Raw genomic sequence first — 115,606 nt, 5'->3', positions numbered from 1 at the left:
CTCTCTCTCTCTCTCTCTCTCTCTCTCTCTCTCTCTCTCTCTCTCTCCCTCTCTTTCTCTCTTTCTCTCTCTGCATATATATATATATGTATATATATATATGTGTGTGTGTGTATATAATAGCTTATATATAAATAGATATATTTAAATATATATAGATACATACAGAAAGCTGTAGATACATATAGATATATACAGATAGATAGATAGATAGATAGATAGATAGATAGATAGATAGATAGATAGATAGATAGATAGATATAGTGTGTGTGTTTATCTCATACTGCTGAAAGTACAGAAGAATAATGCTGAGTGGACCTAGCATTGAGTTGTCAGTCTGAAGATGCTATAAATTTTTTTTTCTGCTTTTTAGAGGGGGAAGGCAGGACAATCGGGGTTAAGTGACTTGCCCAAGGTCACATGGCAAGTAAGTATTAAGTGTCTAAGGTCATACTTGAACTTGGGTCCTCCTGACTCCAGGGCCAGTGCTCTATTCATTGCACCACCTAGCTGCCCTGATGCTATAAATTCTTTTTTTTTTTTTAAAGCAATTGGGGTTAAATAACTTGCTCAAGGTTACACGGCCAGTTATTTTGTGTAGGTGCCAAGTATCTGAGGCCGGATCAAATCCCTGGTCTTTCGACGCCGGGGCCGAGCTCTTACTCACTCCAACACCTGGCCACTCCAATGCTGTCAATGTGGACAATGATGGCATGTGTCATTCTTTTTCAAGATGGCACTGCTCCATACCTCAAACAAAGTTTTAATTCTAAGAATGTCATTCAGATGCTGCAGCCATCATTTTTGTATTCATCAACTTGTGAGAAAAGTACTTCAGGGAAAATTCTTGAGTTCGGGGACTTTTTTTCCCCATTTATATTTGTACCCCAGTGAATAGCACAGTCTTTGGCACATAACATTTAATAAATATTTGTTAATTAATTGACCTCTAAAAGGATGACCTCTACAGAGAAGCAGATTTTAGCTCAGAACAAGGTAAAATTTCTTAGCAAATAGAACTCTTCCAAAATGAAATGGCCTGAAATAACTTAGAAAATCATTGTTTCCTCATCTCTAGGGAGTCTTCAAGTAGAAGCTGGATAGCCATGTGTTGTGGATATTGTAGAGGATTCAGATGTGAGTTTAACTAGCTCAGTTCTTGGGTCATTTCCAACTGTGAAAGGCTATGATTCTGTGAGAAATTGGGGACATTCCTGTTTAAGATGAACTGTTTCTCTGAATCTGATATAGTGAGATAAAAATCAAGGTAAACCAGTTCTTCAGCTCACTAAGTTCAAGGGGCTAATTACAAGAGTCAAGTCAAGCATTTATAAGTGCTTATTTTGTGCAAGAGTTGAGAATACAAAGAAAAGGAAAAAGAATCCCTGCTTTCTAGGAGCTCATAGTCTAATAAAGGAAATGAAATATAATTATATACAGATAAACTACATACACTGTAAATTAGAGATACTTTCAGAAAGAACACACTAAAATTAAGGGGGACCAATAAAAGTTTCTTTATTTAAGTGGTATTTTAGCTGAGATGTGAAGGAAGTGTCAAGGAATCCAGCTGAGATGAGGAAGGAGAATATTCCAGGTGTGGAATTCAAGACAGTGAAAATGTATCAAGTAAGGAGATAATGCATATTGTGTTAGGCACAGTACAGAGGTCAGTATCACTAGGTTGTAGAATACATGGAGGGGAATAAAGTATAAGAAGATTGGAAATGTAGGAAGGGACCAGGTGAGAAGGGATTATTTTCTCTCACCTCTTCCTGAACAGCTAGCAGTATATGTTCTCTAACTGGATATCTATGTGGTTAGTATGATCATTGTGATACTAAAAAAATAATAATTCAAGTCACATAAATCACATAAAGCACTGACTAATTAAAAGGCCTCCCAGAATTGTTTTGTACACCTGATATCTCCTGGAAGGTTTTGGACCTATTTCAGAAAACTAGTAAGAAGTGCCATCAGAGTAGATAAGCTAGGTACTTAGTAGCAATAGTTTCTTCAAACCTAAGAAACAATGTGGGAATTTCATGAAGGCAAGGATCACCCGTGGAAGTATAGAATCTGCCTAGCATAAATCTTTAGAAACTCTCCCTGATGTTCAAATCCATACAAATTCTGAAAGCTTCAATTTGTCAAATACCTGGTGTTGGCATAGGTACTAGTGAATGACTCAGAACAATCTACATATTGGACAAACTCTCAGGAGTACAAAAAAATGGTATCATTAATATAGGCCACCAACATCTGGTCCAGCAGATTTTGACATATTAAATTCAGAAACCTTTGAAAAAGTGAGGAATTGTTCAATTCAAATGGAATATTCTGGCAATAATACATATCATATAAGTTTAGTTTAGATCCCCATCACTTTGAAACTCCCCACTTCTCTAGATGCAATGGGAACTATTTTATGAAATCATAATTATGTGACCAACTACAACTCAAGCTCAAGCATTCTCTACCCAATAGACCAGGACCCAAAAATCAAAGAGCAAAGGTTTTAATAAGGACAGAATAGCAAAGTAAATGACAAGAGGAAATCTGCCCCCCTATGTACACACACACACACACACACACACACACACACACACACACACACACACACACCAGCTCTCTAGTTTGTGTCCCAAATGTAATAGCTCTATCTCTCAGAAACATGTAGTTTCACTTTCATGTATGCCATTTCTATCTGCCTCTATCTGCCATTTTGGGTTTCTTTTCCAAGATCCTACTGTCATCTGGTACTAAGGATTTTTCTTCCTTAAAATAAATTTAGTTGCTTACTATTTTATGGAACTGCCTGGTCAGCATGCCTAAGGTTTAATCAATAAATTTGCAACACATCTGTTAGCTACGCTCCCAACTATCACTCAAAAGGGGCCCTTTGGGGATGTTAAGACTTTTTATTAAAACCATGATCCTCTTCCCTTTATCCCAGATTCCCTGAGGCTATTAGGTTGGGACAAGTAAATTCTTTTCTTATCACATCCCTGGAAATCTAGGCCACACAAATTACCTTTAAGCTTTAATAAGCTCAAAGGAAGCAACTAGCAACAGTGGATATGGATCTGGTGACCTTTGTCCCTCATTCTTTATAAAAGGAAGGTTGTCCTCTATGCCTTACATAGTATGAAAATGAATATGCTAATTACCTTGATTTGCTTGAGCCCTCCCCCTGCCCTCAATTATCCAGGTAATAGATAGAGCTGTATGAGAGCGCTATAAGGACTGCCTGTATTAGCTAAGATACAGAGTGGTTGGACATACCAACAATATTTTGCAATCACCAAGAGGAAACTCAACTGGATGTGCAGAAAATCAGCAACTCTGAAGCCAATCAAGTTCATACTAGCCTTGAAGCAGACCCTGAGCCATTTGATGGTTTATGCATCTTCAAGAAACACTCTTACCTTCAGAGACTCCCTTAACTGTTGGTTATGGGCTCTCAGACACATCTTGCTTTAAGGTTTTTGGAGACATCCCCTTATCTTATTGTTTGTGCTCCAGCCTTGAACTATTAGGACTGCTTATCACCAACAATGACTTCTGACTTGTGTATCAAAGGATCACAGTTCCAACACCTGCAACACCCTGTTTCCTGGATCTCCTCTTCCCCTTGTGAATGGGGCTCCCTGACTCATTCCTTTTTAGGACCTGCCCAATTCCCACCTTTTCTCCCAATTCCCTGACTTCCTTTGTTTGAAAATTATAACCATCTCATCCTTTTGACCTCTCCTTTGAATAGATGAGAACACTGTCTCACTGTTCCAACTTGCAAGTTCCTACTCAGACAATCAATGCATTTATAATCTTTTATAAACTGTGATCGGGACTCTGATTCACTTCAGGTCCACCTTTTGGATCTGGAGTTTCTTCCATTTTAACTGTTCACAGGGTTTTTTCCACAACCTCAACCACAATTTAACAATAAGAATATTGACTTTTGGTACTCAGAGAAAGTTATATGATACCTGGAGGCACACTTTGGTAAATTTGATAGGCCCTAAAAAGTTATTCATCAGATCAGGTACTGAGAGTACTATATCACAGAAGACCAGAAATGGAAGGGATGTCAAGGGCCACCTATTATAAACTGAACCAAATCTCTCACCATCTATGAAATGGCCAAAAAAGGTTCATTTTGCCTTTGCTTGAAGCTCTCTATTGAGGAGGAACCCACTACTTTCTGAGACAGTCCATTATACTTTCAGATACCTCAATTTGTTGGGAAGTTTTTCCAAATATCAAGCATAATTCACCTCCTTGAAACTTCAACCTACAATTATTGGTACTGGCCTTGGGGACTAAATAGAGTAAGTATAATCCTCTTACACAGAACAAGTATTCAATTACTTGAAGATGTCTATCATTTCTCCCCTAAATTTTCTCTTCTTTACTCTAAATATCCCTAGTTATTTAAATCAAGTTTCATTTGGCAAACCACAGAGAGAGCTATTATTCTTGATTAATCTTGACTTTTTCTCTGAGTGCTGCCTTCTGACAATTTTGTCTCAAGGTATCAACTTCTGCTACTTATAGAAAAACTTAACACATAGCAAATGGTATAAATTTTAAATTCAAGATTCCAAGCGAATTCTTTCCCTTTATTCTTTTTCTTCTCACTTTCAAAAATAAAAAAAGATTGATAAAGAAAGGGAAAAGAATATGTTGGCAAGACAGGACACATGAGTTATATGTATAAGTATTTACATATTATGTTCTTATTTATCAATGCAGTACAGTGAAGTGAAAATTAGACATTGAAGTTGGCCTGGTTCTGTGACTCTGAACAACTCATGTAATTTCTCTAGCCTCAGTTTCCTCATCTGTAAAATTAAAGATTACACCAGATGCTCTGTAAGGTCCCTCCCAGCAGTGAAATTCTATGACTCTTAAGTGTCCATTGTAGGCATGTTTATATCTTCATAGAAAAGGTCCTCAGGTAAAAGAGGAAATTACTGGACCTGTAGTTATCTCAAGCTTGATTTTACAAACTCAAGCTGACTAGTGTGACTGCTCATCTTAAGAAAATGGCAGTAAGAAAGTTAAGAAAGAAATTCTCTTATCACGTCTCTGTTGAAGGCTAATTTGCAGATGTTTGAGAATTTATCAGCTTGGGTACCTAAAGAGCCCAGGGGAATCCTCCCAGTAGCAGGTCTAGTCAAATAAAGGCAGTAGCCAAATTGAGAGAAAAAGAATTACTAGGCTGGGGAAGCTTGCTGGTTGGTAGCAACTTCTGCTCCACATGTTGTAGATATGGCTTAAATAACTTCTTCAGACCTGCCTAGAATACAGTCAAGTGTCAACATCTTTAGCATTTAAATGTACCTATTGACTACAAACTGACCTTATCTGGAAAGCACTTAGTTGTATGTTTGGTGCAACATTTGCAGGGTCAGAGACAGCTAAAGAGCATTATGTGCATCAAGGACTGGTGTATTCAGCTTAGGCAGGATAGAGGTAGTTGAATCAGTTAGTTGTTGTTGCTGCTGCTGCTGTTTTTAATTAAACCTACAACAGAATACAATTTCATCAGGTTTAGTGTATTCAGTTTGCAGCAGAATGTTTTTGAGGGAGGTGGGGGTGGGAATTCAGTAAAACTGTACCTTTAAAAAACAACGTTATTTTTATCTTCACACAGGGACTCAGTCACCTTATACTACCAAATAGTGGGAATATAGATATAAGATTGTGCTTTGCTGTAGTTCTGCTTTCACCTTGGTCTTATACATTGGTTTAAAAATTTTAGAAGAGTAGGTGTGCTAAATATCAACACCTTGCCATCACCAACACATAGAACCAAGTTGGGTAGCCATCCTCTGGGATATGGCTGAACAAATAGAATTATATGAATTAAACAGACTATTATTATGACATAAAGAAACTATGAGTATAAGGAATTCAAAGAAACATGAGAATATTTGTATGATGAAGTGATACAGAGAAAAGAGAACAAAACAAACAATATACATAATGACTGCAATAAAGTAAATGAAAAAAAGACTAAAAGGCAGCTGAATTCAAATTACTTGCAATGAACAATTTTTGGCTCTAGACAACAAGCGATGAAATATTTCTTCTCTTAGTAGAGAGGCAGTGGGGGACTATGGTTGCAGAATGTCATACACACTGTCAAACAAGGTTGTTTTTGTCAATTGGTTTTGCTCAACTGGTTTCTTTATCACAAGCTCAATGGGGGATTAGAGCATGGGTATGTTGGGAAGGGCTGTGTACCAAGAAATGATTGTTATTTAAAAATCAAAAGGTACTAATTGCTTACTTCTATATTTAGTTTAAAAAAATAAAAGAGACAATTTCCAGTCTTGCTTTGGAACCATGAACTTAGTAACTCTCTCTCTCCTTCTCCTCTCCCTCAGTTCTAATGAGAGGACTCTGGAGCTTAGGGCACAGGTTTCCCCTCCCACTCCAGTAGAAATGATTACATAAGACAGAGCAAATGTCCTGGCCTTGTTGAGTCTTTGGCATTGTGTCTTTTTCTTTTTGCTTTGTATTTTTCCTTGAACATAGGTGGGCAATCCTGACTTGACCATTCCTCATTTTGATGGCAGCCTTGTGAGTTCTAGACATCAATGGCTTTTGGGTCATCTCTCTGTTGGGAGCTGACATCAAGAGAAATTTTCTACATCAGAAAGGATGACAACTGACAGGAGAAGAAACCCAAGCTCTGGGCTTATTCCTAGGGTCAGTGATGCCCTGGCCTATGGTACAAGCAGTGTAATATAGTTCAGGAAAAGTAGGACAGCACAAAGCCTAACACAGAGGATTATCTCTAGGCCTTTGCATGGGGGATGAGAGGAAAGCCCTGCACTACCAATGTTCATGCCCTTAAACTGGGGAGATTAATATCCATAGGGCAGAAGCTAGGTCCATAGCAACATTCTACCCATCATGCTGAGAGGAGTAAGTCCAGGCCCCTACATGGTAGGAGGTAGAGTGGAGGCTGGGGGAGGTAGTGGGGAGAAAATAGCAAGGAGCCCAGCACAGAGGAGCAGAGTGAGGCCCCTGTATTGGCAGTACTCAGCATAAGATGGGGCTGTGGCAATACCTGAAATAACATTCAGGCCCAGACAGGGGAACACAGCACAACACAGCATTGTTGGTACAGTCAAAAACAACAAGAAGCATTTATTAAGCAACTTCTGTGTTCCCGGCACTGTGTAGACCTCAGTGTCAATAGCAGTGGGCAGTGACTTGAGCCACAGTGGAAGTGGTATGGTTAGAGACACATACCTCTAGTACAGTGCGGGCTCTGGCACAGACAGTGGAAAAGGAGATACATTGTATCCTTTTGCTTACTGTAATCTAGAATGATTGGCTTCTGCACATTGCTACTAATACACATCCTGGACAATTTCTTCCCCCAGAGAGCTTGGAAGACCAAGGAGTGGCTGTGTTGGGAGGTAGCTTGCTTTCTGGTAGCAGGAAGGAGGTAAACCAGTTTTCTCAGCCCCTCACATAAGAAGGTCAGTAAAGAAAAGGTCTCTAATGGAACAAAATTCTGGTATCACACCTCCATGAGGTTTCAGAGAGGATGAGTTCTTAGTTAATAGGCTACCAAGCAGATGATACAGCAAGGTGATTCTTGGCACTAGGACAGGCTATAAGCAAGAGGATCTTTTAGTTACCTGACTCATATGATGAGGATAGATGACAGCAGCCCATGTCATCATTTGCACTGTAGCCTTGATATTCCTGGTGCTGCTCCTACTCATAATCACCTCTTTCCAAAAAGAAGACCCATTGTGAATTGCAAATATTTGGCATGGCCCTCACCCAACACATGGACCAAATTATTTAGACCTATCATTTCATCCCAAAATAAGACGTTAGGGCTGGGATTTTAGGTCTGGGTTGTTCTCCCATATTCAATTACTTATTCAGGGAACGATTTGCATTTTTTTAAATCATGTTTCGTGTCTGTAGTCTTTCTGTTTTTGTTTTTTTCTTTTCCTCTTTCAATGCTGCCTGTGTTAGCAGATTCTCATATGTCTTGTTTTGTAACAGCCCTAAAATCATTCAAGTGTTGGAAAATCTGCTGGAAGACCATTAAAACCTTAGCATCAAGGGGTGAGATGTAGAAGGAGCAATATCCTTTAACCCTCTCCTCACTTTCAACTCCCCTCCCATCATGCAGGTTAGACTAGTTTTTTTTCTTTTCTTTTTTTTCTTTTTAAGGCACTGACACTGTCTTTGAGATGTCACTGGATCAGGGACTAATGCTCAGGCCATTGGCATATCTTCCTTATCTCCTTAATCTAAATCATTCAGGATATCCTGGGCTGAGGTTATCCTCAGATCTCTAACTGTAGAACTGAAAGACAACTGGCACTGACTCTGAATGTTTTCCCCCTACTCTCTGGCTAAGTAGATCTCTTTTGTTAGCTGTTAGATTAATTCTGTGTTTGATTTCATTATAGTTTCAGACCTAAAATACCAGGACACTCACTTGAATAAGGCCGCATCCAGGACACTGTTTATAGACCAAGAATAACCAGGCTAGTTTGGTCTGAGTAGGCTAGGAGAGGACCTCAGCTTTGGAATCCAAGAGGGGAGACTTTCAGGTGATGGTGGTGGTTTTTAAACTCAGATGACCAGGACACTGTACTAATAGCTTGAGCCCTAATACCCTGAACTAATTAAATCTCAAGTACAGTGCCAATGCCTTTAAGGAAAAACTAGCTTTGCTTACATGAGGTAAGGTCTTAGGATTTTGCTCTCATCAGATGCGGGTCTAGCAGACTTTCTGTCACTTAAATGGTTTATGAATGAGATCAATGAAAAGGCTGAGAGATAGAGTTTCTGGGTAATTAATAATCAATTTATTAATTAGGCTAGCTGACAATAAATTGATGGCTATAGGTTTCTCTTGGTAACCAAAGACAAAACCATGGAGATCAATGTATATTTAAATACCTTTGGAAAAGGGGGTACCCCATGACAAGTAAAAATCAACACTGACTGATGAAAAGTTAATGGGGGGAGGGTGGCTTTCAAATGAGGATGTGGGCTGAAAGTCTTCAGCTTCTCCTTCTGAGAGTAAGTCTTGATCATGAGAATCAGCTGCCTCTAGTAATCTGGATGAAGGAATCCACCTCTACCCAGACTGCTTCATTTTCTCCTTCATGAGCTGGGTTACTCTCAGCTTCAGTGGAGGGATGCCAGGATTTGGGTTTAGTGCTTTGGGGCTGGGATTCATCTAGATTAGGTTCTGTTTACACTCTAAACAAAAGAAAGGTCCTTTAATTGGGTGGGGTCCTGCCCTATGATCCAGGATCACATTGCCAAAAATTTGGGCAATGTCATCTATCAGCAATGTCTTTCAGAGACTGACTGACTTACAGAGGCAGGTCTCTGAATGAGGACAAAGAGAAAAAGCCTTAGTCCTTATTGAATTATTGGTTATTAATATAATAGAAAAATAATCACTTCTCTAATGGACTGTTACTGAACAACCCTGACATCAAGGATACAAGGACCCTGACTTAGGAGGCATTGAAGGTGGGAAAAAATAAACCCAGTAAACTAACAAAAACCAAACATGAAAAAAAAAATTGTGAAAGCTCCCTGAAGGAATGATTGAATAGGTGAGAACAAAGACCAGAAATGCCAGGCCTTACTTCTCACCTTAAAAAAAAAAAAACAGAATAATGGTTCTAAATGGTACATATGATTGGTGATGCCAAATAATATCCATTCACAGTATGTTTTCTGATATAAAGAAGTTACTATGAGTAGGATCTGCACCAAGCACATTAAGGTTACTGCACAGGTGATGACACTGAGGTCACTTATCCTCTTCACATGTTGGGTCATCTATAGTAAGGTGGTTAAAAGATCATTACTTTCTTATGAGTAACCTGTTAAAGTTGGTAGTGGAAATCATTCTGTACTGCCAAGGCCTCCTATCTCCTTCTACCTGTGAACCTAGTGGTAGGATAGACAGTTGGATACCAAATTTTAGCCCTATTTGATGATACTTATAAAAGACTGCAGCCTTTTTTTTTCAGTGGTGGGGGGGGTCTGGGCAAACTTTTTCACTTTCCCCATCACAAGAAGGCAAGCTACCTTCAAACAGTGCCACCCCCTTGGAACTCTAAATTCTCTCTATGCAGAGGAGCTGTCCAAAAAACACCAGGTACTGTACTGGTAGAGAAGCTCTATCAGTTCTAGATTATAGCAAAATGAAAGGGGGATGGGCTATACTAGTGTCCACACCAGTGCCCACTCTGGTAAGGTTTGGGTCTTTGCCCACTTTGATGCCAGTAGGACCTGCTTCCATGGGATCTAGGCAGACAGTTTCACCTCCTTCTTGTCACCAGAAAGAGAGTACTTTCTGTGCATGGGGAACAGCATTGCAAAGATGGAAAATAGAATATTGGGTGTGGGGTATGTCAAGTAGGCCAGTTTGGCTAAAATGGAGAGTTTGAGAAGGGGAGTAATATCACTTTCGTAGCTGTATGGAAGACGGATTAGAGAGAAACTGGGTGCAGAGAATCCAATTAGGAGGCTATTGTAGGCTGAGTCTGTCTTAGTAAACTAGTTTGGTGCTTCAAGTCTGAAACTGGGGGGAAAAATGTGATAACCATGGGATATCTAACAGTTAAAAGGAACTTTACTTAGCTATAGCATGGATAGGCTATAGCTCTGTCAGGTAAATGTAAGCCCTTCTCATCTCATGGAAACACCTCTAGTCAGTAAAGTATATTGAGTATGGTAAATCTCATGGAACTTCACACAGTGTCTGAAGGGTACTGACTACTCATGGGCTGGCCTCTTTAATGCCTTTAGGTGATCAGAAACTCATATTAACAACTGGAACCTTAGGCCCTTCAACAAATCAAGTTTCAAGGATAGTTTCTCTTCCTTTTAGGGAAAAAATTCCTAACCTAATCCACATGGCAGATACTACTCCTACCCCATAGGCTAATTTAACAGTACAGACTAAGTGATGATAGCCTGAACTGGGGCAATTGCAGTATAAATGGAGAGAAGGCAAGGGATGGATTGAAAAAAGTCGTGAAAGTAGAATCAGCAAGTCTTGACAACTGATAGGATGTGGGAGGTGGCAAGGGAGAATGAAGAGTTGATGACTGGGACCTTTTAACCTGGGTGAGGGGGAAGGATGGTGGTACCTGAAGTAGCAACAATTAAGTTCACAAGAGGGTTGAGTTAGAGGATAAAGAGGATAAAGTTCTGTTTTGGACATGTTAAGTTACAGGTGACTTGGTCATCTAGGGGAAATATCCATTAGTCAATTGGTAATACAGGATTGGAGTTCAGGAGAGAGATGAGCAGAGTATCCTAAGATCGTAGTCATTTGTAAAGAGATAGTAATCAGAACTTAAATATATATTTTAGCCCTTCTTACCTCCTCCTACCCCAAGCAAGTAGTTCCTTCTTGTGCTAGTATTAGAAAAAGTATTGGACTATACAAGCCAAGAGATTATTAGCTCTCCAGTCACATATAAGGAGATAACATGGTACAATGAAAAGACCACTGTTTTGGGAGACAAAGACCTGGGTTTAAATCTTACCTCTGATGCTTACTACTTGTTTGACCTTAAGCAAGTTGTTTAACCTCCTTAGACCTGTTTTCTCATCAGTAAAATGAGAGGTTTTGACTAGATGCCTCTGTTTTAGCTCTAGATCTCTGACTTTTCTGTCCTCTGTTTCTTTATTTACAAAATGAGAGAGATGATTACTAAGGTCCCTTGAAGTTCTAACATTGAGACAATTCTAGTCATAATGATGTAGTTTGCACTTGGACACAAAGTTAAAAAATGCATCATAATAGTCTCTTCTATTTCTTCTTTGCTCTTTATGTTGCTATGGGAAAGAGCTACTCAGCTACCATAGCCTGTTTTTTAAAAAAATCTGACTGTAGTTAACTAAAATCAATAGGAATATCTTTTTTTTTTAATAATAAGAACATTCCCAGAAGTTACTACACCACAGAGTCTGAATGCCAAAGCCTGCTAGCACTCTTAAAAATAAAAAGTTTTGGTTAAATAAACTTAATTGCTTTCAATAAAGCTTAGATACACTAACATTTTTAATTAGGCAGAATAAGAAAAACTAAGAACACCATCTGAAAGTGGGGGAAACTTTTATGAGTACACAACTAGCATTTAAGACACAGGAAACTAAAACTATCTTACAGAATCTGCACCATTTCTTATTTATTTGTAATAAGAAACCATGTGAATATATTGCCATGACTAACTTAAAGAATTTAGGGTTGGAAAATATAATCACTAACACAAGCACCCTTATATGAGCCAGCAAGCTTCAAAAGATTAAGTACATAGTGATTTAATTCTATCTCAAATGAGATAACATATTAAGTGCTTTGCAAACCTTAAAAGTAACTAATATAAATGCTAGAATGTAATGGAATCACAGCTTGAGGAAAAATTGGCTTCACAAATGAAAATCACAGTATTAATGACATAACTGGGAAGAATAATTGAACAAAAAAAAGTAAATAAAGCCTTAAAATGAAAATAGCATTAACTGAAGGTAAACTGTTATTGAATTTTGTTTTGTTTTGTTTTTGGTAGTGATTTGCCATTCTAAGATTCTGCTTAGAATTCAGTAAAAAATTTAAAAATTCAGCGTTTAAAATGAGTGCAAAATAATGGCACGCCATGAGTATTAAATAACAATCGTTCTTTTTGACTCATTTGCTTTTTGCCAGCAGCTTTGATACAGATGGGAATTCTTTCTGTTGAGAAAAAAAAACAAACGTCCCCAGGTATCGAACATCATTGCTGTGCCGCGTTCCTCCGAAGGGGCCCGGCCACCCGGGTGCCCCATTTCCCGGGCCTGGTGCCTAAGCAGACTCCGGGCTACCCTGCCCCGAGGCGCAGCCGTGCATCCCCCACCAGCCCCAGGGGCACCAGGACGGGTTCTCCAGGCCTCGAGCCAGCCCTGGTCCTCTGGGAGACCCAAGATGGCCTAGCTAGGGAATGGACGTCTGGACGCCACACCATCGCTCTCGGCTTGTTGGAATGTAGGAACTAAACATTGAAACACATGGTTACAAAAATTCAGGCAGCGGTCTGGCCGGGGGCGGGGTGGGAGCGAGTTTTTGGGACACGACACAGAGCGAGGAAGTCACACGGGGGAGAGTGCCGAGCCACAGGCCAACCGGCCCTCGGTCAGTTCTGGCCTGGTGGAGCCATAAGATTAAGGGAACAAGAGAGGCGGGGATCGAAGGATGGATGGAGGGCAACTGGCGCGGGAGTCACGAGGGACTGCGCAACCGTCCCCCGGCTCTCGCGCGGCACCGCCTCCGACACGCCCTCTCTCCCCTCCTCCCTCCCCCTCTCCCCGGGCGCGCCGGCGCGCCGTGCCTTCACGTGACGTCTCCGCGCGTCCACGGGCTCCGTGCTGCGGGGTTGTTGGCCAGAGAGAAAAGACTGCGAAGTGGCCGCGGCGGTAGCCCGGAAGGTGGGGGCCGGGGACAAGTCGGGGTGGCTCGCGGCGGGCGGGCGGGCGGGCGGGCGGTGGCGCGAGGGGTCCACGAAGGAGCGTGGGAGAGAACTCCCAAGTGTCACCTCTTCCTTCCTTTCTCTCCCCGCTTCCCTTCCGCACCCTTCCTTGTCCCATTTGCCTCCGTGACGTGCTGGGATTCGGGCGCTGGAGGCCGGAGGGGGTCGGGTGGTTGGGGGCAAGGGGTGCGGGTGCGTTAGCCCGACGACCCCTTGGTGTCGTGGCCTTTGGCAGGCCGACCGGCCGTGGGGTGGACGGGGATGGGGCTGGGCAGTCCCCGGCCACCTGGCTTCTTTCTTTCATTCCTCCCTTGGCCGGTTTCGAGGGCCAGAAGCCGGCGGCGGCCGTGGCCTTGGCCTCTGTCTCGCCTCCGGCTGCCTCTTTAGACGTAAGGAAGACGCCGGCAGCGGCTGTCCCCGGTGCGAGAGGCGGAGCAGCGGCCATGCTTCCCCGCGGGGAGCAGTGCAGCCGGGGCGGCATCGGCCTCGGCCCGGGAGGGCTTGGGGGCGGCGAGGGGGGAGCGGTACGCTAACTCAGCCGGTCCCTGGGCTGCGGGTAGCCCGGGGTTGGGGTAGGCGCGGTCTTTGGGGGGACCACCCTACCCTCCTTCCAGCTCGAGGCTCGTTTTCGTCCCTGCTTGGGGTCTATGGTGTTGTGACCGAGGCCTCCAATGTGGTTCCGGCCTCGATCTTGTTCCTGGTTTGGAGAAACTAGTGTTAATTACCCCCCCTTCTCCTCCCCCCCACCCCTTCTTTCTTTAATGCCTCTGCTGCCCAGTGCTCTGCATCCACCCCGCGGGGGAGGGCTGCTCACCCGCCCACTTCCCTTTCCCTGGCCTTGTGGGCTTGCAGACCTTTGTTTTGGTGGGAGTTGAAGCCAGCAGCCGATCAGCCTTTGAGAAAACTACCGAAATGTGTCTTTGAAGCCGAGGCGTTCGCTAGGTGCTTTGGTTTGCCGGTTACAGACTTCTTGTTCTCTGTGTCTGTCTCCCTCTCTCTCCCCAGGTTTCTTACAAAAGAGTGTTGTTTTCTTCCATTGTTGTAGCTTATTTTGTTCTCCAAATTTTTCTGGAGAAAGGGAGATTTTGAGGGTGCGGGTAGATGGAACAGTCTTCATGGGTAAAATACGAAGATGTGGAAGGTTTTTTTTTTCTTGACAGAATTTTCACACTAACGAAATGGATTTCGAATTCCCTCACTTTGTGTGATGGTGCCCCCCCCCCCCAGGAGTCCCCTGGCTTTGTTAAAGTGGTCCCCTAAATCTTCTATTTTGGAAGTGCATACGAGCTACTTTGGCTAGGTCCAAAACGTTGAGGTGAAAAGGAACTGAGTCAAAACGCTACACAATCAGCACTAAAAGAAATACTGTCTCCCACATATGATTGCCATTTCAGGGGCCAGACATTTTTCTTCTACGTTTGTGTATATCCATCACTTTGAAAGTAGAGCACTGAATTTGTGAGGAGTTGACTCACTATTTGGTCACTGAAACCAGCAGGCTTATGAAGATTGCTTTTAAATGGAATTATTGTTTTGGTAACAGCATATAAATGTATTTACAATTTTTTCCCCAGTGGTACAGAAAAAACTCAGAAAATAGATGAGACTTGATGAAAATAGGTCAAGTACATAATTTTTAAAAATAAAAATTGGATGTTGGTGGTGCTTCTAAAAATTGAGCTTTAATTTACCAAAGAAAATGTTAAATTTTTTCGTGTTACTAAATCTAGTACGTGTTTTTACTGAAGAATTTGGAACTGGCCAAAGTGAAATTGTAGACAAAATAAAAATTTACAGAACATAACTATGTTTCATCTTTCTGTTTTTTTGTTATCTCTGAGATATATCTCGGATGTTAATCATTTTATTCGGATTGTAGTGATCATATAAGAATAATGTTCTAAATGTTGAATCAAGGTAAAAAGGAGTATAGGAATATTTTCTTTTTTTCCCCCTATTATGTTGGACAACTAAAGGAGTATAATAATTTCCATTGGAGCAATCAGTTATAATTTTTTCTATGCACTTCAAAGTAATTTCTTGAAATGAAGGAGATACAGGTTGTTGTTTTTTAAATTTTGCATTTAATGTAAATTCTACAACTATAATTTCTGTGCTTTCCTTAATATACTAAGATGAAACTCCTGACCCACTTCCAATAGGGAATTATGGTTAGAGTTTTTTTTTTTCCCATTAGGGTTAAGAGAGTTTGCTGAGTCCTTTCTCTCCTTGTATCTGTTTGACTCCTGATCCCATTTTTCCAAAACTGCTGGGTGAGTTGAGTTGACACCAGCTCATTAGCATAGCTTTAAGCAATTTAGCATATTTATTGTAGAATCTCAGGTAAAAGATTTAGATCTGGAAGGGACTTTAGAGGTTATTTAATCCAGCCCCCTCGTTTACAGAAGAAGAAACTGAGGCCCAAGAGATTAAATGACTTGCCTAGGATCATAATGACTATTATCTGATTTTATATTATTAGACTACATCTGATAACCTGTAACTATTTGGTTAATTCAAAGAAAAGTTGTTAAATGTCTGTCTAGTTTGGGCACTTAGAAATCTTAGAATTGTACAGCTGGATTGGAGCACTAAAGACTATCTTGTCAAATTTCATCTAGGCAGAACCCTTCATTTTATATTACGTAATTTAGAGTTGTCCCTTATCTTACAGGTGACTTAAATCTTTAGAGGTTAAATTTGCCCAAGTGAAATTTGAAGTGCATAGAAAAAATTATAACCGATTGCTCCAATGGAAATTATTATACTCCCTTAGTTGTCCAACATAATTCATAAAAATGAAAATATCCCTATACTCCCTTTACCTTGATTCAACATTTAGAACATTATTCTTATATGATCACTACAATCTCAAATTAAAATTGTCCCAACAAGCTGTTATACATCTGGTTTTTAGGAGATCATATTTATAAAAATATTTTTGTTTGTTTAAAATGCGGACTATGAGGAGAGCTTAGTATTTTATGAAATAGGATACAGCATTGACATTTTAAAGAGAGAATTTAAACCTAACTTAACGTCCCATCCCTCTAGTTAGAAAGATTAAGTTGTAAATAGTGTCAAACTTAGAAGGAAAAGTTTTTCTACTTGTTAAAGGAAGCCTTATGGCTGGGAAGAGGTTGAATATAGTTAATTGAAATTGTTTTTTAAATTAAGACTTTTGCTGTCTAACACCAATTTTCTCTTTGCTTTTGCTTTCCCAACCTCTCTCTTTAAAAATTTAATCAGTGTTAATTTCACTAGGTTAATTGAGGTTGAAAGGTTAAATTTTTTTACATAATTTTCTTCAATTTTTAAAAATATTTTTGACATTTGGAAAAATCTTTTCCATTAGAGAAGTTAGAAGAAAGCTTAAATAATGTATATGCATTTGTAATATTGGATAATTTTATCTGTACATTAACACCATTTAAAAGAGAAAAGTAAGCGTTTTTCTTATGAACACATTTAATTTTTCTGACGGAAATACCCTGAATTTTTTTAGAGCTTTGATGGAAACGACAACATTGTCATCTTTAAGTTAACTGGTGATATAAAGTCAATAATGCTAGGTAAGTAATAGTTAATTTTAAGTAGTTCACTTAGGTATGATTTCCTGTGTATATGTGTCTTTATGTCTGTGTGAGAGAGATATTTCCATTTGGTGAACCACTTGTTTTATTAAAGGCCAGAGATCCTATATATTCACTCTTTTTTTTTTTCCTGGTAAAGACTCCATGTCAAGGAACAAAGAGATCTAATTTTAGTTTTCTCTCCTGTCAGCTTTCCTAATGATTCTGTCCTTACATAGATGCAAACAGGCACCGAAAGAACAGAAGAGTGGGGGTCATATGTAGCCTACAGATTTCTAATTAGTCCCTAAATCAGAGTATTGTTGTAATTACTACTTTTGTAATTCATTTGAGTTTTTTTATTTATAAAATGGCATTAGTGCACAAATGCTTTGGATTGAGTTTATATTATATGACTTTCCAAGTTCAAAGGTGAATGATCCCTTTTTGAATGATCCTTTGTGGTGTACTTAGATTTCTTTAAGGTTAAGTTAATTTCCATCCTGTAATGTTCCATGTTTGAACTCTTAAGTTTACTTATGGATAAATCCATATATAGATATATATACATGTATATAGATAGATAGATAGATAGATAGATAGATATAATCACCTTTTGGCCAAAAGTAGAAGATAATTTTCCCCTCTCATCATTCAGTAAAGGTGGGACTTTGTTAATAGGTTTTTCTACTTATATCTATATCTATTTATAGATAGATATAGATACATTGTATAGCCATTGTCATTAATAGTGGCTAGATAGATAGATATAGATATCCACTATTAAATGATAGTGGCTATACAATATAGGCTTCACTCTTGGCTCCACTGATTCCTCACTTGTGACCTCCAGTAAAACTTCATTTCTCTAGATTTTAGTTTTCTCATCTGTAAAATGTTGGTTGAACTAGATATCTTGTTGACTTCTTTATATAGATTGTTTCCTTGATATGTATATTTAATTGGCTAGGTTGAAGTTGAACTTAGCCATTCCTAAATCATTTGCACCTTGGCATATTGAGGTCATTTTATCAATCAGTTCATTTTTAAAGAAGTTGGTAGTTTAAAGTGACTTCATTTTTTGGTTTTGAATAGTTTGTGATATTAAATTGCTTGTTCCATTGTATGAAAAAATATATGGAAAAAAAATTTTATATTTGACCTACAGAGGTCCTCTTTCCATTTGTTTTGCTTCACTGGATTTTTGACAATCTTTATCCTGTACTCTGGATTATACCCAGGGATATGGATGTTGGAAGAACCACAGTGACTCTAAGATTTAGTAATATATGGGGAGATTTAAATATTCTTGATAATGCAGATTGCAAGCTGTTTTAGTTTCAGGGATTGAGCAGGGTCTTCATTCTTGGCTTTGTTTTTTTAGATGATTTCATCTGTATGGGGGAAATTCAGGTGAGAAAACTTCTACAAATACAAATTGGTAGTTTTTATTAATAAGAGGTTAGGTGATTTATTCAGGGTCACACAGCTCATATGTGCCAGAGATAGGACTTGAATCCATATCTTCCTGACAGTATGCCTTGAATTTTAGGTATAGTCTATAGATTTCTACAAGATATATTCGTATTGCTGAAGATTTTTTGGAACAAAAGCAAATAAGCTCAAGCTAAAATGGCCCCAAAAGGTACCTTTGGAAAGCTAAATTAGATATGAAATAATTTTAAGAATGTGCCCAATCCTCTGTGACTGTTATAATTAAGATAGTGATAAATAAAGCCCTTTGAAAGAAGAACACAACAGAGCTAGAAGGATTTTGAAAATCAGTGGATAGAAGTTGTAAGATAAGTCTAGCAATTATCTTACTTTATCCACTGAAAGTGATATTTGGCAAATCACTTTGTTTCAGCTTCAGTTTCCTTATCTTGTAAAATAAGGATGGTAGTACCTATCATAGGTTCTTATAAAGACTAAATGTGATGATACATGAAAAGTGCTTTGCAGATCTTATATAAATGTCAGTTGCTAGTTCTGCCTCATAGGAAATCTCTCAAGCAATGGTGATTTATATGGTAAAACACAACTCTTTGATTTATAGATTTTTAAAAAAAATTTTAATTAATTTGTTTCCTTTTAGTTTACAGGATTCAATTCCACAATTCCTTGAGTTTCACATTTTGTCTTCCTCCCTCCCCTCCCCGCCATGGCGGCATATAGTCAAGTATAGGATCTGTAAATACTTTCACATTATACATTAGTCAGGTTATAAAGATGGATTGTATCAGATGGAATGAAAAATGGTAAAGAGGACATAAAACCAAAAAAGAGAAGGAAAAAGATCAGGTATTTTGCTTCCACCTGGATATAAACTCAGTTCTTTCTAGTTCTTTCTCTGGATGCACATATTTCTCTCCATCATGAGTCTTTTGGGATTGACTTATATCCCTGCATTGCTGAGAAGAGCCCAGTGTATCAAAGTTGGTCATCACACATACGTTGTGTACAAATTTCTCCTGGTTCTACTCTTCTCACTCAGCATCAGTTTGTATAAGCCTCTCCAGGTAAATATGAAGACCGTCTGCTCCTCATTTCTTATAGAACAATAGTATTCCATAACATGCATATATACCACAACTTGTTCAGCCATTCCCCAATTGATGGGCACCCCCTTAATTTCTAATTCTTTGCCACCACAAAAAGAGCTGCTATAAACATTTTTGTACATATGGGTCTTCCTCCCACTTCTATGATCTCTTTGGGATATAACCCTAGGAGTGGTATTGCTGGATCAAAGGGTATGAAAGTATTTATAGCCCTTTGGGCATAATTCCAGATTGCTCTCCAGAAAGGCTGGATCATTTCACAACTCCACCAGCGATGCATTAGTGTTCCAGTGATTTATAGATCTTAAAAAGGATACCACTAAAAGTTGTTTTTTTCTTTTTAATCCTCATTCTTGTGCTGGAATTTTACCCATTTTTATTTAGTATGTGAGACAAAGTATTCATAAGACCTTTTTAGAACTATTCCCTTGATCATAATACTCTGAGCCAAATTTCTGGGCCTTTGAAAGGATCCTCTAAAGAATATTTAGAAATTTAAGAAAGCCACTTGATTCAGGGAGAGAGGTTCATCAGATTAGGAAATCTCATTAAACACCAACCAGATACTTGGTTTCAGTTCTTAAAGGCTTGTCTAAATGGTTAAGTAAATTAATAGAGGTTTATTAGAAATAGAGAAATTGAATTAAGAAAAAGCTTGGAAATAAATACAAGGAAGGCAAATTTTGAAATAACATCCATCTTTCTTATATAGCCTTTACGAATCACTGGTTTTGTGTATGATCAAAAATGAAGTGTGATGAAAATTAAATGCTGTTGATAAAAATGTGCACATTTTGGAGAAAAAATGTTAGGCTATACCTGATTATAAATTCTTGATGGTGTAAATCATGGCTTTAAATTAGTAAAAATGTTTTATTTTTTAAAAGAGTACCATTCTGTCCTTAATAAGGTTCTTAAGGATAGAGTAATAGAGTTGTTATTGCTTTTTTAAATTGTTATTATTTTGGCCAGGCAATTGGGGTTAAGTGACTTGCCTAAGGTCACACAGCTAGTAAGTATGTCAAGTGTCTGAGGCCAGATTTGAACCCCAGTCCTCCAGACTCCAGGGCCGGTGCTCCCTGGCTACTCCATAAGGTTGTTATTATTAATAACAAAAGTAATGCCTGAAGTGTTATGTTATTAATCTGATTGTATGCAAGAACTGAGTCCCACATAAGTTTTCAGACATCTTGCTTATTTGATCATACCTCTAAGTGACTCAGTGACTCTTAGCCATTTAGTAGTATGCTAAACTTAATTTAGCCTTTTAACAATGAGCTTCATCTTTATGGACATAAAATATTTTGTTCTGTAATTCAGTAATGACCTCAAGGGGCTATTGATGTTTGATATATATATATAGAGAGAGAGTTGCTTGTGATTTCATACTGCCATACTCTTAATTCTCATTTAAAAAATAGTTTTTGTCTCTCTCATCATTGTCCTTACTTGTCACACCTCCCAATTTCTAAGGTGCTGTTGACTTCTTGACAGTTGAGGAAGCAGATAATTGTACTTAGAATTTTGTGTGAAATAATAGTGAGAGATAGTTGGTGTGAGTTCCGCTATGAGTAAAGAGAATGATTTTAGTATGCATTGTGAAAGCTCCAGTTTGCCTGCTTGAGGTCTTTTTTGCTTCCAAGTTCTGTAGAAGATTTCCAGATAAGTAAACTTCGGTTAAGTGAAGTATTGCTATATTACTATTGTACCATATAGCCTAAGTAATGTGAGATTTGGATGTGTATTTGTCTTATTTTCTCTACTAAGTTGCAAACTCCTTCAGGGCAAGGATTGTTTTTTAATGTATCTTTGTATCTATCTCTTTGAGTTCCTAGCATAGTACCTTGTGCAAAATAGGTACTTAGTTTAAATTTTTTTTTTAATCTAAGACTTAATTCTTTGGAAATTTTACTCTCTCAACCAGAAAATAATTACATTTCTTTCTTTCTTTTTTTTTTTGTCAGCCAAAATCAGCTTTTCCTAATTGAGAATGGGGAGAGTCTAAAACCATGTTACAAATGTGTGTAGTCGAGCAAAATGTTCATATTGGCCATATTTAAAAGAGAAAAATGTATCTAAACATACATATATTTGTGTGTATCTATATGTACAGCTTTTTACTTCTATCATGAAGTTAGTAGCATGTTTCATTAGTAATTGTCTAGAGTTATTGCTCTTCATACGGATCTGAATTGCTAAGTCTTTCACAGCTGTTTGTCTTCACAATGTCACTGTCTAAATTATTGTTTTGATTCTGTATGTTTTGAATATCTTAAAAATATCTTCACATTTCTCTGAAACCATTCCCTTCATCATTTCTTACAGCACAGTAGTATCCCATCACATTTATATGCCATATATAACTTGTTTAGCTATTCCCCTCAGATTCCAATTCTTTAACACTTCACGAACAGCTGTAAATATTTTTGTACCTTCTTATAGTTTGTTTTGCTTAGGACTAATCCCATTCAGGAGACTTTTAAAAATTTACATTTTATTAATGATTTTTAATATCATAGGCATTATTCCCTCACAATTTTGTGGAAGCTCCCCACCTGAACCTTCCTCCCTGAATTGAATTTGTACTGAAAGCATTTAAGCAAAATCAACAAACACTGAGAAAGCATTTAGTAGTGGATATACCACATTCTGCATCTGTATGTAGTTCCTCATCTCCTGAGATACAGGGAATATTGTTTTATCATCATTTTTCTTGAACTGAGATTGAACATCTCAATCAGAATTTGACCTCCTTTTAGTGGTTTTTTTATCTGTTTATACTATTATGCTAATTGTTTATATTGTTCTGCTTCAGCTTGCTTTGCTTTGTAATCATTTCATTGTTTTCTTCCTGAGGTTTTCTGAGTTCCTCCTTTATAGGTTGTTGTTGTTGTTTTTTAGTACAATCTATTGAATTCATACGCCACAGTTTTTTTAAGCCATACCCCATTTTATGGGCACCCATTATATTTGTAGTTTTTGCTGTCAATGAAAGTGCTGCTATTTTTCTGCCTTTAACATCCTCAAATAGCAAAATCCCAGTAGTGAGATTCCTATGTGAAAAGCTATGAACAGTGTAGTCACACTTTTTACTTAATTTCAATTTATTTTCTTAAACACTTAGGCAACTTCATATGTCCACTAACAGTGTATCAGCAAGCTTTGTTTTCCCATATCTTCCAATGTCTATTACATCTTTTATCCTCTTAGTCAATTTATTGGGTGTGAAATAAAACCTCGAGTTTTAATTTAATTTTTATTTCCAATTAGTGATTTGGAGTAATTTTATATGGTTTCTGATGGCTAACAATATTCTTGAAAACTCTTCTCAGCTTTTGACCACTTAACTGATAAAAAGTGACTTGGTCTTTTATGTCAGTTCTCTATCTAGGTCTGATTCTTATCAGAGATAATTGATGCCAAGATTTTTTTCCTCACTTGATATGTTTGCTTATTCTATCTGTACCAATTTTTGTCATGCAAAAGCTTATAAATGTTAACATATTTGAAATTGTCTACTTTGTATTTTATGCATCCCTTTTATCCTTTGTTTGCCTAAGAATTTTCATTCTAAATAGGATTGTCTTTTGATTTTAGTGTGTGACCTTTTATATTTAGGTCTCTTAGCCATTTGAAAGTTAGTTTTTCAAATGTAAACACAATATTTATAGCCAGTTTAAGAAAGGAGCTACATGGTTTTTGTTGCTATTGCCACATTGGTTTTTTTTTTTAAATTATGATTATTTTTCTGAGGTTTTTTGGTTTGTTGAAGTATGTCAATAATTTATCTTGTAAATGATCTACTTACATATTTCACTAATTTTAATCTTTATTTTCTTTAGTTCACAGAGGAATTAATGCAAATAGAGCCTCCCTTTGCAGCACAAAGAATGAACCAGTAGTGAGGGAAAAATACTTTAACTTGACTGACTGCCTGTGAAGAGGATGTTTTATTCTTATAACAGACATCATTGGGGTCTATGATAGAAATGTAAGTATAATGTCACTTTTTGCCTGAAGCTGTTATTACTAAACATAGAAATAACTATAATGAGACATATATGAACTGGAATAATTTACATTCTTATGGCGTCTGTTGAGAAGTTTAAAGGTTTAACTGTTTTTACTAACATTAAATCTTGGAAGTGGCCTCTTATTTAAGGTAGGTAGTTTTATTCATTTATATAGAAGGTATATATGATTGGAACCCAGGAATTTACCCAGGACTCTAGAACCCTAGAACTGAAGGTTATCTTAATTTAGTTAACTCTCTAAACAGTGACATTAATTCAACTAGGAATACAGTTAGGTTCTACAATTTCTCTTAATAGTTCTTAGTTGAATTACTGGTTTGATTTGGGGAAAGTTAGGGAGAATCTTTGGGGAGAAAAGTTGGTTATCAGCTGATTCAAATAAATTCAACTTCTTGTATTACTATAACTGATCTTTTGGATTTGCTAACTTGTGTGTTGCTAGCTTCCTCAATTAGTGGTACATTATGGCCTTTTGATTTCTTTCTGAACGTGTGCTGTCAGTGATTTCCTATCTTCTACTCAGTTAGTTTTGGGTCATAAATATGTTCCTTTGCGTTTGGAGAAGATATACCACTGAGAGGCTTTTAGTATTTGAGATAACTGTTGAGTGGCTATGATTTATTTACACTCACTGTTGTAGAAATTAAGTGAATTTGAGTTTTGCACAAATGGGACTGTTTTGTTATTCCTAGTCATTTACTAAGGAAGAAGTGGTGGAAAGAGAAAAGGGCTCAAGATAGAACTTTGTGATATATCCACAGTTGGGATAGGATGTGAATAATGATCCAGTAAAGGAAACTTCGGAGTGGTCAGACATATAGAAGGAGAACCAAATTAGAGCAGTGTCATGAAAACCCAGAGAGTAGAGGGAGGTCAAGAAGAATGAGAATTTACAAAATTATCATTATATTTATTGATTAAGACATGATTGGTAACTGGAGAGAAAGCAGTGGTTTTTGAGTGAATAGATTAGAAGTTAAATTGCAAGGAGGAAGTGAGAAGAGCTTGTGGTGACCTCTTTTTCTCAGTTTAGTTGTCATAAATCTAGAGCTGAAAAGAAGCTCAGAGGTTATGTATTTCAACCCCCTTCGTTTTACAGATGAGGAAGCACAGGTAAAGTGACTTCTTTCAGGGTAAGGAGCAGAGTTTTCATTTGAGCTTAGATCCTTTGATTGCAAATCTAGCACTCTTTCTAGTGTACCATGAGAAATATAGGAAGACAACATGAAAGATAAGTGAAGATCAAGGATTTTTGAGGATGGAGGAAACCTAGATATTTGTAGGCATCAGGAGAGGGGCCACTTTTCACATTTATAATTATAGGAAATATAAATATAGGTACATTTTGCTAACTAACATATAAGTTTGCATTCAGTTGTCAAAATTTTTAAGTGACCAAACAATGAAATGTTTTGTAGAAATAATGATAATGGAGTTAGACATAGATTTGTTTTCTATCCGTTAATCTGAGCTTTGTTGTAAACATAAAAATAAATTGATACTTGCTACAGTGAAAAGAACTGTTTTAGAGGGATAATTTTTATTTTCTGCTACCATGAAATTGTCTTCTCCCTTCTCTCTCTCCTTTGCCTTTTGCATTACCTGTTTTAATCAAGAGTCATGAGAGAATTACTTTGAAAATAATCAGTGGTTGCTTGTCTTTTTAATGAGGGGGAGGGGAAAGGAGAGGATTTGAAGCTCAGAGTTTTAAGAAACATTAAATTGTTTTTTTACATGTAATTGGGGAAAAATTAAAATAATAAATGGGAAAAAGGAAATCATTAGTGGATTTCTTGAATTAAATCTTAAATATTGTTGAAAATAAATTTTTAGACTTTGACTAGCCATAGCAGTATGTTGGATGATTCAAAATGATCAGTGACAAAAACATCTGACTTTAAAACCATTTTGTTCATTATATCTGAAAAATGATTTGCTTAGTATGGGAATTTGACACCATCGACTTCTCATTATCTTCTGCCAGTAGAAGAGAGAAGAGGCATAGGTAATGCCAGAGTTATTTATATTTAACTTAGTCGCTTATTACATCATAGATAATGCCAAAGTTATTTATATTTGACTTACTCTTTCATTTCAGTAAGTAGCTTTCCTAATCCTAATTTCTGATTGATAATTGAGGTATTGAGTACAATCTATAATTTAAAATTTCTTTAGGTGGTGGTCTTTTTTAAATCCTTACGCTTTTCGAGTTCTCTGCAGCATTTGACACTATTTACTTGCTTTCTTCTCTCCTCTCAGTTTGTTTTTGGTCACTGCTCTTTTCCTGTCCTTTCCTGAATCATCATCTGTATCCTTTCCACTGATTGTACATGTACTCCCAAGCCTCTGTCCTGGGCTGTCTTTATGTACTTTCTCACTTGATCATATCATATGCTCCCTTGCATTTAATTGTCATGCTTACGTAATTAACTCCCTAATCCATATAGACTATTCCTATTCTTAAACCCAATTTTAAATTGAATGTCTTCTAGGAATACAAAAATTAGCATGTCCAACATAGAATTAATCTTTTCTGTTCTACTCACCCTTTGTTCAAACTTCACCATTCCCTCAAAGGCACTACAGTCTTTTCAGTCTTCCAGATTCCAGCCTCTTGTGATACTCAACTCCTCTACTTCATAACACATATCTAATCTATTACTAAATTTTGTTGATTCAGTCTCTGACATTTCTCACATCTGTCCTTGTCTTTCCACTTACATCACTACAATCCTAATTCTAGTTTTCTATACTTCTAAATAGGACTATTGAAATAGCCTCCTTAAAGTTTTCCTTCCTTAAGTCTCTAGGCTGTCTTCCACAGGAATGCCAAAGTGGTTTTTCATAAACACATAGGTCTGGCTATGTCAGTACCTGTCAGTACCAAGCTCAGTAAACTCAAGTGGGTTCTTATTTCTTTTATTAGCAAATACAGACTTCTCTGGTTAGCATTTAAAACCCTTTATAACCTAATTCCAGACTGATTTTCAGGGCTTACTATGCTTCACTCTACTCTTAAGCCAGATGTTGATCTTGCTGTTACTCACACAAGACACTCCATCTGTTGCCTCTGCACTTTTGCATAGGCTGTTTATCATGTTTGGAACGCACACCCTCCTCATTTCTTCTCTTCAAATTGCTAGTTTCCTTCAAAACTCAGCTTAGATGACACTTTCTAAGTGAAATCTTTCTATATATTCTAAGCTGCCAGTGCCTTCTCTCCTAATATTGTTGTTTCCCTCAATAAAATATAAAGTCTTAAGAGTAGGGCTAGGGCTGTTAAATTTTTCTTTATATTCCCAGCAAATAGTAAATCCTCACATATATTGGAAGTTTGATATGAAAAACTGGAGAAACTAGAAATGAGTCTTAATTCTGTTTTCATTTCTTGCTTGCCCAAGTTGTGTAATTTTCTTACTCCAAGCTAGAGATAGCTATTTCAGAGAAAATGCTATCTAAGTGGAACTATCCTTAACTCATAGAGCTGCTTATTTTTCTGACTAGATTCATTTATTGAGGTGAGGCCCAGAAAAAGGAAGAAATTTATTAGGAATTTGAGAGTGTGTTGTTGAGAGGCATGCATGAAATTATGCAACATGAAGTATGAGGCAGTCAGGTGGCACAGTGGATAGTATTGGGCCTATAAGCAGAAAGATCTGAGTTCAGATTCCATCTCAGACACTTAGTGGCTGTTTGACCAAGTTTTAAAGCATCATTTTTTTTTCTTTCCTTGTTCTATTAAATTCTTTGCCTGATCTTAATTTTTTTTAAATGTTTATACTATTTACAAACTTAAGTATTTATGTAGTTGCAACCTCTTCAATCACCCACTTGAAGTAATCCTTAAGGCAGAGGTTCTTAACCTTTTTTGCATGTATCATGAACTTTTTTGACAATTTGAAACCTGTGGATGAACCTCTTCTCAGAATAAAGCTGTTAGGTTCATAAAATACCTAATAGTAAGAGGGAAGTCAATCATATTGATTGTATCAAATGTATTGTATCAAAACCATATCAAAATTTTACAATTAAAAAATATTCATGCATCCCAACTTAAGTTTTGCTTTAGGGCCACTGACAGAAGATATGGTCACTGGGAAAAAAGGCGCAGCGTGGTATTGTGGAGATATAGTTATACTCTTAAGACCAGAGTTCAGGTTCTTCCTTTGACATATACTGGTACTGTGATTTCAGAGCTGGATCTTGAAGGGTGGTGAGTAAGATATAGAGCAAGAAGAGTCATTTAGTAAATGAAAATTGATATGTACAAAGGCATGAGAACTAGGAAAGCATATTATATATTTAATTAAACTTTGGCCAAAATAAACCTAAAATGCTTGAAAGGGAGTAGTAAAAGATTAAACTACAAAGAGATTATGGGCATATTTTAGAGGACTTTTAAGTGTTAGACTAAAGAGTATAGATAAAAGTAGACCATAGAGAGCTATTAATTTTTTTTTTCCAGCAGTAGAGTAACAATCAGAACTGTATTAAAAAGATTAGTCTGGCAACAGTGTATTCAGAATACTTAAGTTTGATGATGTAGTTTAAATAAAACAATGTAAACCTCTGTTTTTTGAATGATTGTTTTCTCAGTATATCATGGCAGAACCATCCCCTAAATATCCATATTCTAATAGAAAATAGGTCACTTCCATTTAATTTTGCAATTAAATGCTTCACTTACCTCTGGTTTGAATAAACAGCTTATACTATAGTTTTCTTATAGAGCCCCAAAATTAATCTAGGGTGGGATCACAGCTCTGAGATGTATGGCATACTTTCTAAAAATAAAATATATACCTGGCTTCTTGTAGCATATCTATGGCTCTTTGGTTAATAGCATATGCTCTGTGGCTGGAGGTAAGGCCATCTCAAACAGTATCTGATCTGGACTTGCAATTTTTTCAGATAAGTATTGGGAGCTTCCAGTGAGGAAACTCCTCCTACTAATGTATCTTACCGTCTTAGAAAGTTGGGCATTGAGAGGTTGTGACTTTCCCAGGATTGCATAGAAATTAAGTGTCAGAGCCTGGACTTGAATCCTGACCGAGGTGAGCTTTCTCTATCCATATGCCACACAAATATTTAGAATTTTTTTTGTGTGTGGAAAAAAACTGAGTAACAAGTGTTTCTAATGAGTGATTTTAAATCTTATTGTTTAAAAGTTAAATCTCCCCCCACACACACTCTTTTTGAGTTTTTTTGAATTGTGTTATGAAAAAGGCTCTAGGTCTCTTCAAAGTCTGTATTCAAAATATCCCCACATTACCTTGCTGTGCTCATTTCCAATTCCTCCATCTCTTTTACTCTTTAGAGACAATTTGCTCAGTATTGCCTTTAATTCAGAAATTCCTATATTTTTCAGCTTAAATGTTCTCTTAAGCAGTCTTCAAAATGTGCACATCTTTCTTTGATTAATTGAGGAAAGCAACTAATTTTCCTATAACCAGGTTTAAATAGTAGTGTGGAACTTAAAACCCTGAAAGTCAAATCTGTTCCCCCAGCTACCTCCTCCTTCCTGTGGATTACTCGCCACCCTCACCACCCCCACCACCCCCCACCCCCATCCCAGCATCTGCAGTTTCTTTGGTATTGGCTTTTTGTGTTAAGGAAACTCCCAATACCTGGGCTAGTCACCTACTGCTTATTCTACTTCTGGTTTTAGAGAATTGCCTAGAGAGATTAAGTGACTACTCCTGGGTTATACTATAGGATTTATCAGATAGGAATTGAACCATTTAAAATCCAATAGGTCTTGCCACCTATTATTTTTATATCACGTTTTCTTAACCTGATTTTCTTATTTGTGTATGTGTGTGTCCTGGACCCCTTTAGAAGTCTTAATAGAGCTCTTGGACCCATCCTCAGAATGTTTTTAATATTTAAATAATATATTTGTCATGTTTTAAAATAAAATACATAGGATTAAGAAACCAGTAATGTTGATATTCAGTTAGCAAAACACTTTTTAAAAACTTCATATACTCTAGTATAAGAATCCTTTATATTACAGTTATTGGCATATTTATCATCCTTCTCCACCCCCCCCTTCACTTATAAGCTCCATCATAACTATCAGTGCTTTGTACATCTTAGGTATTTAATAAGTATTTTTATGGAATCAATATAGCCTATGGGATGATTACTAACATATATGTTTATTTATACCAATAGTTATAAAAATGGTCCAATTATCCCTAATAGCTAGTGCCTGCCCTCTAAGGGGTACTTTATATCTCCTGTTAATGTAGTCCCTAGTTCCCCACCTCCCACAGTCCCTTTAGCCCATTGCCTAGCAGCTAAGTATTTAATGCTTAATGATTTATTTAAAAGCTCATAAGATTGAAGAACTGATTGGCCCCCTATATGTGTTTCTTTAGTTTTGTTACTTTTCCTTCCCCTTCATTTCAAATTACTTTATATTTGTGACTTTGCAGTTTTGTATGTCCTCTTTGAGCAGGGAATTGGGAAACTCATTGACCTTAAGTAGATAAATGATTTATCTACAAGGCACATAAGACTTTTTTCATAGTTTTTATGACTGGATGATTTTGAAAACAATTTTTTGTATACTATGATAATGAATGCCCTTTCTCTTCTTTAGGATGGCTGGCTGTGGTGAAATTGATCACACAATAAACATGCTTCCCACAAACAGAAAGGCAAATGAGTCCTGTTCCAATGCTGGACCTTCTCTTACTGTCCCTGAATGTGCCATCTGTCTGCAAACATGTGTTCACCCAGTCAGTCTTCCTTGTAAGCATGTATTCTGCTATTTGTGTGTAAAGGGAGCTTCATGGCTTGGAAAGCGATGTGCACTCTGTCGGCAGGAGATTCCTGAGGACTTTCTTGACAAGCCAACCTTGTTATCACCAGAGGAACTAAAAGCAGCAAGTAGAGGCAATGGAGAATATGCTTGGTATTATGAAGGAAGAAATGGGTGGTGGCAGTATGATGAACGCACCAGTAGGGAGTTGGAAGACGCTTTCTCCAAAGGTAAAAAGAGCACTGAAATGTTAATTGCTGGGTTTCTGTATGTTGCTGATCTTGAAAACATGGTTCAATACAGAAGAAACGAACATGGACGACGTAGGAAAATTAAACGGGATATAATAGATATACCAAAGAAGGGAGTGGCTGGACTTAGGCTGGACTGTGACTCTACTGCGGTTAACTTAGCAAGAGAGAGCTCTGCAGATGGAGCGGACAATATATCAGCCCAGGCTGGGGCTTCTGTGCTGCCTCTAGTGTCTACTTCTGTTAGACCCTTAACTTCACTAGATGGCCAGTTAACAAGCCCTGCAACACCTTCGCCTGATGCAAGCACTTCTCTAGAGAACTCTTTTGCTCATTTGCAAATCAGTGGAGACAGCATGGCTGAAAGGAGTCACAGGGGAGAGGGAGAGGAAGACCATGAATTATTATCTTCAGGCAGGGTACCAGCACCTGACGCCTCCGTTGAGGAAACCGAATCAGATGCTAGTAGTGATAGTGAGGATGTATCTACTCACATTGCACAACACTTATCTTCAACTCAGCAGAGACATTTGGTTCAAAATGTAAATCAGATAGCAGCTGATAGACCTACAGCAGGGGGTGGAGCAGTGAGTGGCAGTGTCAGGTCTAGAAGACCTGATGGACAGTGCACAGTAACTGAAGTTTAAAGATTTTGTCAGCCACATGTTCAAGAATACAAGTACAACTGTAATGGTATCTGTAAATTTCTGCCCATGAGACATTACACTCATCCCCTAGTAGTGTATTTTGGGGTTAGGGGGTGGGAAAGGGGAATGGGAAGAATTGGCCTGTAACTAAACGTCTGATATGTCTCTGGAAAATTTATTTAAAAGTCAGGAACTTGGGTGTTGATAGTTGAAAGCTACTTAGCAATACCCAATTTTTCTTCTAAAAGTCTTTTTTATTTTGTAGTGGGTTTTTTTTGTTTGTTTCTGTTTTTGAGATCCTCAATCCTTTTGGCCACTGTGTATTTCTCTGTGCATTAACTGTCTTCATTATCTGACTATTGCATTGTGTCTTATTTCTCTGCATGGATCGACATATGGAAAGAACACTAAATTTCGGAGCAAATATGAGATGCTGGTTATTGATAAGAGCAGGATCCTTAATTTAATGTGAAAATAGATTATATTGGAAGTTATGAGGGATATTTTAAATAGACAAACAGCAACCATTTTATCTTTCAAGTTCTCAAAATGAAAATGTAAACAGCTAATAACTTCTGTTCCAAAATCCTGACTGTAACACACATTGTAGTGTTCCCATAACCTTTGCTGTCTAGTCCTCGTAGTTTGAGGTTTCTCCTAATCTGTCTCATCTCTTTCTTTTCTTTTGTTACAAAATTTATAATTTAATAAATAGTACAGTTTGTCAAAATAACCTGTGACTGCTTGTCCTTTGTTTCAATGTGAGGGGGGGAAAGGATTTTTTTTTTTTTTACCAGAATTTGTTTCCCTTAAATTAAGATTGGTACATTTGGAACACTGGTATACTAGTAATCTGTTTAAGACTTGCAACAGAACAATGTATGCTTTCTCCTTGTGTTATCTTGGAAAGTATTAAAAAAACATACTGTATGAAAATAAAACCATTGTTTGGAAGCTTTAATTTCCGAAGAACCCCACAAATATTTCTACCGTATTAATTAGGTAAAGCTTCTTGATGTGATGAAAGCACCTGGACCAAGAGTTAGAAGGCTGAATCTTCATTCTGTTTATTTGCTGTATAAACTCAATTGAGCAAGTTTACTGGGCTTTAGTTCTCTTTTATAAATGAGAAGGATGATACTTATACAGTATTTCACAATGTTATTATGAGGAAGTTGTTTTATAAATTAGAGTTGTCTTATTTGTGGTTTCAACATGAACAGAGATCACATGGGAATCTCATACAAAAATCCAAACCTGGATGCTGATTCTTACTATTTGTCCAAAGTGTGTTCTTTAGACATCAACTCTATAATTTTATTGGGTAAGCTGTATTGTCTTTTTTTTTTTCACTCCCTTGACCGTAATGGATATATTTAGCTAGGTTGGTAATCTTGGATCCAGTACCAGAGCTATTCCCATAGCTTTAAGCAGTTTTGAATTTATTGTTCTTGCACATTCCTAATTGACATAGTTAGATCTTAGACTTGATTTTGCACAGATAGGAGATTCTCTATTTTACATAATGGGTGGACTTTGTACATATGACCCTATAAATCACTTTAAAGGCATCTTACTGTCAATCATGGGTCTTTTGCTTCATTATATTTGACCCAGACTTAGGAGAGTAAAACTCTAGCAACAATTGAACCAAACCACAGAGGACCCTCCTACCACCCTTTGAGGAAGGTTCTTAGCCTTCCTCTCATGGGTTAGAAGCAAGCCTTTTGTAAGCAACAGTTTCCAAAATTCTTCATAAACTACTTTGTGACATTTTAACTCTGGTCTTTAGTAGTTTCTACACCTATTAAATGAGACTGGGATTAGCTGGTCTCAATTTGCTTCCAGTTCTCTATGATCCTGTGACCTTCACTCACAGGATTTCTGCCCATATGGGACAGGATGGTTTGTTGTATCTCATCTGACTTGCCCTATTTCTACTACTGAGTGATGCTGATTGACTTGGTGCCAGTGCTTTTGATGATTCCTTGTGCTCTGAAACAGATAGTTACATCATCTGAGTCTGACAGGATCAAAGCTATTACACTATTCCAGTGCTGGGGAACCTATGGTCTCAAGGCTACATATCACCCTCTAGGTCCTCAAGTGCAACCCTTTGACTAAATCCAAACTTCACAGAACAGATCCCCTTAAAAGGATTTGTGCTATAAAACTTGGACTCTGAAGGCCACACCCAAGGACCTAGAAAGCCACATGTGACTTTGAGACCACAGGTTCCCTACCCCTGCACTATTCCATCTCCTTTAGGATTTGCTTTGGAATGAACCTGCCTTGGTAGATCACTTTTTAGGAGGTCTAGCAGGTCCTATCTAAGATGAAGTTGATGTTGGCGAAAGTAATTACAGACCTATCAGCACTCCCTACAGGTTTACCAGAGTGGGGTATTGGGTGAATCTGACAGGCATGGAATAGTTGGATGCCAGCAAGACATTTGTCAGTGCTTCTCATAATAGCATTGTGGATAAGATGAAGAGGTGTGGGGTGGCTTATAGTACAAAATCCCATCTGAGAAACTGATCAGAGGTATTTTCAGGCACACGGTATATATTATGTTTACCTGAAGCACCATTGGCATCTTTCTACCATCGCCCTCATTTTGTTCAACATTTTTATAAATTATTTGGATAAAAGTATAGGTACTGCCTTTATATTGGAAGCACCTGGTGGCACAGTGAATAATTGCTGGCTGTGAAGTTCAAATCCTACCTCTGACATTAGGAGTGTGGCCCTTGGCAAGTCACCTTACCTGTTTGCCTGTTTCTTCAACTATAAAATGGAGGTAACAATTGCACCAATCTTCTCGTGGTTGTGAGGATCAAATGACATATTTATAGACACTTAGCCCAGTCTCTCATAGAATAGACACTATAAATCCCTATTCTCTCCCCTTATTCCTTTTTGTGGATAACCAAACTAAGGGAGATAGCTAAAGTATTGGATAATAAGTCAGGATCCAAAAAGGTCTTGATGAATTAGGACAATGAGCCCAAAACTAAAACCAAAAAAATGTTAAGATCTTAATATGTATTTTAAAACAGTTTTACAGTAGAAGCCTAGAAAGTTGTGGTTAGCCAAGAGTTAATATTAAAAAAGACCAAGGGGGATTATTGACTGAGTTTAAGCAGTCAAGTCTGGAGTGACAGTCAAAATACTTAAACTTAGCTTACATTGCATTAATAGGAAACTAGGTTGGGAATGAAAGAAGTTGTAGTCCTATTGTAATCTATGCTGAACATGCTAAATGGAGTTCATTTCTGGGTGTCATATTTTAGGATGGATATTGACAACTAGAAGCAAGTTCAGAGGATGAGGAAACTCAAAGCTGTGCCATGCCTGCAGGTACTAGTTGAAGGATTTGAGGAATCTATTCTGGAGGAGGTTAAAAGAAAATTTAGAGTAAGAATGGGAATATCAGTAAATTCTGAAAGGCAGCCATAAGGAGGTGGAATTAGTCTTGGTTTTTTTGGCTCAAGGGAGAGTATAACAAGTAACACTGGGTAGAAATTGCAGACAAGGCAGGTTTACAACAACTCAATTTAGTAAAACCTTCCAAACTTCTCTGGAAATAAAATGGACTGCCAGAGTTCATTCTCCATTTTTGAGTGGATGAAAACTTGTTGGGACATATTGTAGCAGACATACTGTTCACTTATGGTTTGGGCTAAATGATCCTGAGTTTCCTTCCAGGACAGTTTCATAATCACAGATTATGCCTTCCTCTTATATGAAGGCTAAAGTTTTTAGCCCTGCACATAGTATGGTATAGTCTTGAACGGACATTAATATACCAATGAGCAAAAATGTTCCATCAGTGTGAAACTAACATTTTATCTTTCACTAGGTTGGAGGGATCTATATACTTGGAGAGAATTTTTTTGCTAAGTAATCACTAGATCACAGATACAGAGCTAGAAAGGACACTGAAGGCCAGAGTGCAGTTCCTTCATTTTCCAGATTGAAACAGGCACAAAATGGTTAAGAAACTTGCACAGGGCAGGTAGTTTCTAATGGGAGATCTGAATTCTTTCTAATTCTAAATTCCAGTTTCCTATGTTACACAAGGTTATTCTTTTTGTATAGTTTTATAAAAAGCTTTATTAATACCCCTTGTTTCTTTTACACCAGTCATTAACCAATATACCCATCTTATGTAACTACACCCTTTATACAAATATGTGGCACCTGTAGGCACTCTACCTTCTCAGAGGAAAGAAATAGTGTTACTTTGAGGGTCTATGAAATGGCAGATAAAAAAGAATGAAAAATAGTTTTTAGTCTTCTGATCCTAGATATTAAATGAAAAATAAAATTAATTTTGACAATTTTCAGGATAACCATATAATTCCTGATTTAAAATATACTTTTAATCAGATTAACAAATTAGAATAACAAATGTATAATTCGTATTTCCAATAGAAGAATTGCTAAGGCTTATGTTTAATATGATGTAAATGTTATGCTCTGTGTTTTTTAAAACATTTTTTCAGTTGGAAGTGTTTGCAAAATACATTCTTTACAAACTACTTGTTAAATTTTTTTTGTTTAGCAATAGCCTCCAAATTAGCAGGTCCACCCCAAAGTGTGCTTAAAACATCTCTTTCAGTCTCTAATGCCTCTTCTAAAGCAAGTTCTTTTCCTGAAGAAACCACAGTCTTCAAAGCTCTAATTACTTCTGGTGGCCCACTGATAAATTGTTGCAGCCATCTTTGTGCTTCTTCTAAAGACTGACCTTCCTCAGAAGACTGTAGAATCCCATCAGCTATTCCCATTTTCAGGGCTATTGTAGGATCCAGTTTGAGAGCTCCACCTAACACTTGGAGGGTTTGTCTGCTGCCAATAATTTCAACCAGTCGAGTAGTTCCACCCCAACTTGGTATTATGCCCATTTCTTTATGGACAAATCTGATCTCACTTGATGGAGTCATTAGCCTACAAAAGGGAGGGAAAAAAAGACAAGTTAAATGTGTTAACCTAAATGTATTACTTTATTTTTATTAATGTGTTATTTTAAATGCTTTATTTGACTCATACTGAGAAGTGAAAATAAAATATTTTTTGTTATAGATAAGTCAAAAAAAGAATCCAAGATTATAAAATCTGTCTTTATTAGCTATGGATTCAATATATACACAGTACTTCATCCTAATAACACAGTCCCCTTTGAAAATCATGCCAGATTTTTAAGAATAGCCTGATATTATTTAATTTTTGTGATTACTGAATTATTTTCATTTAGTTTTAAGAGTATAATGGAGAAATGCAGAATAACTTTATGAATGTTTTGTCTAGATTACATAAGGAATGTATATATAAAGTAGTATATAATATATAAGAAGAGAAAACTAGCAGTACTGCTAGTCAGAACACAAAAAACTTAAGACAGAATAGATCTTACTTCTCCTCTGTCTCTACATTCACAGTGATAGAATAACATGATTCCCTAGAGCAGAGGTAAATCACATTTTGACAAGGAACCATTTAAAATATTTCTAGAATTTGAAATCACTGAGGGAAAGAAAGGGCATGCCAAGAATTTTCTGAGAAAAGCATTGAGAAGAAAACAGACTGACTACATGAGCCTGTTATGCCCCCCTTTTCCTCTGTGGATTTATTTTCATAAACAATTTTCACCTTTCATCTTTCCTGGAACAGTTGATCCCCATCAAGATCCTGTACTACAGACCAATCGGAGGAAGCTATAATTGGATTAATTCACTCAAATACACAACCTAAGAAAATGCATTCAATAATAGGGCAAAATATGCATTCTCTATCCCCTTAAGCTTTTTTCAATAGGCTGAACTGGAGTAACCATGAATCTCAAACCCTAAACCCTGTAGTGTCCTGGTGTTTGCTGCAATAAATAGGAACATTTGGAGACCATCATCTAGAGGGATCCTATCTTCAATTTTTAGTCTGCACCCAGTACACCCTCCATTTCAGTAGCACACATCTTGACTGATATCGTAAATTCGAGCTGTGGTTTTATCTATCAGCGAATCTTATGATTGTAACATATTATAAAGAAACACCTTGTCAGAGGAAAGCCTTTTAAAACTAAGTATATGATTCAGTAAAGCAGTGCAATTTTAAAATCAAGTCAACTCAGGAACTGTGCCAAGTGCTGTGGATACAAAGAAAGGGAAAAACCAGTCCCTGTGCTCAAGGACCTCAGAAGCCTAATAGGGGAGACAATACGAAAATAACTTTGCTCTAACGAGGCCCAGGATAAACTGGAGACAATCTTGGAGGGAAAAGCTTCTTGCAGAAGGTGAGGGACTTTAGCTAGTACTTGAAGAAAGCTAGAAAAATTGGGATTTTTTTATTTATTACACTTTTCAGTATATTTTATGATTAAGAAAACATGGTCTATAGAAAATTGCAAATGTTTCCCTCTCCCTGGTTAATTTTCAAAGAAAGCCTTGAGACATGCATTTTGGCTTTCATTAAAGTTTTTGAAGAAATGGGAAAGGCAGGCATGTGGGATCATAGTGTTTTTTTGGGTAGCCCTTTTTGTGGAAATAATGCAGTTCCTTTTTTTGTTTGTTTGTTTTTTATTCTTTGGTAGTAACTTTCCATCCTAAAATATTTTAAAATTCAATCTTTATGTGTCTTTGAAAGTGTAAGTACTCTGGCACTTATTTCTTTGATGTGGGCTTGTCAGGTCTAGCAGTTTGATTTTATCATCCTATCTTCCACTTACTGAGGTGGCAGAATTCAAGTGTGTTTCCACTGTCAATAATGAAAACATAACTAAAATTGTTGGCTAATGGATATTCCTATTTTTTTTTGGGTTACTTTGTTTTTTCTCCAAGTTCAGTCAGTCATTAAGCATTTATCAAGCACCTGTTATAAGTTGCTGGTGATCTAAATGCAAAAGTGAGATAGTTCCTGCCCACAGGAAGCTCACATTCTGTTGTAGATATGGGAGTGTGGGTAAGGGAAGCAAGAGAACAAGACATTCACAGATAAGTAAATAAAGGATATATTCAAATTAAATTACAAGTATTGGGGGGGGGGGAATCCTAAAAAGTAGGGATATAAAGAAAGACCTTGGGGTGGCCAGGTAGCACAGCAAGTAAGAGCACCTGTCCCAGTGTCAGGATGACCTGGGATCGAATCCAGGCTCTGATACTTAGCACCACACCCAGAAATAACTGGTCGTGTAACCTTGAGCAAGTTACTTAACCCCAATTGCTTTTAAAAAAAGACCTTTTCTAAGAGATGTAAATGCACAAAGTTGGGTAACAGAATGTCTTCTATTCAGGAAAGAGCAAGCAGGCCAGGGGAAGTAGAATATAATCATTCTGGAAAGACAATGGAGCAGATTTGTGAAGGGCTTAAAATGCTAAAAAGAATTTTACATTTTATCCGGGATGCAGCTGAGAGCCACTGAGGCTTCTAGAACACAGGAGTGATGATGAAACTTGTATCAATTTGGTAGTTGTATGAGAATGACTTAGAAAGAAGGGAGAAGGGGGCGGCTAGGTGGTGTAGTGAATAGAGCACCTTCCCTGGAGTCAGGAGGACCAGAGTTTTGTTCAGGTCTTAGACACTTAACACCCACACACAAAAAAAAAAACTACCCGTGTAACCTCGGGCAAGTTACTTAACCCCAACCGACCTCCAAAAAGGCAAAAAAAAAAAAAAGGGGGGGGGCGGGGAGAGACTTGAAGTTGAAGCAGGGAGACCAGTTTGTTAGGTAGCTTATTGCAGTAGTCCAAGTGAGAAGTGATCAGAGCTGGAGCTAGGGTGGTGGTCGTGTATGAAGGAGGCAGGGATACCTCACTGGTTAATCCTGAAAGTGAATTGGGGAAACAAAGGGTGCTGGCCTTCATGAGACACCAAAGACCTGATTCACTAAATTAGTAAGAAGAACTGAGAAACACTCTAAACTTGGTAAATATATGAGGATCTTGTTCTGCTCTAAACACTCAAAACTGTCCAAAAATATCTTTGAAATCTATTTTCTTGTAGAAAAATATAAGGAAATTGAAATGAGAATCTTTAAGGATAGAAAAGCATTAGTTTCTTGAAATCAACTCAAGTTAGTTTTCCTAACTCCTAACCAATTGGTGCTTTAGTCCCATCACCACCAAAAACAAGCAACCCTTTCTTTCTTAGTTTCCCATTTAATCAAACAAAATCTTCCAACAGAGAACTTACAATAGTGTATTCAGCTGCCCAGAGGGAATAGGAACTTTGTCTTAAACAGCTGTGAATGCCCCAAAAGAAGACCTCAATGTTAAACTACTATTCACAGAGAAAAATAGCTATTAAGACATCACTTCAAATTCAATTTTTCTTGTCTCCTAAAACTTCCTGGTTACAAAATATTATCATACTTCTTGTTCAAAAAGATAAAGGGAGACAATGCTTTTATGTAAAAACACAAGTTATATAGTCTATGTTAATGTTTGGTAAAAATTGAATTAAATAATGGAAATCAGGGGTAATATCTTTTTTTCCCCTAGGATTGGTAATGAGAGCATTTTTTTTATAGTGAGCTTACTGTTCTCAATCATTTAAGTAAAAGATTATCTTTATGTAATATGGCATACTTATAGAATACAAATGTACAACTAGGCATAATAGTCCTGAACATGATATCACGTGCATTAAATCTATCCTTGCACTACTATAGCATGGTTTGCAATTGATGACTATGGAAAGATGAAACAAAGAAATACATAGTGATAAGTCAATTAGGAAAAGCTGTGTGTGATTAAGATTAATACATAATGAAAGTTAGAGATTTTAAATTGTAGGGCAAGGAGTCATGACCAATATCCATTGTTTTAACTATTTTTCCATTTTTGCAAGGTGGACTTCTTCTCTGAACTAAAATCTCAGTACAGAGATGAAATAACTTAGAAGAAAATAAAATGTTTGTCTAGACAACTTGAATATTTGTCCACTAGAAACAATTGCTTAAAGTTTGACATTAGATTAAATCTGGCCTCAGACACTTACTAGCTGTGCGACCCTGGGCAAGTTACTTAACCCTGTTTGCCTTAGTTTCCTCATCCATACAATGAGCTGAAGAAGGAAAAGGCAAACCACTCCAGTATCTTTGCCAAGAAAACCCTCAATGGGGTTATTAAGAGTCTGACACAACTGAAATGACTGAACAACAAAATAAGTTTTAACAGAACTGCATTGATGTTTCCTGTGAATAGCTTGACTCTAAAAACTGGCTATTAAGGAATGAGGAAACTGAATTTTTGATTTAAAAATATCTTGATATTACATAAGTAAATGTTCAGAGGCATAATCAGAAAATAAAGAGAAATAGAATAAGAAACATCTATTTTGAATAGCATTTCTTTGTCGTTTGTAAGACTCATTGAAGAGATTGGACTCTTTGCTACATGAAATGTCTTATACATGGAATAATTAAATGTTTAAGAGATGGAAGAAGCCATATAGATCACCTAGTCCAATTCTCTTATTTTACAGATGAGGGAAGTGAAGCCCAGGGAAATTACATAGTTTGCCCAAGATCAAGTGTAAGAGCTAGACCTGATCCTGAGTATTCTAACTCCTGGTCTAGTCCTCTTTCCAATTTGCAGCATTTATAACAAATTACAGACAGTTTTTTTGCGGAGGGTGTATCTCAAACAGCAACTTTTTTCCTGCTTTTTTTTTGGGGGGGGGGGGCAGTTAGTTGCTAGGAAACAAAGTCAAATCCACTGCCTAGCTATAGGAGTTTCACATCTCATGTGTCTAGTAACAACTATTCCTTCTAGTCCTTTAAGGGGTCTTTGTTCAGCTTTTATCTTTAATTGTCATATTTCACATTTGCTTTTTATAAGCTCCTTCAATGCCTTTTGGAACTCAGATGTGTTACAAATCCTATTAAAAAATCAACATATTTAAAGTTATGATCTGCTGATATGGGGGAAGGGGTATTTCTCATTGCCTTACTCTACTACCGTGTTTCCCCGATAATAAGACCTATCCCGAAAATAAGCCCTCTCCTTACTGTGTAAGATTCCTCTAAAATAAGCCCTCCCCCGAAAATAAGCCCTATTGACATTGCTACTGTAGTGAAGGTGATCCCCTGCGCTACACGCTACATTACAGTACCCTCTGTATGCACCATCCCCCCCATGAAACGCACGCCGCGCTCCGAGCTGCATCCAATCAGAGCTGCAGCAGTGAGCGCATCATCCTGTTCTTCCCCAGTGATTTGCTTATTGAATAAAGGTACATTTTTTTGTTCACATTTACCTGTTTATTAAAATTGCTGTCAATGTTCATTAAAATAAGCCCTCCCCTGAAAATAAGCCCTCTGGTGTTTTTCTGTCCAAAAAAATAATAAGACAGTGTCTTATTATCGGGGAAACACGGTACCTAGAAAGACTTAATTCAGATGCATTCATTCATTTCAACAAGCATTTATTACTATGTGCCAGGCACTGTGTACTAGGCAGTACAAAGATTAAAAACAAGACAATCCCTGTCCTCAAATAGCTTGCATTCTATTATGGGGAAAGAACACTGGCATATTAAATAAACATAAAATACAAAGACAATACAAGATAATTTTTGATGGGAAAGGAGTAGGGCACTAAGCAATCAGGGTAGGCCTCATGTAGGAGGTGGCCCTAGACCTGAGCACTGAATGAAACTAAAGATTCTTTGGGGTGGAGATGAGACAGTACAATTTAGGTAAGGGGAACAGCCTATTCAGTGTCATGAAGACAGGCACTGGATTGTTGTGTGAGGGAACAGAATTAAGTCTATTTGAATTACAGGGAATATCAAGGAGATCAAAGTATAGCGAGCCTAGAAAGATCCTAGTGGAGCCAGACTGTGAGGGACCTTAAATGCCAAACCTGGCATTTATATGTGATCCTAGAAGTAATTGGGAGCATCTGGAGCTTGAGTAGAGAGTGATATACTGTGTTTCCCGATAATAAGACACTGTCTTATTAATTTTTTTGGAAAGAAAAACACCAGAGGGCTTATTTTCAGGGGAGGGCTTATGTTGTCCTGCCTCAGCTCTCCTCCGTGGCACTGCTCTCAATGGCGCCAGCAAGCAAATCACTGGGGAAGAACAGGATGACGCGCTCACTGCTGCAACTCTGATTGGATGCAGCTCGGAGTGCGGCGTGCGTTTCACGGTGGGGGGGTGACAGTGCATACAGAGGGTACTGTAATGTAGCGTGTAGCGCAGGGGATCACCTTCACTACAGTAGCAATCTCAATAGGGCTTATTTTCGGGGGAGGACTTATTTTAGAAGAATCTTACACAGTAAGGGGAGGGCTTATTTTCGGGATAGGTCTTATTATCGGGGAAACATGGTAGTCATACCTGTGCTCTAGGAAAACACACCTAGCAGCTCTGAAGACTGTATGGTCCTGGAGAATGACTGGAAGCAAGGAAACCAATTAGGTAACTTGTAGTTAGTTGGGTCACAGGTGGCTGAGGAACTTAATCAGGTACTTGTGAATGGAAAGGGTTAGAAGGATAGTTTGGAGGGAAAATAGGCTTGACAATGATTAGATGGGGGAAGGAGAGGTAGGAGGGAAGAGCTGAAGACAAAATTGAAAAGTCAGCAAAAGCAGAAGGTTTAGAGGGTGGAGGGAGATGATGAGTTCCGTTTTAACCAAGCTTGAGTTTGAGATACCTATGGTATATCCAGGTGGAATGTCCAAAAGGCAGTTAGTGATACGGTTTTATTTAACTTTAACCTGAGGGGTTATGTACTAAGAATATCTGAATGTCTGTGACAAACATTCCTTTAGGAGCTACTACCTCATCTTTATTCTATAAAGCTATGTGACTATAGTTTTATACACATACACACACACAATTATACTATAATCCCTTATTTTAACAAGTGAAAAAATCTTCCAGCTATAAGCTAGTTCTGGAATTAACACTGGTTTAATTCTACTGGGTTATATTTTGGGGAGGAAATTTGTTGAAGACAGATAATTTCACACCCGCTACTTGGCCTGTGCCACTACTTATAGGTAGGTAGAACTATCAAGAACTGCTGAAATAGAAATCTCGAATAATAACAGGAGAGTGGGATGAGGGAGGGAAGAAGGAAAGCTAAACATTTATATAGTTGAGATCCTCTGATGAGAAGGAGGTATGGGGACCTAGAAGAATTGGAGATTTAAGGGGAGGGAAGGGAAGGTCTTTGACACCATACTGCATACACAGCACTGTGCTAGATGCTGGGGAAGAAAAAAGTTTAAGATGACATTTATGCTGGATAAAATGATTCATTTTATAGGTTAATTACAGGAGAACATTTCAACCACCTCTATGGTGAAGGATGAGAAGTAAGTTACCTTATTGAAAATATAACTAAAACCATGGTGTTTGTACCTTGGGGGTAAGGTTATATTGTTTTTAGGCTTTAATTAAAGCCACTCAAAACCCAAGTGGTGTTAGATGATGGTCCTACAGGCACCTAGGCTTGCAACCCAGCAAATAGTTCTAATACTTGTATAAAGTTACTATACTGCTTCCTTGTGAAGATCTGTATAAAACCACAATAGACACTGCTTTTAAAAATACACATTTTTACTGGTATATTTTTACATTAAACTACATGTGACCCGGTATTCACCCCAGTCTCCTAGAGAGCCATTTCTTAACCTTTTCCCTTCTTAGTCTTCCTCATCTTTAAAATGGGGGAATAATAGCAACTATCTCAGGTTGTGAGGATAAAATTAGATATTTGTAAAGTGCTCTATTCATGCTAGTTATTATTAACAATTTTTTTTTTGTGTTAAGTGTCTGAGGCCAGATTTGAACTCAGGTACTCCTGACTCCAGGGCCAGTGCTCTATTCACTTTGACACCTAGCCGCCCTTAACAAATATTTTTAAAAGAGTAATATGAGAAAAAATTCATCATAACCTACCAACACTTCATATATACAGATTTATTTCTCTTAGTAGATGCATAGTATAATCATAGTTACTCTAGGTTACTCAAAGTTGTGATTCCTAACTTAGTTTTAATGATAATCCAGAGTATCTCTATTTTCAAGGGAATTATACATTATGAAAATGAAATTAATTTTAATCTACTAAAATGTAAATGTATACACAAGTATACATACAAATATTGTATATAAAACAATGTAATCATTGACTAAGGTTTACCATCCTCAGCCTCAAACCTAGCTAGCTAACTTCAGAATCAAAGAATATTAGCAGTGATTTTAGGAAATTAAGCACATTCTATGTACAAAATACTCTGCTTAGTGCCAAGGATACAAATGACTACACAGTTCCTGCCCTTAAAGTGTTTACCACTTAATAACAGTAAAGGTATTAATCCCTTTAATCAAAGTATGAAGAAACTGAAACCCAAAGAAGTTAAGTAATTTGCCTAATGTCATATAGTCTGTAGTCCTTTCCTTCTTTATAGTACAGTTCTAATTCTACATAACAATGACTGGCAGTATGGGTGAGGATTTGGGAAGATTTTGAGGAAGGAAAGATTGAAGTGGAGAGGGAAGGTCATAAGAGAAAGTTTACTTACACTTATATAATAAGCATCTCATAATCATGGTGCTATTGTATAGTACCATATTACTTCATTTCTACACAGCCTTCCTGAGGTAAAAGGCCATATTTGCCAAAGGACATGGGAATACTTAAAGCAGAAATAAAGACAAAGGCAAGACAAAGTGACTGCTGCTTCCCAGATAGGTGTCATCTGTTTCCTATGAATACTCCAAATACAGGCCCATGGAGGGGAATAAAGGCCCAGTGCAGCTGTATGGCCCATCACCAACATCATTACTGGTTCTACTAACCCTGTCAATCTAGAATCATACCTGACCACAAAAGTGACCTAAAACTTAAATACTGAAATTAAGCACCCATCATATATTCAAGAAATTGGGAATGTTTTTTTTGGTGAAGAAAAAACTTAGGAGAGGCATTTTAAGTCTTCAAAAATTTAAAGGGCTGTTACATGGATGAAGGTTTAGGATTAATTTTGCTTGACTCCAACAAAAGGTAAAATTAAGAGCAATGGGCAGAAGTTTTAAGAAGACTTCAACTAAATAAAAGGAAAAATTTCCTAGCAATTAGAGCTGTTCAGAAGCAGAAAAAGCTGCCCTGGAAGGCAGTAAAAGGAACAAGGCACAGTTCTAAGTATTAAACAAATATCTCATTTAAGCCTCAAAACCCTTATGGGGGAGGTGCTATTATCATCCCCATTTTACAGCTGAAGAAACTGAGGCAGGGGTTAAGTGACTTGTCCATGACCACATGGCAAGTAAATGTCTTAAGACCCCATGCCAAGGGCTCTATCCATTTCACTACCTAGCTTAGTTTTCATTTACTGAAGGACTTCCCATACATAGAAGGTGACTGATTACTGTGTTGCAGAGGGGATTCAGGCTTTAGCTGTGGCTTAGATTATAACACCTCTGAGTTCCCACTCAAACTTGAAATTCTTTGAGCTTTGGTAATGAGCCAAGTGGTTTTCTGGTTCTCTCTTCTCTCTTCTAAATGCTCCTGTGTACCACTACACTTCCTACAGAAGAAATTATCAAAATAAAGGTCTAATGCATCTCAAAAAAACCCCAAAACTTTTCTACAATTCCCTACTCACAAATACCTTAATAAGGCTTCCATATTTTCCTCAAAGTTCCATCTCATCCTAGCAGAAGAGTTGTGATTATTGATGATTTATGAGATATTTTTAGTTTTGTTTGGGTGACTGTGGTGGTGAAGGAGTGTTGAAAGTTTGCTTATTTTCAAGTCTAATTTAATGCATTCTGTAACCATAGCATGACCTTAATATTTCACACTAAGTCCTCAAGGTGAGATTTCCAAAATAGCTGGGAAGTAACTGAAGCATAAACAAAGTAGCACCTTCTACTTCCTATTAAACACCCAGAAGTCCCAGTTCATCAACCTCCTCAATGCTCACAACCTTTACTTTCATTTTACCTCAGCCACACAAAGGGATGTATGTTCATACTGGCCTCATCATAAACTTCTATACCTCCATGGTCCTAGAACTCTGAAATTTCTCTAACCCAATGCTCTTATCTCTCCATCTCTCCTTGTACCTCCTTCCTCCTAAACCTATTCTGCATTCTTATCCTACCTCTTACTCTGTGACCCCACTTTATTCTCTTTATCATCTTGACCCTATAGTTAACTAGTTTACATATTGTTCTTTATTCCTAAATTTCTTGCCCTTGTGTTCTATTACTGCACATGCCTTGCTAAATACTGCCCTGGGTTATTCTCACCACCTGCCTTCTGTGTTCTTATATATGTGCTGAATGTCACTGACTAAAAATGTATGTTATCTAATTTTGACTGGACCTCCAAATGCTGCAGAGCAATCTTTTTATTTTGTTGATTATTGTACTCCCCCACTGTGGCTTCTGCAAACCTTGTCTCCCATCTCCTTCCTATGCCTTCTTGATTGAAAATATATATCCCCTACTTTGCTGAGAAAAGATACTATCCATTGCGTATTTCCTTCTCTGCCTGTTCCTCATCACAAGCCCCCACATTTCTTCTATCTCCTATTTTCTCCTCTTTTGCTCTAGATAAAATTCTTAACAAAAAGGTTACCCTTCTTGCCAAGGCCAACTCCCCTACTTGTATCCTTGTTATGGTTTTCTCCAAGAACCTGCTCCCTCCATTATTATCTAATCTTCAGTCTAACTACTGGCTTCTTCTTTTTTTATGAATATGCCCAGGTCTGTTACATATTTAACAAAAAAATTCACTTGATCTTATTATCCCTTCAAATTACCCTATCATCCTGTATCTTTCATCTTTTTTGCAACCAAAATCCCAGAAAAAGTTATCTTCTATTATGATGCTCTCACTTCCTTTCTACTCAATCAATTTTCAGTTCCTTGAAGTCTGGCTTGTGATTACACCACACAATTGAAACCAATTTCTCCCAGATTACCATGAATCTCTTAACTGTTAACTCCAATGACCTTTTCCCACTGGTTATTCTCAGTCTCTATGCAGCATTTGACACTCTGGATCACCCTATCTTCCTGGATAGTTTTTTCTACCTGGGTATTCCTCTTTCTCTTCTACCTATCTGACTGATCCTTTTCAGTCTCCTTTGCTGGATCATCATCCATGTTCTGCCTCCTAAACATGGGAGTTACCCAATACTCTGTCCTAGACTTCCCATTTTTGTCTTTTCTCCCATGGTTAAATGATCACTATGCAGATGATTCCCAGATCTATATATGCCTAGTCCTAATCTTTTTCTCGAACTCTAGTCTCACACTGCCTGCTGGAAACCTTCAGCTAGCTCACTCTTAGGCATTTCCTACTTGAAATGTCCACAACAGAACTTCCTATCTTTCACACACACACACCCCCATTCCACCTGCCTTTCTTCCACACTTCCATATTTCCATGGAGCACAGTACCTACTCTATCCATTTACCTTGGGTGTGCAGACTCAACATCACTGTTTGACTTTTAAAACTCTTATTCACTCCATTATCAAACCATTTGACAAGTCTTGTCAGTTTACAGCTCCAACATATTTCTTATCCATTCTCTTCTCTACACTTAAATAGCCACCAGCATAGTTCCAGCCTTCAGACTAATGTATAGTAATATACATGATATCATGATACATACAATACATACATACATTGTAATGTATAATAAAAAAAAAAGCCCACCTTAACTAACACTATAACCTCTCATTTTGAGTCTCAGCTTTTATTCTCTATTCTGTCAAATCTATTACTCTACCTAGCTGTCACAATAATCTTCCTGAAACACAAGGCTGACCATATCATTCCTCTGCTCAAAAAATTCAGTGACTCCCTATTGCCTTTCGGATAAAATATTAATTCCTTGGTTTGTCACATAAAGCCCATCACAATCCAACTGCAGCCTACCTACTTTTCTAGTATTATTTCACATTTTTTAACACACTATTTCCAGTCAAATTGGTCTATCAAAATTCATAAAATATTTAAAACTAGAAGGTATCTTAGAAGTCTGCCCAACACCCTTCTATGGGAACTAAGACCCACAGAAGTTACATTATTTACCCCAACTCATATGAACTTGGGTCTCTAATACCAAATCTAAAATTTTTAACTATACCTTGCTGTCTCCAATCTGCCTTTCTATCTCCCAACTGTATGCCTTAAAAAGGCATTCTATGTCAGAAATGCATTCTACATCTCAGTCTACTGAGATCCCTGGTTTTCTTCAAGGCTCAGTTCATGTGACATCTCCTACAGGAAGTTTTCCTTGATTTCTCTTCCTTTCTCCCTCTTCAAATAATTACACACACACACACACACACACACACACACACACACACACACACACACACACACTTATTTTTATGTTTATTCCCTTCTACCTCCTTGTAATGGGAATGTAAATTTTTAAGATCTTCCCTGCCCCTAGGCTAAAATGCACCTGGAGCCTGGGGTGGGAGGCTTGTTTTTCAGTAGATACTTTTTGATTGGCCAGTGGGTCCAGAAGGTTGTTACATTCTCTGAGCCAGGAGAAGGGTATATAAACCCTGATTTGAGGCTTTGTTTTGGGGCTCCTTTGAGAAGTGTTCTGTGATTTGATCTGGATTCTGGGAAGCCGTTGTCCAGAGCTCCCTGGTTTTGAAAAACCCAGATGTTGATTTGGTATGGATGTAATGGTTGGACAGTTTGGAAAGCTGTCTACTTGATCTGTTTCTATCTTGATAATTCTGCCTGTATACTTTGAAGTTCAGGGTGCTGACCTTTTTCCCCTGAACAAGGTAAACGATATATGTCTGACTGATTAAAGTAAGCTTGTTAACCCATTTTGAGTTGCTTTCCTTTATCAAAGCAGATCCAAGAACCTGTGTGAGCAGCCACCCTGGGGACGCTGGGGTGCTTGTGCTACACTCCTTCACCACCCTCAAACACACATAGATTACTATAAGCTTGAGGTCAGGGACTTTTTTTTCTTTGTATCCCTAGCATCCATAGTATGCACTTAATAATGCTTATTGAGTTGAATTAGAGACAGACATTTCCTCTAAAATTCACTTCTTTTCTCTCTATGTATATTTAGAATGAAAAATGGAATAAATGTAACTGACTAATTTTAAAAAATATTTTGTTGAAGTGGAATATAACATCATTATTTCTTCAGGATATGGATGAGAAAAAGGAACAATGAAGGGGGCAGAATATCTTCTAAGTGAAAACTGATCATTTAAGTGAAAATGTTGAATATATGTAGATCAGCACCAGCTTAGAAAATTAAATTTGTCAGAAAGTCATAAATATGTTTCTGGGATTTAGAAAGCTATGGTCCTGCAACTCTCTCATATAAAAAAGGACAAGTGCCACACCTAATTGAGAAAATGTTTATAAGAAGTGTGTTCACTGCTTCTGGAAACATAGCTATAACCTTTGACCTATTTGTTGTAGGAACATTCAAAGTATATCAGTTTTATTTATTGGCAATCCCCAAAATGTTAACTATAACATTACCTCATTTTTTTAGTTGTACCTATCTACTTAAGTTAAATTTTGGAGTCATAAAATTGTATTTTTATTCAGCACAACTAGACATACTTAGGAGACTTTATTGTGGTCACAAAGAGGCTAAACTAAAGAGTCAAAGAAAAAGTTCACTGGAGAGCTATGATTTTATTGACATTAAGACACAAGTCAAGACATCGAGTTCTGATTTATGAAACTGTGAGCACTAAATGGTCTAAGTACCTTCTAAATCAGGATTGGATGCCAGCCTCAGAAATCACATTCTTAAAAAAACTTAAAATGTCTCTTAAGAGGTGAAGCCTTTGCCTTCTACTGGCAACTTAGTTTTGGTAGAAACTGGCTAATATTTTTTAAAATATATCTCAGTGAAAGTTGAAAAAAATAAAAATACTGATTTTAAAATTTAAATTTAATTGCAAAACTGCAAAAGAATCTTGACATTTTTCATTGATAATTAATTTAGAATATACAAGCCAAATTATAGGCATAAACTGCATTTCTACCACACGGGCTAATTTTGTCATCAGTTGCATGATATCCTGAATATGTTAAAGCAGGTATAACTGAAAAAAAAAATGGGAAACAAATTATTGTAAATTCGTCATATTTTTCTGGGTTTTTTTTTTTGGTAACATGAATTTTTCCAGATAAAAGGAAGTCTGGTGCCTGTGATGGACAAGATTCTGAGCAGCTAGCGGATACTAGTTTTCAATTCGTATAAATTACCTGAGTTTAAAAAGTATGTACATCAACTTTTCTTCCTAAGAGTTAATTTTCTCATGGAATATTTTATACTGAAAACACTCAGCATAACCCAATTCAGTAAGTATACTGACATACCAGGTCTGATCTACCCTCAACCTGATACATCAATCCAATAGGTTATTATCAACTGACATTTGTGTAAATCTGGGAAAATGTAAAATGTTCTAAGTCCCTGTTCTTTTTGGTGTGGGGCATTAGTTATATCTCACATATAATTAGTCTCACAACTTTGTTACTAATGAAATAGAATGGCACAGAATAGAGAAGTGTGCCAATCAAGAAAGTGCTTTTTAGCATTAATTCAAGGCTGTACTCCAAGGAAGACATGTTAAACACTAAAAAAGAAGCCAGCGCATATGCCTGAAAAAGATGCCAAAATGCTACAGATGAAAACCTTTCTGGTGTTCTTTTGCAGCAGATAAATCTTTATAAAGACATGTACAATATACAGATATATAAATATATGAATAAATAAACATTTTTAATGCTTCATTATATATGTGCCAGGCACTGTGCTAAGCACTGGGAAAACAACAGAAGCAAGACAACCTCTGCCCTCGAGATGCTTACATTCTAATAGGGGAAGACTGAACACATAAAGGGTAGAGGATTAGAGGAACATATGTAGCAGAATGGTTTGAAAATGGTCAGAAAGTGATGTGGAGGCCTGATTTCATGCAGCAGAAAGATTATCTGTCAGAACCCAGAGTCCAAGGGACAGGTTCTTATGAGATTGAAATAAGGAAGACAGCCAGAGTGTATAGGTGGATGGTTTGGAAATGGCCAATAAAACTATGTATACTGTACATGCATATACGTGTGTGTGTTTGGGAGCCAGCCTTAAAAGACTGATCTAATGTAACAGAGTTTGAAGATCAAGTGGAGCTAGGCTATTTATAAATCCCACAATAAAAATAATGGCTGTTGCTGAGGATAAAAGAAGTAGATCAAATCTTCAGAAAACTCAGTAGGGCCTTATGAATTAAATCTTTAAAAGATTTAATATTTTGATACAGCATGGCATTGTAAATACAGGGACAGCCTCGGGGACAAGAAGACCTAGATTCAAGCCTTCCTTTACACAAACTGGCTCTGTTACCCTGGATAAGTTACTTTATCACACATAATCCCCAGGGAACACTGAACGTATAAATTGCAGAAATTTACTTTCTGAGGAGTTATCTACACTAGATTAAAAAAAAAAACACAAATCCTCAATCTATCTTCATCATGTTTTCGTGTGTGTAAATGCTGTAATTCACATTAATCTGAAGCATATATGCACACATGTACTTCTAGAATATGACTATGCAGTAAATAGACTAATTGGACCTAATTAACATGATATTTTAAGGAGAAAAATTAAAAGCAAAATAAGTGTCATTTTCTTGAGTTCTACACTTATAGTTTATAGTCCTCTAGATTTTAATTATTATAATAAAAAGGTATAACTAATAGAGGATGAGTCATAAAAAATACAGTAGTAAGTATGATATAGGTACAATGCCCTCTCCAAGTAGAAATATTTGAAGAACCTGCTATTAATGGATAATCTGTCTTTGAATTTTATACAGGGCATCTTCAATGACAATGGTAAACACATCTCCCTATTTCAAATCTCAATTGATGTCAATACGAAGTTGGCCTTGTACTACTGGACATTTTTACCAATCATGTGCATGACTATATTGAAGACATGCCACTGTGCCTTAATCAGATCTGCAGTTGACACAGACACAAAACTTGACAGAAAAAAGGAACATGCTAAATGATAAAATCATGTTCCCAAAGTATTTTTAACAGGTTAGAATATTAGATAAAAATCAACAAGATAATCGCACAGGTATTCATTCAATAAACATTTATCAAGTATTCAACGTACTGTACTAGAAATTAGAAATAAAAACATAATGCCACTACATATTTTTATAATGTACTATAATTTAAAAAAACATATACATTGTTGCTTCATAAGATAAAAAATCCTGAAAGATAAATAGCATTACTATCTTCATTTTACAGAGAAGGAAATCAAAGCTTAACAAGGTTAATGACATCAAGTTACAAAATAGCTGATGGGGCAAAATTTACAAAATAGCTGATTGAACCTAGGTTACAACTTCTAAGATCTAACTTAACTAGCTTTAACATTCTTTTTATTATGCCATGTTACCTTTCAGATTAATGTAAAGTGTTTAGGGAAAAAAATGAATTTACAGAACAGCTGTTATGGGAATAAAAACTAAAATTTGAGGATAAATATATATAATTTACTGTAATTTTAAAGTCCATGTTAAAATGATATATTTTCTCAGAATATCTATCCTATATCATTAAATGTACCTCTCTTCTAACCTATTTTATTAAATGAGTCTTCCCAAGAAGCCCTGCTTCAGACCACCTGCTTCTTATGGCTTGGCTACAGAGCCTTCCCAAGGGAAATCTATATCATCCCTGGATACAGGCCACTTGGCTCTTGGCCTCAGTAAACACTACAGGGACTTCTCCAGTGTTCTGGAAGTCCTCCCATGTATCAGACCCACCTCAAACTACTAGCTCTTGATTCCTGTCTAGACTTCCCCAGGAGATACCTTCACCTGCCTTGCTTGCTTCCAGGTATATCTCCTGGGTCTCCTCACAAGACAAAAAAATCACCACTTGCTACAAGACCAGGCCTAGAGGGAAGGACCTTGAATTGTCTAATCATCTGCCATCCTCAACAGACCTCCCTCCACCATCAACCCTCTCCCTCAACTCATTTTGTAATGGTCAGCATACATGCATCTGCAAATTCTCTCCAGCCGAGTGATTCCAAACCCCCAGATGTCATAAAAAAAATCTACCACTGCTGATTCCCTTACTTTCATCTCACTCCAAAACTGACCCTTTCACTCTCTGTAATGATTGCTCTATAATTAACAAACTTGCTTTCATATTAAACCTTTTATTTCTTGTTAAAACTACATCCTTAGCCACCTTTTCCATACAGGCTGCACTTTCACTTGTGACTTCCAACTTATGAGTTATGGTGGGGAAGTTGGATTACTCTTTGCTCCCCAGTGACACTAGTAACCTCTCCTCCTTTGGGATTCATTCAATACAAACATAACACTCAAGATTCTGGAGGCTATTATCTAGCAACTCCCCCAGGATATTTTCCTTCCTTCCTTAATGAGTTAAGTGCCTGGCTCATAGTATCTTTCCTCTCCAACTCCTGCCCTCATACTAGGAAACATGAACATACATACTAATTTCCCTCAACTTAACTTACCAGTTCCTCAAATCTACTCAGTTCCCATGATTATACCTCTACTCTCTATCTACCTCAGCTACACAAAGAACTGGTCATATCCTTGAAACTGCCATCACTCAGAAGTGTTCCTCCTCCATGTTCATGAACTTTGAAATTCCTTTATCTGATCCTTTATCATTCCATCTTCCCCTCTACCTTGCAACTCCTAACTGTTTTTTGTACTCACCATGGGGGTTGGGAAGAGGGGGGGAAGAAAGAGAAAGAAAGAGAGAGAGATTGAGAGGAGGAAGGGAGGGAAGGAGAAAGGGAGCAACGGAGTAGGTGGGAAGGGGATGATAGTGGAGCCAATCTGCTGCAGAAGGCAGAAGGGGATGGATCAAGGATGCAAGTTGAACAGCTGGCCTTAGTGAGAAGGCAACCTCTACATCAAAGCCCAAAGAAATTAGGAAATGGTGGGAGGATGAAGTCACAGAGATCTGAGATGAGGAAGAGATGTCAGATGAGGAAGAAGGGAGAAGGAGATTTGGAAAAATAGTCTTGATTTTTTAGGTAAAGTGAGGCAAAGACCTCGACTGAGAGAGAAGAATGTAATAGTGTTGGGTATTTGAGGAGAGAAAAGAAGGTCTGGAACAGACTCTGTGGGAAATGAGATAGAGAATTAAAAAGGAGCAAAAGTCTTGCCTTGCTGCAGTAAGGCTCCAGCTGAGATTAGATAACAAATGTGCAGTGCAAGTAGTCAGCACAATTGTGAGACTTCCTGTAGCTCCATTTAATAGCATGTGAATAGGAGCAAAGGAGGTGAATAGGAGAAAGCAATCAAGGACTGGCATCTGGCAAAGTATGAGTGACTAATAAGACAAGGGAACAAAGAAATCAAGTTGGACCCCTTTACCAAGGTGTTGATATCAGGAAGGCAGGAGAATGCAGCCAGAGTATGGATGATGACTTGGCAAAATACAGTGGGAATAGAAGGGCATGTGTGGAGAGACTGAACATCACAGTGAAGAGGAATAGTAAGTTTGCACTGGCTAATTAACAATCCTTAGGTGGGGTTTTTTGATCAGTTAATTTGCCTAATAAAGCTGTCATCTAGCTCTTACATCTTCATGAGAGGTCCATAAAAATACTATTAAGACTTTTGTCAAATGCTTTCGTGAAGTTCTGATTTACTATATCTTCAGCATCAGATTGAACTATCAATCTTGTATTCCTGACAAAAGAAAATGAAATTAGTATTTTTCTTAAGGAATATGTTAGCTTATAATAGTCTTTCCTTTCCTTTCCAAATGTTCACAAACCATCTGTTTTTCACAATACTTGTTGGAATTTATAGAACTCAATTCAAGCTCCTCAGGCTTTGAGTTTCTAGAATTCACCTTATTCTTTTCTTTTAAATGCCACACCCTGACACATAAGCTGCACTTTTCCCTTTTAATATTTCTACCTCTGATACATTTTTTTAAAATGGAAGCAGACAAAACTTTCTATTTTTCTTCTAACAGCTAATCTTTTATCATCAAAATCAGTTGTTATATTCCATTTGTGGGCACCTGAATTTGTCTTTGTCAATGTCAGCTCATGTCTTCCACATATCACTGCATAATACCCTTCATTAGGTAACAACATTCACACAAATAAATTTACTAAGAAGCTTCACATAAAAAGTATGAGTATGATAAAGAATTTATAAAATCTGAGTTACTTAAAGTCAGTAACATAAACTTCAAACACTAAGAAAATGATGTATCATTAAGTACTACATTGTTGAAATAGCTGTCTTGAAAGGATCAATTTACCTACAAATTAATGGTGGAACTACTCTGGAGAAACAGCTGTCTTCTAGAAAATTATGATCATTTTAAAAATAAATTATTAAGAAGTATCTTAGACAATTAAAGTATCTAAAGGCTTAAGATATAAAATTCTGCTAAGAAGTCTAAATACCCAAATTCGTTATAGAACTGTTAATGAGCCCTCAAAATTTGGAAGTCCATTCTAAGTTGATGACTACAGACAGCATTAGACTTAGAAATTAACTCACAATTTAAGACTCTAGACTATATCTTGACTGTAGTGGTCAACCAATTCAGCCCAAGGACCATCTTTATTTGCTCATTTTCCTTTGTTTTCCACACCTGAACTCAATCCCTCAACATCAGGAAAGACAGCTAGAGTTGGGCCTCTTATATAACAAAGACCTTACACCCTAGGTCAATTATCTCAGAAAGGGGTGTGGTACAAGTGACTGTGATAGTTCCTTCTACATCTATGATAGAAACATCTTTCCTGACCACAAGGTCTCAAATTCCCTAGCCACTTTTTGGAAGTGTAGAGAAGGGATTGTTTTTTGTTGGCTTTTTGGTCAAGGAAAATGGCTTTTCTTGGCCATTGTGGATTGGCCTTGAAGACACAGTCTTTGAAAATGAACAAGTCAGGGGCGGCCAGGTGGCTTAGCGAGTAAGAGCACCGGCTCCAGTGTCGGGATGACCTGGATCAAATCCGGGCTCAGACACTCAGCACCACACCCAGAAATAACTGGCGGTGTAACCTTGAGCAAGTTACTTAACCCCGATTGCTTAAAAAAAAAAAAAATGAACAAGTCTAGGAGACAGCTAGGTGATGCAGTGAGTAGAGCACTGGCCCTGGAGTCAGGAATATCTGAATTCAAATCAGACCTCAGATACTTAACACTTACTAGCCGTGTGACCTTGGGCAAATCACTTAACCCCAACTGCCCTCCAAAAAAAAAAAGAAAGGAAAAAAAATGAACAAGTCTGAGTAGCCTTTTTTTTTGTCATAAAACTAGGTTAGGGCTGCCCTTGACTGGACAGGACCACTGAGGAGGAAAGTATCTTGTTAGAAAACCTTCTATGGTTCAAGCCTTAGTACCTTATAATCTTTGGGTATATGCAAAAAAAAGAAGAATCCTGCAACTCTGATACTAGCAATAAGGCAAGGTAAGGAACCATTAATTGATTATATTAATGGGTTGCATCTTATGGGGGCTATCAGGAAACACTGCTGATCCAGGGTTTCAGGAGGGTTTTGAGTGTTATCTCCTTACTAGCTCAGCATGTGGGATCACAATATTTATCTCAGCCTAAAAGCACAACTAAATGATTGATTGGAGAAATGGAACAGAGGTTGGATCTTTGCCAAAAAGGCCAGAAGTCAGTCAGGGAAAAGTGAGAAAGCCTGAAGTCAATGTAAATGGCATCTAGCTAAAGGCCTCAATTACCCAGTTTGCTAGATAATAGAGCATGGCATAGGTTTTGAAATTGCTCACTTGGCTTGGCACTGAATTCAGGTAAAATATACATAGGTGGAAAACACAAATACAAAGACAAGAAAATAAATATGACTGAGAATGAGGCGAGGATCCTTAACTGAGGATAAGGGGGAAAGGAAGAGGAGGACCAGAGGTAATCAGAAATTGAAAGGGAAACTTTGGGGGAGGGAATCGACAGAAGAAGCTACCATATTTACTCACTCAGGAGTAGGGGCCAACTAGAACAAGGACAGTTCTGAAAGACTCAACCATGAGGGAGGTAGAGGTCCTGGTATGAAAACAGTAACAGGGAATAAAGGAGTACCATCTTTAAAAGACTTCAGCTGCTAGCATTTATATAGCACTGTAAGGTTTTCCAACTGCTTTACTTATGCTGTTTGATCCTCACAACAACCCTGAGAGGTATGTGCTATTGTGAACCCCATTTTACAGATGAGAAAACAGAGACAGAGAGTGATTAAGTCTTTTGCTCAGGGTCCGAGAAAGGATTTGAGCTTATGTCTTCCTGACTTCTAAGCCCAGTGCTGCATGCACTAAACTATGCTGCCTGAGTGCCATGTATGGTAGTTGTTTCTGTTCTCCCATTTCTTCTAGGTGACTAATATACTAGGGATTGGACCTAGGGAAATTTGTAGAAGAGGCAAACAGATAATATTTGCACTGAAGTTTATGTAGACATCTAATAAAGTTTCAGCAGTCAAGTGGCTAGGATGTTATGGAATAGGAAAAACACTAGTATTCATAGTACAGGAAATCCTCTCCATAGCACTCACTTACTGTAGAAGAAGATGGGAGTTGGCCAGAAAAGGGCGAGTGGTTTACAGATCCGAAGTGCTGAGAAATAGATAGCTGATGTATGGCATAGTGAAGTGGTCACAGAGTCTGGCCGTGGTTTGTCGAGAACAGAATACTGATAGAGTGAGTGGGCGGTGTAGTACATGGCATAATGCAGTACTAATTCTGAGCAGATCCTGTGAGTGTAGTGAAGGAATAGGAGAGGCTGGGAGGGTGTAATGTAATGTCAAGGAAAGGCAACTTCCCAAGGTTCAGAATACCAGCATAGGTGCTCTCCATTTTATTCAGTGACATACCAAGAACAGAGAAGATCAAAACATGACATCATTCCAAATACAGCATTTACTAAACGTGATTAAATAATCTCCAAGTACTACCCCACCCCAGGACCTTCCAATCATTCAATCAATTACAAAGTCTCTGTTCTAAATACTTCTCCACCCCTAGGCTATACCTTCATTTGGTCCACCACAAAACCCCTCTCCTCAAATGGAGATTAGTTTCCAAACATACATCAAATTTAAACACAGCACTTAATACCCAAATGGAGGTCTTTTCTTCATCTTGACACGAGGCAAGTTCTCAGCAATCTTAGTTCCTGGGGAGACAAGGCTTAGCAAGGCCATAAGATACATTGCCAATCCCTTCATGAATTTATCCTCTGTCTGTAGAACAGTCCTAGAACCCCTGAACACATTAGCAAAGCCCTCTCCCAGGATTTCTGTAAACATACAACAAGAAAATCCTTCTTCAGGGCTTCTGAACCAACAGAAAGGCTCCCAGACCCCTGCAACAACAGCACTGTCCTTCACCAGTGGACAGTATTCACTCTGTCTGCAGGACAGTCTCCAGACCCCTACAACAACAGCACTGTCCTTCACCAGTGGACAGTATTCACTCTCTGTCTGCAGGACAGTCTCAGGGCTTCTTAGTGAACAGCCAGGTTCCAGGACTTCTTCAACAAAAGGACTGTCTTTCACCAGTGGACAAATCTGGCAAAATAACATCAAAACAGACAAAGTACCAGCAAAACAGCCATGTCTCCTCAGTCCTTGGCAGCTCAGGGGGCAGATCTCAAAAGTCCAGGGCAATTCAAAGCGGCCACCAGCAATTCTCTTAGTCTCTCTCTCTCTCCACGAGGTGCTGCTTCCAAAAAGGTCTTCCGCCTCTCTCTTATCTCTCCAAATCTACGTCACCAGCTCCTCCCAGTTCAGGACTTTCTTTTCACATCAACAAGTCCATCCCACAGGTGGGATTAACAAGCTCTGGGTTTTAACACAATCAATTTGAAAACCAAGCCAATACAGGGGAATCTTTAATTGCCATTACTATCACAGAGGGATAGCAGTAGTAAAGCACATTTTGCACTGAAATTCTTTAATGGCCTCTAGAAGAAATTAAGAATTCACTTGTCCATTATAACAGCATACCACATTGCAAGCTAATCACAACAAAGCAGAAAAGCTTGACTAAGAAATGACAGTTCCTATGCTACAATGTCATACATCAGTAAGACTGGGCATAGTATTTTCCCATGGTCAAATCTATATTCAACAATATGAAACACTCTGATGATCTCTGTCCCATGTCATATATGAATTATACCCTAAGTCTCTACCTTGTACATATGGTAAAAAAGCCTTGGTTCATTCATGCAAACCCAGTAACAGAATGAATGATTCCCATGTTGGAACTAGAAAACCAGGTCTGGCTAAATCAAACATACCAATAAGCACAAAAGACTTCATGTCCCTTAATAAGAGTTGCTTAGAACTCTTTATTATAAATAATCATTTTAACCCTACCATATATGAAATTGCTATCTAAGGCCTGGGAAATTTATTAAATATTTTACATCTTTCCTAAGGTTTGTTGTGCATCCTTCAGAATTCTTGCAACAATTTCAGTAAGAAGCCCTCATTCACATTAGGTTACAGGGAGAATATCAAAAAAGGAAGATTCTAGATTCTAAATGACAAGATATTGGTACTACCAAATAGCATGACCCACAGACCAGACATGAAGACAGGTAGAGGATGTACTTTCCCCTGTACTATTGAGCATTTTCTGACTAATTACTTTTAAGTCAATACTTTTAAGGTGTTTCCATCAAGAACACACAAAAATGCCAGTAAATAGGTGGTCAAAGGATTTAAGTAGGCAATTTTCAAGGGAAGAAACCCAAGGTATCAATAATTACTAGTAATAAAAGAGAAATGCAAATCAGAACGACTCTAATATCACATGTCACACCCACCAGACTGGCAAACGGGAAAAAAGGAGAAAATGATAGTTGTTGGAGGGGCTGTGGGAAGACCTGTACACTAATGCATAGTTAGTTGACAGAGCTATGAATTGGTACAATTATTCTATAAAATAACTTAGAAATACATCCCCAGATCACTAACATGAGCAAATTCTTTGACCCAGTGATACCACTACTAGATAAATATTGTAAAGAGATCAAAGAAAGATGAAAAAGATCCATATGTACAACTAAGGGAGTTATCCATCAATCCAGGAAATGCTGAACAAATTAATGAAGAAAATACAGCAATTGTACTGGCAGCTAAGTTATGTAGAAAAAACCGTTAGACCTGGAATCAAGAAGACTTAAGTTAAACATCTGCCTCAGAAACTTATGTAGCTGTGTTGTGTCATCCTGAGAAAATCACTTAATCTCTCACATCTCCAGTTTCTTCATCTTTAAAAAAAAAAAGGTGGGGGGGAGAGTATAATAGTAATAGCACTTACCTCATAGGGTTGTGAAGCTCAAATGAGTTAACATATGTAAAGTACTGTGCAAACCTTAAATAATGCTATTATTTCTATGTAATATTATATTATACATACGGAAAGAAAAAGTACAATTCAGAGAAATCTTGGAAGACTTTTGTAAATTGATAAAGACTGAAGGGGGAAGGGGCAGAAGTGGGACAATCATGTATACAAAGACCACAATATCATAATGAAAATCAGCTGTGAAAGACCTAAGACTTCTGATCAATGTAATGATCAATCATGACTCTACGAGACTGATGATGAAAACTGCCTCCCACTTGGCAGAGGTGATGTAATGAGATGTACGTTTTCAGGCACAAACATTACAACACAGATGTATTTTGCTTGATTACTTTTGTTACAAAGGAGTACTATCATTATTATTATTATTACTATTTCACTTTTATTTGCAAGATGGTAATGTGAAAAAAGAAAAAGTATCAATGAAACATTTAAAAAACACATAGAAGAACATTAGGAAGTTCAAAAGAGGACGCAGGTAAGTAGGGTAATGTTGGCACTATCATGTTAAATTTAACAGGAACAGGGATGGGACCTGTGATTTCACTGGTATAAGGAATGCCCAGATAAAGAAACTCCCAATATGAATGCAAGTCAGCCCCTTTTATGAAACTTGACTTTAGAAAGCTGCCTAGGGCACTTAAGTGATTTGCCCAGGGTTCACATAGCCAGTATGTGTCAGACACAGGAAGTGAAGTCTTCCTGTCTCTGAGGATAGCCTTTTATATAGCTCTCTTCTATATATTCTGGGCATCTTTGTTTATGGAAATGTTTATGTTTGTTTAATGATTTTCTAATTCATAATGATAAAAGACTGGTTTTTAAGAAGGCATAGAAAGATTATGGCTTCCTTTCCTCTCTGGAAGGACAAGAGAGAGTAGTAAAGTGGAATTTACAAAAACCCTTCTTTCATAATTATTCTACAGGATAAGCAGTACAAGTATCATTGTCCCAGTTTTACAGATGAGGAAAATGAGGTTAAGAGAGTTATCTGATTTGTTCACTGTCATAATATACCATGTCTGTAGGACATATCATTAATGTCCAGACATCTCTTATGTAGTCACTGTCGTGACAAGACCAGAACAGGAATTGACTGTGGGCCACGTGCTCATTCTCAATGGAATACACATGTAGCTCCTTACCCCATTCTCTAGAAGTTCAGCAGCAGAGCTACAGACAAATATGGAGGAAAATAGGTAAAGAAATCCTTTACCACCATAGGTGAGGTGCAGCAAGCATTCCATAGCCTTACCTAGCTAGCTAGCTATTAACTGCTATTTCCCTACATACAGACATATAAACCTTACAGAAGACAGACTGGTTTGATAATTGAATACCAGTAATGAATACATTGTGAATCTAGTTTAAATACCTCCTCTTATCCAAATTCTAGGTACAGGAAATATCTCCAAAGCTGTAGTCCCTTTTATTTGCTTGGACCTGGTGGGGTTTTATTTTGTTGTTGTTGTTTTTTGCTTTTTTTTGGAGGGTGGAGGGCAGGGCAATTGGGATTAAGTGACTTGCCCAAGGTCACACGGCTAGTAAGTGTTAAGTGTCTGAGGTCAGATTGGAACTCAGGTCCTCCTGACTCCAGGGTCTGTGCTCTATTCACTGTGCCACCTAGCTGCCCCTGAACCTGTTTTAAACACCATTCATAGTAATTCATTCATTCATTCAATAGTACAGCAAGCAGCCACTGGAGGTCAAATGATAGACAGGGACTGGAATGACTCAATGGACTACAAGACAAGGAGCCAACTGTCAAGATGGTAATGCCTGGGAAAGCTCTCCTAAACCATAAGTGATTCAAGTCAAAATCAGTTTTTAGAAACCAAAGAATAAAGCAAAATGGGCGGCTAGGTGGCTCAGTGAATAGAGCACCAGCCCTGGAGTCAGGGGGACCTGGGTTCGGATCCAGCCTCAGACACTTAACATAACAACTAGCTGTGTGACCTTGGGCAAGTTACTTAATCCCAACTGCCCTCCAAAAAACAAAAAAAAAAAAAAAAAAAAAAAAAAAAAAGAATAAAGCAAAATGTATGAGAGGGGCTAATGAAGTCTAAGATCAAAGCCAGAAACAGACACATGAGGTAATTTAAAGCCCAAGGCAAGGGTAATAAGAGCTGGAGTCAGTGTCCATTATCAAGATCCCAATGGCTGGTATACGAGAGACTGAGCACAGGGGAATGAAGAGCAGCAGGCTATAGGGAAATGTTGTCAAAGACTAAACTTACTCTGCTGGGAATCTCTTGAGTGTGCAGAGCCGTGACTTAAAAGGTCCTTCAGCAGAGGAGCTTTATGAGTCTGATTGGACTCCATGCAAGTATTATAATGAGGCTCCAAGAAATTTACTAAACACCTCTAAGACATTAAGTCATCCACAGAATGAAGAACATAGTACTTGCACTAAGCATCCGGTCTTATGAATGCTTTAGCAGGGAGAATATATTCAAATCCATGTAAAATTCAGCATTATCAAATGTCAGTTTCAAAAAATTTTTCAACATAAAAAAGAACTTTGTAATTCAATGCTATCTGTCCCAATGAACTGTTGCTTTTCCCTGGCAACAGTCTGTTGCTGACTTTGGAGGGAGAGCTGAGCCAAAACACTAGCAACAGTGAAGCAGAAAAGGGGTAGTCAGCTTTCAGAGATTTAGTACACAGCATCACATTTACTCATCTGGGCTAGAACACTTGCAAACATCAGTACTGTTTTGACAAAAATGATGGAAAAATTCAGAAGCTACTAAATGAAAACTGATAACCCCACAGGGTTTAACAGCAGAATATTCATCTGTCTTTAAGAAGATGGCATTCAACTTCATCAAAAGTAAAATGGAAGGGAAGCTTAGAGATGCAGGACTCTTGGCTCAGTAAAAAGTTTTACACTCATAGTAACAATCCAAAGTGCTTCTATGATGCCCTAAAGGCTATTTATGGGCCTATGATTTATGTATGACACATCTCAACTACTCAGCACTGATGGAGCCACACTAATCAGTAATAAGGACAAGATCCTCTAATAGGCTAAACAGCTTCATAGCGTTCTCAACAGACCATCATCAATCAATGCTGAAGCCACTGACTGTATACCTCACATTGAAGTCATTCCCTCACTAGCCAAAATTCCAACTGAAAAAGATGTTTTGAATGCCATTAGGTTCCTCCCACGCAACCAAGTGCTTGATACGGATTCCTTCTGGCTGAGACTTACAAGGTAGGGGGTCCACTGTTCTTACAAAAAGCTGACTGAAATTTTCTAGGTTAGATGGCAAGAGGAGGTTATCTCCCAGGAGATCAAGGATGCCTCCATTGTCCATCTCTATGCAGAAAAAGCAACTAAGTTATCCTATGACAATAACATGGGAGTCTCTCTCTTAGTTTGACAAGATTCTTGCCAAAGTCCTTCTTAATAGACTGATTCTTCACCTAGAAGATGGTCATCTATCTGAGAACCACTGTGGCTTCAGAAAGGGCTGAGGAATGGTCAGTATGGAGTTTGCTACCCAACAACTCCATGAGAAATCCCAGGAGCACAATAGAGATGTGTACACAATGTTTATCATTCTGACCAAGCCTCTGATACATTGGTCATGAGAGCTTGTGGAAGATTATGTTAAAATTTGTTTGCCCAGAGAAGTTCATCAGTATTGTATACCAGTTTTATGATGGCATGCTTGCATGGGCTCTGGATGAATGATGATGCTCTCACACTTTTCCTGTCATTAATGAAATGAAGCAGAGCTGTGTGCTTGCTAACATGCTTTGTAGCATGATGTTTTCAGCAATGTTGTCAGAAGCATTTAATGACAATAAAAACAGCATTAAAGTCAGGTACTGCACTGAGGGTAAATTATTTAACTTGAAGAGGCTACAAGCCTAGACTAAAAGGAAAGGAGATCTGGTATGTGATTTTGTTTACTCAGTGCAACCTCTGAAACTGAGATGCAACAAAATGTGGATCGATTCTCTGCTGCTTATTCTAATTTTGGCCTAACAGTTAACACCGAGAAAATGCAGGTTCTCCACCAGCCAGCACCACACCATCCAAACATAGAACCATCAATTACAGCAAATGGAGATATTCTGAATACTGTGGATAAATTCACTTACTTTGGCAGTATACTTTCTAGGGACGTATATCTAGATAATGAGGCTGACACATATACTGCCAGAGTTAGCTCAGTGTTTGGGAGGCTCCAAAGGAAAGTGTGGGATGGAAAAGGTATTAGACTGCCTACTAAACTGAAGGTCTACAGAACCATTGTGCTGACCTGTTGTTATATGCCTGTGAAACACGGACAGTATACCAGCACCATACCAGGAAATTGAACTGCTTCCTTTTGAATTGTCTTAGGAAAATTCTGAAGATCACTTGGCAAGATGAGGTACTGGTCCCTGAGTTGTTTCTCAAGCTAAACTGCCAAGCATTCAAACTACTGCAGAGAACACAACTCCAATGGGCTGGCCACATCATTTGAATGCCAAATATATGTTTGCCTAAAAGACTATTCTATGAAAAATTCATGCAAGGAAGGCACTCACATGGTGGTTAGAAGAAATAATGCAAGGACACTCTCAAGGTCACTATGAAGAACTCTGGAATTGATTGCATGACATGGGAGACACTGGCATAGAAATGCACAGTATGGCATACCCATGTCAAAAAAGGTGCTGTGCTCAATGAACAAAGCAGAACTGTAGTAGCTCAAAAGAAACGTGAGAAGTGCAAATTTAAAGACATCTCCTCTCCAAATGTTCATATGGACTATCTGTGCCCAACTTGTGGTAAAGTGTTCTGAGCTCATATTGTTCGATCAGCCACAGTCAGACACACTATACACTGACCCCAATACAGTGATGTTATTTTGGTCCTCTTTAAGAATGAAAGGCAATAACCATTATGTAGCCTGTAGGGATTAGTGCCTCCTTTTTATTTGAGTTTGATGCCATTGTTCTATAGTCTCCCATCTCTGAAAAGATAGCATGTTCTTGTCCAACTTCTCTGTCCCCCTAAAATCAACTTTGAAGTCATTTACCATGAGATACAAGAGCAAACCCAGAAGTCCTACACACATAATTCTCATTAGTGAGATGGTTATTTATGCTCATTTTTATCTTATTTTACTTTTCCTTAAGTAATTGGTATGTATCTTATTTGTGCAATACAATGGGCCTGGCAGTTAAGGTTCACATCTTTATTCATCATCCTTTCCTAAGGACTCACTACTTGCTTTTGTATTGAGATGGATCTGAATTTATTCAAAATAATTTTGTTACTGTTAAAATTTTCCAAAAGTATTCACATAAAAATGACTATTATAGGGATGACTGATAAGGTCCATAAAAATCTTCTTCAAATGCTATCTGACAACATAAAATTATTCACTGATACACAACCCTGCTCAGTAACACAGGAGACACTGCCAATCATCTCAAAGTGAACAGTAGATATATATTTGTGTAAGAGCTAATAGATTTTCACTATACCTGAAATCGCATGCTGTGGTTAATTCTGCTCCTCCACCCATTGCTCTTCCTTGAATCAAAGCAACAGTTATTAAAGGCAGCCTACGTAATGAAGAAAAACAATAGAGTATTATTAATGTATCATTATTTTATACTTTTTAATGTCAATTCATAAATCCTGCACCAATATCTGAGGAGATTCAATGGAAGAACTACATTATTACAATATATTATAATCAGAAACAATCTCTAAAAGACAGTGAGATATTGGGTTTCATTCAGGATGTGTTATGGAGAGGGGGAAAAGAAGAGGACGGGAGAAAGTGCAACTTAAAATTCATGCTAAAATTACTGTAATCATTCTCCCTAAATAGACTGATATTCTGTAACTGGGCATATGGAGCAACACTGAAACTTAGTTTCAGAGATACTTGAGTCCTGGAACATCAAACTGGAGGAAGGCACACAAGGAACTGAGAAAGAAAAATTCATTGTACAAATAAAAAGTAATTCTTTTACAGAATGCTCATGTTTTATAAAGGACTGTTGCCCAATATTATTAATCATTCCTCTCAGAACTCAAGTGAGTAGAACTTTCCAACTCAAAAGTCCAGGGCAACTATGAGTGAGCAAAGATGAGGACTTAGTCCCAGCTGTCCCTGAGACTTCTCTTCAGCCACCCAAGGGAACAATTCCATTTGGCTATGAAGAAGTCCCAGTGTCCCTGTCCATATTCTGTAATCTCAAAGCAAGGCCAGGAAAAATGAATCATTATTCAAGAACCTGAATAGGACTGTGCAAGTGTGAGCTCCACAGGTAAAAAGAGAGTAATCAGTTCAGACAGAGTTTGCCCCTCAAAATACACAGTGCTAGGTTACACCACCAGCACCCCCATCCCATCCCCACACTTGCCTCTTCACACTAGCAAGTCCTAGTCAAGGCTTTGCTCAATCAAATTGTTTGTCTTTGCGAAGCATTTTTTTTTTTTTTGCTTTTTGGAGGGGCAATTGGGGTTAAGTGACTTGCCCGAGGTCACACTGCTAGTTTTGTGCTAAGTGTCTGAGGCTGTATTTGAACTCAGGTCCTCCTGACTCCAGGACTGGTGCTCTATTCACTCTGCCCCTTTGCGAAGCATTTTCAAGCCATCACAGTTCAGTCATTGCTCCCTCCTTCATCCTTACACATTTGTACAACTCACTGTGGTAGATCTTGTATGAATATTTCCTTATCTTTACTCAGCTAACCCTCCTGGTATCCCTATTCTATAAAGTGCTTACATTCAGAGTAAATATGCCTTACACTTCTTTATATTGCTCACTACTAAGTTGTCCTTTGTTTGTATACAACAGGTGTGTAAACATTTGCTGATTATTGACTGTTTGCTTGCTCATCACCTTCCTTGTCATTTTCAATGCTAGCAGTAGAGTTACAAAGCCTGGAATAACCCCATAACAAGGGAAGAGATACTACCTCATAAATCTTGTTAAGGTGTTTTGCATAAACATGCACAATTCGACTCCATCCTGCAAGTAAAAACAAAAACAAAGATAATATACAACTAATGTAATTACTTTACAGAGGGAAAATTATTTTTCTGAATTGAAAATGCCAAAGTTGTAGAGCTCAAAAGTGAACCTGACTTTCCTCTATTTTGCAAACTTTGTGTAGCTCACATAACAAATTACATTTTCCCCAAATAACTGCTTTCATGTTTTCTGGAGCAGAATTACAGCTGGAAACTGAAAACCAAAGAAATAAATGTATATAAAATAGCGGAGGATGATAGGGGCTAAAAAAATGTTGATCCTTACTAATAATAATTCTGATTTACATAAAGAATAGATTCTCCTTAATCATTCAATCAACAAACATTTCTCAAGTATCTAATAGGCACAAAAACAAAAGTAAAATATTCCCTGCCCTCAAGACCTTAAATTCTAATGAGACAACAAAGGAAGGAAACAAGCCTACTACATGCCACTAATTTCTGGTCTGATTGCACATCAGCAACTAATTCTGATATAGGTCCTACATCTATAAACAATTATTATTTGTATGTAGATTATAGTCAATTTCAATTTTTATGATTTTTTTTTGTTACTTGCTATAGCCAATACCTTTTTTACTTTTTTCCTGAACAAAGTTCTCTTGAACTATTTACGTGAAGTTTCTGAGTTGTCAAAAAAATATTGAGCCTCTTTGGTTTGAATCAAATTTTCAAACACACTTCACGGCAGTCTTTTTCCTTATGCCTATTATGAGTATTCCAAGACATGATGACTGGGTCACATAAGGTGGTAATGGTTTTTCTCAGTCCAAACTTAAAAGAGAAAATTGAAGCAGCAGTAAGAAGACAGGTAAGAGCACCGGGATAATAATAACCACTAAATCTAAAAGTTAATCAAGAAGGTAAAGAATAAAGCTATCTTCTGGGTAGATACAAGTATACTGCAGAGTTGACAGATTCACCTCTAGGTCACAGAAAATTGCAAAAATGTATATCCCCCACCCCCACCCTGCAACCAAACTGTTCAATCCTCCAAAAAACTGTGTATCTTGATAGCCTATATGATATCACTAGTATCAAAACAGTATTTGATTAAAATTGTGGATAAAATCAAAACAGTATAAATACTTTTTCTAGTTCTTTTCCCACCTTTCTCTATGCCCTGTCCTAAACCTTTTCAAGATTAATTTTTGCATTCCATCAAATGTTCTGCCTTCTAAACTGAGGATTATATGCCTTCTATTAATACTATCAGATATCATACTACTCTTTAAACAAGTGGTGTTAGAACAAATTCAACTCTTTCTTAAACTTAATTTTTGAAAGCTTCTGTAAAAGAAAATAAATTTACATACTGATCTTCAAACAAGTTATATTAGAACTGAATCGATTCTTTCTTAAGCTTAAATAATCAGGAAGGGAGCCCTTGTAAAATAAAGGGAGGTATAAGCTTAATACAAACTATATTAGAGACTCAATTACTTCTCTCCTAAAAACTTTAAAATATAATGAAAAAGACAGCATCATCAACAACATAATCATAATAAAAAAGCATTTAGTAAGGACATTAGTGCACTTTATCAGAATTGGTTTGGACATTCTATCTAAACTATAATCTATGCCATCTATCATCATCTCCAGCACCCAGAACCTAAGGCAATTTCATCAAATAAGCAGATATTTCAGTGATGCATTTTTGACTATAAAGGGCAGAGTGTTTGCTACAGAAAGAAAAGCTTCTTTTACAGAGAGACTATTTATAAGGCCATGTTAACAATTTCAGAGCCTCTTAGTTGGGGTAGAACAGCCTCATTCAGACCTTACAGCTGCAACTTGTAAACAGTTCTGAATCTCAAGAGTCATGAAGCTATTTTAAAGTAGTTAAGTATTCCATACATTTATACTCATTACTTTGACACAATTATACTAGGAAAATGACTTAAGCATTAATACTTTAACACATACTGTTTTGTATGATTTCTGATATACTTTAAACTCCTTCCAATGGATTCCCTATCTCACCCTCCAAAGAAGTTATCTTCTTTTCTCCTCAAGCCTCTCACATTGCCATCCATCCATCTCTCAAGCTGAGGACCTTCCTCTTATTTTACTGAGAAAACTGAAACCATTCAACAGGAATGCCCTCTTTTTCCTTTCTCTTCATTGCAAAACCTCTTGAAATCCTCCTACTCTTTCCTCTTTACCCTCAGTCTTTGACAAAGAGGTAATCCTTTCCCTTACAAAGGCCAGCCCCTCTACATGTGTACATCAATGCATCCTTCCATCCCATCCCATGTTCCCCAATAGAATGCATCTTTAATCATTCCCATCTTCCCAGATCCTCTCAAATTTTCAACCATTTCCTATCAGGTTCTTTCCTTCCATTCTTGAAAAACACCTTCACTACACTCTACCATATTCTCAATCTTTCACCATATATGATATATGTTATACATATCTATATACAGTATGTATCTATATCTATCTTTCCTTTCTCAGTCACACTCCTTGAAAAAACCCACTACTGCTTCCACTTCCTCACCTCTCATTCATTCAAACCTATTGCAATTTTTTTCTAGCCTCATCACTCAAATGAAATTGTTCTCTCCAGAGTTACTGACCATCCTTTAATTGCCAAATTAGTTGGTCTTTTCTCATTCCTCACTCTACCCACTGTATCTGACACTGCTGACCACCTGCTCTTACATACTCTCATCTCTTGGGATATCATTCTTCCCCTGTTCTCCTCCTACCTGTCTGGCCATTTACTTTCTGTCTTCTTTGCTGGATCATCATTCAAATCATGCCCCTAAGTGTGGATGTATCCTAAAATTCTGTTATACATCTCTTCTTCTCTTATAATCTCTCTGTGGTTGACCTCATCAGTTCCCATGGGTTTAACTTCTCTATGAAGAATATCTATATATTCAGCCTCAGTTTCTTCCCTGAGCTTCATCCCTGTATCTCCAATTGCTTACTGGAAGGACCTCTCCCTCTGACTGGATGGCTCCTCCCAGAACCTCAATTTAAGGAGGGTGCCCAGGCCAGCCATGTCTTATTCTTCTTTAGGCTGCACTCCAGAGTTTTTTGACCATGCTCTAGCCCTATCCCCACCCAATTTCAGTCTTCTTTTAGGTGCCTTTCCCATTAGAATGAAGGCTCCTTGAGGGCAGGGACTATCCTCCTTTCTACTTGTATTTGTGTTCCCATCCTTAGCACAAGGGCTGGCACAGAGCAAGGGCCTAACAAATTATTACTGACTATTCTTGCCACTACAGCCAATGTTATTTTCCCTAAGTGGAGATCTGATTTTGTCACTCCCTACTCAATAAACTCCAGTGCCTCTAGGATAAAATATCAACTCTGTTTAGTTTTTAAAGTCCTTCACAACCTTGTCCCAACCTATCTTTCTAGTCTCCCTTTCACACTCTGCAATTCAGCAAAATTGGTCTCTGTATTCTTTGCATATGATAGTCTATGTCTTTGAATGGGTTGCTCTCCACACCTGAAGGTACTGCCTCCTCACCTCTATTTCACAGAGTTCCTCTCTTCTTACAAGACACAGCTTGAGCATCATCTCTTGCAAGAAGCCTTTACTGAGTCTTCCTTTTCTGATTTCCTCCCTACTGAACTATCTTATATCCAACAACCTCGTATTTATTTTTATTTATTCTGTATGTTTTCATATACAGTCTGTATCAGGTATCATATATAAAAACATCATCCATATACATGTATATTTGTTGTTTTCCCCATTAGAACGTTAAATTCCTCATAAGTAGGGATTATTTCATTTATCATATCCTAAGCCTAACACAGTATATGGCACATAATAGGCACTTAATAAATGCTTGCTAATTGAAACAATAATCAAGTCTGGAAAGTTCTGTGCAAAAGGAATCTTACTAAATCACGTTTTTCCCCCATACATTATAATCAAAATTTAAATTTTTAATGTTAGATAATCACTTATCAGTATTTACTGAAGTTCTATCTCCTAAATAGTTCGCACTATTTGCTGCCTTTTTAAAGGATAGCTACACTCCTTTTCTGTACTTTTCACTACTTACACTAGTTTCTAATTAAATTTTTTAAAAAATAAAACAAATACTTTAGTTCAAAAGGTTTCTAGGAGAATATCAAAAGAACAAATAAACCTAGAAACCTAATGATCATGTATTTAAATAAATTAATAATGTATTTAAATATTTAAATAAATTAGTCGTGTATTTAAATAAGCAAGGACAAGCTAAAGCCAATTGATGAATGTGTTATATTACTGAACCTCAAAACTTTTGATGATCTTTCTAAAAAGCTGTTTGTTTGTTTGTCTTAAATTAGTCTCCCTGTCATCCAAGGTAAAAATATAGATTTCTGGAAGGAAATTAATTGAAAATTGCCTTCTTAAAGGCCATAGAAGTATGCCACAAAGAACACTGCAAGTTCTCTCCTTTATAAGATAAAATTTAAGTGAAGAGTAGGAGTGTGCTGGTATTGAAGTTTCAGAATCTGGGTTCAAATTTACCCCTATTGCTTGCTACTTTGTGACTTTGGACAAGTCGTTTAACTCAATAAGTTGGTTTCCTTATCTGTAAAATGAATGGGTTTGACTAGATTATCCATGCCAGTTCCAAATCAATGACCTAATGTTTCAACAAGTATATCAGGAATGAAAAATGCAATTTACATGACCACTGACCTGTGAGGTTCCCAGACCTTTCACAGCATTCAAATCAGATCCTGAGCAGAAAGTGTTTTTTGCCCCACAGACAATAAGGCCTTTCCCTTCTTTCCAGTTTTCTAGTTCAATCACCCTCTCCAGAAGCTGTAGCATCATAACTCCTGTTATTGAAAAGGGAGGGGCGGGGGGGAATAGGAAAACAGAAATAAAGACTCCAAGTACATTCCAGGTCTCTATTGTCTATGTACATAGCATTACACTGGATTGTGGGAGATACAAAAGGCTTAATGGGATTTATATATCACATGAAACAGTTACAAAACAATGCAAGGTAGCATATGATTAAGAGGTAACACAGCATTCATTCACAAAAGGGAGAGATTATGTTTATGGGAGTGGTTAAAAAAAAGAAACTATGCTGAAGAGAAGATTCAATTAGACCAAAACTCCTTCCTTGGTCTCTAAAGGAATGTAAAGGGAATTGCAGAAAGAGGAAAAAATTAAAACTGAAGTTCCCACTAAGATCTTCTAATGTTTATCTTTTGAATATGCTTATGCTAAAAGTCTTTGGTAACTTTCCAAGTTCATAGTGTTCTCAGTGTGATAAATTCTCATTTTTCCTTTACTCAAGAAACTGCCTTGGGAACCTATAAAGATTATAGCAAAATGATAAATTAAAACAAAGATTTGGACTAATAGATGCCAGCCGTTGCTTAATCCATGTAACTATAAACTCTTCCATTAGAATGTAAGCCACCTCTCAAGGTCAGAATATGTTCTGATTACTTTCTCTATTGCTTTTCACAACACCACTAACAAAAGCTCCATTAAAGATACTGACAACCTCTGCCTGATTAGTCCACTTCAATTCAGAAATTGAAAGTTTGGAAATTTTTTGTTTTTGTTGTTGACTAAGATTTTATCTTGCAGTTAAGTCAGTCGGAACATATATTCACTGAACTTTTCCTAAGGATGAACAGTTCTGTACTAAGTGCTTAGCATGGTGTAACAGATAAAGTACGGGACATGGAGTCCAGAAGACTTGAATTTAAATCCCTTCTCTGACATTTACTAGATTTATGACCATTAGGAAATCAATTAACTTCTCAGAGTTTCAGTTTCTTTCCTCTCTGTAAAAAGAGGAAGTTGACTGGATTGCCTCTAAGGTTCCTATATAAGTTCCACTATCACCCATTTTTTCCAAAGGATGAAGGGGCTTAAAAAATTAAAATGATGGCTAACAGATGAGTGGTCCAAATGCCACACTGGATTTCTCACTACCTTTGTGATCTTGGGCATTTTGCTTAACCTGTCTGGGCCTCAGTTTCCTCATCTGTAAAATGAGAAGGCTGAACTAGAAATAGCACTTCTTAAACTGTGGGTTGTGACCCCATATACAAAAATTTGACAACAGTAAAAAGTAAATAAAGAAGAAAGTGCAATGATCAAAACTTAATTCAAAATCAAATGTGTAATGAATCTGAGGTTTTCAAGCAATGCCCAAGTTCCACAGAAGTTCAAGCATGTGTACTTTGTACTGAGCATGCCCTCAGGCCACAAAACAACAACAAATGCTTCAGAACCAAGAAAAGGGGTCAGAATGGAAAAAGTTTAAGAAATTTGAACTAGACGGCCTCTAAGGTCCCTTCTACATCTAAGTCTAAGGTCCTACAGATACAAAAGAAGTCTCTGCTCTTAAAGGTTCTTAGATTGTAATATTTGAAATGAAATAAATAAACATTTGATCAAAATAAATATGAATAAATCACCCAACCAATCAGAACAGGAAATAATAAGTAACATTACAATCATCTCTTCTTACCTTTGAAAAGAATAATATGGTTTCTTTGCTTCAGACTCACTTTTCTAATTATGTTTTTCTTAATCTGTTAGCATTACTTTTCATCCCTGAACATACACCATTTTAAAATGTGGAAAGTCAGCTCTAAAATGTACTTGATGATAGAAATAAGTCCAATCTAAGTTTTTAAAAAATCATCATAGAAAAAAAAAACACAAAATGTATAATCATTTGTATTTCACTGATGTCTGAATATAATGTGTTTATCAGAACCAAAGCAAGAGAAGCTCAAAGAAGATAGTGCAAGGCTGGATCATTCAATCAGGTGATAAGCATTTATTTATTAGCTCATAACACTGTAAAGGTAGAGTTTGGGGCCCTGGAAAACATTTAGTCTAAAGTTTCTCATTTTACATATGAAGAAACTGAGGCCCAGAGAGGATGTGCTTAAAAGTCACATGGGTGGTGACAGAGGCAGCACTTGAACCTTGGTCCACTGACTCTAAAACCAGTAATGCTCTTTCCATTTGACAATGGTGCCTCACAGTCTTCCATTAACCTTTAACTAGAGGGGGGAAATCACTAGTACCTGAGAATGCATTCTTTTTACTTGGGTTGTTAAAAGTGAGAATGCTAATGCCACAGTCTTCCTTACGAAGGTCTACAGATCCACCAGGAAACTTCATAAGTTTCTTTTTGACGTCTTCCTCGTGGAAACCATGTGAAGTGCTGTACAGTGGAAAACGAGCTTGCTGTAAGAATTTTTTCCTTACAGAAAGAGATGAAATCTTCAAAAAAGAAGCAGCCATTTCTGGAAGAGAAAAAAAGGAAGAAATATGGTACAAAACCCAACTATACCATTACCCTTTATTTGAATGCTAAATATCACAATATCCAAGTGGTGGAATTTTGCCTGTTTTCAGATACACTCTTTCACACACTCTTCTTGGTAGCAGCAATAGCTTCTTAGCCTTCCCAAGAAAGAATTTCCTCTTCTCTCCTCCCTTCTATATCCACAATCTGATAACTCCAAATGTGCATAATCTATTTGTCTATGAAAAGGTGGTCAGACAGTATTTAGATTACAGTGCACTTGTTATTAGGCCATAAGAAGCGTGACAAAGGAAAAGAATATCCAAGTGTTATATCTATCATCATAGTTTACTCCTGAGATCACAAGACCAGTTTTCCCATTGTCAGAAATCTCCTTCAATATGGGGACAAACAGGCTGAGCAGACTCTTGTGGATACCGAATCTTCAAATCGTAATCTAATGACTCTTATTCTCATTCTCTGGGACACCTGCTATTGGTTGGAGGGATGAATGGATGGGAAAAGGTATGTGTATTGCTTTTATTGGTGGAGGACAACTTTCAGGATGATCAAGTACATTTTCAATGTACTTTTCTATAGTTTTAAACAAGTTTCTATTATACATGAGTTTCTAGAAGGAATTAAGAAGAAATAGAAAATATGAGATTACAAAGGTCAGAGCACAAACTTAATTCCTCCCAAGTAAAAGGGGTATGCTTAGTAAAGTACTGCAGTGGAGCAGTTAATGGTATATATTTTATAAATATCTATACAAAAAAGAATAGGTATTTATGGATGGGGCAGCTAGGTGTTGAAATGAATAAAGTGCCGGGCCTGGAGTCAGTAGGACCTGAGTTCAAATCCAGCCCCAGATCCTTACTAGCTGTGTAAGTCAAATAAGCTAGGCAAGTCAAATAACCTTGTTTCCCTCAGTCTCCCCATCTATAAAATGAGCTGGAGAAGGAAATGGCAAACCACTCCAACTATCTCTGCCAAGGAAACCCCAAACAGGGTCACAAAGGGTCAAACACAACTAAACAACATAATAACAATGAACACAAAGAAGTTATCATAATCAGCATATAGAGACAGAGAGCCCTAAAGAGGTTGTACTTTCAGATTTCATGAACAAATTTAAGAAAAACAAACAAAAAAACCTGATTGTCACTTGCTGAAATTGTTTATATGATGCTGGTAAAAGTAGTTTCTAAATCTTATCACAAAGACTAGAATGACTCACAAATCTCATCAAGGATACTAAAAAGGAAACAAGCTTTGATTTAACAGTAACATGAAAGAAATAGTAACAAGGGTGATGGTCTGCTTAGAGTCTGGAAAAGGGAGTCAGAGTAGCATGAATATACTGGGTTTAACAAATCATGATCTATCCTCCATCTTGGTACAGAGTTGAGCACTTAAATAGGCCTCTGGATTTATAATCCTCTGTTCTTCCCTACAAACACTCTAAAACAAGAGTAACCTTTTTGTGTTATGGAGCCCTTCGGCAGCCTGGTGAAGACTACAGACTCCTTCTCAGAATGATGTTTTTAAATGAATACAGTAAAATACACAGTTACAAAGGAAAGGATTTTTTTTTTTATATATCAAGTTCAGGAACCTCCTAAAATTTATGTACAGATCCTTTGGGGGATCTGGGGAATCTCTGCTCTACAAGGTTCTGCTGTAGGTGTGGTTACTGCACTTGATCCTGGGCAGAGACTGGGATCAGTAGGGATCTGTGCTGATCCCACTATTTCTGGTGAGATGACCCAACCATTTCTTAGAAAAATATCCCTCTTTTGTGATTCCAAGTCAAAGAGCATAATGGGGGTGTAGCATACATGCAGGGCACCTGGAATAGCATCTGGAATTCCACATGGAGGGCAAGGAGTTGTTTCTCTGCGAATCATGATATGTAAAGGAAATGCCTGGAGAATGTACAGATATTCTACAATTCATTTTGGTCAGCTAATTACCTTGTGAAGTGAAGGTTCTTTGTCTATAGAAGCATTGAAAAATTAACCAGTCACTCCCTATTTCCCCTAATTTATTCTTGGGGGGGAGGGTCTCAGTGACTCTTTACCTCACAACTTCTGAGACTGTTAATAGGTCCTCTCTCTTCTCTGAGGCCATGTGTTCCTTTCTTGTTGGGAGGATGAAATTGATTCTATATCACTTTTTTATTGATCCTATTTACAGCTGATTGATTTTGTCCTATAACTGCTTCAGTCATGTTTCTTAGTCCCTGAACTTAGCTGGTCGGTAATGAGTTAATTTTAGAAATCCAGTTATCTTGCTAATCACTGTTCTATTCTTGCCTTAAGGACTTCTGCTATCCTTGGTAGAATGCATGGACACCTGGGAGTCTGGTCTAGTATCTTTACAACACCAAGCTACCCATCAAGGATATCCGGTTTGCTATCCAAAGAAGTCTAGCCCAGTATCTTTTAACCTTGCAGGTGAACTCAAACAATGAATTTTTCTTAGTCACAGGAGGGAAGAAGAGGTGATGTTGCCAGCCCCTCATTTCCAATTTCTAACCAATCATACCCTTCCCCATGCCTCAGCTATGTAACCAGTCCTTAATGCCATAATGTCACCTAGCCTGTTCTGTTATTTATTCTAGCTTTATAAAAATGATTCAAGTCTTCATCTTGGGATCTTTGGCTTAAAGTGAGGCAAAGTCATTGACCCATTCTTATTGGCAGGTTTGCACCCTGTTAATAAAAGGTTATCTTGCTCAAAAGAGAATGTGTCTCTGTCTACCTTTGCTGAATTTTACTTGGGACGTGAAAGGCGTGGATCCTGCACAAGCCAGTGAATTTCAAAAGGTCAGAGGCTTCCTTAATATCCTAATGTTCCTGGATATAAGAGCTTAGTTTTAAAGCCAGTGCAGCATTGCTGCCCCAAGGAGTAAAGAGGAACCTTAAGGAATGAACTTTGGCACTCCAGCCCAGTGGTAGCAGATACAAGGCTTCAATTGACAGGTCCCTGAAGCATGCCACATGAGGATGTGAATTCTGTATGACCAATGCTGTGAAGGAATTGAGTTAAGAAGTGCTAAAAGGGAGAGTATGCACCCAGGTTAAGTAGTTAAAAGGAACTGGAGTCCAGTTACAGGCCTCTTAATGGGACAAAGAGTGCTAGTGAGACCTTGAGTCAAAGCAAATAAAATGCAAAATGCACCCTATTAACTCCTCAGGGTATGATAGGATCCTGGGATAAATGTAGCTACCTGGGTCTAAGAGTGAGCCAGAATGTACACACCATAAGAGGAAATACATGTTCTGACTTCATTTTTTCCTTATACAGTTATCCTTTTCACATCGAGGGAGCTAGGGGCACAGGACCCGCTACAATGTGGAAAATTTGAGTAAAATATTTTGGCCCTCCCTTTGTACCAGAGAAGTCTGAATTTTTTTTTCTTTTATGGGGTACTTATAGTACCTAATTGTAAAATTTGGGTCATGATAAAATACTATATATTTTTATGCATTTCTGAGTTTCTAAACTTTTTCTGTGTTGTCTGAGGGCCTTCTTGGGTCATCTGCAGCTTCTGCAAAACTCCCCCAAAATTCCCATTTAATTTCTTATGCCAACCCACAATATATCAAAACTTCGATGAAGAAAGTCATAATATAGAAGGGATAACTGTATCATATTATTATTATTACATTTCCTTGTAACTTATCCCCTCTTAGACTTCCCCCCTTAACCTCTCTATTCCCCCAAATTCTCTTGAGCATATTTTCTTTTCTCCTCTAATATTATCACTGCTTTGTTGTTGGACTTCATCATCTCATATTTTGACCACTACAATAAGATAATAGTGGGTCTGACTGCCTCAGGTCTCTATCCACTCCAATCCATCCTCCATTCAGCACCCAAAGTGATTTTCCTAAAGTGCAGGTATAACTATAACTGTCTTACCCAATAAGCTTCAGTGGTTCCCTATCATCTTCAGGATCAAATACAAAATTCTGTTTGGCATTCAAAGCCCTTCATAATCTACCCTCCATAATGGGAATGTAAATTTTTAAGATCTTCCCTGCCTCTAGGCTAAAGTGCACCCGGAGCCTGGGGTGGGAGGCTTGTTTTTCAGTAGATACTTTTTGATTGGCCAGTGGGTGCAGAAGGTTGTTACATTCTCTGAGCCAGGAGCAGGCTATATAAACCCTGATTTGGGGCTTTGTTTTGGGGCTTACTTTGAGAAGTGTTCTGTGATTTAATCAGATGAGACTCTGGGAAGCTGTTGTTGAGAGCCCCCCAGCTTTGAAAAACCCAGATGTTGATTTGATATGGATGTAATGGTTGGACAGTTTGGAAACCTGTCTACTTGATCTGTTTCTCTGTCTTGATAATTCTGTCTGTATACTCTGAAGTTCAGGGTGCTGACCTTTTTCCCCTGAACTAGGTAAATGATACATATTTGACTGATTAAAGTAAGCTTGTTAACAAATTTTGAGTTGCTTTCCTTTAGCAAAGCAGATTTAAGAACCTGTGTTGGCAGCCACCCTGGGGACGCTGGGGTGCTTGCTGCTACACCCCCCACCCACCTTTCTAGTCTTCTTACAATGCTCTCTTCAATCTAGTGACGCTGGCCTCCTCAGTGTTCTGAGAACAAGACATTTCATCTCTATACTCCAGCAATTTTCTCTGGTTGTCTCCCACATGCCTATTGGTTTCTCCAGCTTCCTTCAAGTCCCAACTAAAAACATTTTCTACAGGAAACCTTCTCAACTCCTCTTAATTCTAATGCCTTCCCTGTTTTAATTATTTCCAAATTATTCTGTATATAGCTTGTCTCTACATATTTGTCTTACTGTCTCCGCCATTAGACCATGAGCTCCTGGAGGGCACAATCTATCTTTTGCCTCTTTTTGTATCCCCAGTGCTCAGAACAGTGCCTAGCACATAGTAGGTGCTTAATAAATGTTTAATGACTGCTGCACTTGGCAGTGCCCTGCTCTAATGGCAAATGCCTACAAACTGCCCCCTTCCCTATTTATTTCTATTGTTATCTAAAGATATTAATGGCCTTCAACTGCCCTGTGGTTAATGTTTAAAGTACTAATGACAATTTGTAGGAAAGGGCAGTCTGAGAAAAGTGGAGGACACATGTGGGGAGATGATGATTGGTGGGGAGGGGAAGAGTCAGTAATGATTTCTCCCCTGGGAAATCACAAACGTGGTATTATAACCTTGGGTATTACTTAGCCAATTTGAAATTTATTTATGGGACAAAGTCTAAGCAGAGAGATTAATATCCTGACAGGAACAAGATCTCTTAGAGATAGTGAAGAAAAACTTCTTGTATTCAAGCCAGCCCAGGTCAATGGAAAGAACAACACCTTCCTGTCTTCACCATGTGATTCCCTTTAAGGAATCCTTTTCCAATATGTTCATTGTTCCTCCAGACCTGCTTCCCTCTCCCCTCTAGTCAGTCTATGAGGATTTTATAAAGTAAGAGATTCTCCTCAGTCCCACTTCACTCCTCACCTAAGGAATGGAATCATTACTCAATAAAAACTTCTGGGAATATTAGGTAAGTGTACGGTAAGAAATGGGTTTGGATCAATACTTCATACAATATCCCAAAATAAATTCTACCTGGACCAGTGAATGACATATTTTTGTTAATCATTTAAAAATCACTTTTAAAAGCTTAAAGAAAAAGGAATATTTATCTCAGCTACAGAGAAGGGCATCTTTATTAAACAAATATAAGTCATTAGAAAATAAAATTGATGGGTTTGGTTATACAAAGGTAAAGGATTTTGAAAAACAAAAGGCAATATCTCTAAAGATTAACAGAGAACAGAATGGAGAAAAAATTGCAATGTGTATAGCCAATAAAGGTCTGACATCCAGAATCTATAAAGAAATCACACATTTCTATAATACTAATAATATTGTCAAAGGACATAAACAGGTATCATTGAAAGACTAAACACAAACTTTTGCAAAGGACAATAAAAGATGTTTACATTTTCTAACAACCACAGAATTGCAAACCAAAACAACTTTAAGATATCACCTTACATCCACTAGTATGGCAAAAATTACAAATAATTATTCAGTGGAGGCAGGACTGTGAAGAAACAGACATCCCCAAGGGCCACAACTTGCCTAGGCCACCTTCCTTTTCTTTGATGTGATTCCAGAGGGTCTGGGGCCACAACATAGCCAGACTTGCACTAAATAAGACCTGGGATACCAAAGCCTTCAGATTGGGAACATTTCCTGTTCATGCCTGCCACAAAGTGGGTTTCCTGACAACTCCTAGAACACACCTTCTGGTAGATCAGGCAGCTGAGGGCTGTGTAGAAACTTAGAAGGTTGATTTCAACTTCTTAATTACTTGACTTCACTAGCAGATCTCATTGACATTTTGCCAGAACTCATTACTCAATAATTTGCATACTCCCATCCTTCCCAACCCAGTTATACTGAAACTCTGACAGCCGATGAACACCATTCCTCAATCCCAGCTGTCTGTTCCCTCTTTCCCCTCCACCTCAAATCCCCACCCCATCCTCCTTCTCAAAAGTCCCACTCCAGGTCTGTGCACCCCTTTCCCTGTGCTATCTGAAACACCTGCTCTATAATTAACAAACTACCTTTCATCTTAAACCACTTTTTCACTTTCTCCTTCATCTTTTGGGATACAGTGAGATGTGGCTCCCTACTGATAACACTGCATCCCTGGCTACCCTTTCCAGTTCTATAAATTCCACTTTCACTCAAAGCCCTGACTCACTGACCATTGTGGGGCAGTCAGAATACTCCTCACTCCCCATTGCCACTTCCAGACTCTTCTTCTAAGGCAATCATTCAACCCATCCTTATTTGAAGGTCATACATTCCAAATTTATTAACCAATCAGTCATTTTTTTAAGTCATGTCTGACTCTTCATGACCCTGTTTTGGGTTTTCTTGGCATATACTGGAATAGTCTGCCACTTTCTTCTTCAATTTGTTTTACAGATGAAGAACTGGGGACAACAGGGTTAAATGACTTGTCCAGGGTCACACAGCTAGCATGTGTCTGAGGCCAGATTAGAATTTAAGAAGATAAGTCTTCCTGACTCCAGGTCCAGCACTCTCTCTACTGTACCACCTTGCTTCCCCAATCAAGATTCAGGTGACTTATCTATCAACCTCCGAGACATTTTCTTTCTTCCCTTCTTAAAAGCTTCAGTGTCTGGATCACAGTCTTTCTGCACCCTAACTCATGCTTCCATTCTGGAAGATTTCAGCACACATGCTTATGTTCCCTCACTTACCCTAACTTGCAAGTTCCTTAATTTATTCAACTCTTGTGACTAACTCCCCCACTCCACTTCTGCTACATAAAGGGATAGTCATTCCCTTGATTACCCAAAACTGTTCCACTTCTACATTCAGAAACTTTAAGTGACCTTTTATCTGATAAGGTAAGCCAGGTGGTACAGTGGATAGAGTGCTGGGCTTGGAGTCAGGAAGACCTAAGTTCAAATATGATTTCAGATACTTCCCAGCTATGTGACTCTGGTCAAGTCATTTAACCTCCATTTGCTTCGGTTTCCTCAACAAAAAAATGGGAATAATAACAGCAACCTTTCTCCTGGGGTTGTTGTGAAGATCAAATGAGTTAAGTGAAATATTTGGCACAGTGCCTGGCACATAGCAAGCACCACATAAATGTTAGCTATTATTATGATGATGATAATGATCATATATATTTTATCTTTTTCATCCTATGGCTTACCCTCTGAATTATAGTTTCTCAACCCAAAGACTTCTTGACCTCTTTGTGGAATCTGACACTCCTGACTACCTCTCTTTCCTTGCTTTTGTGACTGCTTTTAGTTCTCTTCCTACATGTTTGAAAACTTGCCAGTCTCCTCTGCTCTATCTTCATCCACGCCATGCCTACTAACTATGGGTGCCCTTCAGTGCTGTACTAGGTTCTGTCTTTCCCCTCCATATTTTTTAACTTGATGATTTCATTAGCTCCCATGGGTTTAACTTGTCATCTCTACTGTAGATAATTCCCAAATCTAGTTATCCAAACCTAGTCTCTCTCCTGATAACCAATTACCTTTTGGACATTTTGGATGTAATATAGGATTCTCAAACCTAATATGCAAAAACAACAATAAATCCCACCTTATTATCTTTCCACCCAAATCCTTCCCTTTTCTGAACTTTTTTATTACTGTTAGTGGCATAGACTTCCAGTCAGGTTTGCAAATTTGGTATCATCTTCAACTTTCTCTCACTTATCTCATAGATCTAATAAATTAACAAATCTATTTTTTTCCCATTACAATGTCCCTCACTTATGTCCCCTTCTGTTTACTCACATAACCACTACACTACCTCGTTCAGGCCCTCATCACCTCTCACCTAGACCATCGGAATAGCTTTCTAATTAGACACTTTCTCTCAGTCCAGTTCCCTCCAATGTGTCCTCCAAATAGCTTCCAAAGTGATTTTCCTAAACTGTAGGTCTAATCAAGATACCCCACACCCCACTCAATAAACTCCAATGGCTCCTTATTACCTCCAGGATAAACTATAAGTTCTTCTATTTGGTATTTGAAGTTCTTCATATATTGCCCCCCATTATCTTTTGCGATTTTTAATATAATTATTCCTCTTAACACATAGAGTATTTATTTAGTACCTATTATGATTTTTAAAAGATAGTCCCTACCCTCAAAGAGCTTACATTCCAATGGGGGAAGACAACATGTTAAAGGTATTGGAAAGCATGAAGGTGGAAAAGTCCAGAGAGTCAGGAGTGGAGCTGGAAGAGAAAGTATGGATAGCCTGGGAACTTCCCAAAATGGTAACCTGGAACAGGAACTCACCAAAGGGGAAGAGGTAGGACTTGGGGGTGAGAAGGCTGTGGCTCAGAAAGGAAAAAGTATTTTGCAAGATTGAAAAGATGTTAACAGGCAGCTAGGTGGTGCAGTGGATAGAGCACCAGCCCGGAGTCAGGGACCTGAGCTCAAATCAGGCCTCCAACATTTGATGTTTACTAGCTGTGTGACCCTGGGCAAGTCATTTAACCCCAAATGCCTTGGGGGAAAAAGAAAGATGTTGAACAGTTCCTTTCCTAGTACAGCAATTAAGTAAATATTATGATTATGGAGTCTTTATCCAAGGGATATTTAGAAATGGCAAAATACAAATTTTTTTTTTGCCAAGATTCCTATTAAAGTCTCACTGAAGAGTAACAGTTTTCCCAAATTAAACATCTCAAAGAAATTTAGAGTCACTCATATTCAAGGTTTTTAACAACTAGGTAAAAATAATATATCACAGGGCTGCTAGGTGGCACAGTGGATAGAGAGGTGGGCCTAAAGTCAGGAAGACTCATCTTCCTAAGTTCAAATCAGGCTTCAGATACTTAATAGCTGTGTAACCCTGAGCAAGTCACTCAACCTGCTGGCCTCAGTTTCCTCAACTGTAAAATGGACTGGTAAAATAAATGACAAACCACTCAGTACCTTTTCCAAGAAAACCTCAAATGGGGTCATGAAGAGTCAGATACTACTGAAATGACTGATCAAAATTACATAACAAGTCCTTTAAAGCCTTCAAAGCGCTTTTTAAACACATGATCCCATTTATCTTCCAATGAGATGGTACTACAGTTATTTTAGTTACTTTTATTCCCATTTAACAGATGAGGAAATGGAGTCTCAGAGAGGTTTTTATGACTTGTCCATTGTGAGAAATCCAGTATCTGAGACAGGATCTGAATGTATGTCTTTCTGATTTCAAGTCCAGAACTCTATCCACTTTGTGGCTTTGAAGTAGCTTTGAAGCTGTCAGACATTCACACATTAAAAAGCAACACACACATACACACACACATACACACAGAGCAACATGATTACATGCCAAAGTGATACAGCACATTCATCACTTAATTATGATTGTTTTTAATTCTATTCAATTCAATAAAAAATTTGAGATACATGACAAAGTGATACAGCACATTTATCACTTAATTATGACTATTGTTTTTCAATTCTATTCAATTCAATAAAACTTTGAAACACAGTCCCAGCTCTTTTAGGGAAGGGTATTCCATTTATCAAAAGGTTATGGCATGTTATGCTATTGTCTATATATCACAATATACAAAATTAAATCATTCAGCAAGAAAAAAGTTTAGAAAATAAACTAAAAATTTATCCAATATAGAAATTGCCTCTCGAAGATGGTGGAGTAGAAGCACGACCTTCCCGCGGCTCCGGCTTCCACCTTCCCCAATCCATGTAAAAAGGGGACTCTAAACAAACTTTGGAGCTGCAGAACCAACAAAATGACACAGAGAAGCTAACCTCCTGCTAAGGATAGCCCGGCAGGCTGGCAGGAATCGGCTAGCACAGCTCTCTGGGAGCTGAGCCCAGCCCCACTCGGAGGCTTTAGCCCCAGGGTGGGCCTGACCAGCCGCCTGCCAGAGGGACTCCAGATCAGCAGCAGCTGTGGCCGTTTCCAGATTTATCAATACATAGATGCGAAGGACAAGGTGAGAGGCCAGTGCAGTGTGGACTTTGGGACCCAGTAAGTGGGAGTGCGTGGCTTCTACCCCCGGGGCGAGAAACCGCTGAGATGCCAGCACAGCCAGCCAGCGCCACATGGCGGCTTCAGCTCCTGGCCTGCAGAGTGTAGGGGGACCAAGCACCAGTCTGAGGGGTAATCGCTCTTGCTTTAACCTGCTTGGATCTGGATTGCAGTCTAGGGTGGAGGTCTTGCCAGAGTGTGTGGAGACCTCAGAGAGGGCACACATCTAATACCTCCGGCAACTGAGAAAACCCCAGTGTTTGGGACGAAAACTCCCCTGTCTGGTGGCAGAGTCCTACTGTGGCAAAAAGCCCAAAAGTCAAATAATTGAGTGGCAAAATGAGCAGGCAAAGGAAGCAAAGCAGACAGAAGATTCCAACGTTACAATCCTATTTTGGGGACAAGAGGGAGCAAGGCATGGAACAGGAGGAAAACAGTCAAGTCAGAACTCCTGCACCAAAAGCTTCAAAGGAAAATACAAGCTGGTTACAGGCCATAGAGGACCTTAAGAAGCAGATAAGAGAAGTGGAGGAAAAATTGGGAAGAGAAATGAGAACAATGCAAGAAAATTATGAAATGAGAGTCAACAGCCTGACTGAAGAAAATAATACCTTAAAAAACAGACTGACTCAAATGGCAAAGGAGGCTCAAAAAGGCAACGAAGAGAAGAATGCCTTAAAAAGTCAAATTTGCCAGATGGAAAAAGAATCTCAAAAGCTCAATGAGGAGAATCATTGCTTCAAAATTAGATTGGAGCAAATGGAAACTAATGACTTTATGAGAAATCGAGATGCTGTTAAACAGATCCAAACAAATGAAAGAATAGAAGGCAATGTGAAATATCTCATGGGAAAAACCACTGACCTGGAAAATAGATCCAGGAGAGATAACTTAAAAATTATTGGACTACCTGAAAGTCATGACCAAAGTAAGAACCTAGAAAGCATCCTCCAGGAAGTTCTCAAAGAAAACTGCCCTGATGTTTTAGTACCAGAGGGCAAAATAGAGGTTGAAAGAATCTACTGATTACCTCCTGAAAAAGACCCCAAAAAGAAAACTCCTAGGAATATTATAGCCAGGTTCCGGAATTCCCAGATTAAGGAGAGAATATTACAAGCAGCCAGGAAGAAACAATTTGAATATTGTGGAAACACAATCAGAATAACCCAGGATCTGGCAGCTTCTACATGAGGGAGCGAAGGGCTTGGAATGTGATATTCCGGAGGTCAAGGGAGCTGGGACTAAAACCAAGAGTCACCTACCCAGCAAAACTGAGTATCATGTTTCAGGGGAAAATTTGGTCATTCAGTGGAATAGAAGACTTTCAAGCATTGTTGCTGAAAAAACCAGAGTTGAATAGAACTTTCAGATGCAAGAAGAGAAGCATGAGAAGGTAAACAGGGAAAAGAAATCATAAGGAACTTATCAAAGTTGAACTATTAACATTCCTACATGGAAAAAAAAATAATTGTAATTTATGAAACTTTTCTCAGTAGTGGAAGGGATTAGAAATATATATATATATATATGAGGGTATATGGGCATATGAATACATATGCGAATGTGGGTATATATGTTTACAGGTATACATAGATAGAGGGCACAGGACCAATTTAACAGGAACGGATGATACTTAAAAGGTAAAATTAAGAGGTGAGAGGAATATAATGAGAGGAGATGGGGAGAGACAGATTGGGGCAAACTATCTCATACAGAAGAGGCAAGGGAAAATGGTTACAATGGAGGGGAAGAATAGGAAGGCAAAAAGGAATGGGTCAACCTTATTCCCATTGAATCTGGCTTGAGGAGGGAGTGAAATGCACACTAAATAGGGGATCTCACCCTCCAGAAGAATAGGGGGGGAAGGGGATGAGAGGGGGGATGATGGAAGGGAGGGCAGGCTGGGGGGTAGGGAAGTTGGAAGCACCCACTTTTGAAAAGGGACAGGATCAAAGTAGAGAATAGAACAAGTGGGAGGTGGGATAGGAGGGGGGGGAAATATAGTTGGTCTTTTACAGTATATCTACTACGTTATTGTTTTGCATTAGCTGCACATGTACAACCTATACTGAACTGCTTGTCTTCCCAGTGGGGGTGGGTGGCAGGAGAGGAAGGGAATGAATCTGGAATTGAAAGTTTTAAAATCAAATATTCAAAAATATATATATGTGTATATATATATATACTATTATTAATACCATCTTACACGTAATTAAGAAATAAGATATACAGGCACTGAGGAATAGAGATCCAATGGAAAAGTCGAAACGGGTATGGGAGAAAATATGGGAGAGAGCAGATTGGAGGTGGGGATATCCTGTGGGACTGCTGTTTTGGGGGGATGGGTGGGGGGAAAATGGGGAGAAAATTTGTAACTCAAAATCTGGTGGAAACGAATGATGTAAATCAGAAGTTAATAAAGCATTAAAAAAAAAGACAAAAAAGACATCAGATGATGGATGAAAAAAATTTTTTAAAAATTGCCTCTCATCAGAGACTACCTTTCTGTACAGAGCATATGTTCCTTTAAGAGCAGAGGCAGGGAGAACAGTGTTCTAAGTAAAACTACATGCACAGAATATGCTTCACTGTATGTAGTACTTATGAGTAACATATAAACTTCTAGACATCAACCACCAGATAAAAAATGTAAGCCACTCCCTCTATAGTCAGATGAAATTACAAAAGTCTCTTGTTATGCCAGCATCTTATGTAAATAAGATAATTTTATGATATGGATAAAACCATAGGCCTATGAATCAGATTCACTTTGCTTCACTGCTTTTTAAAGGCACTCCCTCCCCCTTTCAGTTTTTTAATTAGAAGAGGGGATAGGACAGTTGTCGGGGGAGCAACTGGAAACAGTGATGCCAAAAAAGGGAGAGGGGGAAGCATTGTAATATTAAAAAAAATGTAACATTCTTTTTTTTAATTTCATTTTCAAATTCTCTCCCTCCCCGCAACCTCTCCCTTACCCTTAATATAATGAAAAAACCTTAATATAATGAAAAGGTAAGCAATATAATGCTCATTATATATGTTAACATATTTCCATATTAGCCATATAGAACATTTTTTTAAGTGCATAGAAAAGAAAAGAATTTTAGAAGGAAGTACAGACAAGCAGGACAAATTTGAAAGTAATATTGTATTTATTACATATTTTGAAAAAATAAGCAAAGCAGAATCACAGAATGAACAAAGGAAATGTGAGATGTACAAATTTAGACATCTCCACTCCAAATGTGCTCTACCTGAGGTAGAGACTTCCAAGTTCATAATGGTGTGATCAGCCACAGCTGGACAAACTGTACCTGGACTCCAGCACAGTGATGTCATTTTGGTCCTCTGATGCTGTAGCACAGGTATGATCCAGGTATTGTGCTAAGAGCTAGGGATACAAAGATTGTGGACAAAAAGAAATCTCTGCTCTCAAGGAGTACATAGCACAATGGAAGAAACAATATACAAAGAGCTACATATAAACAAGGGAAGATACAAAAATTAAAGGAAACTAGGAAAGGCCTTTTGCAGGACAATGGACTTTAGCTGAGATTTGAAGGAAGGAAATTAGGAGGCAGATATGACAACGGAGAGTTCCAGGGCTGGGAAACAGCAAATGAAAATGTGCAGCATTGGGAGATGGAATATCCTTATTTGAGAACAGCCAAAGTGTCAAAATCTACAGGTATCCAAATGTATATTCAGTCAGTGCTATTTGGTACTCTATTGTCCACTGGGCAGTTGCTTGGCCTGTTGTCAGACTGCTCAGGGTCAAAAGAATAGTTTCTAATACTGTGTTAAAATTGTACCTTGTTTTAGTCCCCCTAATCACTCCTTTTCTAGTCAGTATTATAAGTTTATAGGTAGCCAGTATAAAGGGGCAACAGCAGGAAATAAGATAGTAAAAGGGGAACCTGGAAGTCATGCACAAACTATAACAAAGATCAAAGGAGCATAATTTACAAAGTATATCATATATTAACTAAAATTCACACTCTGGTAATATGTGCTGAATGAGGGGAAGCCATCCAGGCTTTGCTGTCAGGGTTCTACTTCTACGATATGTGAATTCCAGACAAATTCCAGACCATGACAGTGCCAGGCCAGAAGAGCATCAAAAGTGTTGATAACTTTGAGATGACGTGGCCACATTAATTTTCAAGTTTTACTGATAACTTTGAGGTGATTTGGATATGTTAATGAAAAAACCCCAAGATTAGTTCATTAGTTCAAAGTTCATTCGTTAATGAACTAGCCCCAAGTCTGTTACCCCTAAAACCCTATAAAAATGAAATCTCAAACTCCTACCCCCTATCCCTAGTACTGTTCCCTTCTTCATCAAGTCCACGCTCCCAACTATAATCCATGGTTATGAGAATGCCTATATACCTCAAGCTGCCTGCTTTCCTTTACCATCCCATTCCCTGTCAAGCTGTCTGCCTCTGTACTCCTTTAGCCTTTATGAGCTTTTTGCCCCCATGCCCTCTGTGCTTAATTAAACCGTGGTTGCAACCCACTGCCAGCTGTGGTCTTTCCAGGCGAGTACCCAAAGAACTGGGTATACATGCCCCCCATTTCATAATTAATTATCATTTCAAATATTTTCAAATCAGACTCCTAAGAGTGCAAGTATCTCAAAGCATGAGGGTAGACAGAGCCCCAGGGGTGAAAGGAGGAATTTACAGTTTTAACTGTAGCTATTTTAATATTGCTCTCCACTCAAGGGTCTTAGAGCACTACAATCCAGGAGGAAAAATCAAGGAATACTGTATAAATTTTATTTGTAAAAAAAAAAAAAAAGTATTTTTGCTCCCCCTTCCCTTCTCTAATTTAGTTTTTCCCATCTCAGATCATGGAATTCTCACTTTGTCCCCAACTGGGCCATCTCAGTAAGACATATGGTTAAAGAACTTCTGTTTATTTCTCTTTCAATAAAGCTACTGATATCAATTAAAATGGATTTTATATATTTAGAAAAGAATTAAAAAACAAAAACAAAAACAAAAAAACCCAGGGCAGCTAGGTGGTGCAGTGAATAGAGCACTGGCCCTGGAGTCAGGAGGGCCAGAGTTCAGATCTGACCTCAGACACTTAACACTTACTAGCCATGTGACCTTGGGCAAGTCACTTAACCCCAATTGCCCTGCCCTCCCCCCTCCAAACAACAACAACAACAACAAAAAAAAAAAAAAAGAAAAGGATTTTTATATGTTATATTCTATATCTAAGTTTTGGTTTTGAGACTGTCTTCAGGTGGTGCAATGGATAGTGTTATACCTTGAGTCTAGAAGACCTGAGCTCAAATCCTCTCAGATGCTTACTATGTTTGACCAAGGGTGAGTAACTTAACCTCATTCAGCCTCAGATTCCTCATCTGCAAAATGGAGACAATATTAGCACCTGCCTCACAAGGCTGTTATGAAGAAAAATGAGATATTAGTGTTCTATAATCCTTAAAGCACTATATAAATGTTATAGCTTTTATTCAGAAATGAAATTTCTTTTTTTTTTTTGCCTTTTGGAGGGAAATTGGGGTTAAGTAACTTGCCCAAGGTTACATGGCTAGTTTGTGTGTGTGTGTGGGGGGGGGGGTGTTAAGTGTCTGAGCCGGAACCGAACTCGGGTCCTCCTGACCCCGGAGGCAGTGCTTTACTCACTGTGCCACCTAGCTGCCCCAAGAAATGAAATTTCTAAGGAAAAAATAATATAAAATCATTCCAACTGAAAATAGATATACTTGGGAATTACAAATGCATGTATATTTTACATTTATATTACAAATTTTTACATCTATCTATCATTAGCACATTACATATCTTTACAGGAATTCATTCGTCCTTATTCTCCTATCAGATGATAAACCCCTTGGAGTGTTGCAGTGGATAGGGCACTGGGCCTTATGTCAAGGTGACCCGAGTTCACATGCAATCCCCAACACTTACTAGCTGTTCAGCTCTGGGCAGGTCACTTAACTTCTTTTTCCCTCAGTTTCTCATCTGTAAAATGAGGATACCAATCTCCCAAGGTTTTTTGTGACGATCAAATGAGATAATAATTGTAAAATACTTAGCACAGTGCCTGGCACATAATAAGCTCTATATAAAAGTTAGCAATTGTTATTATGGGAACAATGTCTAATACTTCTTCCCTAATTTGCCATAGCATGTGGTACTGTGCTCTGAGGGTACTCAATAAGTGTTTATGACACAATGGATTTTAAAAGTTAACAATGTCCAGAAAAGAACTGTTAGAAACTTGGGTTGTTTTGTTTTTTAAAACTACATGTATTTTACCTAACAATTTAATGTGCATGTGGGAACAGAAATCAAGAAAGTCTACCATTACTAACATTTTCTATCTAACAATGAACACAGAATACAAAAAACAAACCTGTGTTTGTATTTTTTCCTCTCTGTGTAAATTTTATACTACTGCAGTTGGTACCAATATTAATGGCCGACATTTATATACTACTTTTAGATTACAAACAACTTAACATGCTTATATTAGCTAATCTTCACAACAACCTAATATGGTAGTTAGTACAAATATTACTATCCTTCTAGAGATGAAGAATTGGAGGCTCAGGCAAGTTAAGTCATTGGTCCCACACCACCCAAAAAATGGTGAAACTGGGATTCAAATCAGGTCTTTGGACTTCAAGTCCAGGGCTCTTTCCACTCTCCACCATATTGAAAGATTTACTAAACAATAAATATTGTCACTACTAATCATGAAGCCTTGATCCACCTCTGTATTTTATCTCTTGTCTAGGCTTAGGGTTAGACAAGCTGTTGACTGACTGCTATTCTACACTTCAACTTCCTGTTATCTTTTTCCTTATTAAAATTCCCCACCCCCTCTACTTCATTCATTCCCTTTTGCCCCACATGCATGGAGCTGGAACTTAATCCTGCTCTAACACACAGAACACCAAATCCTTCAATAATAACCTACTTTATACTACTTTACCTAATCCTTACAATCAAGGTAATTAGAGAGAAAAGGGACTTTGAGGTCATCTATTTTTACTGAAGAAGCCTTAACAGATTAAGTAACTTGCCCTAAAGTTACACAATTATCTAGTAGAAGCCAAATCAGCTCTAGACCTTTGATCTATTAGGACATATATTCCAAAGTTGGTGATACAGATACCACCCCCATGCTGGAAGGATGAGGGGGAGAGGTAGTAGCCTCAGGTACAAATGGGGGGGGGGTTGAATTAAAACAGAGGAGTGGTGGAATCATAAGGAAAAAAAGAGAGGACAAGAAAATTTTGAAAAACTGCTCATGCTTCCTCTGTTGTGTAAGAGTTTACGTAATACTGATTACATTATTTTCCAAACAAACACATAAAATGCAAATCAGTAGTCAAGTCCTAAGGCAGATCTTAATAAGCAAGTGTTAGCAGTCCAGTATGTAGCACGTAAGTCCAGCATGCGTGGACAAGGATATGTGTCATGTAATGATTTGTTTACAATATGATACTCTAAGGTTACATAATGCAATGTTGCATCATTAAAAGTGCAATAAAAACCTACAAATTTACAATAAATTATTACATTTAAGATGTGTCATTTTAGAAAAACTTATTTTTTTAATGATAAAATTTTTTTAAAAAAGTTAAAGGGTTAAAGAAAGCAGATTTCCAGGGGGGTGAATAATTTTTTTTTCAAACAGGGCAGTAGGTCAAATAACTTTAGGACCTCTGTATTAGGGTTAATTATGTTAAAGGTACATAGTATGATTCATACTCAACTAGTATTATTTGTGGAAGATTATTTTAATAATAATAATTTATATTCATATGGTGCTTTACAATTGGCAAAGTGCTTTAAATATATTATTTCATTCCAACCTTACAAGAACCAGCTTTTCTTATTCCCATTTTGCAGGTGAGAAACTTGAGGGTTAGAGAGGTTAAGTGACCTTCATTGGGTTACAAAGCTATTAACTGTCAGAGGCCAGAGCATGAGAATCTGTATAGTCAGGTTTCATGAATATTCTCTAAAATTAATTAATTAAATATTAATAGCTTTGCCTGTTCAAAGCAACATTAAATACTTCCAAAGGAGTGACAACTGGATAGAGAGTGAAGGAAATGGAACTAGAAACTAGAAGGATTAGATGAAAAAAATTTAGCCTGGAAAAGAGTTGGGGTGGGGAGACACAGAAGCAGTCTTAAGGATTTATAAAGGGTTATCATGTGGAAGAGAAACCAGCAGAACTATAACTAGTAATTTCTGGGCTTGAGGCAATCAGCACAAATATCTTGAAATCTACTGTTGGAGGAAAAGATGGGAGTGGGTGGAGACTTCCATCATGATCCCGAAGGTTGCAGTTAAGAATGCCTGACAGAGTAGGCTAACTCTAAAAGAATTCATCAAAAGTGTGACTCACAAATGGAGATCAGCTCCAGCCTTAACTTATTATTTTTGGTAAAGTCAGTTGTTTCCATTCTGCTGAAGGGATAGTAAATGGTCCCAGGATAAAGCACCATCCCAAACTCTGGGTCATATATTCCTCACCCTCTTACCTCCACCCCCCCTTCTTCCCACCACTCACCCATTTCCCCTTTCTTCCCATGGCTCAAGGAAACAGATGTGCTCTGCTTGGACCTAGAAGAAGTAACTAGGAGCAATATGTGGAAGTTATTACTACATCACACATCAGTTTGATTTAAAGAAAAATCTTTCCGACAATTACATTACAGAATTATAGACTAAGAGCAGGGAGGGACCTTAGAAGGCATTTAGTTCAATTTCCTCATTTAACTGATGAAGAAATTGAAGCCAAGAGAATGAGGATTTGAACCCAGGTCTTCCAAACTCAAAGTCCAGCTCTATAGCCAATATATCATGCTGCCACTGTATAAAATTATACATCCACATATAAAAGCAAAGTGGAATAGTGTAGTGGCATAGTATATATGTATTTATGCATGAATGCACATAGGCATACACACACAGAACAGGTTGTAGTGGCTACCAAGCTGGTCTTGGAGGCTGGAAAAGTGGAATGGGCAGAATGGAGTTAGACAGAATTAAATCTTAATAAGATATAAAAAAAAAAAAACTTCTCAGAATTAGATCAAAGGGTCATAAACTTGGAGCTGGAAGGGATTGCAGGGAGAATCTAGTTCAACAGCTTCATTTTACTGAGGCTGGCTGAGGCCAGGTTAAGTCACTTGCTGCTTTGGGTCACACACTACTGTCAGAGGAAGGATTGGAACCTAGATTTTCCAAACTCCATGTTTAATAATCGTAACTGGTCACTCTCTGCTGCTAGGCAATCTTTCTATACCTGACTTTTTATTCACTCACTATCCCACTCTTCACAGTGGTTCTTCCAAACCTTTTTATCCTTCCTCCAACCTCCCATTGCTCCTCTTGACCAACTCTCGCAGCCGAGAAACATGCTTCACCATGAGTGCCCACTTCCTCATTCCAAGTCTCTCATATACCTTCTATCACTACCTCTTCCTTCACCAGTCTCACAGAAAGGAGTGGCCCTACTCCTTACAAAGATTAACCCTATTCCATCCTGTCTGCTCCAACACACTGCCCCCTCTATGACCCCCAACTTATCACTTATTTTTGCCAAACCTCTTAGGAAGACAGTCTACAATAAGTGCCTCTACTTTCTCTCTTTTCACTTTCTTCTTAACCCTTTACAATCTGACTTCCAACCTCATCATTCCACCAAAACTTCTCTCTCCAAAGTTACAAAGGATCTCAACTGCCAAATCCAGTGGGCTCTTCTCAAGCCTCATTCTTGATCTTTCTGCAGCCTTTGATACCCTGTCCTCCTTGAAATTTTCTCTAGGTTTTTGGGACACCACTTGCTTCTAGTTTTCCTTTGACCTATATGACCATTCTTCTTTTCTTCCTCTATATTACTTCACCTAGTGATCTTATCATTTCCCATGGATTTAATTATCTCTATACCAATGATTCTCAAATCTATCCATTCTGCCTTAACCTAACCTCCAATCTAACCTACCTTTCCAGCATCATCTCACATTACTCTCCATACATTTTATGGTTTAAACTGGCTTCCTTTTTTTTTTTCTCATATATGACACTTCCCTCATATTCACCCGTTCCCCACACCTTGAACCCACTCTCTCTTTATCTCTGTCTTTTGGAACCCCCAAGTTTACTTTCGAGCTTCAATGGCAACTGCATGAGGCCTTTTTTGAATTCCCTAGCACCCCTCACTCTCAATTCCCTACCTATTCTCACCTCCATCCCTACCTCCAATCTCACATATCTAAATCCCTTTCAATAGCATCTTCCCTGTCCCTCTTGCATTATACTCGACTCCTCACTATCTCTCAGCCACTCATATTCAATCTGTAGCCAAGAGCGGTACATTTTACCTTTGCAACACCTGTCCAATGTGCTTCCTTCTCTCCTCTGATACTGCCACCACTCTAGTGCAAGCCTCTATCACCTCATGGCTGAATTATTTTGCAACATGTTCGTGGGTCCGCCTCCCCCAAGTCTCTCCCCACTCAAACCTATATTGTATTCAGCTGCCAGTGATTTCCCTAAATCGTGGGTCTGACCACATCACCTCTTACACACACAAATGTACAATTATGTACATACATACTATAATTACATAACAAATAATATGTGTATGTATGTGTGTATATATACATATATACACACATGCATATACATGCATACATATCATCCACACATACATTTGGGCCCAGAAGACCTGAATTCAAATTCAGCCTCAGAGTCTAAAGAGCTGTGTGACTCTGAGCAAGTCACTTAACCCGTTTGTCTCCGTTTCCTCATCGGTAAAACGGACACAACCGCATCCCAGGGCTGTCGAGGAGTATCAAATAAGGTAACATTTACAAAGCGCTTAGCACAGTGCCCGGCACACAGTCAGCGCTATATAAATGTTAGCTATCACAGCGAGGCGTGGGGCGCGCTGAGTGACCAGAACCGGACGAAGAGTTGAGTCTGAATCCTCCGTTTCAGACTTAAAAGCCATGCCGTCCCGGACAGGTTACTTAACCTCTCTCAGCCTCAATTTCCTCCTCCTCAAAAGGAAGGGATTGTGCGAGATGCTCTTCCAGCTCTCGACCCAGGACCCTGCTTTTCGTTCTGGGTTACCTTGGGAAGTAGCACGGCTCCCCTGGTTCTGGTGGTCTGGCTGCGCGCCCCCCTGTTGGGAAGGCAGCACAGGGCATTGCTTTTCACTTAAGGTCGCAGACGCCCCGTCCATCTGGAGCCGGGGGAGGGGGCGCGAGACAGTCGGAGGGAGAGAGGGGCAGACGGATGACCGCACGTTCTGTCTCCTCGGGACTGGTATCCGGGTCGCCGCCGCCTTCTCTGCTGTCCCAGCAGTCACTGGAGCCTCGGGCACCCACAAGGAGCTTTTCTCCTAGCCCCCTGGACCGTCCGCCCGCCCACGCTCGGGGCCCCGCGGTGGGCCGCCCCGCGGGCTCCTCCAACCAGGAAGCGCAGCGCCATCCCCGCCCCTCGCCGCTAGGGCCACCCCACTTCGGAGGCCCGTCGGGGCTTACCTTCCGCTTTAGACCCGCCCTCCCAACGCCTTCTCTCCGCCTCCCTCCACAAACTTCCGCCGACCTCCCGCAGGAAGTCCCGCCTTTCTGGTGGCCTTGGAATTGGCTTCGTAAGTGGTAGGGTTTTATTTGCCACATAAAAGTAGGTGGAGAAGCCAGGAGACTGATATGGGGAGGGAGAGTATCCCAAGCTGCAGACTACCAGAGAAAATGCCTGGAGCCTAGACGTGAAATGGCTTGTTTATGGAACAGCAACAGGGGCCAGGGGTTACTGATCAAGGAAAACCTGTTGGGGAGTAAAGCAATGATGGGGTGCAGGGCCCCAGATAAGATCGTGTCTCTGGAGGCTTCCCAGTTTCTCAATAGGCCCTGCCTTGTACGAAAACTTGTTCTTGTTGCAGAACACATTCTCCTCGAAGAACAGACACAGGGGTGCCTGGCCCAAGGATTTTTGTATCTGGTTGGCCTGAGGACCCTTCCTCCCTCCAGATCCCCAAGATCCATGCCTCTGCCAAGTCCTCAGTGTCTGGTGTACTCCCCACACTTTCCGATCCATAGCTCCCCAAAACACCTCGGGATTACCCAGTTAGCATTCCTTTCCCATGCCCCTTTTCCATATAAACCCCAGCCCGGTCCTCAGTCTCTCACAGGTTCCCATAAGGACCCTTGGCCGCTTTTGCTACATCATTACAATAAACTTTTTTGTCACTTGACTCAGAGAAGTCTTGAGTGTATGAATTCATTCCAGGCAACTCTGCCTTGGCATTTTCAGCGTCCCAGCACCCCAAAACCTCTTTAGTGTAAGAAGACTGCTAAGATTGGAGGGGAATAAGTTATGAACGGCTTTGAATTTGGTACTGGATGGAATAAGAAGCCACTGGAGTTTATTGAGGGGAGGGAGGGAGTGAAATGGTCAAAGCTATGCTTTTGGAAAATCACTTTAGTGGCTGAACAGAGGATGGATTGAGTTGCAACGAATAGAGGATGCATTGAAGAGAGACTTTTGCAATAGTCTGGTCATGAAGTAATGACAAGAGTGGTGCTTATACCAGCAAATAAGATACACAGGCACTGGGGATAGAACTCCATCTTGCCCTACAAGAAAGTTAGGGGGGATGGGGGAGGATATGAGAGAACAGATTGGGGGAAAGGGTATTCAGTAGGCTTGTTATCTTGGGGTGGGGGTAGGGGAGAGGAGGGAAGAAAATTTGTAACTCAAAATCTTGTGGAAATGAATGTTGAAAACTAGAATTAATAAAGTCTTTCCCATTCTGACCTTAAAAAAAAAAGAGTGTTGGTTATATATATCAGAGGAGAGGAAAGGGGCATATTCAAGAGATGTTATAAAGGTGAATAGGACAGGTCTTGGCAACAGATTGGATCTGAGGGGTGAAAAATAGTGAGGAGTCAAAGATCACACTTAAGTTTTGAGCCTGAAGGATTAGGAAGATGGTGTTACACTCTACAATGATAGGAGAGTGGGAAGGATTTGGGGGAGAGGGGGGGGGAATAATGAGTTCAGTTTTGGATCTGTTGAGTTTAAGATGTCTACTAGATATCCAGTTTGAGATGTCTTGAAAGGCAGTTGGCAAGGTAAGTTTAGAGGTTAGGACAGGATAGAGAATCCAGCATAGAAATAGCAATTAAATCCCTTCGAGCTGATGAGATCATAAAGTTAAGTAGTATAGAAGGAGAACTGAGGGCCCTGGACAGAACCCTTCCTGTGGGACACCTATACTTAGTGGGTGTGACCTGGATGGAGATACAAAGAAAGAGACAGAGGAGTAGTCATATAGATCAAAGGATAGGTGGTGTTCCACAAGCCTAGAGGGAAAAGAGTATTAAGGAGGAAAAAATTATCAAGAGTTTCAGAGATTGCAGACAGGTTGAGAATGAGGGTTGAGAAAAAGGCCATTGAATTTGGCAACTGTGAGGTTGCTGTGTGGCTTTCCTTATCTATCAAAGGCCAAAGTTTAAAAATCTCTAAAGTCTCTCCCAACTCTAAAGTGATGTAATTCTTTCCTAAGGGAGTAGGAGAGGGACAGGGATAAAAAGGTACACATTGAAGTGTCTTGGCACTTAGGAATTCCTTCTTTTAAACATTCAATCCACAAACATATTTAAGGAAAACTTAAAAAACAAAAATGCAACAATCCCTGACCTCAAGGACTTTACCTTCAGTGGGCTGGACAACATATACAAAGTATATAAAAAGCAAATACAGGATAATGAGGGTTGAGATGGAGGTGAGAATAGGTAGGGAATTGAGAGTGAGGGGTGCTAGGGAGTTCAAAAAAGGCCTCATGCAGTTGACATTGAAACTTGAAAGTAAACTGGGGATTCCAAAAGACAGAGATAGAGAGTGGGTTCAAGGTGTGGGAAATGGGTAAATATGAGAGAAGAGTGTCATGTATGAGAAAAAAGAAAGGAAGCCAGTTTAAACCATAAAATGTATGGAGAGTAATTCGGGATAATGCTGGAAAGATATGTTAGAACCAAAATTGTTAAAGTCTTTACTTCCCAAAGGGGTTTGTATTTAATTCAGAAGTAACAGAGAGCCCCAGGATTTTTTTTTTTTTTAGTAGGGAAGCAATGTGATCAGAAATGTGATTTAGAAACATCATTTTGACAATTGATTAGAGGATAAATTAGAGAGATCAAGAAGCAGGGAGACCAATTGGGAAGATATTGCAATAGTCCAGGTGAGAAGTGCTCCAGGGAATTAAGTAGAGAAATTGGGATTAATATGAAAGATGTTCTAGAAATAGAATTGAAAAGATTTGTCAACTGCTTGAATATGGGCTGGGGAGGGAGGCAGTGATGGAAAGTGAGGAGTTGAGACTGATTCCAAAATTTCAAACCAAGCCTAGGTGATTAGATAGTGATATGCTCAACAGAAATAGGGAAGTTCAAAAAAGGAGTAGATTTTGGGGAAAAGATGATGAGTGCTTTTTTGCACATGTGAGTTAGAGATACCTCTGGAACAACCATTTTAGCATATCCAATAGGCAATTAGATGTTTATTCTTTCTTATCAGATCTGAGGATTTCTTTGGACTACAAATATTTATTGACATCCATGGCAAATGACATAATTTTTGTTTACTTCCATCATCCTTGACAAATTCAATATTAACTTTGATGATGCTTCTAAAATCCTAGCATGTCAGTTCCTTAATTCCTATGAGGTCCAGACTACTTCACCGACTGAAGGAGGGGTAGGAAGGCTTTCCTCATGAATACCTTACCCATTTTTCATTCAACATTTCAACTAGGATAAATTCTACGTGTATCAACAGGCATTTCTAAACACCTACTGATGAAGGTTGGCTATTAGGTTCAGCAGGGACTCTTATTTTATCTTAAGACCAGAAAACCTGCTATTCAGTCTGGAAAGAATTCAACTCAAGCCAAATTGGAGTCAGAGTAAAAGTTTATTGTATGCCTTACATCGGGCAAAGATCCTTAGGGGACCTGAAAGCTTAAAGAAGACACAGGCATAGCTTTTAAAGAGTTAAGGCTATTGATCAGATGTCAATTAGGCTGACCTGGTGAGAAGAGGGTGGGATTAGGGAGGAGTTGAGGTGGGGCTAAGGTGGAGTCAGTGTTTAAAGGGGCACACAAGCTTTTTGTAACTGCGCAGTCATAGTACCCATAATTCACTGGGAAAAAGCCCAGGGGGGGGGGAGGGGAGGGGCTACCTAGAGTGTGGTTTTAGGCTTGAAACGTCACTAAGTCAGAGAGAGGTCAAGGGCTGATGGAGTGAGTGCCCAGTCTGCCACCCATCATTGTCAGGCTTGACAAGATTGATGTCTGGGAACCAAGGTTAGGGAAAGATAATTGCTTAAGGAGTTAACCTAGAAAGGGGGTATTGAAGGATTCATGGGGCAACAAGGCACTATGCAAAGGGAAGATAATAGTTGCTTAAGCTGGAATGTGTACCTTTTTATCCCTGGCCCTCTCCTACTCCATTAGGAAAGAATTACATCACTTTAGAGTTGGGAGAGACTTTAGAGATTTTTTAACTTTGGCCTTTGATAGATAAGGAAATTTAAGCCACACGGCAACCTCACAGTTGCCAAATTCAATGGCCTTTTCTCAATCCTCATTCTCAACCTGTCTGCAATCTCTGAAACTGTTGATCACTTTTGTGAAGGATTGATAGGTATAGCTTTTTAGTGTTTCAAGGCTAAGATAAACAATTCATGAGTTGTTTCAGGGCAGAGTTGATGCTTTGAAGCTAGGCAGAGTGCAGGTAGGGGGAAGGGGCAGAGTTCATGTTCTGTGACTGGGGAGGGGGAAATGTGATTTTACAGACTGGTTTTACAATTTGCTGTTACAATTTTACAATACAAATAGCAGTTACAATTTTACAAATAGATGTTACAGATATAGATCCCAAGCACCCCATCTCTACTATGTGCCGGGCACTATGATATAAAGAAAGGCAAAAAACAGTCACTACTCTCAAGGAGCTCACATCCTAATGGGGGCAACAACATGTAAACAACACTATACAAATAACGTAATAGTCAGGATAAATTAAAGATAATCAAGGGAAGGCACATGCTATCTATATTTCCCATTAGTTATTTTCTTCAGGCTAAACATTCACTGTGCTTTCATCTGATTCTCATATAACATATTCAGTACCCTCACAATCCTGGTCCACACTTTCTTTCCTATTTATATAGTGCCTAATATGTGATAGGCATTGTGTTAAATGCACTTTCTTTTCTTTTTTTTTTAACAAGTAAATCATTTGATCCTCATAACTTTCCCTGAGAAATAGATGCTATTAATATCTCCACTTTACAGTTGAGGAAACTGAGTTAAACAGAGGTTAAGTGATTTGCCCATCGTCACACAACTAGCAAGTATCTGGCTAGTTTCTTATTTCTCATTAATTCCTTTCTATCAGTGTATGTTCCAGGCAATCTAGCCTGCTCACTGTTCACCATAAATGACTCTTCATCTTCTGCCTTTCTGCCTTTACACAAGTAGGCCTTCCATGTCCAGAACATATAACCATTATCTCTCAAAATCCTTTAGCCTGACTCATAGCACAGATCAGGTGAGGTATGCACACACACGCACACACATATGTATGTATGTATGTATATATATATATATATATATATATATATATGTTGCCTTTTCTGATTGCCCCCAGGTGTTAGCATTCTGTCTTTTTTTTTTTAAGCAATTGGGGTTAAGTAACTTGTTCAAGGTTACATGGCCAGTTATTTCTGGGTGTGGTGCTGAGTATCTGAGCCCATATTCGATCCCCAGGTCATCCCGACACTGGAGCCGGTGCTCTTACTCACTGTGCTACCTGGCCGCCCTAGCATTCTATCCTTCTTAAAATTATTTTGTATTATTTGTACATACTTTACATTTACTTATCTGAGTATTAGTATGCTTCACCCCCTCCAACCCCAGTTCTTCCAGGTCAGGGGATTCATCTCCTCTCGTACATGGGGATCCATATCACAATTCTTTGAAGCAAAGAAAGCTGCTTCCTTCTCAGAAGAGCTGCTTCTACCCTCTAGGGAAACAGCTTCATGTTTAACAGCCCTTCTTTTTATATCCTTTCTTTAGATCACAATCCTCTAATTTCTTCACACAGATTATGATTTCTTTTTACCTGTTAAGGTTCTTTTTTTACATTTGAAATTGTTCTTGCATTTTTTTCAGAGATCAAATTTTTTTCTGATAGTCAAAAAAGAGCTAGGGAAAAACTTCACTTTTTTTTTTTCAGTTCCTGTCATGTCCAATACCCTCTGATTCTTTTCCGGAAGAAAGTATTTACAGTATACAAACATGAGGCTTTTCAGTAGCCTACCTCTTTCATTTCTTAATCTCTAATAATATTTTCCAACATATTTTCTCCATTTTCCCATGTGCCTACCCTCACATGATTTGATTTGGAGACTGGATATGTGGAATTTATCAATTTTCTCTTCTGTGACAGTTGTTGGTCCATGCTGGTCCTCTGGCCTACACTCATCATGAGAACTACAATATAAGATGTTCAGCCATCCCATTTATTGACATTTCTTGTTACCTTTGAGGATATGGTATAACCAACTGCCCTAACTTCTTTAAAAAAATTACATGTAGGGGAATTAATAAACCATTCTTTCATATAACTGTAACTTTTATGTCTTCAGATTTCATTTATACTGAGAATGTCAAGGTTGGTATGATTTGGTTCTTTAACTAGTTTATCAATTCATTGGTCCTTAGAAAATACTGTTACATTATGAGGGCCATTAGTTACTTTGATGTCCTAACCAGAACTGAAAACACCCTCAGTTCCTTAAATTAAATCTACCTCATTTTGGTATGAACTCAAAGCACTTTAGCATCCAAAGTTTTCATCAGTTTTATATTCTCACACTATTGACTCATATTTAGCTTATAGACCACTAAATCTCTCTCCCTTCCCTTTTTGGAGACAAACTGCTGTCTAGCCATGCCTTCCCTCATTTTGTACTTATGAAGTTAAGTTTTTGGAACCCATGTTTGGCTTCACATTTTTAAGATTTATATTTATCACAATGGTATGAGTGGAAATAAGGTGATGACTGTGAAAGATGCCATGAAGGTAGAATGAACAAGACTTGGCAATCAATTTGTTATAAGGGGGTAAAGGACTGTGAGGATCTGAGCATCATGAGATTTTGTGAACCTTACTTTCCAGAAGGATGGTAGTACTTTGTACAAAAAATAGAGAAGTCTGAAGAGAGGTTGGATTATAGGGAAAAGATAATGCATTCTGTTTGGACATGCTGAGTTTGAGATGTTTGTGGTACATTCAGTTTAAAATGTCCAGTGGATAACTAATGATGTGGGACTGCAATTTGGAAGAAAGACTGAGGTTGGAAATATATATGCATATACATTCATCATATTTGTATGTACATATATACATGTATATGAACACAACTCAGAACTGTTCCATTTCTCTAGCATTCATTACAATAGAAATTGTTGCTTATTTTTTCGTATAGGCAGGCAGCCATCTTTCTTTTAGCCATATTCTTAATTTGGGGGCTCTGCCCCAACAGAACTAACTTCTCTGGGGAAAAAAAAGACAAAGTAATTAGTAAAGTACTCAGAACTCATAATTTAAACATAAATCTTTGTGGATCACTTTAACTTTGCATTCCAAACTGACAGCTTTGTAATGGTAAGTTCACAGTTTAGGTGAGTAAATATCTTTGGCTTCTCTCCTAGTAAGGTAGTATTTGCTTAAGTGGTATTGGCTGAACTTGTGTAGTAGGTGCCTTGTGCATGTATGTGACCTACTGCTAATATTTTCAGCTAGGAAAAAAAAAAACAATTGTTTGTAGGCTAAAGTCCATCTTGAGTCAGAACTGGCCTAAATGGCCACCTGGTCTGATTTGTCAGGAGAGCTTGTCTGAGCCAAGCAATGAAGGATGGAGCCTCTAGCATGATAGGTACTATTTAAACTGGTGTTACCCCCCACCCTCCCCACATTGAGCTATACACAGTTACAGTGGAAACAGCAATGGTTGTGGAACTGGTGGACCAGGGTTTAAATGACTACTTGTGTGACCTTGGGGCTAGTGGCCCAATTTCTCTGATCCTTGGTTTCTTCATCTGTAATAAAAGGGAATTGCTTCTAAGATCCCTTCCAGCTCTAAATCAATGATCTATGAGGGGAAGGGCTCCTTGATTTCTCTTCATATTAACAAGAATTTGGTGATGGTGGTAGTGATAAATTGCTAGAGAGATCTAAAGATTCCTGTTGTACCTATTCTGCTTGTATATTTGGCACAGTTCCAGTCCATATCTCACAATTTGACATGGGGAGTGGAGCCAAGATGGCAGAGAAAAGGCAAAGACTCACTTGAGCTCTCCCCAAAACCTCTCCAAAGATATTTAAATAATGCCCTAACACAAATTCTTGAGCAGCAGAGCCCACAAAAGGACAGTGAAATAATTTTTCAGCCCAAGACAACTTAGAAGATCAAGAGGAAAGGTCTATTGCATCAGGGTGAGAGTGGAGCACATTACAGTATAGGCTGTACCAGCACAGACCTGGCCCCAACAAACCAGGAGCAAGTCTTAGGAGTGACTGAATCAGCAGCAGGAGTGGCTGCTTCCACAAGTCTCAGGCCACAAATGGTAAGAGGGTTGATTAACTGGTCAGAAGGAGATTACAGGGGTCTCTTTGATGTCACTGGGGTCAAGAATGTTGCTTTGCCCATATTTGGATCCTGGTCATGGTCCTGGGTGGCAGTTACAGGACAAGGAGGAGCAATAGCCCACCAGAGCTTGTGGCTGCAGGGGATCAGGGCCCTTTGTCACAGTTTTAGGGCAAAAACGAGTACTTATGGTCACTCACAGACCAGAGCACAGGCCAGGAGCATAGTAAACACACCATTCAAGATCATATCACCTTGGAAAAATTGAAAACTTACAGATTCCTAGAAATATCTCTGAGAACAGCTGCACAAGCCCCTGAAGCTTGGGACAGTGCCACAATGGAAGCAGAGCCCCACTTTAGCAGAGAGTTAAAGGTCAAGAAATAGGCTGGAAAAATGAGCAAACAGAAAAAAATTCTGACCATAGAAAGTTATTATGCCAACAAGGAAAATCAAAACATACACTCAGAGGAAGACAGCAATGTCAAACTCCTACATCCAAAACCTCAAAGAAAAGTATGAATTTATGCCAGTCTATGGAAGAGCTCAAAAAGGATTTTAAAAATCAAGGAAGGTAGAGGAAAAATTGGGAAGAAAAATGAGAGTGATGTAAAAGTCATGAGAAGGAGACAATAGCTTTGCAAAGGAGGCACAAAAAATACTAAAGAAAATAACACCTAAAAAACAGAATAGGCCAAATGATAAACAAGATACAAAAATCCAAGGAGAATACCTGGAAAAGCAGAATTAGCCAAATAGAAAAAGATATTAAAAAATTCACTAAAGAAAAGACCTCCTCAAAAAGCAGTTTCAGTCAAAAGAAAAAAGAAAAGGCACAAAAATTCACAGAAGAAAACAACTCATTAAAAAATAAAATTGGCCAAATGGAAAGGAGGTACAAAATCTCACTGAAGAAAACAATTCCCTAAAAATTAGAATTGAATAAGTGGAAGCTAATGCCTCTATGAAACATCAAGAAACAATAAAGCAAAATCAAAAGAATGAAAAAATATAAGACAATATTCTTCTTATTAGAAAACCAACAGAACTGGAAAATAAATCCAGGAGAGGTCATTTTTTAAATATTGGACTTCCTAAAAGCCACGATAAAAAAAAAAAAAAAAAAAGCCTAGACATCATTTGTCAAGAAATCGTCAAGGAAAACTGATATTCTAGAATCAGAGGGTAAAATAAAAACTGAAAAAAATCCACCAGTCACCTCATTAAAGAGACATAAAAATTAAAACTCCAGGCAATATTATACTCAAATTCCAGAGCTCCCAGGTCAAGGAGGAAATATTGCCTAGCAACCAGAAAGAAACAATTCAAGTGTTATGGAGCCATAATAAGAATAACACGAGATTTAGCAGCTTCTACTTAAAGGATCAAAGGAATTGAAATATGATATTCTGGAGAGCAAAGGAGCTTGGATTACAACCAAGAATCACCTACCCAACAAAACTGAGTAAAATCCCTTAGGGGGGAAAAAATGGATATTCAATAAAAGAGAAGAGTTTCAAACATTCTTGATGAAAACTCCAGAGCTGAATAAAAAAGTTAACTTCCAAATACAAGACTCAAAAGAAACATAAAAAGGGAAACAGAAAAGGGAAATCACAAGGGAATTAATAAGCTTAAACTGTTTACACTATGACATGGGAAGATGATACTTGTAACTCATAAGAAGTTTCTTATTATTAGGGGAGTTAGGAACATATGTAAATAGAAGGCACAATTATGAGTTGAATATGGAGGGATGAAATCTAAAAAAGTAAAATTAAAGGGTGAGAAAAAGGAATGTACTGGAGAAAGGGAGAGGTAGAATGGAGTAAATTATCTCATATAAAAGAGGCAAGAAACTTTTTACAGTGGAGAGGAAGATGAGGAAGGTAGTGGGGAATGCTTGAACCATACTCTCATCGGAATTGGCTCGAAGAGGGAATAACATACATACTCAGTTGGGTATAGAAATCTATCTTCTAAAGAAAATCAGGAGGGGAGGGGAATATAAAAGGGGGAGTGCTCATAGAAGGGAGGGTGGATTGGGGGAAGTAACAGTCAGAAGCAAAACACTTTTAAGGAGGGACAGGGTGAAAGGAGAAAGAGGATAGAATAAACAAAGGAGAAATAGGATGGAAGGAAGTACAGTTCGTAATCATAACTGTGAAAACAATTTTGAAGCAAGTTTCTCTGGTCAAAGGCCTTATCTCTCAAATATATAGGGAAATGTATAGAGAAATGAATCAAATTTGTAAAAATAATTCCCCAGTTGACAAATAATCAAAAACTATGAACAGTCAGTTTCCAGATGAAATAATCAAGGCTATCTATAGTCATATTAAAAAATACACTAAATCACTATTGATTAGAAAACTGCAAATGAAAACAACTTTGAAGTACTCCCCTATACCTATCAGATGGACTAATGACAGAAAAGGAAAATGATAAATGTTGGAGAAAATGTGGGAAAAGTGGAACACTAATTCATTATTGGTGGAGTGGTGAACTGATCCAACCATTCTGTAGAGCTATGTGGAACTATTCCCAAAGGGCTGTAAAACTGCATACCCTTTGATCCAGCAATACCACTACTTGGTCTGTATCCCAAAGAGATCATCAAACAGGGGAAAGGACCCAACACGTACAAAAATATTTATAGCAGCTCTTTTTGTGGTAGCAAAGAATTGGAAATTTAGGGGATGGCCATCAATTGGGGAATGAGTGAATAAGTTGCAGTATATGAATGTAATGGAATACTATTGTGCTATAAAGCACAGGGTTTCTTAAACTTTTTCTACTTGCAACCTCTTCAGCAGCTTCTTAAACTATCAGGACCCACAATTTAAAAAGTGCTGCAAAAAATTATGAGGAGATGGACTTCAGAAAAACCTGGAGAGATTTACATGAACTGATGCTGAGCAAAGTGAGCAGAACCAGGAGAGCATCATACATAGTAACAGCAACATTGTGCGATGATCAGCTTTGGCTGCCAGTAACAGGTGGGTATTTCACGGAGGAGTTGAAATGAAACATGGGCTAGGCAAAGATTGGAAGCATACGTTTATTGCATGCTAAGCAAATCTCTAGTAAGCACCTGAGGGTCCAAGTTTACATACTATAGCTAAAGCACTTACATGATACTTTCTCATGGGAAACTTCATGTAGTTTGCAACATGAGGCACCTAACTTGCAACTTGGCTGGAGGCTACTCCCATGGGACACTTCCCTGCTTTCTTATCTCATGTGTCACTACTTTATCTATATGGCTCAAGCAGCCAGGGTTTTAGGGATGGCCAGAATGTTCTAAGCCTCCCTTGCAAGGGGGATTAGTAAGGGGGGATGAATAAGGGGTTGGTGGGTGGAGAGTCAAACTGAGATAGTGAGCCCAGCCTAGATTCATGTTCCTGGGATGCAGACCCCTCGGAGCTCTTGACAGCACCCCCTACAAGCTTTGATAGAGCTGGCTTTTCTTAGCAATACAATGATCTAAGACAATTCCAAAAGACTAATAATGGAAAATGCTATCCACATCCAGGGGGAAAAATCTATGGAGTCTGAATGCAGATCAAAGTCTACTATTTTCAATTAAAAAAATAATTTTTGTGGTTTTTCCCTTTTGTTCTGATTCTTCCTTCACAGCATGAATAACATGAAAATATGTTTAATATGATTGTACATATATAGCATATATCAGATTGCTTGTCATATTGGGGAGGGGGAGGGAGAAAATTTGGAACTCTAAATATTATAAAAGTGAATGTTGAAAACTAAAAAAATAAGTTAATTAACAAAAAAATAACAACACCAACAAAGAGAATTCAAAACACCCTTATCTGACCATAATCTATTGGCTTTCTACCTCTCCCTCTGCCTTCCCTTACAAAACTCTACTCTTTATTATTATTATTTTAAGCAATTGGGATTAAGTAACTTGCTCAAGGTTACACAGCCAATTATTTCTGGGTGTGGTGCTAAATGCCTGAGCCCAGATTCGATCCCCAGGTCATCCCGACACTGGAGCCGGTGCTCTTACTTACTGAGCCACCTGGCCGCCCCTCTTCTTTTTTTTTTTTAAGTAATTTATTAACTTATTTTTAGTTATCAACATTTTCTTTCATAAGATTTTGAGTTCCAAATTTTCCTCCCTCCCTCTACTCCTACCTCCCCAAGATGGTGTGCAATCTGATATAGGCTACATATGTTCAATCATATTAAACATATTTCCACATTTGTCATGTTGTGAAAGAAGAACAAGAACAAAAGAGGAAACCCCTGAGAAAGAAAAAACAAAAAGCAACAGCAAAAAAAGAGAGAAAATAGTATGTTTCTATCTGCATTCAAACTCCACAGTTCTTTCCTGGATGTGGATAGCATTTTCCATCATGAGTCTTTTGTAATTGTCTTAGATCATTACATTGATCAGAAGAGTTAATGAACAAATATTTCTTAAAAGGCAGATTATATAAGAGACACAAGAGGGAAAGATGGAGATGAGAGACAAGGGGAGCGGAACAGAAGGAGAAAAGGAAGAGGGAGGAGAGAGGGAGGGAGAGAGAGTGGAGAGATAGAATGGGGAGGAGAGGGAGAGATAGATTCCTAAAGACTGAGTGGGGGTGGGGTGAAGAAAGAGAAAGCACAGAGACATTCTCACTTTAACAAGTGAGGATGGATTGAAGAGGGGAGAGGCTTTAAGATAGGCCAGCCCCCCAGTAGCTACTGCAATAGACCAGGCATAAGGGGACTGGGGGCCTGCACTAGGGTGGGGGCAATGTCAGAGGAAGGAAAAGGAGAGCATTGGTGAAATGTTGCTGAGGCAAAAAGACAAGAGATGTTGCAGAGGTGATATTGAGAAGAGATAGTGTAGAGGTAAAATTGACAAGAAAAAGCTGCAGAGGTGAAATTGACAAGAGAGGTTGCAGTAGGGAATTGTTAGGCTTTGGCAACATATTGCATCTGGAGGGTGAGAGAGAGTGAGTTGTCCAGGTGACTCTTAGGTTGGGAGCAGAAGATGGTGGTGCCCTTGACCTTCTCATACTTCTCTTGCTTCTTGTATTTGAAAGTCAAATTTTCTGTTCAGCTTTGTTTTTTTCATCAAGAATGCTTGAAAATCCTCTTATTTCATTGAATGACCATATTTTCCCCTGTAGAACTTGTAATGCCAATCAAAGGCAACTTCCCAAGGTTCAAAATACCAACATAGCTGCTCTCCATTTTATTCAGTGACAAATTAAGAACAGAGAAAATCAAAATATAGCATAATTCAAAATACAGCATTCACAAAGTGTAATTCAATCAAGTACTACTCCACCCCTGGACATTACATTCATTTAATCAATCACAAAGCCCCTCTTCTCAAATGGAGATTAGTTTCCAATCATTAGTAAAGTACATTCATTAGTTTAATCACAGAGCACAAAAAGTCAAAAGTTCCCCACCTTTGGATCACAATTGAATCTACCCTAGAATTATAACAAGCTTAAGCACAGCACTTAATACCCAAAGAGAGGTCTTTTCTTCATCTTGACCTGAAGCAAGTTCTTAGCAATCTTTGTTCCTGGGGAGACAAAGCTTAGCAAGGCCACAAATATACATTGCCAGTGTCTTCATTAATTCATTCTCTGTCTGCAGAACAGTCCTAGGACTCCTGAAAACATTAGCAAAACCCTCTTCCAGGATTTCTGTAAACATACAATAAGAAAATCCTTCTTCAGGGCTTCTGAACCAACAGCAAGTTTCCAGAACCTCTGCAACAACAGCACTGTCCTTCACCAGTGGACATAATTCACTCTCTGTCTGCAGAACAGTCTCCGGAGCTCTGAACCAACAGCAAGGTTCCAGAACCTCTGCAACAACAGGACTGTCTTTCACCAGTGGACAAATCTGGCAAAACAACATCAAAACAGACAGACAAAGTACCAGCATAACAGCCATGTCTCCTCGGTCCTTGGCAGCTCTGGGTGGCAGCTCTCAAAAGTCCTGGACAATTCAAACTGGCCCTCAGCAATCCTCTCTATCTCTCTCTGCCTCCAAGATGCTGCTTCCAAAAAGTTCTTCTGCCTCTCTCTTTGCTTGTGGTTCTCTAAATTTATGTCACCAGCTCCTCCCAGTTCAGCACTCTCTTTTCACATCAACAAGTCCATCCCACAAGTGGGATTCACAAGCTCTGGGTTTTAACACAATCAATCCAAAAACCAAGCCAATACAGGGGGATCTTGAAATTCCATTACTATTACACACTATACTCAGTTTTGCTGGGTAGGTGATTTTTGGTTTTAGTCCTAGCTCCTTTGACCTCTGGAATATCATATTTGAAACCCTTTAATCCCTTAACATAGAAGCTACTAGATCTTGTGTTATACTGATTGTGTTACCACAATACCAAATTGTTTCTTCCTGACCGCTTACAGTATTTTCTCCTTCATCTGGGAACTCTGGAATTTGGAGATAATATTCCTAGGAGTTTCCTTTTGGGGATCTTTTTCAAGAGGCAGTTGGTGAATTCTTTCAATTTCTATTTTGCCCTCTGGTTCTAGAGTATCAGGGAAATTTTGCTTGATAATTTCTTGCAATATGGTGTCTAGGATCTTTTTTTGATCATGGCTTTCAGGTAGTCCAATAATTTTTAAATTATCTCTGCTGGATCTATTTTCCAGATTAGTGGTTTTTCCAATGAGATATTGTCTCATTGTTTGGATCTGTTTTATAGTATCTTGATTTTCTCATAAAGTCATTAGCTTCCAATTGCTCCAATCTTATTTTGAAGGAGTTATTCTCTTCAGTGAGTTTTTGAAATTCCTTTTCCATCTGACAAATTTGGCTTTTTAAGGCATTCTTCTCCTCACTGGCTTTTTGAGCCTCTTTTGCCATTTGGGTTAGTCTATTTTTTAAGGTGTTATTTTTTTCAGTGCATTTTTGGGTCTCCTTTAGCAGGCTATTGACTCTCTTTTCATGATTTTCTTGCATTATTCTCATTTCTCTTCCCAATTTTTCCTCTACTTCTCTTACTTGATTTTCAAAATGCTTCTTGAGCTCCTCCATGGCCTGTAATCAGTTCATATTTTTCTTGGATGCTTTTGATGCAAGAGTTCTAACTTTGCTGTCTTCCTTACACTCCCTGCCTTGATCCTTTTTGTCCCCAAAAAAGGAATCTATGGTTTGATTACATTTCCTGGACTTGCTCATCTTGTCAGTCAATTACTTAACTTTTGAGCTCTTTTTCACAATAGAACTCTGCTTCCAGAATGGAGAGAGCTTTGTCCCCAATCACTGGGGTTTTCACAGCTGCTGGAGCTATTAGTCTGGTGCCCTCTCTACAGACACCACAAGCTCTGTCTCACTGGTCACACACCCCAGGACCATCACCCAAGACCATGATCCAGATCCAAGCAGGTCAAAGCAAGAGCAATTATCCTCTGAATGGTTGCTTCTTCCCCCTGCAATCTGCAAGCCAGGAACTCCTGAGACAGACAGGCAATGGTGCATCTCTGCCGCTTCTTACCCCAGGGGGCTGGAGTAGGACCACACTCTTGGTCCCCCTGTTCCCACAAAGTTCCACACTGACCTTTTACTTTCTTTTTTGGCATTTATGGGTTGATAATTCTGGAAACCACCACAGCTGCTGGTGATTCTCTCTCCTGAAGTCTGCTCTGGGCCTGGTGCTGGTCAGGGCCACCGTGGGGCCAGGAGCCATGTGGCTCAAGTGGGGCTGTGCTCAGCTCCCAGCCTGGTGTGATAGATCCTTTCTGTTGGCCTGCTGGGCTTCTTTCAGTGGGAATTTTGTTTCTCTTTGTCTCTTTGTGGGTTCTGTAGCTCTAGTTTGTTTAGAGTCATTTTCTTACATGTATTGGAAGTGATTGGAGGGGAGCCCACACCAAGTTTGTGCTTCTATTCCACCATCTTGGCTCCCTATATGTCTACTCTTCTTTTATACTGTGATTTCCAGTCCTTTGAACCCTCAATTCTCTCCTATGCCATCTCCTTTGCATTCCTCTTTTCTCCATCTTGAGCCCTTGGTGAGACAATTCAACTCCACATCTTGTTCTTCTCTTTAGTCCCTAGGCCCCATATAATTTCACTGATTGTGCCCTATCAAGATTCTGCTTTGCATAATTCCCTGTATTCATCACCTTCACTCCTCCACACATACAGCTGAATGAAGTGGATAAAAATCATACAACCATTCTTACTGGGGCCACTAAAATTTATTTTACATAACCTCAGCTGGGCCCTCACTGTTACTAGGCAATCCTACTATACCTCCCTTATCAACTCACTATCTCTCTTCACAGTGGTTCTTTTAACCCTTTTCATTTGTCCTCAAACTTTCCAACTCTCTCAAATGAGAAACTTCCTTCATGTTTTGCAGAAAAAACTGAAGCCATTCACCATGAGTACCCTTTTCCTCATCCCATGTCTTTTATATACCTTCTGTCCTTATCTTTACCCTTGTCTCACACAAAGGGGTTGCCCTTCTCCTTACAAGGGCTAACTCCTCTACCTACTTGAGAGATCTCATCCTATCCTGTCTCCTCCAATACATTTCTCTCTCTATTATCCCCATTGTATCACTTATTTTCAATCTCTCCATCTCTATTAACTCCTTCACTACTGTCTACAAATATGCCCATGTCTTCCCATTCTCAAAAATCCCTCACTTTATCCTTCCATTGTTGTCCTTTGTCTCTTCTGCCCTTTTGGCTACACTCCTTGGAAAGTCAGTCTACAATAGATGCCTCTGCTTTCTCTCCTCTCATTCTCTTCTTAATGCCTTACAATCCAATTTCTAATCTCATCATTCCATCAAAACTGCTCTCTTCAAAATTAGGAACTGTCTCTTAACTGCCAAATCCACTGACCTCTTCCCAGTCATTCTCCTCAATCTCTTTGCAGCCTTTGACACTATTGAAAAGCCTTTCCTTGATGCTCTCTTCCCCTTAGTTTTGGACACCATTCTCTCCTGGTTTTCCTCCTCCTACTGACCACTCACCCCTCCTTCTGAGTCTCTTTTACTATATCTTTGTCTAGATCATACCCTCTAGCCATAAATGTCTCACACTGTCCTGTGCTAGACCCTATTCTCTTCTCTATACTATTTCACTTGATCTCATCAGCTCCCATGGATTTAATTACCATCTCTATGCTAATGATTCTCAGATCTACCCATCCTACCCAAGCCTCTCTGGAGATCTCCAGTCTTGCATCTCAAACTGCATAGCAGACATCTTGAACTGGATGTCCAATAGACATCTTAAACTCAATATGTTCAAAACTGAACTCAACATCTTTACTCCTAAAACCTTCCCACCTCCTACTTTTGCTATCATTCCTATTTACCATGTCTTTCTACTCCAACTTTGCTGCCATGGTAAATATGGTGATAGAAAATATAGCAACATGAATTTTTTTTAGTAATTAGTGTTGGTTTCAGTATTTTATCATCAGTAAAAGAGAGCTGGTCTCATGAAGACTTGGTTTCAAATCCATATACTGGCTATGTGACCTGGGGCAAATAATTTAATCTCTCCTGGCTCTACACAAGCCCTTTAGTATATAAGTTGCAGCATTGTTAGAGAAAGTTTTCTTACTAGGGAGTTCTCTATATCAATAACACCACAAATCCAATTCCTATCATGGCATTTTAATAAAAATTTATGGTCCACATGTGTTTAATTATGTTTGAATTCATATCCTGAATCACTGAGATAGCATGAACTGGTCCTGATTCAGAATAAATATCATTCCCAGAACTGAATACATAGCCTTAGATGTAGTCTCTGTATGACTTTAGTCAATATATGTATGTAATAAGTATAATAATAACAGCTAAAATTTACATTGCCCTTTAAGATTTGCAATGTACTTTACATATACAATCTCATTTGACCTCCTCCCACCATCATGTGAATTACATGTTAATATTATATTTATTTTATATATGAGGAAATGCAGACTGAGAAGTTTTTGTCTAGATTAACACAACTAGGAAGTGTCTGAGGCAGCCTAGGATCTCATATCTTCCTGACTCCAAGTCTGGTGCTCAGTCTACCACACCACCTAGTTCCCTCTCATGTACTCTATGTACCCTACTGAGAGTGAAAAGAAAGAATAGAGGCCTTAGAACTTTACCTTGGAGAATGCCTATAATTAAAAAGAAAAGTAGTAAAGGAAATAGCTATCTCATCACTCCCTTCATTGCAGGATACTATAGTTGTATTAATGTAGTCTAATTTCTCATCAGCTTGGTATTTTGCCT

The 115,606-nt window shown here is 38.3% G+C and overlaps 2 protein-coding genes across 4 annotated transcripts; one reads left to right on the top strand and one right to left on the bottom strand.

The window, feature by feature from the left end:
- The first annotated feature begins 13,387 nt into the window (after positions 1-13,387).
- On the top strand, positions 13,388-32,099 carry RNF146 (ring finger protein 146). 2 transcript variants are annotated; one of them, XM_069077447.1, is made up of 4 exons: positions 13,388-13,491; positions 17,038-17,104; positions 23,508-23,656; positions 30,307-32,099. In XM_069077447.1, the coding sequence occupies exons 3-4, from the start codon at positions 23,646-23,648 to the stop codon at positions 31,364-31,366; spliced, it is 1,071 nt and encodes a 356-aa protein (XP_068933548.1). In that variant the 5' UTR covers positions 13,388-13,491; positions 17,038-17,104; positions 23,508-23,645; the 3' UTR covers positions 31,367-32,099. The 2 variants fall into 2 exon arrangements, with proteins under 2 accessions (XP_068933548.1, XP_068933549.1); XM_069077448.1 differs by lacking the exon at positions 17,038-17,104.
- A 3,630-nt stretch (positions 32,100-35,729) lies between these two features.
- Positions 35,730-97,331, bottom strand: ECHDC1 (ethylmalonyl-CoA decarboxylase 1). 2 transcript variants are annotated; one of them, XM_069077450.1, is made up of 6 exons: positions 97,179-97,331; positions 74,838-75,059; positions 72,466-72,608; positions 67,730-67,782; positions 66,281-66,361; positions 35,730-36,316 (listed from the first exon to the last, which is right to left on the bottom strand). In XM_069077450.1, the coding sequence occupies exons 2-6, from the start codon at positions 75,055-75,057 to the stop codon at positions 35,908-35,910; spliced, it is 906 nt and encodes a 301-aa protein (XP_068933551.1). In that variant the 5' UTR covers positions 75,058-75,059; positions 97,179-97,331; the 3' UTR covers positions 35,730-35,907. The 2 variants fall into 2 exon arrangements, with proteins under 2 accessions (XP_068933551.1, XP_068933550.1); XM_069077449.1 differs by lacking the exon at positions 97,179-97,331 and adding an exon at positions 96,766-97,128.
- Positions 97,332-115,606: the final 18,275 nt, after the last annotated feature.

The sequence above is a fragment of the Petaurus breviceps genome, unplaced genomic scaffold, assembly GCF_028583685.1.
Source record: "Petaurus breviceps papuanus isolate PSGF00001 unplaced genomic scaffold, PetGlider_PUasm1.0 90977, whole genome shotgun sequence".
NCBI classification, from domain to species: domain Eukaryota; kingdom Metazoa; phylum Chordata; class Mammalia; order Diprotodontia; family Petauridae; genus Petaurus; species Petaurus breviceps.
This window is presented reverse-complemented; position numbering and strand designations above follow the sequence as displayed.

What these genes read in the sequence shown, in the direction of transcription:
- ECHDC1 (XM_069077449.1), bottom strand. Translation starts at nt 96,877, where the DNA reads ATGGACGGGGCGTCTGCGACCTTAAGTGAAAAGCAATGCCCTGTGCTG. An exon ending in GAGCCGTGCTACTTCCCAAG is followed by an intron (nt 75,060 to 96,765) that starts GTAACCCAGAAC and finishes TTTCTCTTCCAG; the next exon opens with AAATGGCTGCTTCTTTTTTG. An exon ending in AAGGTCTGGGAACCTCACAG is followed by an intron (nt 67,783 to 72,465) that starts GTCAGTGGTCAT and finishes TTTTACTTGCAG; the next exon opens with GATGGAGTCGAATTGTGCAT.